The sequence below is a fragment of the Oncorhynchus clarkii genome, chromosome 2, assembly GCF_045791955.1.
Source record: "Oncorhynchus clarkii lewisi isolate Uvic-CL-2024 chromosome 2, UVic_Ocla_1.0, whole genome shotgun sequence".
Taxonomy (NCBI): domain Eukaryota; kingdom Metazoa; phylum Chordata; class Actinopteri; order Salmoniformes; family Salmonidae; genus Oncorhynchus; species Oncorhynchus clarkii.
This window is the reverse complement of record NC_092148.1, coordinates 95,172,924-95,302,826: the sequence shown is the minus strand read 5'-3', so window position 1 is coordinate 95,302,826 and position 129,903 is coordinate 95,172,924. Positions and strand designations below refer to the sequence as shown.

The 129,903-nt window shown below is 45.3% G+C and overlaps 5 protein-coding genes, 1 non-coding gene and 4 pseudogenes across 11 annotated transcripts in view; 4 read left to right on the top strand and 6 right to left on the bottom strand.

The window, feature by feature from the left end:
- LOC139376636 (protein-glucosylgalactosylhydroxylysine glucosidase-like) overlaps window positions 1-3,960 on the top strand; it is a 39,063-nt gene extending 35,103 nt beyond the window's left edge. For 3 of the 4 annotated variants that reach the window (XM_071119460.1, XM_071119450.1, XM_071119468.1), the window contains exon 15: window positions 2,116-2,457. In XM_071119460.1, coding sequence (XP_070975561.1) covers window positions 2,116-2,192 — 77 coding nt within the window. In that variant the 3' untranslated portion in view covers window positions 2,193-2,457. Of the gene's footprint in view, window positions 1-2,115; window positions 3,741-3,771 lie in introns of those variants that run through there. The other variant, XR_011627952.1, reaches the window with a different exon arrangement.
- Window positions 3,961-8,231: 4,271 nt separating this feature from the next.
- LOC139383300 (inner centromere protein A-like) lies at window positions 8,232-24,058 on the top strand. Of its 2 annotated transcripts, XM_071127779.1 has the most exons (19): window positions 8,233-8,417; window positions 9,062-9,210; window positions 9,823-9,930; window positions 11,575-12,230; window positions 12,633-12,684; window positions 14,663-14,726; window positions 14,952-15,099; window positions 15,364-15,485; window positions 15,833-15,970; window positions 16,193-16,210; window positions 16,722-16,952; window positions 19,740-19,862; window positions 20,639-20,796; window positions 21,029-21,125; window positions 21,351-21,402; window positions 21,439-21,521; window positions 22,115-22,171; window positions 23,008-23,161; window positions 23,677-23,974. In XM_071127779.1, the coding sequence occupies exons 1-19, from the start codon at window positions 8,415-8,417 to the stop codon at window positions 23,859-23,861; spliced, it is 2,598 nt and encodes an 865-aa protein (XP_070983880.1). In that variant the 5' UTR covers window positions 8,233-8,414; the 3' UTR covers window positions 23,862-23,974. The 2 variants fall into 2 exon arrangements, with proteins under 2 accessions (XP_070983871.1, XP_070983880.1); XM_071127770.1 differs by lacking the exon at window positions 16,193-16,210 and having other exon boundaries at window positions 8,232-8,417; window positions 21,351-21,521; window positions 23,677-24,058.
- A 480-nt stretch (window positions 24,059-24,538) lies between these two features.
- LOC139376626 (ferritin, heavy subunit-like) lies at window positions 24,539-46,511 on the top strand. 2 transcript variants are annotated; one of them, XM_071119424.1, is made up of 5 exons: window positions 24,539-24,694; window positions 32,279-32,384; window positions 38,237-38,383; window positions 43,161-43,286; window positions 45,865-46,511. In XM_071119424.1, exons 2-5 carry the CDS (start codon window positions 32,283-32,285, stop codon window positions 46,015-46,017), a joined length of 528 nt encoding a protein of 175 aa, XP_070975525.1. In that variant the 5' UTR covers window positions 24,539-24,694; window positions 32,279-32,282; the 3' UTR covers window positions 46,018-46,511. The 2 variants fall into 2 exon arrangements, with proteins under 2 accessions (XP_070975525.1, XP_070975534.1); XM_071119433.1 differs by having other exon boundaries at window positions 24,548-24,670.
- An 8,411-nt stretch (window positions 46,512-54,922) lies between these two features.
- Window positions 54,923-74,481, bottom strand: LOC139378606 (bestrophin 1). The gene is made up of 9 exons (XM_071120927.1): window positions 74,296-74,481; window positions 72,369-72,463; window positions 70,706-70,939; window positions 69,394-69,548; window positions 68,969-69,046; window positions 68,579-68,731; window positions 68,296-68,376; window positions 65,906-66,057; window positions 54,923-56,105 (listed from the first exon to the last, which is right to left on the bottom strand). The coding sequence occupies exons 1-9, from the start codon at window positions 74,445-74,447 to the stop codon at window positions 54,923-54,925; spliced, it is 2,283 nt and encodes a 760-aa protein (XP_070977028.1). The 5' UTR covers window positions 74,448-74,481.
- A 2,346-nt stretch (window positions 74,482-76,827) lies between these two features.
- LOC139376620 (guanine nucleotide exchange factor for Rab-3A-like) lies at window positions 76,828-98,751 on the top strand. The gene is made up of 12 exons (XM_071119411.1): window positions 76,828-77,583; window positions 80,261-80,507; window positions 83,668-83,763; window positions 83,979-84,056; window positions 84,397-84,636; window positions 88,163-88,282; window positions 92,473-92,601; window positions 94,715-94,827; window positions 96,473-96,496; window positions 97,023-97,122; window positions 97,308-97,374; window positions 97,559-98,751. Exons 1-12 carry the CDS (start codon window positions 77,354-77,356, stop codon window positions 97,648-97,650), a joined length of 1,536 nt encoding a protein of 511 aa, XP_070975512.1. The 5' UTR covers window positions 76,828-77,353; the 3' UTR covers window positions 97,651-98,751.
- An 11,411-nt stretch (window positions 98,752-110,162) lies between these two features.
- Window positions 110,163-110,338, bottom strand: LOC139383818 (U2 spliceosomal RNA; annotated as a pseudogene).
- A 2,048-nt stretch (window positions 110,339-112,386) lies between these two features.
- On the bottom strand, window positions 112,387-112,567 carry LOC139383842 (U2 spliceosomal RNA; annotated as a pseudogene).
- Window positions 112,568-114,615: 2,048 nt separating this feature from the next.
- Window positions 114,616-114,794, bottom strand: LOC139383835 (U2 spliceosomal RNA; annotated as a pseudogene).
- A 2,048-nt stretch (window positions 114,795-116,842) lies between these two features.
- Window positions 116,843-117,017, bottom strand: LOC139383851 (U2 spliceosomal RNA; annotated as a pseudogene).
- A 2,048-nt stretch (window positions 117,018-119,065) lies between these two features.
- Window positions 119,066-119,256, bottom strand: LOC139383758 (U2 spliceosomal RNA). The gene has a single exon (XR_011628784.1). It is a non-coding gene; the product is annotated as a U2 spliceosomal RNA (small nuclear RNA).
- Window positions 119,257-129,903: the final 10,647 nt, after the last annotated feature.

The window sequence follows — 129,903 nt, the reverse complement described above, 5'->3', positions numbered from 1 at the left end:
CAGTAAAGTTATAATTAAATACTGTCTGGATATTACAGTAAAGTTATAATTAAATACTGTCTGGATATTACAGTAAAGTTATTGTTATGAAGGCACACACACACATTCAGATTTTCTCGTTGTTTTAGGGTGAGGAAAAATCGTTAACACTTTACTTGGAACCTAGTGTCAACACGTTATGTAACGGTCATAACCATGTCATATGTTATAACACGTTATGTAACGGTCATAACCATGTCATGAAATGTTATAACACATTATGTAACGGTCATAACCATGTCATATGTTATAACACATTATGTAACGTCATAACCATGTCATATGTTATAACACATTATGTAACGGTCATAACCATGTCATGATATGTTATAACACATTATGTAACGGTCATAACCATGTCATAATATGTTATAACACATTATGTAACGGTCATAACCATGTCATGATATGTTATAACACATTATGTAACGGTCATAACCATGTCATATGTTATAACATGTAACGGTCATAACTATGTCATAACACATATTTAGACCTGTTGTGACATAAACATAAAAAGAAACGTCCCTTTTTCAGGACAATGTCTTTCCAAGATAATTTGTAGAAGTCCAAATAACTTCACAGATCTTCATTGTAAAGTGTTTTAACACTGTTTCCCATGCTTGTTCAATGAACCATAAACAATTAATGAACATGCACCTGTGGAACAGTCGTTAAGACACTAACGGCTTACAGACCGTAGGAATTTAAGGTCACAGTTATGAAAACACTAAAGAGGCCTTTCTACTGACTCTGAAAAACACCAAAAGAAAGATGCCCAGGGTCCCTGCTCATCTGCGTGAACGTGCCTTAGGCATGCTGCAAGGAGGCATGAGGACTGCAGATGTGGCCAGGGCAAGAAATTGCAATGTCCGTACTGTGAGACGCCTGAGACAGCGCTACAGGGAGACGGGACAGACAGCTGATAGTCCTGGCAGTGGCAGACCACATATAACAACACCTGCACAGGATCGGTACATCCGAACATCACACCTGCGGGACAGGTACAGGATGGCAATAACAACTGCCCGAGTTATACCAGGAACGCACAATCCCTCCATCAGTGCTCAGACTGTCGGTAATAGGATGAGAGAGGCTGGACTGAGGGCTTGTAGGCCTGTTGTAAGGCAGGTCCTCACTAGACACTACCAGCAACAACGTCGCCTATGGGCACTAACCCACCGTCGCTGGACCAGACAGGACTGACAAAAAGTGCTCTTCACTGACGAGTCGCGGTTTTGTCTCACTAGGGGTGATGGTCGAATTCGCGTTTGTCGTCGAAGGAATGAGTGTTACACCGAGGCCTGTACTCTGGAGCGGGATCGATTTGGAGGTGGAGGGTCCGTCATGGTCTGGGGCGGTGTGTCACAGCATCATCGGATTGAGCTTGTGGTCATTGCAGGCAATCTCTACGCTGTGCGTTACAAGGAAGACATCCTCCTCCCTCATGTAGTACCCTTCCTGCAGGCTCATCCTGACATGACCCAGCATGACAATGCCACCAGCCATACTGCTCGTTCTGTGTGTGATTTCCTGCAAGACAGGAATGTCAGTGTTCTGCCATGGCCAGCGAAGAGCCCGGATCTCAGTCCCATTGAGCACGTCTGGGACCTGTTGGATCGGAGGATGAAGGCTATTCCCCCCAGAAATGTCTGGGAACTTGCAGGTGCCTTAGTGGAAGAGTGGGGTAACATCTCACAGCAAGAACTGGCAAATTTGGTGCATTCCATGAGGAGGAGATGCACTGCAGTACTTAATGCAGCTGGTGGCCACACCAGATACTGACTGTTACTTTTGATTTTGACCCCCCTTTTGTTCAGGGACACATTATTCCATTTCTGTTAGTCACATGTCTGTGGAACTTGTTCAGTTTATGTCTCAGTTGTTGAATCTTGTTATGTTCATACAAATATTTACACGTTAAGTTTGCTGAAAAAAAACGCAGTTGACAATGAGAGGACGTTTCTTTTTTTGCTGAGTTTATATTAGTTATTTTATGGCTGGTTATGACACCTGGTTAATATAAATATATTTGATATAATAAATAAAGGTCATTATGTTTGTTTGTTTCCTCAGGAAAACCAGTGACTTTCCCACGGGAGTCTGGAATGATCTGTAAAGTGGATGGTGCCTTATCCTGCTGGCCCATGTGAGGACCATCCCTGTCAAACCCCATCGCCTTCTATCTACAGTACCTTCTATCTACAGTACCTTCTATCTACTGTACCTTCTGTCTACAGTACCTTCTATCTACAGTGCCTTCTATCTACAGTACCTTACCTTCTATATACAGTACCTTACCTTCTATCTACAGTACAGTACCTTCTATCCACAGTGCCTTCTATCTACAGTACAGTACCTTCTATCCACAGTGCCTTCTATCTACAGTTCAGTACCTTCTAATTATACAGTACAGTACCTTCAGAAAGTATTCACACCCCTTGACTTTTACCACATTTTGTTGTGTTACAAAGTGGAATTAAAATGGATTGAATTGCCTTTGTTGTTGTAAATGATCTATACAAAATACTCATAAATGTATGGAAAATTAAACACTAATGTATCTTGACTAGATAAGTATTCAACATCCTGAGTCAACACGTTACAATCACCTTTGGCAGCAATTAAAGCAGTGAGTCTTTCTGGGTAAATTGGTAAAGCTTTGCACGTCTGGATTGTACAATATTTTTCCATTATTCTGCGTTGTCAATTTAGTTGTTAATCATTGCTAGACTGCCATTTTCAAGTCTTGCCATAGATTTTCAAGTAAGTCAAAACTGTAACTAGGCCACTCAGTAACATTCAATGTGCTCTTGGTAAGCAACTCCAGTGTATATTTGCAGACTGAACGAAGTTTTCATCTAGGATTTTGCCGGGGGCTTAGCTCTATTACGTTTCTTTTTATCCTGAAAAACTCCCTAGTCCTTGCCGATGACAAGCATATCCATAACATGATGCAGCCACCACCATGCTTGAAAATATGAAGAGTGGTACTCAGTGTTGTGTTGGATTTGCCCCAAACATAATTTCTGTGGCACATTTGTTTTTGCAGTATTGCTTTATTGCCTTGTTTGCCAACAGCATGCATGTTTTGGAAAATGTTTATTCTGTACAGGTTTCCTTCTTTTCATTCTGTCATTTATGTTAGTATTGTGGAGTAACTACAAAGTTGTTGATCCATCCTCAGTTTTCTCCCATCACAGTCATTAAAATCTGTAACTGTTTTAAAGTCACCATTGGCCTCATGGTGAAATCCCTGAACGGTTTCCTTCCTCTCCGGCAACTGAGTTAGGAAGGACGCCTGTAGTGACTGGGTGTATAGATACACCATCCAAAGTGTAATTAATAACTTCACCATGCTCAAAGGGATATTCAGTGTCTGCTTCTTCTTTTTTTTACCCATCTGCCAATAGGTGCCCTTCTTTGCGAACCATTGGAAAACCTCCCTGGTAACATAATTCCACTTTGACATTACGGAGGATTGTGTGTAGATCAGTGACACAAAATCTCAATTTATTTCATTTTAAATCCAGGGTGTAACACAACTAAATGTGGGAAAGGTCAAGGGGTGTGAATACTCCCTGAACCTATATGTCGTTATATTAGTCCCAAATGGCATCCTATTCCCTTTATAAAGTAGCCTTGTCTGAACCAGAATGTCCCATAGGGCAGGAGCCTGTCTCCTGTTTCTGTAGCGTGAGGCAGCTTGATGTACAACTCCACCCCCGTGAGGCAGCTTGATGTACAACTCCACCCCCTGGAAAGGACGCTAGCCTATCGCAAGGCCCATAGCCCAAAGTAACGCACAATAGACTGCCATTTGGGGCTCATTGTTATTCCTGGTTTATTCATGCACTGGAAATTATTTTCTGTGTATAAGAAGGATTTCATCTATTGTGCTTTAACCATGTATTTAGTGTGACTTGATTTGTCATTCACATCTCAGTAAATGTACTGTATGTTTGTAGAGATGGATCAAATGCCTTTTACTTATACTTTTATATATACTTAAAGCTGCAATAAAATATACATTTGGTATGAGAACATTTTACTTTTTCGTGAGTGATATTTTTCATTAAAACATCTTGCAGCATGGACTCTGGATGCATGGATATTGTGTATTGCAATTATTTTGACCATACATACCTAATATTTCAACCCACCTAAGTGTTGGGTCTTTATCTTAGCAGACCTCAAACAAAAAACAAAGATGCATTTTCCTCCATTTTTGTTGCATGGCTTGTAAAAGGAGATTTTGTTTTCTTCAACTGTGATAAAGATATTTTCCTGAGCCTTAATCTCTAAACATGCTTAGACGTTAATAATATTAGACTGGCTGTTATATGAATAACATCAAAACATTTTTTAGATATAGCCTACAGTTTACTATAGTGCAGGGATCATCAACTCGATTCAGCTGAGGAAGGATTTTTTTAATTGAGTTGATGGTCAAGGGCCCGGAACATAATTTGTTGACTACAAATTGACCGCAAGAAGCCTAAAGAGATACATTTGAAACCTTGCTTAAGTTTGTCTACGACCACATCGTGTCTCTCTATTTAGCGTGGGAATACTTGAGAATGTCTTAAAGTAAAATCACTTAGAGCTGATTTACTTGTTTTTTTTATGTCCAACAATGAAAATTCCACACACAAAAAAATCAGGTTTGGGGATAAACGCCGAAAATAAGGTCTGAGGTTAACACAGGCTTATGAGATCTTATACGTTTAGTTATATAAGATACTATATGTCCGTTAACATGACCTTTATAAAATATGAAGCCTTTATGTGCTTTAAGGCGGAGTTAGTGCAGACAAAAAGACGCCAATAGAGAGAAATAGTAATGGCGTCCTTTTGTTGGGACGTCTATATATTTAACCTTCATTATATTTTTATTAAGGATTCATTTTTTTATTTTTTATTTCACCTTTATTTAACCAAGTAGGCAAGTTGAGAACAAGTTCTCATTTACAATTTACAAATTTACAATTTACAATTGCGACCTGGCCAAGATAAAGCAGTTCGACACATACAACGACACAGAGTTACACATGGAGTAAAACAAACATACAGTCAATAATACAGTATAAACAAGTCTATATACGATGTGAGCAAATGAGGTGAGATAAGGGAGGTAAAGGCAAAAAAGACCATGGTGGCGAAGTAAAGACAATATAGCAAGTAAAACACTGGAATGGTAGATTTGCAGTGGAAGAATGTGCAAAGTAGAAATAAAATAATGGGGTGCAAAGGAGCAAAATAAATAAATAAATACAGTAGGGAAAGAGGTAGTTGTTTGGGCTAAATTATAGGTGGGCTATGTACAGGTGCAGTAATCTGTGAGCTGCTCTGACAGCTGGTGCTTAAAGCTAGAGAAATAGTAATGGCTCTTGTTTATATGTGTTTCCAGTTTCAGAGATTTTTGTAGTTCGTTCCAGTCATTGGCAGCAGAGAACTGGAAGGAGAGGCGGCCAAAGAAAGAATTGGTTTTGGGGGTGACCAGAGAGATATACCTGCTGGAGCGTGTGCTACAGGTGGGAGATGCAATGGTGACCAGCGAGCTGAGATAAGGGGGGACTTTACCTAGCAGGGTCTTGTAGATGACCTGGGTTTGGCGACGAGTAGGCTTGATTACCAACAACGATGAGACGGCCTACAGGGAGGAGGTGAGGGCCCTCGGAGTGTGGTGTCAGGAAAATAACCTCACACTCAACGTCAACAAAACTAAGGAGATGATTGTGGACTTCAGGAAACAGCAGAGGGAACACCCCCCTATCCACATCGATGGAACAGTAGTGGAGAGGGTAGCAAGTTTTAAGTTCCTCGGCATACACATCACAGACAAACTGAATTGGTCCACTCACACAGACAGCATCGTGAAGAAGGCGCAGCAGCGCCTCTTCAACCTCAGGAGGCTGAAGAAATTCGGCTTGTCACCAAAAGCACTCACAAACTTCTACAGATGCACAATCGAGAGCATCCTGGCGGGCTGTATCACCGCCTGGTATGGCAACTGCACCGCCCTCAACCGTAAGGCTCTCCAGAGGGTAGTGAGGTCTGCACAACGCATCACCGGGGGCAAACTACCTGCCCTCCAGGACACCTACACCACCCGATGTCACAGGAAGGCCATAAAGATCATCAAGGACATCAACCACCCGAGCCACTGCCTGTTCACCCCGCTATCATCCAGAAGGCGAGGTCAGTACAGGTGCATCAAAGCTGGGACCGAGAGACTGAAAAACAGCTTCTATCTCAAGGCCATCAGACTGTTAAACAGCCACCACTAACACTGAGTGGCTGCTGCCAACACACTGACACTGACTCAACTCCAGCCACTTTAATAATGGGAATTGATGGGAAATGATGTAAATATATCACTAGCCACTTTAAACAATGCTACCTTATATAAATGTTACTTACCCTACATTATTCATCTCATATGCATACGTATATACTGTACTCTATATCATCGACGGTATCCTTATGTAATACATGTATCACTAGCCACTTTATACTATACTATGCCACTTTGTTTACATACTCATCTCATTTGTACATACTGTACCCGATACCATCTACTGTATCTTGCCTATGCTGCTCTGTACCATCACTCATTCATATATCCTTATGTACATATTCTTTATCCCCTTACACTGTGTACAAGACAGTAGTTTTGGAATTGTTAGTTAGATTACTTGTTATTACTGCATTGTCGGAACTAGAAGCACAAGCATTTCGCTACACTCGCATTAACATCTGCTAACCATGTGTATGTGACAAATAAAATTTGATTTTGATTTGAGTATGAAACGAGGGCCAGCCAACGAGAGCATACATGTCGCAGTGGTGGGTGGTATATGGGGCTTTGGTGACAAAACGGATGGCATTGTGATAGACTGCATCCAATTTATTGAGTAGGGTATTGGAGGCTATTTTGTAAATGACATCGCCGAAGTCGAGGATTGGTAGGATGGTCAGTTTTACGAGGGTATGTTTGGCAGCATGAGTGAAGGATGCTTTGTTGCGAAATAGGAAGCCAATTCTAGATTTAAATAAAAAAATAGTAATGACGTCCTTTTGTTGGGACTCCTCCATGGTTCGTTGGACAACGTCATTATTATATTTTTTATTAAGGATTCATATTGAGACCAAGGTCTTTTTTACAGATGCCCTGAATTACAGAAAATACACACGTCAAAATATAAATTCAAAATGCAAGCAGAAAGAAAAACACAGTCATAAAATACAAACACATTCATCAGTAATAAGGTCCTCAACCATCTTTCTGAATTGGCCCAGCGGCACCAGAACAAACACATTCATCAGTAATAAGGTCCTCAACCATCTTTCTGAATTGGCCCAGCGGCACCAGAACAAACACATTCATCAGTAATAAGGTCCTCAACCATCTTTCTGAATTGGCCTAGCGGCACCAAGGCATCACGCTTAAGAAGATTGTTTCCACAAATAAGGTGCAAAAAAAAAAACGAAAAACGTTACGTTAGCTATCCTTGAGGGTGCGGTAACTCTTATGTCTGATGTTTAGTAATGTTAGGTACAGTGGGATTTTTTTTTGTAACATGGCTTTTTATAAATTAAAACATAGCAATGTATCAACCTACATGACACCGGTGAGGTCCAAGCAACTTTCTGGATGAGAATGCAGTGATGAGTACTAAAATTGTCGCACGTAGTAAATCCCTATGGAGAAAATGAATGGCGTTTTTTGGATAAACGTTGAAGGAATTTGGTAAACACAGGTGTAGGAGATATACGTTTTGTTCTATGATATAATCTCAATCAGCTAACGTCACATTTAGTTAATTTTAAAGAAATTATGTAATAAATTTAAAAAATACATATAAAGCACGTAAAGGCTTCATAATTCATAAAGAGCATGTCAATTGACTGCTATTACATCGTAGAACAAACGGTATTTAACAGCTCCTATTACCCCTGTGTTAACCTCAGACTTTATTTCCGAGGTTTAACGCTAAATAGCACTATCCGGAAGAAGAAATAAAAACCCTCTCCTACGATTGGATGGTTTGAATCATGAAAAGAATCAGTGATTCCGCCCCCTAGACACTTCCTCTTTAAATGTGATTGGTCAGTGGGAGGAGCTGATTTGGACACGTCATTTGCAAACCCGTCTCTGATTTGCTAGGACAGTTTGGAACATTTTAAACGGTTTTCAGCGGGTGTTGAAGTCAAGTAGGACTAACGTTACTTTGTTGTGGTTGTGCAGAGAAATACATGGCGTATTTTACCATTTAATATATATATATATTTTGTTGATAAAGATTGTTGAAGTCATCTGCTATTGAAGCGAAACGGATTTTTATTTTTTTCTCGAAAACTGGAGGAATTTTATGGTATGGGAATTTTATTTGATTTGGCTATCGTTAGCTAGCTTCATTAGCCATCTTTCCACGTTGACTTTTAAAATCTCAACAACAACAACTCGATAGATTGCTAGGACAACACTGACTATCTTTGTTTCTTCAACATGATCTGATTTTACTTTGCATATTATTACAGGACATATATGTTGCTAGCTGCTAACAAAAGTTGTCCGGGAGACTGGTTACGTTAATAAGTAGTTAGCTATTGTAGCAAGCCTCAGTCCAGCGTTACTTGAGTTTGCGGAAATGCGCGGGTTTAGCTCGAAAATTCAAAAATGGTAGCTAGTTACAGTTCGCTAACTAGTAAGCCATTTTGTTACTGCAAGCAAGGTGTCAATGAACATTTGGTTAAATGTAACGTTTTTGTGGGTAATGTTTGAGTTATTGAATTGGATTGTCTGGAATGGTTGTCGTGTCACTTCGCACCCCCCTGCATGTGTCTTTGTGTCAGATGTCTCGACTTGTACAATATTTTGTTCTGAATTTTTTTGGCCTTCCTTGTTAAAATGTAACTGCTTACCAATTTAGTTAGAGCGTTAGAGTTTTGTGGGAGGTTTCACCATCCCATCAAACGTTTGAAAACAATTGATTCTTTCCTCCTTTATTTTCACCAGGTCGCAACCATGACCTCTGTACTGTCGTCGACGCATACCCTGATGCAGATGTTTAATGGGAAGATTCAGGAGTTCGCCAACGAAATAGAAAATGTTCACATGGTGTGGCTCGAGGAGATCCAGCAGGAAGCCAACCGCATGTTTTCAAGGTAGGAGGACTGAAGTGTACAGGGAAAAAACGACCCCATCAGAATCAAATCTATTGAGGACGGACTCCTAGTCATTTGTGTCGTAATTATTTTTTCAAACGGTGCCCTTAAAGCATTATACAAACACGGTACATATAGTTGATTGGATTAAAATACATAGTATGTGTTTATATGGAAAAAATACACTGTAAAAAACTAGCGGTCGACCAAACCTTTTTAGTTTTATTGGCATGATTTTGCTCATAAGAAACTGCATGTGTAAAAACCCAGCAGCGTTGCAGTTCTTGATCACAAACCGGTGCGCCTGGCACCTACTAACATACCCCATGCACATCAATATTTTGTCTTGCTCCATTCACCCTCTGAATGGCACACACACAATTTAATGTCTCAATTGTCTCAAGGCTTAAAATCCTTATTTAACCTGTCCCCTCCTTCTTCATCTACACTGATTGAAGTGGATTTAACAAGTAACATCACTAAAGGGATCATAGCTTTCACCTGGTCAGTCTGTCATGGAAAGAGCAGGTGTTCTTAATGTTTTCTATATTCACAACAACAAAACAATTCTTCTCCAGAGCCATTCACATTTTTTCTTCTTTCCTGTCTCAGTGACTTCAGTGCGGAGCCAGAATTGATGCCAAAGACTCCATCACAGAAGAAGAGCAACCGTAGGAAGCGTCTATCCGTGGGTCAGAATGAGAACCACACCAAGAGACGGTAGGTTATTCTGTTAATTTATTCTATTACAGTAGGTTCCTATGTCTCAGACAGAGCAGCCTTTTCATTGAGTTTCATCATGTGACACTGTACATTTAGTACAGGAATCAGAATCACCTTCATTCACCAAGAGCTTGTGCCAGGAATTTCACAATAAACAGAGTTAACGCCCTGACTAGACCGATCCCACGTGTGCTCTTTATCGTGCACATTATAATTTTACCGCACCAGACACGTTTAATGACACGCAGGTTTAAATACCAAAACCAACGGTGAACCCACAATATTAATTTGAGGACAGGTTGAAACACGTATTTAGTTTGTTCTGTAAGATGAACAGTAAGTTGCTATTTTAACTGACATGCATCTGGTTCTTTGAAAGAATGTTGATCCGAAGTCATACAATATTGTGTTTCTCTAATCCTGACGACTAATCCACAACTAAAAAGGGAAATGTAACTCACAAATAAAATGGGAGACAACTCAAAACAAACTATTTTTAATTAATCTGTCCTCGTTCATCTTTTAAGCACCCTCGTGGGTTTGTATCTTTGAATACCAATGATTTCTGCTATAATGCCTGGTTTGACGTCTGCTATAATGCTCCCTGGCGTCTGCTATAATGCTCCCTGGCGTCTGCTATAATGCCCCCCTGGCGTCTGCTATAATGCCCCCCTGGCGTCTGCTATAATGCCCCCCTGGCGTCTGCTATAATGCCCCCCTGGCGTCTGCTATAATGCCCCCCTGGCGTCTGCTATAATGCCCCCCTGGCGTCTGCTATAATGCCTCCCTGACGTCTGCTATAATGCTCCCTGGCGTCTGCTATAATGCCTGGTCTGACGTCTGCTATAATGCCTGGTCTGACGTCTGCTATAATGCCCCCTGGCGTCTGCTATAATGCCCCCTGGCGTCTGCTATAATGCCCCCTGGCGTCTGCTATAATGCCCCCTGGCGTCTGCTATAATGCCCCCTGGCGTCTGCTATAATGCCCCCTGGCGTCTGCTATAATGCCCCCTGGCGTCTGCTATAATGCCCCCTGGCGTCTGCTATAATGCCCCCTGGCGTCTGCTATAATGCCCCCTGGCGTCTGCTATAATGCCCCCTGGCGTCTGCTATAATGCCCCCTGGCGTCTGCTATAATGCTCCCTGGCGTCTGCTATAATGCCCCCTGGCGTCTGCTATAATGCTCCCTGGCGTCTGCTATAATGCCCCCTGGCGTCTGCTATAATGCCCCCCTGGCGTCTGCTATAATGCCCCCTGGCGTCTGCTATAATGCCCCCCTGGCGTCTGCTATAATGCCCCCTGGCGTCTGCTATAATGCCTCCCCCCCTGGCGTCTGCTATAATGCCTCCCCCTGGCGTCTGCTATAATGCTCCCCCCGCCTGCCTCCCTGACGTCTGCTATAATGCCTGGTCTGACACTGCTATAATGCCTCTCTCCCGTCTGCTATAATGCCTCCCTCCCGTCTGCTATAATGCCTCCCTCCCGTCTGCTATAATGCCTCCCTCCCCCCCGTCTGCTATAATGCCTGGTCTGACGTCTGCTATAATGCCTGGTCTGACGTCTGCTATAATGCCTCCGGTCTGCTATAATGCTCCCTCCCGTCTGACGTCTGCTATAATGCCATCTTTGTCATCCCTGCAGCTTCTCAAAGGGCAAACGCAGCAACCTGCGTCGCTCCTCTGTGTCCACCTCCCTGAACCTGATAGCAGAGGATGACGGAGGATCTCCGGTCACGCTGGAAGAGATAGTCAAGCCACCTCGTTCCCGCAGAGCCAAACAGACGACCCAGCCTGAGGCGGCGCCACCCGTATGCAGCACCCGCAAAGGAGCTGCTCCGACCACCAACTCTCAGCCGGAGGAGATGGAGTATGAGGCTCCTAGCAAACACATCCAGGAGGAGAGGATGCAGCCAGAGGAAGCTGAGAGTAAGAGGGAGTCGTTCAGCTCTGTCGCCTCCCAGCCCCACTGTCTAACACCCCCTCAGACTCAGAGTCACATAGCTGAAGCCATAGTCAAGATCTTGGCCTCAGAGCGGCGTTCTGCAGATCTCCAGATGAACCGCAACCCAGAGCGCTCTCCAAGCCGCACCGCCACTAAGATAGCCATCGCTGCCGGCGCCACGCCCCCGGGTCCCAGGCGGAGCTCCGTGAGACACTCCCTGACCGTGCGGCGCTCCCTGGCAGGGCTGAGACACAGCATGACCCAGGAGTCTGTCCGCAGAGCCTCCAGGAGATCCTTCCTGAAGAAGAAGGCTCGTATGGGTAGCTCCACCTGCAGCAGTAACGTCAGCGGGCATGGTGAGGGACGAGATATGACCTGCCATTTATACCTTGACTGGAGTTTGTGATGTGAGCAGTGGAGGCTGCTGAGGGGAGGACGGCTCGTACTAATTCCTGGAATGGAGTCAATGGAGTGGGGGCAACCACGTCCTTTGATGTTGGACACCGTTCCATTGACTCTATTCCAGCCATTTATCATGAGCCGGTCCTCCACTGGATGTGAGCGATATGGTTTGGTGTGCAGCCAGCGTTTGTTTTCATACCAGTCAGATTACTAATTTACTGCTTCAGAGCTCAGTCTGAGTTGAGCGTGCCTTTTTTATTTGATTTATTTATCTCTCCATATTACACCTTGACAATGTAATGATATATACTGTGCTAATGAATGATAGCATTGTGTTGTCTGTCTGTCCGCTGTAGAAGATGTGAGGATGGAAACTGATGGACATGAGGCCCAGGTGCAGACTGACGGGTGAGTGATCATATTTATTAGCCCTATTGTGTTTTTTATATCAGCCATTGTCTTGTCTTTAAACACGTCTGTTGTGAAGGATGTAGGCTTAGGCACTATACCGGGATATTTTGATATTTAGCCATTAGATGTTTTTATATATATATATACAGTGCCTTGCGAAAGTATTCGGCCCCCTTGAACTTTGCGACCCTTTGCCACATTTCAGGCTTCAAACATAAAGATATAAAACTGTATTTTTTGTGTGAAGAATCAACAACAAGTGGGACACAATCATGAAGTGGAACGACATTTATTGGATATTTCAAACTTTTTTAACAAATCAAAAACTGAAAAATTGGGCGTGCAAAATTATTCAGCCCCTTTACTTTCAGTGCAGCAAACTCTCTCCAGAAGTTCAGTGAGGATCTCTGAATGATCCAATGTTGACCTAAATGACTAATGATGATAAATACAATCCACCTGTGTGTAATCAAGTCTCCGTATAAATGCACCTGCACTGTGATAGTCTCAGAGGTCCGTTAAAAGCGCAGAGAGCATCATGAAGAAAGGAACACACCAGGCAGGTCCGAGATACTGTTGTGAAGAAGTTTAAAGCTGAATTTGGATACAAAAAGATTTCCCAAGCTTTAAACATCCCAAGGAGCACTGTGCAAGCGATAATATTGAAATGGAAGGAGTATCAGACCACTGCAAATCTACCAAGACCTGACCGTCCCTCTAAACTTTCAGCTCATACAAGGAGAAGACTGATCAGAGATGCAGCCAAGAGGCCCATGATCACTCTGGATGAACTGCAGAGATCTACAGCTGAGGTGGGAGACTCTGTCCATAGGACAACAATCAGTCGTATATTGCACAAATCTGGCCTTTATGGAAGAGTGGCAAGAAGAAAGCCATTTCTTAAAGATATCCATAAAAAGTGTCGTTTAAAGTTTGGCACAAGCCACCTGGGAGACACACCAAACATGTGGAAGAAGGTGCTCTGGTCAGATGAAACCAAAATTGAACTTTTTGGCAACAATGCAAAACGTTATGTTTGGCGTAAAAGCAACACAGCTGAACACACCATCCCCACTGTCAAACATGGTGGTGGCAGCATCATGGTTTGGGCCTGCTTTTCTTCAACAGGGACAGGGAAGATGGTTAAAATTGATGGGAAGATGGATGGAGCCAAATACAGGACCATTCTGGAAGAACCTGATGGAGTCTGCAAAAGACCTGAGACTGGGACGGAGATTTGTCTTCCAACAAGACAATGATCCAAAACATAAAGCAAAATCTACAATGGAATGGTTCAAAAATAAACATATCCAGGTGTTAGAATGGCCAAGTCAAAGTCCAGACCTGAATCCAATCGAGAATCTGTGGAAAGAACTGAAAACTGCTGTTCACAAATGCTCTCCATCCAACCTCACTGAGCTCGAGCTGTTTTGCAAGGAGGAATGGGAAAAAATGTCAGTCTCTCGATGTGCAAAACTGATAGAGACATACCCCAAGCGACTTACAGCTGTAATCGCAGAAAAAGGTGGCGCTACAAAGTATTAACTTAAGGGGGCTGAATAATTTTGCACGCCCAATGTTTCAGTTTTTGATTTGTTAAAAAAGTTTGAAATATCCAATAAATGTCGTTCCACTTCATGATTGTGTCCCACTTGTTGATTCTTCACAAAAAAATAGTTTTATTTCTTTATGTTTGAAGCCTGAAATGTCGCAAAGTTCAAGGGGGCCGAATACTTTCGCAAGGCACTGTGTGTGTGAATATTGATCGCTAATTTCTAAGGAAATACCTGCAGTCAACTTGTGCAATATATTAAGAGATAAAGTAGATGGCCTTCTTCATTTCACCTGTTACCGTAGTTCCCAGTGTTTCTGTTTACAAGCGCACACCTGCTTGTGAAACGTTTTTGTTACGGTGTGCCGACTAATGAATACACCCGGGGTTATTATGCATCTGATACGCTGTTGTGTATGACAGGGTGTTGTCAGAGGAGCCTGCAAAGACTAAGACCGACAGCCCAGCTCCTGAGACTTCTCCTGAGGTAGGAAACATCCACATTGTACCTGGATGATACGTTTATCTAAAATATACATTCATATCAGGGTTGGGGGTCAATTCAGATGTTCCTCATTTACTTCCTGAAATGGAATTGAACCCCCAACCCTGATTTAGTCGTTGATGTCTAGCTCTACTGTTTCTGTCTGTTCCTTATGTAACTATATTGATGATCATAGTGAAATGATTCCCTCATGTTTAATTTGCGCAGGATAACGCGGTGCAGAACCACCTGGGGGTTCTCAGTGTTACGGAGGTTCGTCGTTTCACTCGCTCCATGGCCCAGACCACTCCCACTGTGCCGCCACCAGCCTCGATCATCAGCAAAGCCAAGACCGCCACACCAGACTCTGGATCAGGTGCAGGCCGTCATTTCCTCACACACACACACATACACACTCCTCAGCAAAGACTGGCACACGTACCGAAGCTGCACCACGTATATGCAGAAATCCCCCCCCCCCCCCCAATCTTCTGAATCATGCTTGTAACGTCAATAGGTTATATCTATGCTTTAGAGAGGGAGCCAACGTGCGTGTGTGTGTGTGTGTGTGTGTGTGTGTGTGTGCACACTGGCAAAGATGTTGGCTGTATTGGTGGTTAACGGGTTTGTGTTCTCCTAGATGACAGTGGTAAGAAGCCACCGTCAAGTCTGGGTCCTCGTCTCAGTGCCAAGCGCAGAGCAGCTGCCGATGAATTCCAGAGCCCAAGGAAGAAGCCATCGCCCCCTGTTAAGAGCCAGAGTGTAAGATATTTTATTTATCCGTTATTTTACCAGGTAAGTTGACTGAGAACACGTTCTCATTTACAGCAACGACCTGGGGAATAGTTACAGGGGAGAGGAGGGGGGATGAATGAGACAATTGTAGGTGACCGTGATGGTTTGAGGGCCAGATTGGGAATTTAGCCAGGACACCGGGGTTAACACCCCTACTCTTACGATAAGTAAGATATTAAGTGGTATCACTGTATCAAGTTCACTTTTGAAATCACATTTTTATAGGTTTACGTTCTGAAGCAAGTGTTATTTTTCCCAAAAATATTGTAAACTTTTATTTGCCATGAATAGACCCCTAATGTTGTCTGCTGTAGGTGAGGCCCAACATGAGGTCGTTCCTCCACACGGTCCAGAAGAACCAGATGCTGATGATGACCCCCAGTTCTCTGGGTCGCAACACGGTCATGAAGTCCTTCATTAAACACACCACGCCGGGCAGAGCCGACCTCAAGGTTCGTTTACAGATCACACTACTCAGCGACGTGATATTTCCTGAATAATTCCTGCCTTCGTGACATTATCCCCCCCCCCCTCTATGTTGTCATGATCACATCATAACCATTTTGTGATCATTTTGAGCCAAACGTTTAGGAAGTAAAAAACATATCACAATGTTACCAGACAACATGTGTAGCCTTGTTAATTGGATCTCTCTTTCCCTGTCCCCCCTACAGTCAGGCTGTGGTGTAGTGGTATGTATCATAGTATTATGGTGTGGTATGTGGTGGGGGGGGGGGGGGGGGGGTGTTTGTGTGCTCTAACTGGTACATGCCACTTGTCATCGTTCCCTCCAACACCACCTGAGTTAGCGTTGGGTTCTAAAGGGGCGCAAAGGCTGGGGCTTTTGTGATTTAGATTTAATCTGATTTATGTCTAACGTGTTTTCGGGGCACCTACACACGTCAAGCGCGTTACCGGCTCTTTGCAAGAACATAAGTTTGCCCCTCACTTAACTAAATTTAAATTATTCTTTTTTCCGCCTTAAATCTGTGTAGACGTCCTTGAGATGCATTTTCTTTCACCCTTGGTGCCTTTAGTCCATATTAATCTTATTCCCTTTCCATTTAAAATAATACTACCACGGATTTCACTCAGTCCCAAATGAGATGCCACTAGAATGTTTAAAAAAAAATATATATATATATATATATTTTTTTTATGCCATGTATCTATATCAGATTCCTAAGTGTAATTTTCTTCTAGGAAAGAGAACGCCTGAAACTGGAAGCACTAAAGAAGAAGCAAGAGCAAGAAGACGAGAGGAAGAAGAAGATGGAGGAAGAGAAGAGGAGAAAACAGGAAGAGATGAAGAAGAAGAGGGATGAACGGCTGCGGAGGGTAGTCGAGGCCCGGGTGAAGGAAGAACAGAAAGAGGAGGAGAAGAAGAAGAAGATTGAGCAGAAAATGCTCCAGATTGACGAGAAACACGACAAGGTGAGATGTTGACGAGAGATGCGACAGGGTGAGATGTTGACGAGAAACGCGACAGGTGAGATGTTGACGAGAAACGAGACAGGGTGAGATGTTGACGAGAAACGAGACAGGGTGAGGTGTCGGCGGGAGACGGGACAGGGTGAGGTGTCGACGGGAGACGAGACAGGGTGAGGTGTCGACGGGAGACGAGACAGGGTGAGGTGTCGACGGGAGACGAGACAGGGTGAGGTGTCGACGGGAGACGAGACAGGGTGAGGTGTCGACGGGAGACGAGACAGGGTGAGGTGTCGACGGGAGACGAGACAGGGTGAGGTGTCGACGGGAGACGAGACAGGGTGAGGTGTCGACGGGAGACGAGACAGGGTGAGGTGTCGACGGGAGACGAGACAGGGTGAGGTGTCGACGGGAGACGAGACAGGGTGAGATGTCGACGGGAAACGAGACAGGGTGAGGTGTCGACGGGAGACGAGACAGGGTGAGGTGTCGACGGGAGACGAGACAGGGTGAGGTGTCGACGGGAGACGAGACAGGGTGAGGTGTCGACGGGAGACGAGACAGGGTGAGGTGTCGACGAGAAACGAGACAGGGTGAGGTGTCGACGGGAGACGAGACAGGGTGAGGTGTCGACGGGAGACGAGACAGGGTGAGGTGTCGACGAGAAACGAGACAGGGTGAGATGTCGACGAGAAACGAGACAGGGTGAGATGTCGACGAGAAACGAGACAGGGTGAGATGTCGACGAGAAACGAGACAGGGTGAGATGTCGACGAGAAACGAGACAGGGTGAGATGTCGACGAGAAACGAGACAGGGTGAGATGTCGACGAGACAGGGTGAGATGTCGACGAGACAGGGTGAGGTGTCGACGAGACAGGGTGAGGTGTCGACGAGAAACGAGACAGGGTGAGGTGTCGACGAGAAACGAGACAGGGTGAGGTGTCGACGGGAAACGAGACAGGGTGAGGTGTCGACGGGAAACGAGACAGGGTGAGGTGTCGACGGGAAACGAGACAGGGTGAGGTGTCGACGGGAAACGAGACAGGGTGAGGTGTCGACGGGAAACGAGACAGGGTGAGGTGTCGACGGGAAACGAGACAGGGTGAGGTGTCGACGGGAAACGAGACAGGGTGAGGTGTCGACGGGAGACGAGACAGGGTGAGGTGTCGACGGGAGACGAGACAGGGTGAGGTGTCGACGGGAGACGAGACAGGGTGAGGTGTCGACGGGAGACGAGACAGGGTGAGGTGTCGACGGGAGACGAGACAGGGTGAGGTGTCGACGGGAGACGAGACAGGGTGAGGTGTCGACGGGAGACGAGACAGGGTGAGGTGTCGACGGGAGACGAGACAGGGTGAGGTGTCGACGGGAGACGAGACAGGGTGAGGTGTCGACGGGAGACGAGACAGGGTGAGGTGTCGACGGGAGACGAGACAGGGTGAGGTGTCGACGGGAGACGAGACAGGGTGAGGTGTCGACGGGAGACGAGACAGGGTGAGGTGTCGACGGGAGACGAGACAGGGTGAGGTGTCGACGGGAGACGAGACAGGGTGAGGTGTCGACGGGAGACGAGACAGGGTGAGGTGTCGACGGGAGACGAGACAGGGTGAGGTGTCGACGGGAGACGAGACAGGGTGAGGTGTCGACGGGAGACGAGACAGGGTGAGGTGTCGACGGGAGACGAGACAGGGTGAGGTGTCGACGGGAGACGAGACAGGGTGAGGTGTCGACGGGAGACGAGACAGGGTGAGGTGTCGACGGGAGACGAGACAGGGTGAGGTGTCGACGGGAGACGAGACAGGGTGAGGTGTCGACGGGAGACGAGACAGGGTGAGGTGTCGACGGGAGACGAGACAGGGTGAGGTGTCGACGGGAGACGAGACAGGGTGAGGTGTCGACGGGAGACGAGACAGGGTGAGGTGTCGACGGGAGACGAGACAGGGTGAGGTGTCGACGGGAGACGAGACAGGGTGAGGTGTCGACGGGAGACGAGACAGGGTGAGGTGTCGACGGGAGACGAGACAGGGTGAGGTGTCGACGGGAGACGAGACAGGGTGAGGTGTCGACGGGAGACGAGACAGGGTGAGGTGTCGACGGGAGACGAGACAGGGTGAGGTGTCGACGGGAGAGGGTGAGGTGTCGACGGGAGAGGGTGAGGTGTCGACGGGACAGGGTGAGGTGTCGACGGGAGAGGGTGAGGTGTCGACGGGAGAGGGTGAGGTGTCGACGGGACAGGGTGAGGTGTCGACGGGACAGGGTGAGGTGTCGACGGGACAGGGTGAGGTGTCGACGGGACAGGGTGAGGTGTCGGCGGGAGACGGGACAGGGTGAGGTGTCGGCGGGAGACGGGACAGGGTGAGGTGTCGGCGGGAGACGGGACAGGGTGAGGTGTCGGCGGGAGACGGGACAGGGTGAGGTGTCGGCGGGAGACGAGACAGGGTGAGGTGTCGACGGGAGACGAGACAGGGTGAGGTGGAGACGGGAGAGGGTGAGGTGTCGACGGGACAGGGTGAGGTGTCGACGGGACAGGGTGAGGTGTCGACGGGACAGGGTGAGGTGTCGACGGGACAGGGTGAGGTGTCGACGGGACAGGGTGAGGTGTCGACGGGAGACGCGACTTCACTGAATGACGGACGGGAGACATCTGATGCAGAGGTGAAGCTACAGTAATGGGGGTCCTGTTCATTTGGGCACAAACCGCCTTGAAATGGAGTGTTAAGAGGAGATACTATCTGAACTTGTCCAATCGGAAACTTGTTTTCGTAAAACTATCTTCCCCCTGTTCCCGCAGCTGCGAGTGGAGCGCATGGCAGAGGAGAAAGCCAAGAAGAAGGTGGCCACCAAACGCCAGGAGGAGCTGGAACTGAGGAGGAAGATGGAGGAGGACGTCAGGAGGAAGAAGATTCAACAGTCTGTAAGACACTCCTGTTTCCTACTTTCTATTTATTAGTAGTAGTAGTATGATTTATTTTTTAGTTGGCAGATATTGGGGAGGTAGACGGAATGCCGCCCATAGGGGAGGTAGACGGAATGCCGCCCATAGGGGAGGTAGACAGAATGCCGCCCATTGGGGAGGTAGACAGAATGCCGCCCATTGGGGAGGTAGACAGAATGCCGCCCATAGGGGGGGGTAGACGGAATGCCGCCCATAGGGGGGGTAGACGGAATGCCGCCCATAGGGGGGTAGACGGAATGCCGCCCATAGGGGGGGTAGACGGAATGCCGCCCATAGGGGGGGGTAGACGGAATGCCGCCCATAGGGGGGGGTAGACGGAATGCCGCCCATAGGGGGGGGTAGACGGAATGCCGCCCATAGGGGGGGTAGACGGAATGCCGCCCATAGGGGGGGTAGACGGAATGCCGCCCATAGGGGGGGTAGACGGAATGCCGCCCATAGGGGGGGTAGACGGAATGCCGCCCATAGGGGGGGTAGACGGAATGCCGCCCATAGGGGGGGTAGACGGAATGCCGCCCATAGGGGGGGTAGACGGAATGCCGCCCATAGGGGGGGTAGACGGAATGCCGCCCATAGGGGGGTAGAATCCGTACCCACTCTTGACCCATTAATGTCCAAACTGCAGCATTGCCCGCTAGACCAGCCCCAAGGACAGCCATTTTGTTTGTTTTTTAATTCGAATGCCTCTTGAAGGTGCTGCATGTGGGTTGTTAAATGTTTGACCCTTGACCCAGGAGGAGGAGGAGAAGCGTCAGCAGGAGCTGCAGGCGAAGAGGAGAGCCGAAGAAGAGCAGGAGAGGGCTCGTAAGATGACTGAGGCCCGACGAGCACTGGAGCTGAAGAAAGAACTAGAGAGAGAACTGGAGAGAGAGAGACAAGCATCTGCTGAGAGGTAGTTTTCCTGTCAACTTTTGATGAATGGAAGTGTTTATTTTCTTATGGAATTACGACAACTGTAAAATGGCCGACAACTGCTGATGTAAAATGGGCTTTAATAATTAATAAGTTTGATCCTCTATTAAACTGGCATTGTTATTGTTGATGTTCGAAGCTTTGGACTGTGAATTGTTTGGTTTAATGTGGAGACCGGAGAAGGCTGTTGCTGAATATTGTGTCTGTTTCAGGGAGCGGGTAGAGAGAGAGAAGGCCATCGCTCTTCAGAGAGACGTGGAGAAAGCTGCCCGGGAGAAGGAGAGGAGAGAGTTGGAGAAGAGGAAGAGGGTAAGTCTTCAACCATACCTGTCTTGTCTTGTTTGGATTAACCATTAATTTAACATGTCTGTTCCTGTCTTAAACATTGTGTAGACTTGGTTTGAAGGTACTTTCAGGTTTGTACATAACATTTAAAAGGTGTTAATATTGGGGACTTCGTACATGTACACTTTCGGTTAGAAGACATTAACGGCAAGTTGAAGTACTAATGAAATGTTTTTATTCTGTCAATAGGAGGAGCAACAGAGGCAGGCTGAGGAGGAGAGACAGCGAGAAGCTGAGAGACAGCGAGAAGCTGAGAGACAGCGAGAAGCTGAGAGACTCGCTGAGAGACAGCGAGAAGCTGAGAGACTCGCTGAGCGACAGCGAGAAGCCGCTAAGAGCCACCTGACTGCTGAAGTTCAGGTGAGAACACTTCTCTCCTTTGACAGGTAAAATGTAGGGCAACTAGATCAACCCCTGGGTCCATTTTGTTTTCTTGGGGGAGGTGGTCGTGGGTCCGGAAGATGATTACAAATCATGGGTTTAGTCCAGTTAGAAGCCAAGAAGCCCCAACGGATATTTGACTAAAACAGAATAATTTAAAACCTCGCTTACATATGTGTATACGATCACATCTCTCTATTACGCGTGGGGAGACCTGGGAACTGATTTCCTAAATTAAAAATGACTTTGGTGCTGATTTCCTGGTGTCTTGTCCAACAATGACAGTTTGTTGGCCCGCCAGTAGGGGGAGATGTGGGATTGGCCCCAACATGTGACTATTGACTATAGGAGGAGGAGCTTCTGGTAACATGGCCGTCCATTGTTTTGAATGTAAACATTAGTTTTTTTCCTATTTATCCCATATGGGGCTGGAAGGAGTGGATGCCTATGGGGTTGTCAGTAATGATTTTCCTAATCTTTGCAAAGTGTTGTGTATGTCATTGGAGGATATTGATCCTGTGGTAGATTTACAGACCGATGTTCGTGTGCACTTCTCCTGTTCCCGCCTATAGGTGTTGAAGACGCCTGTGGGGAAGGGAGGAGTCCTCAACGTCACTGTGGATATCGAGGTATGGATCACACTCTCGTTAGAGCCATAGTCGGTAGAGCATGACTCTTGCAACGCCAGGGGTTGTTGGGTTCAATTTCACCGGGGCCACCCATATGTAAAATGTACGCAAACTATGACTAAGTCGCTTTGGATAAAAGCATCTGATAAATGGAAGTAGGAGATGAGGACTCTCAATATGATATATTCTAATGTTGCTGGACCTACTTTATCAGTCCAACCTTGGCTGGGTGTAGAAATCAAATCAAATTTATTTATGTAGCCCTTCGTACATCAGCTGATATCTCAAAGTGCTGTACAGAAACCCAGCCTAAAACCCCAAACAGCAAGCAATGCAGGTGTAGAAGCACGGTGGCTAGGAAAAACTCCCTAGAAAGGCCAAAACCTAGGAAGAAACCTAGAGAGGAACCAGGCTATGTGGGGTGGCCAGTTCTCTTCTGGCTGTGCCGGGTGGAGATTATAACAAAACATGGTCAAGATGTTCAAATGTTCATAAATGACCAGCATGGTCGAATAATAATAAGGCAGAATAGTTGAAACTGGAGCAGCAGCACGGCTAGGTGGACTGGGGACAGCAAGGTGTCATCATGTCAGGTAGTCCTGGGGCATGGTCCTAGGGCTCAGGTCCTCCGAGAGAGAGAAAGAAAGAGAGAAGGAGAGAATTAGAGAACGCACACTTAGATTCACACAGGACACCGAATAGGACAGGAGAAGTACTCCAGATATAACAAACTGACCCTAGCCCCCTAGAAATCACATCACCCTGACCCTAGAAATCACACCAACTTGTCTATTTGAATTCTCAGAGAAGAAATCCCTGTCTTCTTGCCCTTGCAGCAGTCTCCCCAGTCGTATGAGATCACTCCTAAAGGGGGGAACAAGCCCGTTGTTCTCAACACCAACCCTGAGGACTATGGGATGGATCAGAACAGTGATGACTCTACTGATGATGAATCGGCACCAAGGAAACCCATCCCCACATGGGCTGAGGGTACGTTTGACTGACTTTAGGCCTCGTAGCAACACGCGGTGCATAACGCCTCCACACAAGGCCTTTCACTGTGCTCTTCTTTTTGTACCTTTATTTAACTAGGCAAGTCAGTTAACCCACTAAATAACAATGTGTTCTTAACTGCCTGTTCAGGGGTAGAAAGACAGATTTGTACCTTTTCAGCTCAGGGATTTGAACTTGCAACCTTTCGGTTACTAGCCCAACACTCTAACCACTAGGCCACCCTGCCGCACCAAACTATCTTAAAGGGATAGTTTGAGATTTTGGTAATCAAGCTGGGGGGGGGGGTTCTACATACCAGAGTTAGATGAACTCATGGATACCATTTGTTTATGTCGCTGCGCAGTTTGAAGGAAAGTCAAGAGTTCATGGTGCCATTGCTAACTAGCCATTAGCACAACGACTGGAAGCATGATGGCAAAGTGCTAGCTTTTATAACTACAAGACCTTAGTCACGATGCTAAAGTGTGAACCCCTTCTTCCCTCCCCTCTAGGCAACCAGCTGAAGCAGTCTATGATGAAGCAATATTTCCACCCAGCGGACGTGGACTCTCACTACGGGGCGATTGAACCCCCAAAGCTGGATCGCATCTTCTGCAAGAGCAAACCTCGCTACTTTAAACGTACCAGCTCTGCTGTCTGGCACTCGCCGCCTCGAATGGGAGCTCTACCCCTTTAAGCACTGGGATAAAATGGTTTTATTTTTCATTTTGGTAATGTTCTTTCATGTATTATATGAAGATTCCCTAGCTGGCGGACACTTGAAGGGAAGTGTAGAACCTTTTTTTTCCTTTTTTTTTAAATTCTTTAAAAAAAATAAATCTTGTCTACATTTTTACATTTCTTCTGAATAAAATGGATATAACATCTCCACAACTTTTGAAGATGGTCATTTAAAAAATAAAATAATGTTCGCATGAAGGGAAATCTATTAACTATTTGACAGGCAAGGATCACAACTTGAAGGTAACTGTACAACCAATTATTATTTTTATAAGGGACTGGGGGGGGGGGGTAAAATGAGTTACTCGTCTGTGCAGAAATACTAACCACACAACGTTATTCTATATAGTGTAATAATCTCATTATCAAATAAAATACATTTTCTGCACATTGAAAAGGGAGTCGGGCATATCTCATACATACAAGTAGCTCACATGTGTGAAGACCGATATAATCACTGTTTTTGCATCCCTGACTCCAATATTTAGAGAGCTCTAGATATGCATTCATTGAATTGTGGTTTTATATGCGTTAACGAGCACTACATTCAGTTTTATTTCTGAATATGGAGATGGGACTACACCACAGGATCAACAATGAACATGTTTTGGCAGTGTTGAGGACTTTTATTTTGAAAAGTGCACGCTGACTAGTACGTGATGCTGTAGTCCGTCAGAAACCACTGTCACCCAGTCCACACAGCTTTTTATTTCTTTAACCTTTATTTAACTGGGCAAGTGGATACCATTTGGAGGGAGTCGACCGGTAAGCGTTCGTACCACTCCCGAGGTAGTTGACGGTGTTTTATACCTGCGTTAGTGTGATGACTAGTTGTATAATATTATTACCAGGCTGTATGCGTTGCATTTATTTGTTGGGCCACTTTTGCAGCTCTGCTACTAGACGTTACCTGTTCGCGACAATAACCTTGAGAGCCCTTTTCATAAGCGCCTTGTCATGCATGAGTAACTGTAGCCAACTAACGTTGTTTTAACGTCGTCAAATATCCGACCTGTTTCTCCAAAACCATTATTATTGTTCTTAGCGGACGACGTTGTAAAACCCGTATTATCGGCATTATTCAACAGGGTTTTAAGAAATATATTACCTTCAACAGTGTTATCTTGTGATCAAGCCATCAATGTTTAGTGATTTCATTTTGGGTGTCGTAAAAAAAAAAATGTTAGCTAACGGGCTAGCAATTAGCATGTTTTCCATTTCAGTGGAAATACTAACCTTTACTAGGATCAGCTTTTTCATAAGCAGGTTAGCAACAAACAAGTGTCCCGTATTATCGGCATACGGAACCCAGTTATTGACCACCTTTACTATTTTGTTCAATTAGAAAATATCTGTTTTTAATTTTGTTCAAAGAAAGAGACCAGCCTGGGATGCTAAGGGATTACTAGCAGGTTGACTATAGTAAATATATTAGTTGACTTTCCAGTACAAATCACTTGTCTGTCCTACTTTATATTGCGTTGCCCGGTGCGCCCTCATGTAGGTTCTTCATCAACAATTATTTTACACAAAAATCTTATGGTTTGAGAAAGTTGATACGTTTAATACTAACATAAATTAGTATGCTGGATATTAAATGGTGTGTAAGTGTGTGGTCTGTCGCGCAGTCGAATTGTACAATATACAGCGCGTCTCACAAAATGTGTGTGTATACAGTTGATGTCGGAAGTGTATAGACACCGTAGCCAAATTTAAACTCAGTTTTTCACAATTCCTGACATTTAATCCTAGTAAAAATTCCCCGTCTTTGGTCAGTTAGGATCACCACTTTATTTTAAGAATGTGAAATGTCAGAATAATAGTAGAGAGAATCTTTTCTTTCATCACATTCCCAGTGGGTCAGAAGTCTACATACACTCAATTAGTATTTGGTAGCATTGCATTTAAATTTTTTAAACTTGGGTCAAAAGTTTCGGGTAGCCTTCCACAAGCTTCCCACAATAAGTTGGGTGATTTTTGGCCCATTCCTCCTGACATAGCTGGTGTAACTGAGTCAGGTTTGTAGGTCTCCTTGCTCGCACATGCTTTTTCAGTTCTGCCCACAAATTTTCTTTTGGATTGAGGTCAGGGCTTTGTGATGGCCACTCCAATACCTTGACTTTGTTCTCCTTAAGCCATTTTGCCACGACTTTGGAAGTATGCTTGGGGTCGTTGTCCATCTGGAAGACCCATTTGCGACAAAGCTTTAACTTCCTGGCTGATGTCTTGAGATGTTGCTTCAATAGATCCACATAATTTTCCTCCCTCATGATTCCATCTGTTTTGTGAAGTGCACTAGTCCCTCCTGCAGCAAAACACCCCTACAACATGATGTTGCCACCCCCATGCTTCATGGTTGGGATGGTGTTCTTTGGCTTGCAAGCCTCCCCCTTTTTCCTCCAAACATAACGATGGTCATTATGGCCAAGCAGTTCTATTTTTGTTTCAACAGACCAGAGGACATTTCTCCAAAAAGTACAATCTTTTTCCCCATGTGCAGTTGCAAACCGTAGTCTGGCTTTTTTATGGCGGTTTTGGAGCAGTGTCTTCTTCCTTGCTCAGCTGCCTTTCAGGTTATGTCAATATAGGACTTGTTTTACTGTGGATATAGATACTTTTGTACCTGTTTTCTCCAGCATCTTCACAAGGTCTTTTGCTGTTGTTCTGGGATTGATTTGCACTTTTCGCACCAAAGTACGTTCATCTCTAGGAAGCAGAACGTGTCTCCTTCCTGAGCAATATGACGGCTGCGTGGTCCCATGTTGTTTATACTTGCGTACTATTGTTTGTACAGATGAACGTGGTACCTTCAGGCGTTTTGAAATTTATCCCAAGGATGAACCAGACTTGTGGAGGTCTACAATTTTTTTTCTGAAGTCTTGGCTGATTTCTTTTGATTTTCCCATGATGTCAAGCATGAATTATAAGTTAAATAATCTCTGTAAACAATTTTTGGAAAAATTACTTGTGTCCTGCACAAAGTAGATGTCCGAACCGAATTGCCAAAACTATAGTTTGTTAACAAGAAATTTGTGGAGTGGTTGAAAAAATAGTTTTAATGACTCCAACATAAGTGAATGTAAACTTCCGACTTCAACTGTATAATCAAGACGTTGACAAGACGGTTATAAATAATGTTTTTTAATTGAAATAATAGTGTCCTTCGAAATTTGCTTTCGTCAAAGAATCCTCCATTTGCAGCCTTGCAGATCTTTGGCATTCCAAGTTGTTGATGTAACGGATGTGAAATAGCTAGCTAGTTAGCGGTGGTGCGCGCTACATAGCGTTTCAATCGGTGACGTCACTTGCTCTGAGACCTTGAAGTAGTGGTTCCCCCTTTGCTCTGCAAGGGCCGCGGCTTTTGTGGAGCGATGGGTAACGATGCTTCGTGGGTGACTGTTGTGTTGATGTGTGCAGAGGGTCCCTGGTTCGCGCCCGGGTATGGGCGAGGGGATGGTATTAAGTTATACTGTTACACTGAGGTAGTCTGAAGTACTGATGGGTTGTTCGCAAACGAGTCGGCTTTTGTAATTGAACGTTGGGATCCATATCAGAAGAGCCAAATCTTTTTATAAAAATCTTTTTTAAATAAGATATGAATAATCAAAAGATTTAAATGAATAGAATTTACTATTTCAAAGAACAAAAACAGTATAGGCCTAAATGCACAAGCCTACACACATTTGATCTGACTGTCTGCTCAGACTAACAGCCTCACCTGTTGTTCCTGTCAATCAGACGCAGTGTCAACCAATGAACCAACGATGTGTGAGGGAGGGCCGAGCCAACTCATTCACCGTCACACACTTAGCAGCCGAGGAGAGCGAGGAAGTACAGCTGTTAAAACGAGTCGGAAGCACAGTAGCATTTGGATTCATTTTAATAATATAGACTATGTTAGAGCACAGCGTAGTATTTGGATGCATTTTAATAATATAGACTATGTTAGAGCACAGCGTAGTATTTGGATGCATTTTAATAATATAGACTATGTTAGAGCACAGCGTAGTATTTGGATTCATTTTAATAATATAGACTATGTTAGAGCACAGCGTAGTATTTGGATGCATTTTAATAATATAGACTATGTTAGAGCACAGCGTAGTATTTGGATGCATTTTAATAATATAGACTATGTTAGAGCACAGCGTAGTATTTGGATGCATTTTAATAATATAGACTATGTTAGAGCACAGCGTAGTATTTGGATGCATTTTAATAATATAGACTATGTTAGAGCACAGCGTAGTATTTGGATGCATTTTAATAATATAGACTATGTTAGAGCACAGCGTAGTATTTGGATGCATTTTAATAATATAGACTATGTTAGAGCACAGCGTAGTATTTGGATGCATTTTAATAATATAGACTATGTTAGAGCACAGCGTAGTATTTGGATGCATTTTAATAATATAGACTATGTTAGAGCACAGCGTAGTATTTGGATGCATTTTAATAATATAGACTATGTTAGAGCACAGCGTAGTATTTGGATGCATTTTAATAATATAGACTATGTTAGAGCACAGCGTAGTATTTGGATGCATTTTAATAATATAGACTATGTTAGAGCACAGCGTAGTATTTGGATGCATTTTAATAATATAGACTATGTTAGAGCACAGCGTAGTATTTGGATGCATTTTAATAATATAGACTATGTTAGAGCACAGCGTAGTATTTGGATGCATTTTAATAATATAGACTATGTTAGAGCACAGCGTAGTATTTGGATGCATTTTAATAATATAGACTATGTTAGAGCACAGCGTAGTATTTGGATGCATTTTAATAATATAGACTATGTTAGAGCACAGCGTAGTATTTGGATGCATTTTAATAATATAGACTATGTTAGAGCACAGCGTAGTATTTGGATGCATTTTAATAATATAGACTATGTTAGAGCACAGCGTAGTATTTGGATGCATTTTAATAATATAGACTATGTTAGAGCACAGCGTAGTATTTGGATGCATTTTAATAATATAGACTATGTTAGAGCACAGCGTAGTATTTGGATGCATTTTAATAATATAGACTATGTTAGAGCACAGCGTAGTATTTGGATGCATTTTAATAATATAGACTATGTTAGAGCACAGCGTAGTATTTGGATGCATTTTAATAATATAGACTATGTTAGAGCACAGCGTAGTATTTGCCAAAACAAAATCTCATAAAGCCGGTTCTACGCACAACCTACACCGGTATATGTGAACTGTGCACCCAACTGTGAAGCTAGCTGTAGCGGAGCTTCCAGAAACTAGCAGGCCTGCTAGTGATAGTGGTGGACCCAGAACCTCCACACGTGGAGATGTATCCACTCAGTCAAGTAGGCCTGCTAGTGATAGTGGTGGACCCAGAACCTCCACACGTGGAGATGTATCCACTCAGTCAAGTAGGCCTACTAGTGATAGTGGTGGAGATGTATCCACTCGGTCAAGTAGGCCTGCTAGTGATAGTAGTGGAGCCAGCACCTCCACACGTGGAGATGTATCCACTCAGTCAAGTAGGCCTGCTAGTGATAGTAGTGGAGCCAGCACCTCCACACGTGGAGATGTATCCACTCAGTCAAGTAGGCCTACTAGTGATAGTGGTGGACCCAGAACCTCCACACGTGGAGATGTATCCACTCAGTCAAGTAGGCCTGCTAGTGATAGTGGTGGAGATGTATCCACTCAGTCAAGTAGGCCTACTCCGCGACCCACAGCAACGCAGTCTTCTATGGACCAGCTTATGCCCAAGTCTATGTCTGTAGCAAAACAAGGCCAAATTGATATTGCATCGGCTAAAATGATTGCCACTGATTTCCAGCCATTTTCCATCGTGGAGGACAGAGGTTTTAGAAATTATAGCAATAGTCTAAATCCAATGTACACAATTCCAAGCAGGAAAACCCTTTTAAAATCACTTATTCCACAACTGTACGAGAGCACACAGGCTTCAGTGTGGGAAAGAGTCCAAAAAGCTACTGCAGTTTGCCTTACCACTGACTGCTGGACATCAAGGGTAACCACTTCTTACACGTCACTTCATTGAAGATTTTTCGATGTCTAGCTGTCTTCTGGACTGCTTTGAGTTCAGAGACAGACACTTGGCAGAGGAACTGTTGAGAGTGGCCAGAGAACGGCAAGTAGTTGGAAAAGTGGTCTGTCGTCTTAGCGACAATGCAGCTAACATAACCAAAGCCATGCTTTTTAAAATGGACCCATCATTCATGTCTTTCCCGCACAATCATCCTGATTGTAAGAGCTGCTCTGAGGGTGATGGAGTCCACTGTGGACGAAGTGAAATCAGCTGTGGAATACATCCACAGGAGCACAGTAGGTGCTGAAAAGCTAAAGTCGACACAACGCTAGATGGGAGATGCCTGAGCTGAGGCCTAAACAAGACTCCACTACAAGGTGGAATTCAACATTTTATATGTTGAAGTGGTTTCTTGAGTCAAAGGATGACATCATCTCTACCCTGGCCATTGTCAATGCCCCTGTTGATGCTCTGACCCAAGAGGAATGGGAGGATGTGTGCAGTGTCCTGGAACCCTTTGAGCAGGTCACTATGGTGATCAGTGGAGAGAGGTACAGTCAGCAGTTATTACTACAGCACTATTTCATCCAGTATTATATATGTATATGAGCAGTAGATGAGAATGTAGTATCAGTAGACAAAACATGAACCTGAACTAATAAGTTACGGTTCTCTCTTTTCAGCTATGTGACAGCCTCAAAAACGATACTCCTGTGTCAGGGTCTGCAGCCAATCACACCCGGCCGCCAGAGAGAAGCAAACGTAACCACAGGACATGTGACAGAGTTGATGGACACCCTCATCAATGGACAGGAAGATACACAGAATGGAATATAATTTATATACACTTTGTTTATATACATTAAAAAGTTATACTTTAAATGCAAATGTTTAACAGCGTTCTTATTCATAACAAACCAAAACATTTTTAAATACATTGTGGTTAAGGTAGAGTATGATTTAATTTAATAAATTAATTAGAATTGTTTTAACACCGATCGTAGTCAAACTATCGCAAATTGTTTGACTTGGAAAAAATACACACAAAAAAAATAAATTTAAAGAGCTGTTTGGGAGCCAAGAGAGCCAACGCTTCTGGAAGGTCCGCTCTGAAAATAGCCAGAATGCCCATCACTAATCTGAAGAGATTTCACCCCATGTTTCCTGAGGCACCCCCCACAAATTGGATTGGCTTGATGGGTACTTCTTACGTACTCCCACAACAGCTCAATAGGGTTGAGATCCGGGTGACTGTGCTGGCCACTCCATTACAGACAGAATACCAGCTGACTGCTTCTTCCCTAAATAGTTCTTGCATAGTTTGGAGCTGTGCTTTGGGTCATTTTCCTGTTGTAGGAGGAAATTGGCTCCGATTAAGTGCCGTCCACAGGGTATGGCATGGCGATGCAAAATGGAGTGATAGCCTTCCTTCTTCAAGATCCCTTTTACCCTGTACAAATCTCCCACTTTACCACCACCAAAGCACCCCCCGACCATCACATTGCCTCCACCATGCTTCACAGACTGCGTCAAGCACTCCTCCAGCATCTTTTCATTTTTACAGCGTCTCACGAATGTTCTTCTTTGTGATCCGAACACCTCAAACGTAGATTCGTCTGTCCATAACACTTTTTTTCCAATCTTCCTCTGTCCAGTGTCTGTGTTCTTTTGCCCATCCTAATCTTGTATTTTTATTGGCCAGTCTGAGATATGGCTTTTTCTTTGCAACTCTGCCTAGAAGGCCAGCATCCCAGATTCGCCTCTTCACTGTTGACGTTGAGACTTGTGTTTTGCGGTTACTATTTAATGAAGCTGCCAGTTGAGGACTTGTGAGGCGTCTGTTTCTCAAACTAGACACTCTAATGTACTTGTCCTCTTGCTCAGTTGTGCACTGGGGCCTCCCACTCCTCTTTCTATTCTTGTTAGAGACAGTTTGCGCTGTTCTGTGAAGGGAGTAGTACACAACGTTGTACGAGATCTCACATGGAAAAGCCTCCATTTCCCAGAACAAGAATAGACTGACGAGTTTCAGAAGAAAGATCTTTGTTTCGTGCCATTTTGAGCCTGTAATCGAACCCACAAATGCTGATGCTCCAGATACTCAACTAGTCTAAAGAAGGCCAGTTTTATTGCTTCTTTAATGAGAACAACAGTTTTCAGCTGTGCTAACATAATTGCAAAAGTGTTTTCTAATGATCAATTAGCCTTTTAAAATGATAAACTTGGATTAGCTAACACAACATGCCATTGGAACACAGGAGTGATGGTTGCTGATAATTGTTGTCTGTCTGTCTGTCTGCCTCTGTCTGTCTGTCTGCCTGCCTCTGTCTCTCTTTCCAGAACCATGACATCCCAGGTGCGACAGAACTTCCACCAGGAATGTGAGGCTGCCATCAACAGGCAGATCAACCTGGAACTGTATGCTTCTTATGTATACCTGTCTATGGTGAGTTATCCACCTGCTAGGCCCTTACCTGTCTATGGTGAGTTATCCACCTGCTAGGCCCTTACCTGTCTATGGTGAGTTATCCACCTGCTAGGCCCTTACCTGTCTATGGTGAGTTATCCACCTGCTAGACCCTTACCTGTCTATGGTGAGTTATCCACCTGCTAGACCCTTACCTGTCTATGGTGAGTTATCCACCTGCTAGGCCCTTACCTGTCTATGGTGAGTTATCCACCTGCTAGACCCTTACCTGTCTATGGTGAGTTATCCACCTGCTAGACCCTTACCTGTCTATGGTGAGTTATCCACCTGCTAGACCCTTACCTGTCTATGGTGAGTTATCCACCTGCTAGGCCCTTACCTGTCTATGGTGAGTTATCCACCTGCTGGACCCTTACCTGTCTATGGTGAGTTATCCACCTGCTAGACCCTTAACTGTCTATGGTGAGTTATCCACCTGCTAGACCCTTACCTGTCTATGGTGAGTTATCCACCTGCAAGGGCCTTACCTGTCTATGGTGAGACCAATAGTTATCCACCTGCTGGACCCTTACCTGTCTATGGTGAGTTATCCACCTGCTGGACCCTTACCTGTCTATGGTGAGTTATCCACCTGCTAGGCCCTTACCTGTCTATGGTGAGTTATCCACCTGCTAGACCCTTACCTGTCTATGGTGAGTTATCCACCTGCTAGACCCTTACCTGTCTATGGTGAGTTATCCACCTGCTGGACCCTTACCTGTCTATGGTGAGACCAATCGTTATCCACCTGCTAGACCCTTACCTGTCTATGGTGAGTTATCCACCTGCTGGACCCTTACCTGTCTATGGTGAGTTATCCACCTGCTGGACCCTTACCTGTCTATGGTGAGTTATCCACCTGCTGGACCCTTACCTGTCTATGGTGAGACCAATAGTTATCCACCTGCTGGACCCTTACCTGTCTATGGTGAGTTATCCACCTGCTAGGCCCTTACCTGTCTATGGTGAGTTATCCACCTGCTAGACCCTTACCTGTCTATGGTGAGACCAATCGTTATCCACCTGCTAGACCCTTACCTGTCTATGGTGAGTTATCCACCTGCTGGACCCTTACCTGTCTATGGTGAGTTATCCACCTGCTGGACCCTTACCTGTCTATGGTGAGTTATCCACCTGCTGGACCCTTACCTGTCTATGGTGAGTTATCCACCTGCTGGACCCTTACCTGTCTATGGTGAGTTATCCACCTGCTGGACCCTTACCTGTCTATGGTGAGTTATCCACCTGCTAGACCCTTACCTGTCTATGGTGAGTTATCCACCTGCTGGACCCTTACCTGTCTATGGTGAGACCAATAGTTATCCACCTGCTAGACCCTTACCTGTCTATGGTGAGTTATCCACCTGCAAGGGCCTTACCTGTCTATGGTGAGACCAATAGTTATCCACCTGCTGGACCCTTACCTGTCTATGGTGAGACCAGTCGTTATCCACCTGCTGGACCCTTACCTGTCTATGGTGAGACCAATAGTTATCCACCTGCTGGACCCTTACCTGTCTATGGTGAGACCAATAGTTATCCACCTGCTGGACCCTTACCTGTCTATGGTGAGTTATCCACCTGCTGGACCCTTACCTGTCTATGGTGAGTTATCCACCTGCTAAACCCTTACCTGTCTATGGTGAGACCAATAGTTATCCACCTGCTGGACCCTTACCTGTCTATGGTGAGTTATCCACCTGCTGGACCCTTACCTGTCTATGGTGAGTTATCCACCTGCTAGGCCCTTACCTGTCTATGGTGAGTTATCCACCTGCTAGACCCTTAACTGTCTATGGTGAGTTATCCACCTGCTGGACCCTTACCTGTCTATGGTGAGACCAGTCGTTATCCACCTGCTAAACCCTTACCTGTCTATGATGAGACCAATAGTTATCCACCTGCTGGACCCTTACCTGTCTATGGTGAGTTATCCACCTGCTGGACCCTTACCTGTCTATGGTGAGTTATCCACCTGCTAGACCCTTACCTGTCTATGGTGAGTTATCCACCTGCTGGACCCTTACCTGTCTATGGTGAGACCAGTCGTTATCCACCTGCTGGACCCTTACCTGTCTATGGTGAGACCAGTCGTTATCCACCTGCTGGACCCTTACCTGTCTATGGTGAGTTATCCACCTGCTGGACCCTTACCTGTCTATGGTGAGACCAATAGTTATCCACCTGCTGGACCCTTACCTGTCTATGGTGAGACCAGTCGTTATCCACCTGCTAGACCCTTACCTGTCTATGGTGAGACCAATAGTTATCCACCTGCTGGACCCTTACCTGTCTATGGTGAGACCAATAGTTATCCACTTGCTGGACCTTTACCTGTCTATGGTGAGACCAATAGTTATCCACCTGCTGGACCCTTACCTGTTTATGGTGAGACCAGTCGTTATCCACCTGCTGGACCCTTACCTGTCTATGGTGAGACCAGTCGTTATCCACCTGCTGGACCCTTACCTGTCTATGGTGAGTTATCCACCTGCTGGACCCTTACCTGTCTATGGTGAGTTATCCACCTGCTAGACCCTTACCTGTCTATTGTGAGTTATCCACCTGCTAGACCCTTACCTGTCTATGGTGAGTTATCCACCTGCTAGGGCCTTACCTGTCTATGGTGAGTTATCCCCCTGCTGGACCTTTACCTCTCTATGGTGAGACCAGTCGTTATCCACCTGCTGGACCCTTACCTGTCTATGGTGAGACCAATAGTTATCCACCTGCTGGACCCTTACCTGTCTATGGTGAGTTATCCACCTGCTAGGGCCTTACCTGTCTATGGTGAGTTATCCCCCTGCTGGACCTTTACCTCTCTATGGTGAGACCAGTCGTTATCCACCTGCTGGACCCTTACCTGTCTATGGTGAGACCAATAGTTATCCACCTGCTGGACCCTTACCTGTCTATGGTGAGACCAGTCGTTATCCACCTGCTGGACCCTTACCTGTCTATGGTGAGACCAATAGTTATCCACCTGCTGGACCCTTACCTGTCTATGGTGAGTTATCCACCTGCTGGACCCTTACCTGTCTATGGTGAGACCAATAGTTATCCACCTGCTGGACCCTTACCTGTTTATGGTGAGACCAGTCGTTATCCCCCTGCTGGACCCTTACCTGTCTATGGTGAGACCAGTCGTTATCCACCTGCTGGACCCTTACCTGTCTATGGTGAGACCAATAGTTATCCACCTGCTGGACCCTTACCTGTCTATGGTGAGTTATCCACCTGCTGGACCCTTACCTGTCTATGGTGAGACCAATAGTTATCCACCTGCTGGACCCTTACCTGTCTATGGTGAGTTATCCACCTGCTAGACCCTTACCTGTCTATGATGAGACCAATAGTTATCCACCTGCTAGACCCTTACCTGTCTATGATGAGACCAATAGTTATCCACCTGCTAGACCCTTACCTGTCTATGGTGAGACCAGTCGTTATCCACCTGCTGGACCCTTACCTGTCTATGGTGAGACCAATAGTTATCCACCTGCTGGACCCTTACCTGTCTATGGTGAGTTATCCACCTGCTAGACCCTTACCAGTCTATGGTGAGTTATCCACCTGCTGGACCCTTACCTGTCTATGGTGAGTTATCCACCTGCTAGACCCTTACCTGTCTATGGTGAGTTATCCACCTGCTAGGCCCTTACCTGTCTATGGTGAGTTATCCACCTGCTGGACCCTTACCTGTCTATGGTGAGATCAATAGTTATCCACCTGCTGGACCCTTACCTGTCTATGGTGAGTTATCCACCTGCTAAACCCTTACCTGTCTATGATGAGACCAATAGTTATCCACCTGCTGGACCCTTACCTGTCTATGGTGAGTTATCCACCTGCTGGACCCTTACCTGTCTATGGTGAGTTATCCACCTGCTGGACCCTTACCTGTCTATGGTGAGTTATCCACCTGCTAGACCCTTACCTGTCTATGGTGAGTTATCCACCTGCTGGACCCTTACCTGTCTATGGTGAGTTATCCACCTGCTAGACCCTTACCTGTCTATGGTGAGTTATCCACCTGCTGGACCCTTACCTGTCTATGGTGAGTTATCCACCTGCTGGACCCTTACCTGTCTATGGTGAGATCAATAGTTATCCACCTGCTGGACCCTTACCTGTCTATGGTGAGACCAATAGTTATCCACCTGCTGGACCCTTACCTGTCTATGGTGAGTTATCCACCTGCTAGACCCTTACCTGTCTATGGTGAGTTATCCACCTGCTAGACCCTTACCTGTCTATGGTGAGTTATCCACCTGCTAGACCCTTACCTGTCTATGGTGAGTTATCCACCTGCTAGACCCTTACCTGTCTATGGTGAGACCAGTAGTTATCCACCTACTAGACCCTTAACTGTCTATGGTGAGACCAGTCGTTATCCACCTGCTGGACCCTTACCTGTCTATGGTGAGACCAATAGTTATCCACCTGCTGGACCCTTACCTGTCTATGGTGAGACCAATAGTTATCCACCTGCTGGACCCTTACCTGTCTATGGTGAGACCAGTCGTTATCCACCTGCTAGACCCTTACCTGTCTATGGTGAGTTATCCACCTGCTGGACCCTTACCTGTCTATGGTGAGACCAATAGTTATCCACCTGCTGGACCCTTACCTGTCTATGGTGAGACCAATAGTTATCCACCTGCTGGACCCTTACCTGTCTATGGTGACACCAATAGTTATCCACCTGCTGGACCCTTACCTGTCTATGGTGAGATCAATAGTTATCCACCTGCTGGACCCTTACCTGTCTATGGTGAGACCAATAGTTATCCACCTGCTGGACCCTTACCTGTCTATGGTGAGACCAGTCGTTATCCACCTGCTGGACCCTTACCTGTCTATGGTGAGACCAATAGTTATCCACCTGCTAGACCCTTACCTGTCTATGGTGAGTTATCCACCTGCTGGACCCTTACCTGTCTATGGTGAGTTATCCACCTGCTGGACCCTTACCTGTCTATGGTGAGACCAGTCGTTATCCACCTGCTAAACCCTTACCTGTCTATGGTGAGACCAATAGTTATCCACCTGCTGGACCCTTACCTGTCTATGGTGAGACCAGTAGTTATCCACCTGCTGGACCCTTACCTGTCTATGGTGAGACCAGTCGTTATCCACCTGCTGGACCCTTACCTGTCTATGGTGAGTTATCCACCTGCTGGACCCTTACCTGTCTATGGTGAGTTATCCACCTGCTAAACCCTTACCTGTCTATGGTGAGACCAATAGTTATCCACCTGCTGGACCCTTACCTGTCTATGGTGAGTTATCCACCTGCTAGACCCTTACCTGTCTATGGTGAGACCAATAGTTATCCACCTGCTAGACCCTTACCTGTCTATGGTGAGACCAATACAGCTGTATGTCTCTCATAATTAATATGTCCATGTCTGGTCTATTATTTAAACACAGTGAATATAGCTATGCATGTCCATAGCAAGACATTGCTGTGTCTTCACCATACCTAATTAGTGATAAATGAGAATGGGTTCAATTTGGGATTGGATCGCAAGTCAAATGAGAATGGGTTCAATTTGGGATTGGATCGCAAGTCAAATGAGAATGGGTTCAATTTGGGATTGGATCGCAAGTCAAATGAGAAATTGGATCAATTCTCATGTTTGCTCTTTACATCTCTAGCACAGGGAGACATGAGTTAAAGGAATTTAGACTATATCTAATAATGAACTATATTAACTATAGAACATTTCATACAGGCAAACTACAACTCAAAGTTCTGCAGGATGGTGTTGGCCATTTGACCTGTTAGTGACACTTCCACTTTTGTCTTGTACGTGTTTTTTTTCTAGGGCTACTACTTTGACAGAGACGACAAATCCCTGCCCAATTTTTCCAAGTTCTTCCTGACTCAGTCCAAGGAGGAGAAGGAGCATGCTGAGAAACTGATGAGTCAACAGAACCAGAGAGGAGGACGCATCTTTCTCCAGGACATCAGGGTATAAATAAACTCAACAGCACTACCGGGGGTTATGTTACCTTATACAAGGCTTCATATTGATTAGACTAGGGGCAATTTTGCCTTCTCTTGTCTGAACATTTAAGTCCACATAATATATGCCACTAACAGGGTGCGTCGCCACTAACAGGGTGCGTCGCCACTAACAGGGTGCGTCGCCACTAACAGGGTGCGTCGCCACTAACAGGGTGCGTCGCCACTAACAGGGTGCGTCACTAATAACAGGGTGCGTCGCACAGGGTGCGTCGCCACTAACAAGGTGCGTCGCCACTAACAGGGTGCGTCGCCACTAGCAGGGTGCGTCGCCACTAACAGGGTGCGTCGCCACTAACAGGTTGCGTCGCCACTAACAAGGTGCGTCGCCACTAGCAGGGTGCGTCGCCACTAGCAGGGTGCGTTGCCACTAACAGGGTGCGTCGCCACTAACAGGGTGCGTCGTCACTATTAACAGGGTGCGTCGTCACTATTAACAGGGTGCGTCGTCACTATTAACAGGGTGCGTCGCCACTAACCTGGTGCGTCGCCACTATTAACAGGGTGCGTCGTCACTATTAACAGGGTGCGTCGCCACTAACCGGGTGCGTCGCCACTATTAACAGGGTGCGTCGTCACTATTAACAGGGTGCGTCGCCACTAACCGGGTGCGTCGCCACTATTAACAGGGTGCGTCGCCACTATTAACAGGGTGCGTCGTCACTATTAACAGGGTGCATCGTCACTAACCGGGTGCGTCGCCACTATTAACAGGGTGTGTCGTCACTATTAACAGGGTGCGTCGTCACTAACCGGGTGCGTCGTCACTATTAACAGGGTGCGTCGTCACTATTAACAGGGTGCGTCGTCACTATTAACAGGGTGCGTCGTCACTAACCGGGTGCGTCGCCACTATTAACAGGGTGCGTCGCCACTAACAGGGTGCGTCGCCACTAACAGGGTGCGTCACCATTAACAGGGTGCGTCGCCACTAACAGGGTGCGTTACTATTAACAGGGTGTGTCCCCACTAACAGAGTGCGTCACCACTAACAGGGTGCGTCGCCACTAACAGGGTGCGTCGCCACTAACAGGGTGCGTCGCCACTAACAGGGTGCGTCGCCACTAACAGGGTGCGTCGCCACTAACAGGGTGCGTCGCCACTAACAGGGTGCGTCGCCACTAACAGGGTGCGTCACTAATAACAGGGTGCGTCGCACAGGGTGCGTCGCCACTAACAAGGTGCGTCGCCACTAACAGGGTGCGTCGCACAGGGTGCGTCGCCACTAACAAGGTGCGTCGCCACTAACAGGGTGCGTCGCCACTAACAGGGTGCGTCGCCACTAGCAGGGTGCGTCGCCACTAGCAGGGTGCGTCGCCACTAACAGGGTGCGTCGCCACTAACAGGTTGCGTCGCCACTAACAAGGTGCGTCGCCACTAGCAGGGTGCGTCGCCACTAGCAGGGTGCGTCGCCACTAGCAGGGTGCGTCGCCACTAACAGGGTGCGTCGCCACTAACAGGGTGCGTCGCCACTAACAGGGTGCGTCGCCACTAACAGGGTGCGTCACTATTAACAGGGTGCGTCGTCACTATTAACAGGGTGCGTCGCCACTAACCGGGTGCGTCGCCACTATTAACAGGGTGCGTCGTCACTATTAACAGGGTGCGTCGCCACTAACCGGGTGCGTCGCCACTATTAACAGGGTGCGTCGCCACTATTAACAGGGTGCGTCGTCACTATTAACAGGGTGCATCGTCACTAACCGGGTGCGTCGCCACTATTAACAGGGTGCGTCGTCACTATTAACAGGGTGCGTCGTCACTAACAGGGTGCGTCGTCACTATTAACAGGGTGCGTCGTCACTATTAACAGGGTGCGTCGTCACTAACAGGGTGCGTCGCCACTAACAGGGTGCGTCGCCACTAACAGGGTGCGTCACCATTAACAGGGTGCGTCGCCACTAACAGGGTGCGTCACTATTAACAGGGTGCGTCCCCACTAACAGAGTGCGTCACCACTAACAGGGTGCGTCGCCACTAACAGGGTGCGTCGCCACTAACAGGGTGCGTCGCCACTAGCAGGGTGCGTCGCCACTAACAGGGTGCGTCACTATTAACAGGGTGCGTCGCCACTAACAGGGTGCGTCGCCACTAACAGGGTGCGTCGCCACTAACAGGGTGCGTCGCCACCAGCTGGGTTTGGTACAGAGCACAGGACCTCGTCTGGTTAGAGTTGTCTGATACACAGAGCACAGGACCAGGCAACATTGGTGGACAGGTACTGAAGTTATTTGCAGAGCAACTCACTGGTATTTTCCATCACATTTACCTTTTGTCACTCGAGCTGCGGAAGGTGCCTGAACTCTGGAAGCATGCTACTGTAGTTCCTGTGGCCAGAAGGTGCCTGAACTCTGGAAGCATGCTACTGTAGTTCCTGTGGCCAGAAGGTGCCTGAACTCTGGAAGCATGCTACTGTAGTTCCTGTGGCCAGAAGGTGCCTGAACTCTGGAAGCATGCTACTGTAGTTCCTGTGGCCAGAAGGTGCCTGAACTCTGGAAGCATGCTACTGTAGTTCCTGTGGCCAGAAGGTGCCTGAACTCTGGAAGCATGCTACTGTAGTTCCTGTGGCCAGAAGGTGCCTGAACTCTGGAAGCATGCTACTGTAGTTCCTGTGGCCAGAAGGTGCCTGAACTCTGGAAGCATGCTACTGTAGTTCCACAAGCTGCTAAATTACTTCCCTGGTAATGAAATGCATTGTCAGGTTGAGAACTCCCTGGACCCCTACAGAATGTGCTGTCAGGTGGAGAACTCCCTGGACCCCTTACATAATGTATTGTCAGGTGGAGAACTCCCTGGACCCTCTACAAAATGTATTGTCAGGTGGAGAACTCCCTGGACCCCCTACAGAATATATTGTCAGGTGGAGAACTCCCTGGACCCCCACAGAATATATTGTCAGGTTGAGAACTCCCTGGACCCCTACAGAATGTGCTGTCAGGTGGAGAACTCCCTGGACCCTCTACAAAATGTATTGTCAGTTGGAGAACTCCCTGGACCCCCTACAGAATGTGCTGTCAGGTGGAGAACTCCCTGGACCCCCTACATAATGTACTGTCATGTGGAGAACTCCATGGACCCCCTACAGAATGTACTGTCAGGTGGAGAACTCCCTGGACCCCCTACAGAATGTACTGTCAGGTGGAGAACTCCCTGGACCCCCTACAGAATGTACTGTCAGGTGGAGAACTACCTGGACCCCCTACAGAATGTACTGTCAGGTGGAGAACTCCCTGGACCCCCTACAGAATGTACTGTCAGGTGGAGAACTACCTGGACCCCCTACAGAATGTACTGTCAGGTGGAGAACTACCTGGACCCCCTACAGAATGTACTGTCAGGTGGAGAACTCCCTTGATTCCTTGAAGTTTGCTTTACAGGGTCAAGAGGGGTGGTGGAGGACACCACTCCAGCCCTTCTGTTTATTGACTTCTCGTCGGCCTTCAATACTATCCAGCCTCACATACTAGCAGAGAAGCTCCTCTCCCACTTTAAACTGGACCTGAGCGTTGTGAGCTGAATAGTGGACTTCCTTACCGACCGGTCCCAACAAGTGTATGGAGTCTTGTCAAAGCAGCCCTCTCCTCTCCTGTACAACTCTGCTACTCCTTCAGATCCCCCTCAGCCTTCTCCTCTCCTGTACAACTCTCCTCCTCCTTCAGATCCCCCACAGCCCTATCCTCTCCTCTCCAACTCTGCTCCTCCTTCAGATCCCCCACAACCCTCTCCTCTCCTGTACATATACTATACACTAATGACTGTGGCACTGAATATGAAAACAGACAGTGATCACCTACTGCAGGATAGAGACTGAGAACACAGGTATGTGGTAGACGACAGGTATGTGGTGTGAGTGAGAATTGCTTCCTTCAACTGAATGTCTTGGTCATTGACTTTTAGAAGGCACCCACTGAACCTCATACCCACTCTGGTCAGGGGCAATGGCATTGAGCTGGTCAGTACCTATACGTATCTGGGAACTGTGCTGGACAAAAAGTTGGCCTTTGGAGGAGAACACTGACTCCCTCTGTAAAATGGAGGACAGCAACAACTCTCTTTATTGAATCAGTGTTGACTGTCCTGATTAAGCTGATCTTTGCTGATCTTTGAGCTCCTCCCCTCGGTTTGTTGTTTTAGACTTCCCAAACTCAAGAGCAACAGATCTTTTCACAATAACTGTTCCTTTTGACTGATCTAAGACCGATGCAATAACTGTTCCTTTTGACTGATCTAAGACCGATTCAACGACTGATCCTTTTGACTGATCTATGACCGATTCAACGACTGATCCTTTTGACTGATCTATGACCGATGCAACGACTGATCCTTTTGACTGATCTATGACCGATTCAACGACTGATCCTTTTGACTGATCTATGACCGATGCAACGACTGATCCTTTTGACTGATCTAAGACCGATTCAACGACTTCCTTTTTTAATGATTCAACGACTGATCCTTTTGACTGATCTAAGACCGATTCAACGACTTCCTTTTTTAATGATTCAATGACTGATTCTAAGACTGCAACCGATCTCATTATTGATTTATCTTATGTGTATATCTGTTGTATGGTCCCTGTTGTTAATGTTGTTTTTTACTGTTGAACACTGACTGCACAACACATTTCACAACACATTTCCTAATTGGGACAATAACGAGATTTATTGATTGATAGGTTCAACATATTGCCTGGATATTCATCATTAGAATCAACTTTTTTTCAGAAACCTGACAGAGATGAGTGGGGCAGTGGGTTGGAGGCCTTGGAGTGTGCCCTACAGCTGGAGAAGAGTGTCAACCAGTCTCTGCTGGACCTGCACAAAGTAGCCGTAGAGCACAATGACCCGCACGTGAGTTACAAACACAGTTCATGGGGACAGTTTCCAGGACACCAATTGAGCTTAGTCACAGACTAAAAAGAACTTTCAATTTTCAAGCATGTGTGCATGCTTTTTAGCAGGGTTGGGGTCAATTCCATTTTAATTCGAGTCCATTCAGAGAGTAAACCAAATTCCGATTCCACATTTCAAATCAAATTATATTTGTCACATGCGCCGAATATAACAGGTAGACCTTACCGTGAAATGCTTACTCACAAGCACTAAAACAACAATGCAGTTCAAGAAATAGAGTTAAGAAAATATTTACTAAATAAAGTAAGATTACATAACAATAACGAGGCTATATACAGGGGGTACCGTAACCGAGTCAATATGTGCAGGTTAGTAGAGGTCATTTGTACATGTAGGTAGGGGAAAATAAACAACGAGTAGCAGCAGTGTAAAAACGAAAGGGGGTCAATGTAAATAGTCTGGTTGGCCATTTGATTAATTGTTCAGCAGTTTTATGACTTGGGGGTAGAAGCTGTTTAGGAGCCTTTTGGACCTAGACTTGGTGCTCCGGTACCGCTTGCCGTGCGGTCAAGGGTTTCCGGGATGATGGTGTTGATGTGAACCATGACCAGCCTTTGAAAGCACTTCATAGCTACCGACGTTGAGTGTTACGGGACGGTAGTCGTTTAGGCAGGTTACCTTTGCATTCTTTGGTACAGGGACTATAATGGTCTGCTTGAAACATGTAGGTATTACAGACTCGATCAGGGAGAGGTTGAAAATGTCAGTGAAGACACTTGCCACTTGGTCCGCGCATGCTCTGAGTACAACGCCCTGGTAATCCGTCAGGCCCCGCGGACTTGTGAATGTTGACCACATCGGCTACGGAAAGCGTGATCACAGTCGTCCGGAACAGCTGGTGCTCTCATGCATGCTTCAGTGTTGCTTGCCTCGAAGCAAGCATAAAAGGCATTTACCTCGTATTGTAGGCTCGCGTCACTGGGCAGCTCACGGCTGCGTTTCCCTTTGTAGTCTGTAATAGTTTGCAAGACCTGCCACATCTGACAAGCGTCAGAGCCGGTGTAGTAGGAGGCAATCTTAGTCCTGTATTGACGCTTTGCCTGTTTGATGGTTTGTTGGAGGGCATAGCAGGATTTCTGTTTGGATTAGTGTCCCACTCCTTGAAAGTGGCAGCTCTAGCCTTTAGCTGGATGCGGATGTTGCCTGTAATCCATGGCTTCTGGTTGGGATATGTACGTACAGTCACTGTGAGGATGAAGTCCTTGATGCACTTATTGATGAAGCCAATGACTGAGGTGGTATACTCCTCACTGCCATTGGATGAATCGAGGAACATATTCCAGTCAGTGCTGCAAAACAGTCCTATAGCGTAGCATCCTCGTCATCTGACCACTTCCATATTGAGTGAGTCACAGGTACTTCCTGCTTTAGTTTTTGCTTGTAAGGAGGAATCAGGAGGATGGAATTTCGGTCAGATTTGCCAAATGGAGGGCAAGGGAAAGCTTTGTACGTGTCTGTGTGTGGAGTAGAGCCTAGAGTGTGTGGAGTAGAGCCTAGAGTGTGTGGAGTAAAGCCTAGAGCCTAGAGTGGGTGGAGTAAAGCCTAGAGTTTATTTTTCCATCTGGTTGCACATGTGACATGCTGGTAGAAATTAGGTTAAATGGATTTAAGTTCTGGATGAGCGTTTTCCTGTTTGCTTATGGCCTTATACAGCTTATTGAGTGCGGTCTTAGGGTGGTAAATAGACGGCTACGAATAATATAGATGAGAACTCTCTTGGAACTCTCTTGGTAGATAGTGTGGTCTACAGCTTATCATGAGGTACTCTACCTCAGGCGAGTAATACCTCGAGACTTCTTTAATATTAGACATCGCGCACCAGCTGTTATTGAGAAATAGACAAACACTCCCACCACTCGCCTTACCAGACGTAGCTGCTCTGTCCTGCCGATGGACGGAAAATACAGCCAGCTCTATATTATCTGTGTCGTCGTTCAGCCACGACTCGGTGAAACATAAGTTGTTACAGTTGTTAATGTCCCATTGTTAGGATAGTCTCGAACCGGAGATCTAGTTTATTCTCCAGTGGTTGGCCAATAGAACCGATGGTAGTGGTGATTTACTCAGTCGCCTCTGAATTTGGGCCTGGTCTCCGGGAAGCAGTATATCCTTTGCGTCATAAAAAAAAAAATCTTTGTCCAGTTCGAGGTGAGGCGATTGCTGTTCTGATTTCCAGCAGCTTTTTTTGGTCATAAGAGACGGAGGCAGGAACTTTATGTACAAAATATGTTACAAAACAATGTGAAAAAACACTAAACAGCACAGTTGGTTAGGAGTCCAATAAAACACCATCCTCTCCACCGCCATTATATATTTTCCTCATTGAAGAGAATTGGAATTGAAATTTCAGTGTTCTTCCTTAATTGGCTGGAATTTAAATGGAATGGACTCCAACCTTGCTGTTTATAGCCTGGATGCTTAATCTGTGTGGGAAAAATCTGGGAAAAAACCCAGTGTCTGTTTGGAGATTTTATCTTTTTCCTAATGACCGAAACAAAAACCTTTCCTCCCTCAGATGTGTGACTTCATAGAGACCCACTATCTGGATGAGCAGGTCAAGTCTATCAAGGAGCTGAGTGACTGGGTCACCAACCTGCGTCGCATGGGTGCCCCTCAGAACGGCATGGCAGAGTACCTCTTCGACAAACACACCCTGGGGAAGGAGTAGCAGCTGAACATCCCGTCTTTTACTAGGGTCGTGTTCATTAGGGCACACTGTAGCAAAATACGTTGAAACAGGAAACGGCCATTTCTTATTGGATAAATTCAGATTGTAGTACCTCACAGTTTCAGCCCGTTTTGTGACGAATGAACACAACCCATTTTCCTGCCTGCTGGTCAATTTTTCATGTTTGGTCTGTCCTTACGACTGGTAATCTTCTAGTATCATAGATATGCTGGCTTTAAAGACCAAAATGACCAGAAGCCATTGCTCTATTTACATGACTGCTCTATATCGTGATTTACTTTTTCTATGATCTCACGAAGCTGACTTCCAGGCTGTTTGTGCTATCATACCAACTCCTTGTCATTCAGTTTGGCTTGACAAAGACAGCACAAACAGATCTGGGACCAGGCTATATTTTTCCTATGTTTACCTACACTATGTGTCCGTTACAATTGACATGTTTTGCCAAAATAAAGACTTAACTGCTCCCTAGAGATATCTCGTAGCTTAGTGGAGTTTAAAAGTGAGACTGTGGTGAGTAGGACCACGTAACTTTTGTTTCTCTCTAATGCGTTTCACATTTAATTTGTGAAGCCAATATTGAGTGATTGTAGGAAAGACGTTACTTAAAATACCTTTTCCATTCTATTATGTCTACACAGTTCATTAATTGGCCATTTTAATGAAATTATGTCTATATTTTGGAATTTGGTCTGTGTCTCTTATCTATTGTATGATGATAAACATTTGAATCACTGTGTGTGTGTTGACTGTTTCAGTATTAGGAGGGTCAGATGTTCATAGCCCAGTGGTTAGAGTGTTGGACTAGTAACCGGAAGGTTGCAAGTTCAAACCCCCGAGCTGAAAAGGTACAAATCTGTCGTTCTGCCCCTGAACAGGCAGTTAACCCACTGTTCCTAGGCCGTCATTGAAAATAAGAATTTGTTCTTAACTGACTTGCCTAGTTAAATAAAGGTAAAATAAAAATGACATAAGCAAAACAAATTGGATATTTTTTGAAAGGTTCATATTTATTACAGAGCAAAACATCCAAAATAAGGCTACTACTCCAGCTAACTAACTATACACAGTATCATTCAGGGCAAGACAATATATGTACATATATCTTTTTTTAAATACAGTACTTCCTATTCATATGACCACTTGGGCAATGTGTTGCGCCCTCACTCATAGGGTTGCAAAATACTGGTAACTGTTCCTCAATTCCTGAGTGTTCTAGATATCCTGGTTAGGAGGATTCTCTATTTCCTGCTTAATCCCTCCCAGAGTTCTATAAAACCTGGGAATTTGGGGAAAGTTTCCTGCAACCCTACGAACTACTCATTACAGAGACTTCTAGAATGACACGTCCTGTTTCAAAACGTTTATATTGTACTGGGATTTCGTAACGTGTCGTGTCATGTTGTCAGGCTAATTGATCCCCGTTGAGTAAATTATTCTAGTAGTGTATAGAATAGATATGAGGGGGGATCAGATCTGTATTGTATAGAATAGATATGAGGGGGATCAGATCTGTAGTGTATAGAATAGATATGAGGGAGGTTAAGATCTGTAGTGTATAGAATAGATATGAGGGGGATCAAATCAGTGGTTGAGACCAAGAGGGTTCCCTATTCCTTCCTTTTCTAGAGCTGCTGGACAAATAGACACCAGCCTTGGGGTGCGTAAGAAACGGATGATTACAATATAGCAGAAACTAGGGTTGCATAATTCTCAGGTCACTGGGGTCTTCCACTGTCATTTTTCAACCTCTCTCTGACCCAGTCTGGAATATCTACATGTTTCAAGCAGACCACAATCATCCCTGGGCCTAAGAACAACATATATCAACATACAGCTGGCTGGTTATACAATACACCGGCAGGATAGAACAGCGGCAAGAGGACTATGTCTTTTTGTAAATAACAGCCGGTGCACGATATCTAAGGAAGTCTCGAGCTATTACTCGTCTGAGGTAGAGTATCTCATGATAAACTGTAGACCACACTACCTACCCAGAGAGTTTTCATCTGTATTCTTCGTAGCTTTTTACATACCACCACAGACTGAGGCTGGCACTAACACAGCATTGAATGAGATGTATTCCGCTGTAAGAAAACACTCACCAAGAGGTGGCGGTCCTAGTAGCCGGGGACTTTAATGCAGGGAAACTTGAAGCCATTTTACAAAATTTCTATCAGCATGTTACATGTGCAACCAGAGGAAAAAACTCGAGATCACCTTTGCTCCACACACAGAGACGCATACAAACTCTCCCTCCATTTGGCAAATCTGACCATAATTCCATCCTCCTGATTCCTGCTTTCAAGCAAAAATTAAAGCAGGAAGCACCAGTGACTAGATCAATAAAAAAGTGGTCAGATGAAGTAGATGCTAAACTACAGGACTGTTTTGCACAGACTGGAATATGTTCCGGGATTCCTCCGATGGCATTGAGGAGCATACCACATCAGTCATTGGCTTCATCAATAAGTGCATCGATGAAGTCGTCCCCACAGTGACCGTACATACCCCATCCAGAAGCCATGGGTTACATGCAACATCCGCACTGAGCTAAAGGCTAGAGCTGCCGCTTTCAAGAAGCAGGACTCTAACCCTGAAGCTTATAAGAAATCCCGCAATGCCCTCTGACAAACCATCAAACAGGCAAAGCGTCAATACAGGACTAAGATTGAATCATACTATACCAGCTCTGACGCTCGTCGGATGTGGCAGAGTTTGCAAAACATTACAGACATTACTACGAAAGGAAGCACAGCCGTGAGCTGCCCAGTGACACGAGCCTACAGGACGAGCTCAACTACTTCTATGCTCGCTTTGAGGCAAATAACACAAACATGCATGAGATCACCAGCTGTTCTGGAAGACTTTGATCACGCTCTCGGCAGCAGATGTGAATAAGACCAAAGGAACACCTACAGTATGTGAGAATGCTGTTCATTGACTACAGCTCAGCGTTCAACAACATAGCTCCTTTCAAGCTCATCACTAAGCTAAGGATCCTGGGACTGAACATCTTCCTCTGCTACTGGATCCTGGACTTCCTGACGGGCTGCCCCCAGGTGGTGAGGGTAGGCAACAACACATCCGCCACGTTGACCCTCACACCCCTTGGATGCGTGCTTAGTCCCCTCCTATACTCCCTGCTCAACCACGACTGCGTGGCCACATACGACTCCAACACCAATCGTTAAGTTTGCTGACGACGCGACGGTAAGACAACCTACAGGGAGGCCAAAGACCTGGCAGTGTGGTGCCAGAACAACAACCTCCGTCAACATGGGCACGACAAAAGGAGCTGATGGTGGACTACAGGAAACGGAGGGCCGAGAACATTCCCCATCCACATAGCTGTAGCGGAGCGGGTTGAGAGCTTCAAGTTCATTTGTGACAACATCACTAAGGAATTATCATGGTCCACACACACCAAGACAGCCGTGAAGAGGGCACAACAACACCTATTCCCCCTCAGTCATCTGAAAAGATTTGGCATGGGTCCTCAGATCCTCAAAAGGTTAGACAGCTACACCATCGAGACCATCCTGACTGGTTGCGTCACCGCTTGGTATAGCAACTGCTCGGCGACCAACCGCAAGGCGCTACAAAGGGTAGTGCGTACGGCCCAGTACATCACTGGGGCTAAGCTGCCTGTCATCCAGAACATCTAAGCCAGGCGGTGTCAGAGGAAGGCCCAAAATATTGTCAAAGACTCCAGCCACCCAAGTTAGACTCTTCTCTCTGCTACCGCATGGTACCGGAGCACAACGTTTGGGAACAAAGGGCCCCTGAACAGCTGCTACCCCATAAGACTGCTGAAAAGTTGATCAAAACGGACTATTTGCATTGACCCCCTTATTTTATTCTTATTCAAATAATGAAAAAAGCAAAAACATGTTTTTAGAAATCTTTACTTATTTATAAATAAATAAAAAACTGAAATATCACATTTACATAAGTATTCAGACACTTTACTCAGTACTTTGTTGAAGCACCTTTTTGGCAGCAGTTACAGCCTCGAGTCTTCTTGGGTATGAGGCTACAAGAGATGTTAGATTGGGTTCAAGTCCGGGCTCTGGCTGGGCCAATCCAAAACATTCATACTTATGTAAATAAGCTATTTCTGTTTTTATTTTTAATACATTTGCAAAAATATCTAAAAACCTGTTTTCGCTTTGTCATTATAGGGTATTATGTGTAGATTGCTGAGTTTTTAAATGTATTTAATCAAATTTTAGAATAAGGCTGTAACGTAACAAAATGTGGAAAAAGTCAAGGGATCTGAATACTTTCCGAATGCAGTGTATCCTCCTCAATTACCTCGACTACCCTGGCACATCGGTACCCCTAGTACGTATGAGGTGGTATCCTCTTCAATTACCTCGACTACCCTGGCACATCGGTACCCCTAGTATGTATGAGGTGGTATCCTCTTCAATTACCTCGACTACCCTGGCACATCGGTACCCCTAGTACGTATGAGGTGGTATCCTCTTCAATTACCTCGACTACCCTGGCACATCGGTACCCCTAGTACGTATGAGGTGGTATCCTCTTCAATTACCTCGACTACCCTGGCACATCGGTACCCCTAGTACGTATGAGGTGGTATCCTCTTCAATTACCTCGACTACCCTGGCACATCGGTACCCCTAGTATGTATGAGGTGGTATCCTCTTCAATTACCTCGACTACCCTGGCACATCGGTACCCCTAGTACGTATGAGGTGGTATCCTCTTCAATTACCTCGACTACCCTGGCACATCGGTACCCCTAGTACGTATGAGGTGGTATCCTCTTCAATTACCTCGACTACCCTGGCACATCGGTACCCCTAGTACGTATGAGGTGGTATCCTCTTCAATTACCTCGACTACCCCGGCACATCGGTACCCCTAGTACGTATGAGGTGGTATCCTCCTCAATTACCTCGACTACCCTGGCACATCGGTACCCCTAGTACGTATGAGGTGGTATCCTCTTCAATTACCTCGACTACCCCGGCACATCGGTACCCCTAGTACGTATGAGGTGGTATCCTCTTCAATTACCTCGACTACCCCGGCACATCGGTACCCCTAGTACGTATGAGGTGGTATCCTCTTCAATTACCTCGACTACCCCGGCACATCGGTACCCCTAGTACGTATGAGGTGGTATCCTCTTCAATTACCTCGACTACCCTGGCACATCGGTACCCCTAGTACGTATGAGGTGGTATCCTCTTCAATTACCTCGACTACCCCGGCACATCGGTACCCCTAGTACGTATGAGGTGGTATCCTCTTCAATTACCTCGACTACCCTGGCACATCGGTACCCCTAGTACGTATGAGGTGGTATCCTCCTCAATTACCTCGACTACCCTGGCACATCGGTACCCCTAGTACGTATGAGGTGGTATCCTCTTCAATTACCTCGACTACCCCGGCACATCGGTACCCCTAGTACGTATGAGGTGGTATCCTCTTCAATTACCTCGACTACCCCGGCACATCGGTACCCCTAGTACGTATGAGGTGGTATCCTCTTCAATTACCTCGACTACCCCGGCACATCGGTACCCCTAGTACGTATGAGGTGGTATCCTCTTCAATTACCTCGACTACCCTGGCACATCGGTACCCCTAGTACGTATGAGGTGGTATCCTCTTCAATTACCTCGACTACCCCGGCACATCGGTACCCCTAGTACGTATGAGGTGGTATCCTCTTCAATTACCTCGACTACCCTGGCACATCGGTACCCCTAGTACGTATGAGGTGGTATCCTCCTCAATTACCTCGACTACCCTGGCACATCGGTACCCCTAGTACGTATGAGGTGGTATCCTCTTCAATTACCTCGACTACCCTGGCACATCGGTACCCCTAGTACGTATGAGGTGGTATCCTCTTCAATTACCTCGACTACCCTGGCACATCGGTACCCCTAGTACGTATGAGGTGGTATCCTCTTCAATTACCTCGACTACCCTGGCACATCGGTACCCCTAGTACGTATGAGGTGGTATCCTCTTCAATTACCTCGACTACCCCGGCACATCGGTACCCCTAGTACGTATGAGGTGGTATCCTCTTCAATTACCTCGACTACCCCGGCACATCGGTACCCCTAGTACGTATGAGGTGGTATCCTCTTCAATTACCTCGACTACCCCGGCACATCGGTACCCCTAGTACGTATGAGGTGGTATCCTCTTCAATTACCTCGACTACCCCGGCACATCGGTACCCCTAGTATGTATGAGGTGGTATCCTCTTCAATTACCTCGACTACCCTGGCACATCGGTACCCCTAGTATGTATGAGGTGGTATCCTCTTCAATTACCTCGACTACCCCGGCACATCGGTACCCCTAGTATGTATGAGGTGGTATCCTCCTCAATTACCTCGACTACCCTGGCACATCGGTACCCCTAGTACGTATGAGGTGGTATCCTCTTCAATTACCTCGACTACCCCGGCACATCGGTACCCCTAGTACGTATGAGGTGGTATCCTCTTCAATTACCTCGACTACCCCGGCACATCGGTACCCCTAGTACGTATGAGGTGGTATCCTCTTCAATTACCTCGACTACCCCGGCACATCGGTACCCCTAGTACGTATGAGGTGGTATCCTCTTCAATTACCTCGACTACCCCGGCACATCGGTACCCCTAGTACGTATGAGGTGGTATCCTCTTCAATTACCTCGACTACCCCGGCACATCGGTACCCCTAGTACGTATGAGGTGGTATCCTCTTCAATTACCTCGACTACCCCGGCACATCGGTACCCCTAGTACGTATGAGGTGGTATCCTCTTCAATTACCTCGACTACCCCGGCACATCGGTACCCCTAGTACGTAGCCTCGTTAATGTTATTTTATTGTGTTACTATTTTTCTTTTAGTTTACTGAGCAAATTGTTCATACTTACTTTAAAAAAAAACTGCATTGTTGGTTAAAGGCTCGTCAGTAAGCATTTCACGGAAAAGTCTGTTGTATTTGGTGCACGTGACAAATACAATTTTCCAGAAATCCTGGTTGGAAGAATCCTGGAATCAGGAGAGAATAGTCCGTAGGCCTCCAGTCCGTAGGCCTCTGAGATTCAGCAAACAAAGGAGTCTTTCTTCAGTAGATTTCGTACTGGTTTACTAGCTGGAATAGCATGAAGAAGAAATTTCATATTAGCAACCTCTCCACTCTGTGGGATTCCAATAAACATTTCAGAAGCAGCCTCTACGCTGGTCTAGCCTTGGACATCCAGGCTTCGCAAAAGACTACCACTGGTCAGATGGATGGCCTAGAAAGACTACCACTGGTCAGATGGATGTCCTAGAAAGACTACCACTGGTCAGATGGATGTCCTAGAAAGACTACCACTGGTCAGATGGATGTCCTAGAAAGACTACCACTGGTCAGATGGATGGCCTAGAAAGACTACCACTGGTCAGATGGATGTCCTAGAAAGACTACCACTGGTCAGATGGATGTCCTAGAAAGACTACCACTGGTCAGATGGATGTCCTAGAAAGACTACCACTGGTCAGATGGATGTCCTAGAAAGACTACCACTGGTCAGATGGATGGCCTAGAAAGACTACCACTGGTCAGATGGATGTCCTAGAAAGACGACCACTGGTCAGATGGATGTCCTAGAAAGACTACCACTGGTCAGATGGATGTCCTAGAAAGACTACCACTGGTCAGATGGATGGCCTAGAAAGACGACCACTGGTCAGATGGATGTCCTATAAAGACTACCACTGGTCAGATGGATGGCCTAGAAAGACTACCACTGGTCAGATGGATGTCCTAGAAAGACTACCACTGGTCAGATGGATGTCCTATAAAGACTACCTCTGGTCAGATGGATGTCCTATAGTGACTACCACTGGTCAGATGGATGTCCTAGAAAGACTACCACTGGTCAGATGGATGGCCTAGAAAGACTACCACTGGTCAGATGGATGGCCTAGAAAGACTACCACTGGTCAGATGGATGGCCTAGAAAGACTACCACTGGTCAGATGGATGTCCTAGAAAGACTACCACTGGTCAGATGGATGTCCTAGAAAGACTACCACTGGTCAGATGGATGTCCTAGAAAGACTACCACTGGTCAGATGGATGTCCTAGAAAGACTACCACTGGTCAGATGGATGGCCTAGAAAGACTACCACTGGTCAGATGGATGTCCTAGAAAGACTACCACTGGTCAGATGGATGTCCTAGAAAGACTACCACTGGTCAGATGGATGGCCTAGAAAGACTACCACTGGTCAGATGGATGGCCTAGAAAGACTACCACTGGTCAGATGGATGGCCTAGAAAGACTACCACTGGTCAGATGGATGGCCTAGAAAGACTACCACTGGTCAGATGGATGTCCTAGAAAGACTACCACTGGTCAGATGGATGGCCTAGAAAGACTACCACTGGTCAGATGGATGTCCTAGAAAGACGACCACTGGTCAGATGGATGTCCTAGAAAGACTACCACTGGTCAGATGGATGGCCTAGAAAGACTACCACTGGTCAGATGGATGGCCTAGAAAGACTACCACTGGTCAGATGGATGGCCTAGAAAGACGACCACTGGTCAGACGGATGTCCTAGAAAGACTACCACTGGTCAGATGGATGGCCTAGAAAGACTACCACTGGTCAGATGGATGTCCTAGAAAGACTACCACTGGTCAGATGGATGTCCTAGAAAGACTACCACTGGTCAGATGGATGGCCTAGAAAGACTACCACTGGTCAGAAGTGCTGGAACCCTCCAGTTTGAAAGAAAGATGTGCGTACGGCGTAGGTTTACACTACTTCCGAACCCTGAGTCTGTCCAACCACGCTCCCATCCCCCAGGGGCCTCGTCCAATCATCTCCCTCCTTCTTCAGTCCTGCTCCCGCCCCCCAGGGGCCTTGTTCAGAGCTCCCAGCCAGTGAGGGCCCCCCTCAGCCAATGAAATCCCTGAATCATTGGGCGAGTTTTGATGCTGATTGGCTTCTTGCTGAGAGGATCCAGAAATGGAAATGGTGTTCACGACGTTGTTGCTTAGACCACCATTGGTTCCACTGTTGATACCTGCTGCTCTTGTGCTGTTGAAGTTGGCATGGTTACAAAAGGTGTTGGGGTTGGTACCATTGCAGACGTTAGACGTAGTAGTGGTGTTGGAGTTGGTACCATTGCAGAAGTTTGTTGTAGAAGTGGGGTTGGTACCACTCAAGACGTTGGCTGGAGTAGTGGTGTTAGGGTTGGTGGTGTTGATAGTGCTGGTGGCATTGATACTAGAGGAGGAGCTGTTGGGATTGGTAGCTGGGGTGCGAGAGGGAGGGGTAAAGGAGAACACCCGCTCCCCTCCACCTCCCACTCCCCGTGGGCTGATGGGTCCAGGCTGCAGGCCCTCGGCCAACGGTGTGTTATCCAGTGAGAGGCGTGGAGGCGGAGGCCGTCGAGACAGCAGGCCTTGCCCGGGCCGGAGCTTTGATATGGGGCAGAGTTCCGGAAGGTTGCCAGGGTCAGGAAAGGAGAAGGCTGGAACACAAGGACCCTCTCCCTCCTCACTCAGCCAGGGGAAGGCAGAGGAGGGTGGAGGGAGCATATGACCTGGAGTATCAGGGGGCAGTAGACCTCCAGAGCCAACCATCGGAGGAGCCAGCGAGCTGGAACTGCGATCCCAGGCGTAAGTTCCTCGGGTGGGCCGTGGACGAGGCATAGCGGGGGGAACACAGTGGATGGGGGTCTGGGGACAGCTATAGAAGCCGGACCTCTCATACAGCGGCATGGAGGAGAAGGCGTAGTCCGGGTGGCTGGAGTCGTGGCGGGGACCAGGGCCGTGGCTCGGTGTTGAGGGGTCCCCCTCGGAGTGCAGGAAGGGGGGGAAGCGGCTGAATGGAGCCCCTGGGCGCCGGCGCAGGAGAGAAACCCGGGAGGAGGTGGAGGAGCGGGGGAAGACGGGGGACTGAACCCCCAGGAGGCGACTCAGACCCCCCAGGAGAGGAGTAGAGTGGTTGGCCTCCTCATGCTCCTTAATCTGCTCCAGGTTGGACTGGAACTCCATCTCCTCTTTGGGAACACTAGAGAGAAGAAGAAGAAGACTTTACCATCTGCTCTTTACACTGGAGTGATAATAGGAATGTGTTAAGCTAGTTTAATTCCATCTGCTCTTTAGGAACACTGGAGTGATGATAAGAAAGTGTTAGCCAGTTCAGTGATTAAAAGGAAGAAACTTCCCTGAGCAATGTAATAGATCTCAAAGTATCAAGCTAGTTAGGTACTGGAAGTGTTATAGCGCACAATCAACCCCTTGGATTGATGAGGAATTGAACAATTATGTGGTTAAGAGGGATGAGGCAAAAGGTAACAATTAAGTCTGGCAGCCCAACTGATTGGCAAACGTACTGCAAATTAAGAAACCATGTGACTAAACTAAATAAAAATAAACTATACAATGAAACAAAGATCAAAAATGGTAGTAAAAAAACTACCACTGGTACCACATTAAATGACATTTTTGGGAAAAAAGCCAACTCGGCTCCTTCATTCATTGAATCAGATGGCTCATTCATCACAAAGCCCACTGATATTGCAAACTACTTTAATGACTTTTCCATTGGCAAGATAAACAAACTTAGGGATGACATGCCAGCAACAAACACCGACACTACACATCCAAGTATATCGGACCAAATTATGAAAGACTAGAAGTGTACTTTGATTTCCGTAAAGTCAGTGTGGAAGAGGTGAACATTGTTTTGTTGTCTATCAACAATGACAAGCCACCGGGGTCTGATAAATTGGATGGAAAATTACTGAAGATAATAGCAGATGATATTGCCACTCCTATTTTCCGCATCTTCAATTTAAGCCTACTAGAGAGTGTGTGCACTCAGGCCTGGAGGAAAGCTAAAGTGTTTCCGCTAACCAAGAATAGTAAAGCTCTCTTTACTGTCTCAAATAGCTGACCAATCAACCTGTTACCAACCCTTAGTAAACTTATTTCACAGTAAACAAATTGACAACAGAATTTCAGCATGCTTATAGGGAAGGGCACTCAACAAGCACAGCACTTACAACAATGACTGATGATTGGCTGAGAGAAATTGATGATAAAATGATTGAGGGGGCTGTCTTGTTAGACTTCAGAGCAGCTTTTGACATTATTGATCATAGTCTGCTGCTGGAAAAATGTATGTTTTATGGCTTTACACCCTATGATATAATGTGGATAAAGAGTTACTTGTCTAACAGAACACAGAGGGTGTTCTTCAATGGAAGCCTCAAACATAATCCAGTTAGAATCAGGAATTCCCCAGGGCAGCTGTTTAGGCCCCTTGCTTTTTAAATTATTAGTAACGACATGCCACTGACTTTGAGTAAAGCCAGAGTGTCTATTTATGTGGATAACTCAACACGTCAGCTACTACAGAGACTGAAATGACTGCAACAATTCACCAAGAGTTGCAGTTAGTTTTAGAGTAGGTAGCAAGGAATAAGTTAGCCCTAAATACTTCAAGTTAAAGCATTGTATTTGGAACAGAACACTCACTAAACCCTAAACCTCAACTAAATCTTGTAATAAATAATGTGGAAATTGAGCATGTTGAGATTACTAAACTGCTTGGAGTAACACTATATTGTAAACTGTCACGGTCAAAACATATTGATGCAGTAGTAGCTAAGATGGGGAGAAGTCTGTCCAAAATTGTAATTGGTTCAGAACAGGGCAGCACGGCTGGCCCTTGGATGTACACAGAGAGATAATATTAATAATATGCATGTCAATCTCTCCTGGCTCAAAGTGGAGGAGAGATTGGCTTCATCACTACTTTTATTTCTGAGAGGTATTGACATGTTGAATGGACCGAGCTGTGACACCCATACATACCCCACAAGACATGCCACAAGAGGTCTCTTCACAGTCCCCAAGTCCAGAACAGACTATGGGAGGCACACAGTACTACATAGATCCATGACTACATGGAACTCTATTCCACATCAGGTAACTGATGCAAGCAGTAACATTTTATTTAAAAAACAGATAAAAACACCTTATGGAACAGCGGGGACTGTGAAACAACACAAACATTGGCACAAACACATGCATACACACACACGATAACATACGCACTATACATACATACATGGATTTAGTCCTGTAGATATGTGGTAGTGGTGGAGTAGGGGCCTTAGGGCACACGGTGTGTTGTGAAATCTGTGAATGTGTTGTAATGTGCTGTAAAAATTGTATAAACTGCTTTGATTTAGCTGGACCCCAGGAAGAGTAGCTGCTGCTTTGGCAGGAACTAATGGGGATCCATAATAAACCCCAGGAAGAGTAGCTGCTGCCTTGGCAGGAACTAATGGGGATCCATAATAAACCCCAGGAAGAGTAGCTGCTGCCTTGGCAGGAACTAATGGGGATCCATAATAAACCCCAGGAAGAGTAGCTGCTGCCTTGGCAGGAACTAATGGGGATCCATAATAAACCCCAGGAAGAGTAGCTGCTGCCTTGGCAGGAACTAATGGGGATCCATAATAAACCCTAGGAAGAGTAGCTGCTACCTTGGCAGGAACTAATGGGGATCCATAATAAACCCAGGAAGAGTAGCTGCTGCCTTGACAGGAACTAATGGGGATCCATAATAAACCCCAGGAAGAGTAGCTGCTGCCTCGGCAGGAACTAATGGGGATCCATAATAAACCCCAGGAAGAGTAGCTGCTGCCTTGGAAGGAACTAATGGGGATCCATAATAAACCCCAAGAAGAGTAGCTGCTTCCTTGGCAGGAACTAATGGGGATCCATAATAAACCCCAGGAAGAGTAGCTGCTTCCTTGGCAGGAACTAATGGGGATCCATAATAAACCCCAGGAAGAGTAGCTGCTGCCTTGGCAGGAACTAATGGGGATCCATAATAAACCCCAGGAAGAGTAGCTGCTGCCTTGGCAGGAACTAATGAGGATCCATAATAAACCCCAGGAAGAGTAGCTGCTGCCTTGGCAGGAACTAATGACGATCCATAATAAACCCCAGGAAGAGTAGCTGCTGCCTTGGCAGGAACTAATGGGGATCCATAATAAACCCCAGGAAGAGTAGCTGCTGCCTTGGCAGGAACTAATGGGGATCCATAATAAACCCCAGGAAGAGTAGCTGCTGCCTTGGCAGGAACTAATGAGGATCCATAATAAACCCCAGGAAGAGTAGCTGCTGCCTTGGCAGGAACTAATGGGGATCCATAATAAACCCCAGGAAGAGTAGCTGCTGCCTTGGCAGGAACTAATGGGGATCCATAATAAACCCCAGGAAGAGTAGCTGCTGCCTTGGCAGGAACTAATGGGGATCCATAATAAACCCCAGGAAGAGTAGCTGCTGCCTTGACAGGAACTAATGGGGATCCATAATAAACCCCAGGAAGAGTAGCTGCTGCCTTGGCAGGAACTAATGGGGATCCATAATAAACCCCAGGAAGAATAGCTGCTGCCTTGACAGGAACTAATGGGGATCCATAATAAACCCCAGGAAGAGTAGCTGCTGCCTTGGCAGGAACTAATGGGGATCCATAATAAACCCCAGGAAGAGTAGCTGCTGCCTTGACAGGAACTAATGGGGATCCATAATAAATACAAATACAAACTAAGTTACAACGAGTTTCAAAATACGAGCATTTATAAGATTGTGCTGTTATTATTTCTATAATTATGATCTATGATTTTTTTCAGACTGTTTTCCATGTTATTTGGTTAGTTCTCTTTAAAACCAAAGCAAGGTGAAGGTATGGTATATCACAGGTCTATGTACAGTCTCAGGGCAGGCCAGGTTTGACAGTGAACAGAGCATTCTGTTGAAGGAGATCACCTCACGACCTGTCTATCGGTCATATCTCTGTTGAAGGAGATCACCTCACGACCTGTCTATCGGTCATATCTCTGTTTAAGGAGATCACCTCACGACCTGTCTATCGGTCATATCTCTGTTTAAGGAGATCACCTCACAACTTGTCTATCGGTCATATCTCTGTTTAAGGAGATCACCTCACGAGCTGTCTATCGGTCATTTCTCTGTTAACAGGACAGATGTAAATCTTGCAGCGTTTTGTGTTACGATCCCAGATTTTAGAGACAAATGTCGGTACATGTAAGTGTCTTATATCGGCTGAAAGCTTCAATTCTTGTCCAATTTACAGTAGCTATTACTGCGAAAAAATGCCATGCTATTGTTTGAGGAGAGCTCCTAACAGCAAAACACTTTTTTTCAATGCGATAGGTTTGATAAATTCACCTCTGAAGGTGAAATGTGAACTAACAATCTGAAATCTTGCTCTGATTTATCATCCAAAGGGTCCCAGAGATAACATGAAGTGTCATTTTGTTAGATAAAATAATTTTTCATATCCTTAAAAAGGTCCATATAGCACGCACAATCAATTTTGTATTTCCACTCGTTCAATTTGCAAAGAAAGGAATCTGTGAAAATCTCACCCTAAACGTTGTTTCAACGAGTCAAATCACGTTCATATCTATTCCTCAGAGATCCTAGAAGGTAACAAGACTTCATTATTTCATTAGGGGTGTAGTATATCCTATAGGACACCATATTTGGTCAGAGAGCAACGCCTTCATGGCACGCCGATGACGCGTGCAGCCATCACTTGAACGACTGTATCTGTCAAATAAGCACCAATCGTGGTCAAACAAAGCTATCTAGATAGCCAATGAGCTGGGCTTTACGGGAGTATCTGGAAATCATGAATATGACGTAAAATGTAACTACTAACCTTGTACGACAGCATGCCTTATAATTTTTGCCCAAAAAGAAAAGGATATTCAGAGTTATGAAGTTATGAAAACTGGTTGTTTTGCAAATGCTGATCTTATAATATGGCTACTAATACTGGAAAAGCTAAATCAAAGTCCAAGTATACAGATTTGTCGATATTCTTAAAGAAAAATGAAATATGAATGCAAATGTCTCCTTCACGATTTGCCCAAATGTACCTGGGTACTTCACAATAAAAGTATTGCAGTTCAGTCATACTTCAAGTTATCTATCTGAAACTTTGCACATACACTGCTGCCATCTTGTGGACACTAGGAGAAGTACAACCAGAGTGAACGCTATAACTATGACCTTCCTCTTCCATTTCAAAGATGGTGGTAGAAAAAAAGACTGGTTGGTTTTTTCTTTGTATTTTCTTCTACCCGATCTATTGTGTTATATTCTCCTACATTCAATTCACATTTCCACAAACTTCAAAGTGTTTCCTTTCAAATGGTACCAAGAATATGCATATCCCTGCTTCAGGGCCGATTTGGGTATGTCATTTAGGCGGAAATTGAAAAAGGGGGCTAAGAAGTTAAGCACCCTCATAGATATTTCTGTTATCATGGGACTGCCCACGTTTCCCTCTGGCCAACGCCAATTGGCCAGGACGCAAAGGTGTGTCATGAGTCAGGGAGAACGTTCTGATAGTCTTAATGACAACAGACCTAGATATGGGGGGAGGTTTTAGTGGGTGGAATATTAGGACAATTGGAGGTTTAACAAAGTTGCAGCTACAGTATGCTTAACAGTGCACATTATTATGGTACAGCTATATGGACACTTAATCATCGCGGTGCTTTTTAATGGTAAGTTTACAAACATTGGTTGTGGGAAGTATAGTTGAAACGTGGGTATAATTATACCCACATTATACCCAAGTGGGGAAATAAGTACAGCAAATGGATGGATGGAATATAATTGTAATGGCTTAGCAGATCATAAAAAAAGAAGATTTTTTTACATGGCTAAAAGAGAATATAATATCTATTATTTACAGGAAACTCATTCTACAAGTATAGATATGAGGTTGGGTGGAAAAAAAGGACTGGGAGGGAGAAGTATATTTTTGTCATGGGCAAAGAAACTCAAAAGGGGTGATTATACTAATTAATACAAATGTTGATCCGATTGTGCGAACAGATCCACAAGGAAGATGGATTATTAGATGCTATTGGATCCAAAACAGATCTGGATAATTAATCTGGGCCAAATAATGATGATCCACACACTTTTTCAAATATATAATAATCTATTGAGCTCACAAGCAACGAAATAATCTATTATTATGGTGGGAGATTATAATACGGTTTTAAGCACCTCAAATGGATCGTAAAGGAAATCACACTACAAACTATCACCCTCAGCCACTTAAGGAAATCATGAAGATCATGGATGCATTAGAACTAGTGGACAAATGGAGGCTGAAAAACCCTGACCTCGTGAGATATACATGGAGGAGGTTTAATATCCTGACCTAGTGAGATATACATGGAGGTTTAATATCCTGACCTAGTGAGATATACATGGAGGTTTAATATCCTGACCTCGTGAGATATACATGGAGGAGGTTTAATATCCTGACCTAGTGAGATATACATGGAGGTTTAATATCCTGACCTAGTGAGATATACATGGAGGTTTAATATCCTGACCTAGTGAGATATACATGGAGGAGGCTTAATCAAGCTAGCCGTCTTGATTACTTCCTAGTCTCGTTCTTGCTGGTGTAACAGTATAGACTTAATGTCCGTCCCCTCGCCCCGACCTGGGCGAGAACCAGGGACGTTCTGCACACAGACAACAGTCACCCTCGAAGCATCGTTACCCATCGCTCCACAAAAGCCGGAACCACTACTTCAAGGTCTCAGAGCAAGTGATGTCACCGATTGAAACGCCACTGGCGCGCACCACCGCTAACTAGCTAGCAATTTCACATCGGCTACACTGGCATCAAAAGTTTTAAAAAGTATTAATAGGAGATCGAGTGCGATCGGACCACCATCTAAATGACCTCAATATAACTTACAGAATTTCCACATGGGCGGGGTTATTGGAAATGTAATCAAAGCCTATTGGATGACAATTTGTTCTAAGACAAAATAATTCATAATTGACTCTTTTTTTTTTTGCACAACATAGGTACAGCAGATCCCTTAATTGTATGGGACACTTTTAAATGTACTTTTAGAGGCCATTCAATACAATACAATACAATACTCATCATTAAAACAAAACCAGTTTAGGTCAAAAGAGATGAGACTAATAAAGGAAATAGAGGAAGTAACAGAGCAGGTAGATGGTAACGGAAACTGTATTATAGGAGGCACCAAATAGGTCAGAGGACAAACCAAAAAGAAATGGAGGTAGTTATTCAACAACCATCAAGTGTAATGTATTACAAAACATATAGCGAATTGGATGGAACATGGTGAAAAATGCACCAAGATTTTCTTGAATCTTCAACATAGAAATTCTACCAATTTTTTTTAATAGAAACTCGTTCACCAAATGATATTTTTGAAAAAGGAAGGAAAATATTTTAAGCATGTTTTCTTTTCAGTCTCCTCCATTTCCATTGAATGATGTTAACTGTAAGGATTTCTTCCTTAATAATAACAATACAATATAAAATACAATTAACAAATGTACAGAAAGACCTGTGTGAAGGCTTACAGAAGAGGAACTATTTGAGGCAATCAAATCTTTTCAGTCTGGAAAAACACCAGGGCTTTTATGGTATACCAGTAGAGGGATATATTAGACCTTTTTTTATCTACTCAAAGATCCATTATTAGCATGTTTTAATTACTCTTATACAAATAGTAGACTTTCAGGTACTCAACAAGAAGGTCTGATTTCATTACTACTAAAACAGGACCCAGGTGGTAAGTATAAAGATCCAGTCCATTTAAAAAACCTCTAAGACTTCAATGTTGTGATGTGAAAATTCTGGCAAAATGCATAGCACATAGAATAAAAAAGGTTTAACCAGATATTTTTAATCCTGATCAGACAGGTTTTACTTGAAACATTTTAACATTATGAAAACATCGAAGATACCAGGCCTAGTCTTCATAGCAGATTTTGAAAAGGTGTTTGATAAAGTACGACTAGAATTGATATATAAATGCCTGGATTACTTTAATTTTGGTGAATCTCTAATACAATGGGTTAAAGTTATGTACAGCAACCCCAGATGTAAAATAGTAAACAATGGTTACTTCTCAGAAAGTATTGAGCTTTTAAAAGGAGTAAAACAAGGCTGTCTGTTGTCTCCATATCTATTTATTATGGCCATTGCAATGCCAGCTATTAAAATGACATTGATTAACTCTTTGGTCCTATCACTGCCTACTCCTGATTACTTGTTTTTTTTAAATCATATACTTAATTTTATTTGGAATGCTAAGCCACACAAAATTAACCTATTTATATAATGAAGATGAGTTTGGGGGTTTAAAATTATTAAATATTAAAGCTTTAAACCTTTCCCTAAAAGCTTCACTCATACATTAGTTATACTGAAACCCAAAATGGTTCTCCAGTTTTTTTGTCAAGAAAGACTCATCCTTTGTTGCAAAATGGCCTTTTTGCTTTGAAACAGATTACAACTTCTCAATTCAAAGAAAAAAAAGAAAATAAAAGGCCTGATGGCCTTACGGAGTCAATGGGAACATTCGCCTGAGCTGTTTAGGAGGGATATCACACCTGGCACAAATTATTGTCTCGCTCTGTTTTCCTGCTGAGCGGTGCCCTATTCCTGCACCCAGAGGGGAGTAATTCAAAGTCCAAGTACAGGGGGCGGCTTGGGTCTAAAAATGATTTTGTGAGCCTTACGGAGGGCCTTGACCTTAAAGATCTCATCCAGGCCTGTCTGTTTGACTCCAATTACCTTTCTTGCTGTGGTGATAATCCTTCTCAGCATATTTCTCTGGCTGACAGTGGCATTGGCAAACCAACAAACAATACAAAAAGTTAAAATACTCTCAATAAAGGATTTGTAAAACAGAGTCAGTATAGTACAGTCTATATTAAAAGATCCCAACGTTTTGAGAAAGTACAGTCTCTGTTGGCTCTTTCTGTAGATCAGGTCTGTACATTTACTCCACTGAAGCTTATTGTCCAAAAGGAAACCCAGATATTTATATTCCTCTACAATTTCTATATTCTGACCTCTGATAGATGTTGCAGAGGTAGGTGTTGTACAGGCTCTGTCGCAGCCGGTCCGTAGGGCGACGCAGAATTGGCCTAGCGTCGTTAGGGAGGGTCTAGCCGGTAGGGATATCCTTGTCTCATCGCGCACCAGTGACTCCTGTGGCGGGCCGTTGCGCAGTGCACGCTAACCAAGGTGACCAGGTGCACGGTGTTTCCTCCGACACATTGGTGCGGCTGGCTTCCGGGTTGGAGGAGCGCTGTGTTAAGAGGCAGTGCGGCTTGGTTGGGTTGTATTTCGGAGGACGCATGGCTTTCGACCTTCGTCTCTCCTGAGTCCGTACGGGAGTTGTAGCGATGAGACAAGATAGTAACTACTAACAATTGAATACCATGAAATTGGGGAGAAAAGGGGTAAAAAAAATATTTAAAAAATAAAATCGGCCTTTCTTAACAAGCCGTACAAAGCTCGTTACAATTTCAGTTTTATCCTCCAGAAAATATAGAACAAATATTACAAGAAATGTTATGGTTAAACTAAAATATACTGATTCATTAAAAAAACATTCGTTATGGATTAAAAAAAAGGTATTATATTTGTCCTCCGAAGAGGAGGAGTTAATAACACATTTGTTTTAAAAAATATAATATATACAAAAAATACAAAAACTTGGCAGTTACTTGGCATTTTATACGCGTATATCTTATTAAGCTTGTTATGACAAAGATTAGGTCTATTCCTGCAAGAATTTCCTTTGAAACAAAATTGCTTTTTTTTTTTTAGTTTAGGAATTGGCTTAATTGGGGTCTGGGAAATGGGTCCAATAGGTGTGTGTCTGTCTGTATCTGTGTCTGTCTGTATCTGTGTGTGTCTGTATCTGTGTGCGTCTGTGTGTAAGGTACCTGATGTCCAGAGCAGAGCCCATGAAGGAAGGTTTGCGATGCTCTGCGCTGGCTGCAGTGTATGGAGGCTGGGGCTCTGATTCGTTCCAGTACTTATCCCTCTCTACCAATGGGATAGTGTCGTACATCTCATCCACAGACAGCAGGGACACCTGAGAGGGATAGAACAAGATTGTGATTCATTTGGCATCAAACGGAAGAAAACAGTCTGAAACAGGGAGGGACTACTAGGACTGGGTTATTTCCTGTTGTTTTCGGTTCTGCCCTAATGAACACAACCCAAGTCTCAATCCTGGACTGGTCTAAGCAAAACATTTACAAAACTAATTTTGTATTATTATTATTATTAATAAAAGCAATCACATTCAACTACATAGAGGTCCTCAATCTATAATGTGATCTGCTTGAGTGACACCAGCACATGTAACTGCAGTGAACCCATTAGGGGGCAAAAAAACAAAATCTGTGTAGACTGAAGAGATCTCTAGTATCCCTGAGAACGGGTTTAGTAACTTGTGATTCTTAACTTACTGAAGTTACATATGAAGGGAGTTTCTGTCAGATTGCTTTCTATATACAGTGGGGCAAAAAAAGTATTTAGTCAGCCACCAATTGTGAAAGTTCTCCCACTTAAAGAGATGAGAGAGGCCTTCATCATAGGTACACTTCAACTATGACAGACAAAATGAGAAGAAAAGAAATCCAGAAAATCACATTGTAGGATTTTTAATGAATTTATTTGCAAATTATGGTGGAAAATAAGTATTTGGTCAATAACAAAAGTGTATCTTAATACTTTGTTATATACCCTTTGTTGGCAATGACAGAGGTCAAAGGTCAAGGTTTTCACACACTGTTGCTGGTATTTTGGCCCATTCCTCCATGCAGATCTCCTCTAGAGCAGTGATGTTTTGGGGCTGTTGCTGGGCAACATGGACTTTCAACTCCCTCCAAAGATTTTCTATGGGTTTGAGATCTGGAGACTGGCTAGGCCACTCCAGGACCTTGAAATGCTTCTTACGAAGCCACTCCTTCGTTGCCCGGGCGGTGTGTTTGGGATCATTGTCATGCTGAAAGACCCAGCCACATTTCATCTTCAATGCCCTTGCTGATGGAAGGAGGTTTTCACTCAAAATCTCCCGATACATGGCCCCATTCATTCTTTCCTTTACACGGATCAGTCGTCCTGGTCCCTTTGCAGAAAAACAGCCCCAAAGCATGATGTTTCCACCCCCATGCTTCACAGTAGGTATGGTGTTCTTTGGATGCAACTCAGCATTCTTTGTTCTCCAAACACGACGAGTTGAGTTTTTACCAAAAAGTTATATTTTGGTTTCATCTGACCATATGACATTCTCCCAGTCTTCTTCTGGATCATCCAAATGCTCTCTAGCAAACTTCAGACGGGCCTGGACATGTACTGGCTTAAGCAGGGGGACACGTCTGGCACTGCAGGATTTGAGTCCCGGGCGGCGTAGTGTGTTACTGATGGTAGGCTTTGTTACTTTGGTCCCAGCTCTCTGCAGGTCATTCACTAGGTCCCCCTGTGTGGTTCTGGGATTTTTGCTCACCGTTCTTGTGATAATTTTGACCCCACTTGGTGAGATCTTGCGTGGAGCCCCAGATCGAGGGAGATTATCAGTGGTCTTGTCTTCCATTTCCTAATAATTGCTCCCACAGTTGATTTCTTCAAACCAAGCTGCTTACCTATTGCAGATTCAGTCTTCCCAGCCTGGTGCAGGTCTACAATTTTGTTTCTGGTGTCCTTTGACAGCTCTTTGGTCTTGGCCATAGTGGAGTTTGGAGTGTGACTGTTTGAGGTTGTGGACAGGTGTATTTTATACTGATAACAAGTTCAAACAGGTGTCATTAATACAGGTAACGAGTGGAGGACAGAGGAGCCTCTTAAAGAAGAAGTTACAGGTCTGTGAGAGTCAGAAATCTAGCTTGTTTGTAGGTGACCAAATACTTATTTTCCACCGTAATTTGCAAATAAATTCATAAAAAATCCTATAATGTGATTTTCTGTTTTTTTTTCTCATTTTGTCTGTCATAGTTGAAGTGTACCTATGATGAAAATTACAGGCCTCTCTCATCTTTTTAAGTGGGAGAACTTGCACAATTGATGGCTGACTAAATACTTTTTTGCCCCACTGTAAATGAAAGAGAATGCAGCTCTCTTCTTACAGACAGAGAAGAGAGGTCCATCCCACATTTTATACAGACTACTATAATTATACAGACTACTATAGTTATACAGATATATAGACTACTATAATTATACAGACTACTATAGTTATACAGACTACTGTAATGCATTGTAATGAACGGAGAGAGAAACTGAAATGATAGAGCAGAAGAATTGATTTTTATAATGTAGGCAGCCAAACCTGTAGATTACGATCAACCAGATAGTTGGTTTCAAAGTCATCATCGTCTTCCCCAAACGGGTTTATCAGTTGTTCTGCCACCTGTCCACAAAAATGGCACATCACAATGAAGCAGAACATAAAATGTGCATTTTATACATCATGAAGTAATTCTGTCATATTGTGAAAAGAACTGTGTGTATGTGTGATTGTTTATCAATCAGTGAACCTCCATCAACCCCTCCCCCCCTCCCTCCCTCCCCCCTCCCTCCCTCCCTCCCTCCCTCCCTCCCTCCCTCCCCACCTTGAGCCAGCCCACGTAGAAGAAGAACTGTAGCAGGGTGAAGACAGGCAGGTAGAAGTCGATGTCATGACCAGCGTAGCCCTGGGCAGGGTCTAAGAACTGTCGACCAATCAGACACGCCAGGAAGAAACTGTAGACCGCCACTGTCACCACCTAACAGAGAGGAAGTACTTACAATCCAGGTTCCTGTAGTTAGTTCCTCATCATGACTGACAATAACAGACACATGATTTCATTAACACAGAATTTGTGGGATCAAGATCGATGTTTACTATTTTAGTGTTAGTTCTACTACTACAACAACTATTAGTTGTTACTACTGCTACTACTCCTACCACCACTACTACGACCACTACTACTAATACCATTACTACACATAGATAACAGAACCTGGGTGTACACAAGGGGTAGGCTGATCCAATCATAACTGTATAGCTTCATACACTGTGTCCGCAATGTGTTTAATTCCTGCAGAGGAGATAAGATGGAACAATCTGATAAACACACACACACACACACAGACACAGACACAGACACAGACACACACACACACAGACACAGACACACACACAGACACACACACAGACACAGACACACACAGACACACACATACACACACAGACACACACAGACACACACACACACACACACACATACATACAGGCACACACACACACACACACACACACACACACACACACACACACACACACACACACAGACACACACACACACACATATACAGACACACATAGACACACACACATAGACACACACACACAGACACACACAGACACACCGAGAGAGAAACTTACATTGAGAATGGCTGACAGCGCCACATCATTGTTGATGCGTCCCTCGGTGCGGGCCCTCAGTGCCAGGTTAACAAACCACATACAAGGAACCCAGAACTTGTTATGAGGTGAGGGCAACTCCTCCAACTGCCTATGTTCCTCTGCTGTCATCAGGCCTGAGAGAAACACACACACACGAAGGGTAGGAATTAGGAGGAGCTTCAAACCTTCTGTAAGAGCCGGTTTCCAAGACCCAGATTTAACCTACTTCTAGTTGTCATTCTCAAATTGACAGTGTTTTTGTCCAGGACTAAGCTTGATCTGGGTGGGGGATACTGGCATTTACTGTGATAACCAATATTATGGCCTTATAATAACAGCTGGCTACAGCATCAAGGAACTCCCCTCTTACACTATTATTATTTATTGTTATTGTTATTTCCTCACTAGCATCATACCACCCTGCATCCCATTGCTGGCTTGCCTCTGAAGATAAGCAGGGTTGGTCCTGGTCTGTCCCTGGATGGGAGACCAGATGCTGCAGGAAGTGGTGTTGGAGGGCCAGTAGGAGGCACTCTTTCCTCTGGTCTAAAATAATACCCCAGGGCAAGTTTTTGGGGACATTGCCCTGTGTAGGGTGCTGTCTTTGGGATGGGACGTTAAAATGTGTGTCCTGACTCTCTGTGGTCACTAAAGATCCCATGTCACTTATTGTACCATGGTGTCCTGACTCTCTGTGGTCACTAAAGATCCCATGTCACTTATTGTACCATGGTGTCCTGACTCTCTGTGGTCACTAAAGATCCCATGTCACTTATTGTACCATGGTGTCCTGGCTAAATTCCCAAGCTGTCCTTCATACAATCATGGTCGCCTAATCATCCCCAGCTTACATTTATCTCCCTGTAACTATTCCCCAGGTTGTTGCCATAAATGAGAACGTGTTCTTAGCCAATGTACCTGGTTATATAACATATTTTTAAAAGAGTTCAACTAAAGTGTAAATGTAATGTTCTAGATTTACAAGCAAGCTAGTTTAGCACTAGCTGTGGTATCTGTTTGGGGTGGCACTGAGAATACAGGCTGCAGGTGAGATGTGCTATTTTATTCTGCCCTGTAGAGTCTGTTGAGCTGTGAGTTTTAACTCTAGGGTGCAGAGGGTTGTGACATCAGACATCACAGCGTACCTGGCTGTACCTGCACCAGGTGGTTCATGGTGGGGAACCTCTAGGGGTCAACTAGGTTAAGGGTTATGGCTAGGTTTGGTGTCGTACCCTAGAAGTCAACGAGGGTAAGGGTTAGGGGTCATAGGCTTTGAGGCCGTAGGTCGTACCTGCCTGCACCAAGTGCTTCATGGTGGGGAACCTCTTGTAGACTGCCGTGCTGACCGATCGGTAGATGAGCACGCCGGACAGGTTGGCGTACCGCATCAGGGTGCGGCGGGTCAGCCTGGCGATCTCATCGGTACCACGGACGTGAGCGCCCACCAGCGCACCCAACCGGTCCGGCCAGGGAACACTCTCAAACTGACCCCACCACCGAGACACCACCAGGGTCACATAAAAACCTGCGGGAGACAAACACACATGGAGACGACAAAAACATATGTTATTAATGACATTAAAAGGGAAATGTCACCATGTTTTTACTTCATACTCATCATCTCCACCGCACCACCCACATCAGTAGTAACCAGCTGAATTTCTGTAGTTCAATACTTCCCATTTCTCCCCCTTATTACACTACCGTACTCTGCTTATTTGTAACCTGCTAAAGTTTTTGTAGAGAGGAAGTTCAGAATTGTTGATGACGTCTGTCAAAAGGGGGTTGTTTGTGCTTGAGAAGTATTGACTCGTGGCCTGAGAGTGAGTGGCTAAATGATTACTGAGCACCAGTGTTTGAAAGAGTCAAATCCACTTTAATTCAGGTAGTAAAAATAAATTCCAATCCAATTGTAAGCAATGAGGACAATTGGAATTTCAGAAATGGAGTTGATCCCAACCCTGCTGTGCACAAAACCCTGCTGTGCACAAATCGGACAGCATAGAATACAACTGAACAGAGCATAACATAACAGAGCATAACATAACAGAGCAAAACATAACAGAGCAAAACATAACAGAGCAAAACATAACAGAACAGAGCATAACATAACAGAGCATAACATAACAGAGCATAACATAACAGAACAGAGCATAACATAACAGAGCATAACATAACAGAGCATAACATAACAGAACAGAGCATAACAGAACAGAGCATAACATAACAGAGCATAACATAACAGAACAGAGCATAACAGAACACAGCATAACAGAGCATAACAGAACACAGCATAACAGAACATAACAGAACTGAGCATAACAGAACAGAACATAACAGAACAGAACAGAACAGAACACAGCAGAACAGAACACAGCATAACAGAACAGAACATAACAGAACACAGCAGAACAGAACACAGCATAACAGAACAGAACATAACAGAACACAGCAGAACAGAACAGAGCATAACAGAACACAGCATAACAGAACACAGCATAACAGAACATAGCATTACAGAACACAGCATAACAGAACACAGCATAACAGAACACAGCATAACAGAACACAGCATAACAGAACACAGCAGAACAGAACATAACAGAACAGAACACAGCATAACAGAACACAGCATAACAGAACACAGCATAACAGAACACAGCATAACAGAACACAGCATAACAGAACAGAACAGAACAGAGCATAACAGAACACAGCATAACAAAACACAGCATAACAGAACACAGCATAACAGAACACAGCATAACAGAACACAGCATAACAGAACACAGCATAACAGAACACAGCATAACAGAACACAGCATAACAGAACACAGCATAACAGAACACAGCATAACAGAACACAGCATAACAGAACACAGCATAACAGAACACAGCATAACACAGCATAACAGAACACAGCTTAACAGAGCAGAACAGAACAGTATCCTCACCCAATACGAAGGACACAGGGATGAGTTCTGCGTACCGGTCACAGTAGATGGCCAGCTTCTCAAACAGCCTCTTCTGACCCTCATTCAACACAAACCTAGAGAGAACAGGTCTGTCACAAAGTTAACTCCTGTATGATTGAACATGATAGGGAGGGAGTGACAACAATTGCAAAAAAAGAGAAGGGGGGCCTAATATTCCCACAACGGTTCCCTGGCATTTGATTGTAAAAAGTTGCTGTGATCTTTGATTTGAAGGGACCAGCAATATAAGCAAAGAAATACACAAATGCATGGTAACTGTAAAGAGGTTTATTTTTTACAAGTAAGATAGACCAACTCTCTTCTAGATCAGATGAGGTTACCTGTGTAAATGACGAGGTTACCTGTGTAAATGACTAGGCTACCTGTGTAAATGACTAGGCTACCTGTGTAAATGACGAGGTTACCTGTGTAAATTACAGGGTTACCTGTGAAGTTGTGAGGTTACCTGTATATGATGAGGTTACCTGTGTAAATTACAGGGTTGCCTGTGAAGTTGTGAGGTTACCTGTATATGATGAGGTTACCTGTATATGACGAGGTTACCTGTATATGACAAGGTTACCTGTATATGACGAGGTTACCTGTATATGATGGGGTTGCCTGTGTAAATTACAGGGTTACCTGTGAAGTTGTGAGGTTATCTGTATATGATGTGGTTACCTGTATATGATGAGGTTACCTGTATATGAAGGGGGTTAACTGTATATGACGGGGTTACCTGTATATGATGAGGTTACCTGTATATGACGAGGTTACCTGTATATGACGAGGTTACCTGTATATGACGAGGTTACCTGTATATGATGAGGTTACCTGTATATGAAGGGGGTTACCTGTATATGAAGGGGGTTACCTGTATATGATGAGGTTACCTGTGTAAATTACAGGGTTATCTGTATATGATAAGGTTACCTGTATATGAAGGGGGTTACCTGTATATGACGGGGTTACCTGTATATGACGAGGTTACCTGTATATGATGAGGTTACCTGTATATGATGAGGTTACCTGTATATGAAGGGGGTTACCTGTATATGAAGGGGGTTACCTGTATATGAAGGGGGTTACCTGTATATGACGGGGTTACCTGTATATGATGAGGTTACCTGTGTAAATTACAGGGTTACCTGTGAAGTTGTGAGATTACCTGTATATGATGAGGTTACCTGTGTAAATTACAGGGTTACCTGTGAAGTTGTGAGGTTATCTGTATATGATGAGGTTACCTGTATATGATGAGGTTACCTTTGTAAATTACAGGGTTACCTGTATATGACAGGGTTACCTGTATATGATGAGGTTACCTGTATATGATGAGGTTACCTGTGTAAATTACAGGGTTACCTGTGAAGTTGTGAGGTTACCTGTATATGACAAGGTTATCTGTATATGACGAGGTTTCCTGTATATGACGGCATTACCTGTATATGACGAGGTTACCTGTATATGACGAGGTTACCTGTAAATTACGGGGTTACCTGTATATGACGAGATTACCTGTATATGACGGGGTTACCTGTATATGACGAGGTTACCTGTATATGACGAGGTTACCTGTATATGAAGGAGGTTACCTGTATATGATGGAGGTTACCTATATATGACGAGGCTACCTGTATATGACGAGGTTACCTGTATATGACGAGGTTACCTGTATATGACGAGGTTACCTGTATATGACGAGGTTACCTGTATATGACGAGGTTACCTGTATATGACGAGGTTACCTGTATATGACGAGGTTACCTGTAAATTAAGGGGTTACCTGTATATGATGAGGTTACCTGTGTAAATTACAGGGTTACCTGTGAAGTTGTGAGGTTACCTGTATATAATGAGGTTACCTGTGTAAATTACAGGGTTACCTGTGAAGTTGTGAGGTTACCTGTATATGATGCTGAAGGAGTAGTACAGTGTGGTGAAGATGATCAGTTCTCTCCACAGCAGCTTGTAGATGCTCCCCTTCCATCGGAGGAGCAGATGAGAGAAGGTCCCTAGCCCCGCGTCAGCAACCCTCCGCGAGTACGTCACCGTCATCACTACCCTTCCCTGGCCAGGCTGGCTGGCTGGATGGATGGATGGAGAGCTGGATGGATGGATGGATAGGTGGATGGATGGATAGGTGGGTATATGAATGGATGGGGATATGGATGGAGAGCTGGATGGATGGATGGATGGATGGATGGGTGGATGGAGAGCTGGATGGATGGATGACTAGCTGAATGGTTGGCACAGAGAAATCTGCCCTTGGTGTATCAAATTGGTCAACTACTGTCTGGTTGGCTGGCTGGCTGGCTGGCTGGTTGGTTGGCAGGCTGGCTGGTTGGCTGGCTGGCTGGCTGGCTGGCTGGCTGGAACAGAGAAAGCTGCCCTTGGCTTATCAAAATGGTAAACTACTGTCACTTTCTCTGTTTGCTTTACAAGTCAACTTTCCAAAACACTGATAGTGACACATATCGATCACATATCTACTTGATAACAAACTATCCAGAGAGACAATTCTTATAGATATTAGCTCATGGATCCACTATCTGAAGACATGGTGTTAGTGGGGGTAAAGTTCAGCAGAAGATGGAGAGAGAGAGAGAGAGAGAGAGAGAGAGAGAGAGAGGAAGTAAGATGTTGGTAATTAACATAGAGTAATCTATAAACTTTGAACGGCTCTTAATAGTAACCGGAACGGAGCGAATGGAATGGCATGAACCACCTGGAAACCATGGAAACCACGTGTTTGATGTCTGATTCTGCTCCAGTTCATTAGAACGAGGGTGTTCTCCCAAACTACTGTGATACAGAGATATCCACAATGAATCAATTGAGCCTAAAAAAATAAACAATTTAAAAATCAAGCTGTCCAACTCAGTCGAGAAACATATTAAGAATATTTATATTACTTTATTTAAATCTTCACTCTATTCCATCTTTACGTTAACTACAGAGTGAATCAGATTGATTGTATTATCATATTTACAATATACTCACTGGGCATCACATACATTACAGCGATATCAGTAACATCCTTTATCTATATCCCATTGTGTCCATCAGATAACTAGATGGCTTGATCAGATAGATTGTATATGATATACTCACTGTGCGATAAGGGAAAGTACGTTGCCAGTCTGAATGTTGGAGAGACGGATGTGGGAGAGGGAAGGAGAGGGAAGGACTTGTAGACCTCCGGTCACTTGATGTTTTAAGCTGTTTCTGCAACAAAGCTGCATTGTAAGGCCTGGTACTGAGCTAATCTCAACAAATCTGTGTACAACACACATTGAAACAAATAAAAGTTCAAAGTTACAACACAATTTTTACTGCCAAAATGTGAGTGGGAGCCGGTCTGCACCATACCCTCGCCAACCAAAAACCCACAGCCCAATTTATTACCTCAATAATATCACATACCACAGGAGGTTGGTGGCATGGGGAGGACATACTCGTGCTAATGGTTGGAACGGAATAAGTTGAACAGTATCAAATACATCTAACACATTGGTTTGATGCCATTCCATTCGCTCTGTTCCAGACATTATTAAGAGCCGCTTTCCCCTCAGCAGGTTCCTCTGGAATTATTCAATAGGATACATCTTAATAAGCACAGAAAACTTAAATAGCGGTCAAACCATAGAGATAGATAGAGGACTCGTCTTTTATATCTGTGCCCTTATAGTGCCTGTGACAGCATGGGCCGCGCCATTGAGGCTACAACCCATAGGAATCCCCATTCAGCTGACTACTTTGACTACTTTAAATGGCAGAAGTACGGTGGAAGCCCTAAATGGCGCCGCCCATTGCTAAAATGACTTTTTGACCGCTAGAGTCCTTTATCATTCTCTATGAGTCAAACCTGTCGGTGGCCACCTGGCGGTAGTAATGTGCATCGCAGGCCACCGGGAGCGAAGGTGTTAGTAATTAACCCGTTTGCGGTGGATCAAGAGTACAACAACACGAACTAGAGGTTGAACTTCGGACTGTGCTGTTTTGTTTCTGCCTTCTGCAACTTTCGGTCAATGACATATGGGTCACTAAGATGATTGTGTTCAATATTAGACCATAAATTGATCTATCGGCTATCAAGTTTGATCCACACGTGGTGAGTTGCTACACCCATACGCCAGCAACGTTTAACTTTTGCAAAAGCGTCTGTACAGCCAATCAATGTGTAAACTTGTCCTCAATGAATACATCTAAACAAATAGGCGTACAAAACGTAAAAACAAGTAGGCTATTATTTTTGTCGAACCCGTTCATGTGTATCTGTATGAGGGAGAAAAAAAAAGAACACTTTCATTTTTCTGCTGGACGAACCGATTAACCGAAGTCCATGGGCGGACTGGAGCTCTGACGTCATAACACGATTTCAGCACCCGAACAATAGCCCATAATAACACGCGACATTGTTCTGTGTAATTGCGTGCCATTCTTTTTGGATGCTGAAAATCGGTAGTTTGGTTAATAAAAACGTCATTTTATGCGACACATCGGAGCTCCAGTCGAGTAGCAAATCGTGGAGATGAGTTTAGTCGGCTAGTGCTGGCCAGGAGAGGGGTACCTGCTAAAGCTTATGGGGAGGTCTCCAGCGGGAGTGGAGCAGACGGTTCGGTTTATTTTAAAAGTAGTGCCTCATTATAATATGGCAGGTTGAAAATCCACCTAAGTATTTAAAAAAATATCTAATCTGCATTATCATATTCTATTCTAGTAAAGAATATGTATTTTTCCCAGGTAGACTTCAGGTAAACAAGTTGGAAAGTGTTTATGCCTGCTGAAGTGAAGGTTCTTCCTACAACACCATACACACAAGGAAAGAAAAACAAGATTGAAAAAGGTGGAAGAACTCACCCCTTATTAAGGGCCTTAATTATGATCTCACGAAAGCCAGAACCTTCAGAGTAACTGAAGTTACGGTAAACTGCAGTTGGATTAGTGGCTCTGTCTGGAACATGGATGCTTTTGAGGGTCTCCACAGTGTCCAGCTGTCCTCGTCTCCGCCTGCCTCTGCCTGCAACCCTGGGTATGAAGTACTAGTCTCAGCTGGGTCTGGTGTCCAGGTGTACTCCAACGCTACGTTCTATGGAAAACCCAGTGTTCTGGAGCATACACAGCGGAGAGGGAGAGATAAATATCCCTCCTACCGAGAGGAGACTAAAGAGGAGAGGTGTGAGGTTGGAAGGTAAGAGACCGATAAATCGTATTGATTTGATACTGACAGGTGGAAGTTGGTTCCAAGCCTGAAGATATTTTTTAGGGTGGTCATAACAAATCTTAATTTGTACGACATTAATTCACAGATATACTGTGAATATCAATATTCTGTCTGATAATGTGTAATAAGGTGTTTTGGTCCTTTTTCATAGCATGTGATAGTCAGTCCACTAATGCAGGCTTTTTCCACTGAGGCCCTGTGCCCCTTTAGTTAAACAACAACAACAATCAAACCAGAAATATCTAGGCCAATAGCAGGATGTGTCTCCCACCAATAAACTGCACAGTCCATTTGCAGTATCATCATCAATGGACAGTAGAGAGAATATAGATTATGATTTGTATCCACTATTCTATATCAACTATATATTCTACTCTATGATTCTACTCTATGATTCTACTCTTTTAAAATTGATTCTACTCTAATTCTATTCTATATATTCTATGATTCTACTATTTTAATATTGATTCTACTCTGATTCTACTCTATTCTATGATTCTGATCTATTCTATGATTATACTCTATAATATTGTTTCTACTCTATAATATTGATTCTACACTAGACATGTTTGTCTATATCAACTGTATTGTATTGACACTAGACATGTGTAGTCTATATATCTATTCTATTGACACTAGATACTGTATGCTTTTCGTTGAGTTGAATTGCAACACCTCGTGGCTGTAGTGTGAAGTAGGTAGCTATTTGTTCTGTTTCCTTAAACTAGATTTTTTTTTTGGTGGGGGGGGGGGGGGTTGGGATGGGAAGATGTGTCATCATGTGACCTATGGACGACGACACAATTCGTTATTTTCTCTATTGGAATGAACATAGATTACAGCGCATCGCAAACAACGTTGAAAGCGAGTCAAAACGTCAGTAACAAAAAAATAACATTCGCTTAACTTTATATCGTTTGATAACTCGATGAAACATTAATTGTAGTTCATAGCGTTGTCGTGAACGTTTATTTAATAGTAGACTAACATTCTTTTGAAACTATTGCATTTCGTCTTTCTGAATGATATCGACAGCAAGTAAACATTGGACACTAAGAATTGACGGAATTCTTGGGAACAGGGAGTAGATGCCGTCACGGCGGCGGTACGTGGTGAATCATCCAGCCGGGTGGTGAGAGGGTAAGTGCGGGGAGCTGGGAAGGGAAATCCGATGAAAGGTTCTGCTGTCAGACTGCCATCATGGCATTAGCGAAAGTTGTGAAAAAAGTTGTGTAGGCCAGTTCAGCCTCACATGCTGTGATGATTCTTAATGACGTGTTGATGTTTGTAATGTTATTGTTTTTGACAGGGCCAGATAAATGCAAGGGGCTGAAGCCCTGGGGCCCAAGCCCGTAGAGGGCCCTTTAGGCATAGAAAAATGTAATGTTAATTTTTATTTTATTTTTTACTGCAAGCACAGGAGGTAATGGTAATCATCAGATGGGGGAGGAGAGCAGGTAGGGAGGCCCATAGTAGCCTGGTGGTTAGAGTTTTGGGACAGTAACCGAAAGGTTGCCGGATCGAATCCCCGAGCTGACAAAAGTAAAAATCTGTCGTTCTGCCTCCTGAGCAAGGCAGTTAACCCACTGTTCCCCGGGCCCTGAGCAAGGCAGTTAACCCACTGTTCCCCGGGCCCTGAGCAAGGCAGTTAACCCACTGTTCCCCGGGCCCTGAGCAAGGCAGTTAACCCACTGTTCCCCGGGCCCTGAGCAAGGCAGTTAACCCACTGTTCCCCGGGCCCTGAGCAAGGCAGTTAACCCACTGTTCCCCGGGCCCTGAGCAAGGCAGTTAACCCACTGTTCCCCGGGCCCTGAGCAAGGCAGTTAACCCACTGTTCCCCGGGCCCTGAGCAAGGCAGTTAACCCACTGTTCCCCGGGCCCTGAGCAAGGCAGTTAACCCACTGTTCCCCCGGGCGCCAAAGACGTGGATGTCGATTAAGGCAGCTCCCCTCACCTCTCTGATTCAGATGGGTTTGGGTTAAATGCAGAAGACATTTCATTCAGTTGGACAACTGACGAGGTATCTCCCTTTTCTGATGTGGGTAACTGGAGATCCTGCCATGGTTGGGCAACTGATTCAGGGCCTTTTGGGGGCCCTAATCGATATTCGGTTGGCCCCCTCTTGATGGCAGAGAGAAAGTTAACCTCTTAGAGTCGATTTGTGCACCCACCAACTTTCCTTCAATTTGCAAGTGGCTGAAACAATCCCACCGGACAAAGCATTTGAGCGAGTGAAACAGCACCCGCTGTCTTACTATACGAACCCCATGTATTCTGTGTGGCCAATAAGAGTTTGACATTCTATACTCTATTTGGCCAGACAGCAGCAGATACATGGTCTACACATACTGAGACAGCAGCAGATACATGGTCTACACATACTGAGACAGAGAGGTGCTGTTTCACTGTCCAGACAGCATCAGATACATGGTCAACACATGCTGAGACAGAGAGGTGCTGTTTCACTGTCCAGACAGCATCAGATACATGGTCAACACATAGAGAGACAGAGAGGTGCTGTTTCACTCGCTCGGCTGCTGTATAGTCTGCTCTACAGTCTAGGTTTCTAACTATATAGTAGGCCTAACTATAAACAAATGTAACTATGTCATTTAAATATCAGGTATTTTTATGTTTTGTAAAGGTTGGTAGACCTGGAGCCCGGTCCGAGCCCCCGGGTGGACGGCGGTGGGCCGGCTGACCCAGGTTTCACCAGGCCCCAGGAGGGAGCTGTTGCCCAGGCCCGGAGCCGGGAGGGCAGCAGTCTCCAGCTGGAGGTTGCCCTGGGCGGGGAGCATGAGGACAACGTGTCCCGCCTCCGGAGCTCTTCCCTGGAGATCAGAGAGAAGGGATCAGAGATCCTACGGGAACAACTGGATGCTGCACAGAAGGTAGGGACCAGTATTACAGGCTGGCACACACACACACCCTGATCTCACACACACACCCTGATCTCACACACACACCCCGATCTCACACACACACCCCGATCTCACACACACACCCCGATCACACACACACACCCCGATCACACACACACACCCCGATCACACACACACACACCCCGATCACACACACACACACACACACACACACACCCCGATCACACACACACACACCCCGATCACACACACACACACCCCGATCACACACACACACCCCGATCTCACACACACACACCCCGATCACACACACACACACACACCCCCCGATCACACACACACACCCCGATCTCACACACCGATCACACACACCCCGATCACACACACACACACCCCGATCACACACACACACACCCCGATCTCACTCACACACACACACACATCTCTACTGTATGACAGTTGCTTGACTCCATAACAATGTGTGACCTGGAAAAGGGTGTGACCATGCAGTCATCCCAATAGGTTCAGCCATACGCTATGCTACTGCATACTTACCTAGTTCCCCTCCACCTCTCTCCACTCGTCTCCTCTCCTCCACCTCGCCCCTCTCCTCCACCTCGCCCCTCTCCTCCACCTCGCCCCTCTCCTCCACCTCGCCCCTCTCCTCCACCTCGCCCCTCTCCTCCACCTCGCCCCTCTCCTCCACCTCGCCCCTCTCCTCCACCTCGCCCCTCTCCTCCACCTCTCTCCACTCGTCTGCTCTCCTCTCCTCCACCTCGCCCCTCTCCTCCACCTCGCCCCTCTCCTCCACCTCGCCCCTCCTCCACCTCGCCCTTCTCCTCCACCTCGCCCCTCTCCTCCACCTCGCCCCTCTCCTCCACCTCGCCCCTCTCCTCCACCTCGCCCCTCTCCTCCACCTCGCCCCTCTCCTCCACCTCGCCCCTCTCCTCCACCTCTCTCCACTCGTCTGCTCTCCTCTCCTCCACCTCTCTCCACTCGTCTGCTCTCCTCTCCTCCACCTCGCCCCTCTCCTCCACCTCGCCCCTCTCCTCCACCTCGCCCCTCTCCTCCACCTCGCCCCTCTCCTCCACCTCGCCCCTCTCCTCCACCTCGCCCCTCTCCTCCACCTCGCCCCTCTCCTCCCCCTCGCCCCTCTCCTCCACCTCTCTCCACTCGTCACCTCTCCTCCACCTCGCCCCTCTCCTCCACCCCTCTCCTCTCCTCCACCCCTCTCCTCTCCTCCACCCCTCTCCTCTCCTCCACCTCGCCCCTCTCCTCCACCTCGCCCCTCTCCTCCACCTCGCCCCTCTCCTCCACCTCGCCCCTCTCCTCCACCTCTCTCCACTCGTCTCCTCTCCTCCACCCCGCCCCTCTCCTCCACCCCTCTCCTCCACCCCTCTCCTCCACCCCTCTCCTCCACCCCTCTCCTCCACCCCTCTCCTCCACCTCGCCCCTCTCCTCCACCTCGCCCCTCTCCTCCACCTCGCCCCTCTCCTCCACCTCGCCCCTCTCCTCCACCTCGGCCCTCTCCTCCACCTCGGCCCTCTCCTCCACCTCGCCCCTCTCCTCCACCTCGCCCCTCTCCTCCACCTCTCTCCACTCGTCTGCTCTCCTCTCCTCCACCTCGCCCCTCTCCTCCACCTCGCCCCTCTCCTCCACCTCGCCCCTCCTCCACCTCGCCCTTCTCCTCCACCTCGCCCCTCTCCTCCACCTCGCCCCTCTCCTCCACCTCGCCCCTCTCCTCCACCTCGCCCCTCTCCTCCACCCCGCCCCTCTCCTCCACCCCGCCCCTCTCCTCCACCCCTCTCCTCTCCTCCACCTCGCCCCTCTCCTCCACCTCGCCCCTCTCCTCCACCCCTCTCCTCTCCTCCACCTCGCCCGTCTCCTCTCCTCCACCTCGCCCCTCTCCTCCACCTCGCCCCTCTTCTCTTCTCCTCTCCTCCACCTCGCCCCTCTCCTCCACCTCGCCCCTCTCCTCCACCTCGCCCCTCTTCTCCTCTCCTCCACCTCGCCCCTCTTCTCCTCTCCTCCACCTCGCCCCTCTTCTCCTCTCCCCCTCTCCTCCACCTCGCCCCTCTCCTCCACCTCGCCCCTCTCCTCCGCCCCTCTCCTCCACCCCTCTCCTCTCCTCCACCCCTCCCGTCTCCTCTCCTCCACCTCGCCCCTCTCCTCCACCTCGCCCCTCTCCTCCACCTCGCCCCTCTCCTCCACCTCGCCCCTCTCCTCCACCCCGCTCCTCTCCTCCACCTCGCCCCTCTCCTCCACCTCGCCCCTCTCCTCCACCTCGCCCCTCTCCTCCACCTCGCCCCTCTCCTCCACCTCGCCCCTCTTCTCTTCTCCTCTCCTCCACCTCGCCCCTCTCCTCCACCTCGCCCCTCTTCTCCTCTCCTCCACCTTGCCCCTCTCCTCCACCTCACCCCTCTCCTCCACCTCACCCCTCTTCTCCTCTCCTCCACCTCGCCCCTCTTCTCCTCTCCTCCACCTCGCCCCTTTCCTCCACCTCGCCCCTCTCCTCCACCTCGCCCCTCTCCTCCACCTCGCCCCTCTCCTCCACCTCGCCCCTCTCCTCCACCTCGCCCCTTTCCTCCACCTCGTCCCTCTCCTCCACCTCGCCCCTCTTCTCCTCTCCTCCACCTCGCCCCTTTCCTCCACCTCGCCCCTCTCCTCCACCTCGCCCCTCTTCTCCTCTCCTCCACCTCGCCCCTTTCCTCCACCTCGCCCCTTTCCTCCACCTCGCCCCTTTCCTCCACCTCGCCCCTCTCCTCCACCTCGCCCCTCTCCTCCACCTCGCCCCTCTCCTCCACCTCGCCCCTCTTCTCCTCTCCTCCACCTTGCCCCTCTCCTCCACCTCGCCCCTCTTCTCCTCTCCTCCACCTCGCCCCTTTCCTCCACCTCGCCCCTCTCCTCCACCTCGCCCCTCTCCTCCACCTCGCCCCTCTCCTCCACCTCGCCCCTCTCCTCCACCTCGCCCCTCTCCTCCACCTCGCCCCTCGTCTCCTCTCCTCCACCTCGCCCCTTTCCTCCACCTCGCCCCTCTCCTCCACCTCGCCCCTCTCCTCCACCTCGCCCCTCTTCTCCTCTCCTCCACCTCGCCCCTTTCCTCCACCTCGCCCCTCTCCTCCACCTCGCCCCTCTCCTCCACCTCGCCCCTCTCCTCCAACTCTCCCAGGAGCTGAAGCTGAAGGATAAGGAGTGTGAGCGTCTGTCGCAGGTCAGAGATCAGCTGGAGCAGGAGCTGGAAGAGCTCACTGCCAGTCTATTTGAGGTTAGTCTTGGTCTAGATTAGATCTAGTCTAGGTTAGTACTCCCTGGAGCCTGGAATCGAGGCTAGTCTGTCAGAGGCAGGAATGAGTCATACAGCCTGCAACACACCGATCTGTCCTGGGTGTGCTCTTGTGATGGTATCAGTACATCTTGACATTGAGAAAGTGTGGCCCCTGCATGGTTGTTGTAACACACGGTTGTCTTCCTGTCCTCCAGGAAGCTCACAAGATGGTGCGGGAAGCCAACGTGAAACAAGCCGCAGCAGAGAAGCAGCTGAAGGAGGCTCAGGGCAAGGTTAGTCTGTGATCCCTCCGGGAATTGAACCCACAACCATGCCGAGCTCTAACCAATAGAGCCACACAGTCCTACCTGTACCTGATTAATGCAGGAAAACCTATAACAATCTGGGGTTGATGAAAAAATGTGGCGTGAATGAGCCCGGCAGCCAAAGAGTTGCTGGTATCAATATCTACTGCTTTTGTGCCCTTGAACAAGGCACTTTTACCTGCTCCAGGGACGCTGCGCTACGTCTGACCCTGTGGTGTTCCCCTGCTGTCGTGTGTGTGTGTGTCGGTTTGGGTACAATCTATAACTACTGTCTATAACCACACCCCGTCTTCTTGTCTCTTCCCAGATTGATGTCCTTCAGGCGGAGGTGTCAGCCCTGAAGAGCATGGTCCTAACCTCCACCCCGTCTTCCCCCAATCGCCAGGCCCACCCTCAGCTCCTCTCCCCGGGCACCAGGTCCAAGGGGGCCAGCCCCCGCCATGGAGGAGGACACACGCGCAACAAGAGCGCCAGCTGGGCCTTGCCATTGGCCCCTGGTGGGAACTTAGACCTGCACTCCCTGCAGCCAGTCAGAGAGGACAAAGAGGTCGGCCGCTTTCAGACTACGGCCAAATACCCATAATTGCGTTCTAAATAGTTAGATTTTTGGGTAATGCTATCAGAATACGAAGATCACATTATAAAGACTGGTCTAGAAGCACAAATGTTGCATTGTGGTCTGATTGTGTACAGATCTGGTCGCATTAATGCGGATTAATCCTTAGTCTTGGACGCCATTCAGGCTACCGAAAGCACGTACAGTGGGCAACATCATTAGCACTTTGGAAGCGAGAGGCACCTTTTTTCATTATAACGTTAAGAGGAAATACGTTCCAAACGTGTAAGGAACATGTTTGCTGGCCTCATAAATGCTAACCAGCTATCTAATATTTAGAAAATAAATGTGGGTTTGGTTAGAGTTATGGTAACCTGTTTGCAATCCCTTTAGCTTTGCTTGCTGGCTAGCTACAGAGGTTAGCTGGCTAGTTAGCTACAGAGGTTAGCTGGCTAGTTAGCTACAGAGGTTAGCTGGCTAGTTAGCTACAGAGGGTAGCTGGCTAGTTAGCTACAGAGGGTAGCTGGCTAGTTAGCTACAGAGGGTAGCTGGCTAGTTAGCTACAGAGGGTAGCTGGCTAGTTAGCTACAGAGGGTAGCTGGCTAGTTAGCTACAGAGGGTAGCTGGCTAGTTAGCTACAGAGGGTAGCTGGCTAGTTAGCTACAGAGGGTAGCTGGCTAGTTAGCTACAGAGGGTAGCTGGCTAGTTAGCTATTGCCATCAGTGGTTGTTGTGTTATTATCATATTTAGCCAATTCCACCGTTTGTAGAATGCATACTGGCATTTGAATATAGCGCAGGAAAAAGGGGAATCCGGACACAATGTGGACACGGTAGACACATTAAAATGTAAACTCGCAACAAACAAAAAAGAAACGTCCCTTTTACAGGACCCTGTCTTTCAAAGATAATTCGTAAAAATCCAAGTAATTTAATTTGTAAAGTGTTTAAACACGGTTTCCCATGCTTGTTCAATGAACCATGAACAATTAATGAACATGCACCTGTAGGCAATTAAGGTCACAGTTATGAAAACACAGGACACTAAAGAGGCCTTTCTACTGACCCTGGAAAAAGTCTAGACAGGTCGATACTCACTTTGGATTTTCATGTAGTAGAATTTACTGCACACTATTGAGGAAAACACCCACGTGTGTTTGACAGCAGCTGATAATCAGAATAGGAGAAGCGCTCTACGAAAATGAACGAATGGAGGGGAACAAGCGCGATTGTGCATTATATGACGTCTTCTCCGTATGAATGAGTAGTATGTTGATATTTGTTGCTTACTGCATATGTTTTTACTAAACAGTACTCTCTAAGTAGTACACTATATATACAAAAGTATGTGGACACACTTTCAAATTAGTGGATTTGGCTATTTCAGCCACTCCTGTTGCTGACAGGTGTATAAAATTGAGCACACAGCCATGCAATCTCCATAGACAAACACTGACAGTAGACTGGCCTTACTGAAGAGCTCAGTGACTTTCATTGTGGCACTGTCCGTAGGATGCCACCCTGCTAGAGCTGCCCCGGGAATTGTAAGTGCTTTTATTGTGATGTGGAAACGTCTTTCAGCACCAACAGAACGGGACAGACGAGTGCTGAAGCGTGAAAAAATCGTCCGTCCTCATTTGCAAAATCAATCAATCAAATGTATTTATAAAGCCCTTCTTACATCAGCCAATGTCACAAAGTGCTGTACTGAAACCCAGCCTAAAACCCCCAACAGCAAGCAATGCAGATGAAATCTCCCTACCGAGTTCCAAACTGCCTCTGGAAGCAACGTCGGCACAAGAACTGTTCGTCGGGAGCTTCGTGAAATGGGTTTCCATGGCTGAGCAGCTGCACACAAGCCTAAGATCACCATACACAATGCCAAGCGTCGGCTGGAGTAAAGCTCGCTGCCGTTGGAATCAAAAGCAGTTGAAACGCGTTCTCTGGAGTGATGAATCACGCTTCACCACCATAGCAGTCCGACGGACAAATCTGGGTTTGGCGATGCCAGGAGAGCGCCACCTGCCCCAATGCATAGTGCCAACTATAAAGTTGGGTGGAGGAAAAATAATGGTCTGGGGCTGTTTTTCATGGTTCGGGCCCCTTAGTTCCAGTGAAGGGAAATCTTAACGCTACAACAAACAATGACATTCTAGATGATTCTGAGCTTCCAACTTTGTGGTAATTTTGAGGAAGGCCCTTTCCTGTTTCAGCATGACAATTTCCCCCGTGCACAAAGCAAGGTCCTTGTAGAAATGGTTTGTAGAGATCGGTGTGGAAGAACTTGACTGGCCTGCACAGAGCCCTGACCTCAACCCCATCGAACACCTTTGGGATGAATTGGAACGCCGACTGCGAGCCAGGCCTAATCGCCCAACATCAGTGAACAGCATCAGTGTCCGACCTCACTAATGCTCTTGTGGCTGAATGGAAGCAAGTACCCCTGCAGCAATGTTCCGACATCTAGTGGAAAGCCTTCCCAGAAGAGTGGAGGCTGTTATAGCAGCAAAGGGGGGGACCAACTCAATATTAAAGCCCATGATTTTGGATCGAGAAGTTGGACGAGCAGGTGTCCACATACTTTTGGTCATTTAGTGTATGTTGTATTGGTAGTGTATAGTATGTCGTTTTTAGTAATTAGTGGGCAAGACAGATTTCAGACACGGCCATACTGTTGTGATGTGCGTATTTATGTACTTTAGATTATGGCGCACACATTCTCAATCTCATCTTGGGTCTGCTTCTGGTTGAACTTTTCAATCAATCGATCTACTGTGACCACTAACAGCGATCTACAGAAATGCACAACAATTCAATGCTTGTTTCTGCACTAACTCTTCTACTGCTTCCCACTATAACCCTTGTGAATGTATTTCTCTCCTCCCTTCCTGCATCCTTTCATCACTCTCTCCATTTCTCTCCTCCCTTCCTGCATCCTTTCATCACTCTCCATTTCTCTCCCCCCTTCCTGCATCCTTTCATCACTCTCTTCATTTCTCTCCTCCCTCTGGTGGGTTTACCTTTCTCTTTTTATCCTCCTCTCCCTATCATCTCCCTATCCCCATATCATCCTCTCCCTATCCCCATATCATGGGATTATTTTCTGTTTATTTTTCTTTCACTTGCTCATTGCCTTTCCCGGACCTCTTCTCGTTCTCTCTCTCTCCTTCCCTCCATCCTCCTCTCTCTCTCTCCTTCCCTCCATCCTCTCTCCTTCCCTCCATCCTCTCTCTCCTTCCCTCCATCCTCTCTCTCCTTCCCTCCATCCTCTCTCTCCTTCCCTCCATCCTCTCTCTCCTTCCCTCCATCCTCTCTCTCCTTCCCTCCATCCTCTCTCTCCTTCCCTCCATCCTCTCTCTCCTTCCCTCCATCCTCCTCTCTCCTTCCCTCCATCCTCCTCTCTCCTTCCCTCCATCCTCCTCTCTCCTTCCCTCCATCCTCCTCTCTCCTTCCCTCCATCCTCCTCTCTCCTTCCCTCCATCCTCCTCTCTCCTACCCTCCATCCTCCTCTCTCTCAGCCTACGGTTCCTGCGCTACTCTCTCTGATTTTGTGTCTGGTTCCGGGCCACTCAATCTCTGTGACCTATGAACCCTACTGGGCAGAGAAGGGGGAGGGGCCACGCTCTCTCAGCCGACAGGTAACCACACCCCTCTGGTTCCTCTTAAGATTTCTTCCTTCTAGGGACTTTTTCCTTGCCACTGTGTTTCTGCTTGCTCTTTGAGGTTCTAGGACGGGCTTCCCTCACGTTGTTCTCCAGAGCCAGAGTTCATATTGGTAAAGTAGGTTTTGAGTGAAGCGCTGATTGCCATCTTCTGCTGACTGATTGGCCGTGAGTAGACGTTGATAAAAACAAAAAACAAATCTACCAACCCTTCCATCCCTCTTCAGAAGCTCAAATTATCCAGAGTAAGCTAATTTACGGTGATAGCATTGCTTGTGTACTATATTTTTGAAAATTGATACCTCAGACAAAAAAAAATGACATATTTTTTTCTATACTTCGGTTTCAAATCTGAACGTGCCAACGGCTTTCATGCTCCACCTTCTGTTGGCCTCATTTTCTACAGGCTTTCATACCGAAGGTGAGGTGAACTGGAAGAGACTCAGGGATGGGTTACTGGAAAACAAATTATATAAAAAGGGCTTCATTACAGAGCCTACACAGGGCCATGGACAGGCTGGGAAGCTTAGCCATGGACAGGCTGGGAAGCTTAGCCATGGACAGGCTGGGAAGCTTAGCCATGGACAGGCTGGGAAGCTTAGCCATTGACAGGCTGGGAAGCTTAGCCATGGACAGGCTGGGAAGCTTAGCCATTGACAGGTTGGGAAGCTTAGCCATTGACAGGCTGGGAAGCTTAACCATTGACAGGTTGGGAAGCTTAGCCATTGACAGGCTGGGAAGCTTAGCCATTGACAGGTTGGGAAGCTTAGCCATGGACAGGCTGGGAAGCTTAGCCATGGACAGGCTGGGAAGCTTAGCCATTGACAGGCTGGGAAGCTTAGCCATTGACAGGCTGGGAAGCTTAGCCATTGACAGGCTGGGAAGCTTAGCCATTGACAGGCTGGGAAGCTTAGCCATTGACAGGCTGGGAAACTTAGCCATTGACAGGCTGGGAAGCTTAACCAATGACAGGCTGGGAAGCTTAGCCAATGAAGCTGTGGATATGCAGCCATTTCTATTGTTGTTATTCCTTCCCTACTTTACTGTGTGATCAGTGTCCAGTGGTTAATGTGTCAGTTTTATTCGGTCTGACTGAGTAGGTTTAGATCAACATTATTATCCCACCAGGGGGGAAATTCATTTGTTCATGTGCTTACAAAGCACAGCTGAATAATACACAATACAATTCATATGTGAGTGAATGTCTACCTTTCCTCTACTGAGTGATGTTGCCTGGATAATTTTTACGTGGACTGTGACACTACAGTGCATTTGGGAAAGTATTCAGAACACTTGACTTTTTCCACATTTTGTTACGTTGCAGCCTTATTCTAAAATGGATTACATCGTTTCCCCCCCCCCCCCCCCCTCATCAATCTACACACAATACCCAATAATGACAAACGAAAACAGGTTTTAAATACATTTTTGCAAATGTATTACAAATAAAAAACAGTTCACATTTACATAAATATTCAGACCCTTTACTCAGTACTTTGTTGAAGCACCGTTGGCAGCGATTATAGTATCAAGTCTTCTTGGGTATGACGCTACAAGATTGGCACACCTGTATTTGGAGAGTTCCTCCCATTCTTCTCTTCTTTTTTTAAATGTTTTATTTCACCTTTATTTAACCAGGTAGGCTAGTTGAGAACACCTTTATTTAACCAGGTAGGCTAGTTGAGAACAAGTTCTCATTTGCAACTGCGACCTGGCCAAGATAAAGGAAAGCAGTTCGACACATACAACAACACAGAGTTACACATGGAGTAAACAATTAACAAGTCAATAATACAGTAGAAAAAAATAGTCTATATACATTGTGGGCAAAAGGCATGAGGAGGTAGGCGAATAATTACAATTTAGCTTAACACTGGAGTGATAAATGATCAGATGGTCATGTACAGGTAGAGATACTGGTGTGCAAAAGAGCATAAAATAAAATAAATAAAAACAGTATGGGGATGAGGTAGGTAAAAATGGGTGGGCTATTTACCGATAGACTATGTACAGCTGCAGCAATCGGTTAGCTGCTCAGATAGCAAAATTCTCTGCAGATCCTCTAAAGCTCTGTCAGGTTGGATGGGGAGCGTCACTGCACAGCTATTTTCAAGTCTCTCCAGAGATGTTTGGGTTCAAGTCCGGGCTTTGGCTGGGCCACTCAAGGGCATTCGGAGACTTGTCCTGAAGCCACTCCTGCGTTGTCTTGGCTGTGTGCTTAGGGTCGTTGTTCTGTTGGAAGGCTAACTTATTCCTTACCACCCATTCTGAAACTAACGGCAGCTCTTTGTTGAGTGTTGCAGTCGTTTCAGTCGCTGTAGTTGCAGTCGTTTCAGTCGCTGTAGTAGCTGACGTGTATAGTGTTGAGTCATCCTCATACATAGACACTCTGGGTTTACTCAAAGTCAGTGGCATATCGTTAGTAAAAAAATTTAAAAGCAAGGGGCCTAAACAGCTACCCTGGGGAATTCCTGATTCAAACTGGATTATATTTGATATGCTTCCATTAAAGAACACCCTCTGTGTTCTGTTGGACAAGTAACTCTTTATCCACATTATATCATAGGGTGTAAAGCCATAACACATACTTTCCAGCAGCAGACTATGATCAATAATGTCAAAAGCTGCATTGAAGTCTAACAAGACAGCCCCCTCAATCATTTTATCATCAATGTCTCTCAGCCAATCATCAGTCATTGGTGTAAGTGCTGTGCTTGTTGAGTGTCCTTCCCTATCAGCGTGCTGAAATTATGTTGTCAATTTGTTTACTGTATCTGGTAAACAAAAAATGTACAGAAGTTTACTAAGGGTTGGTAACAGGCTGATTGGTCGGCTATTTGAGCCAGTAAAGGGGGCTTTACTATTCTTGGGTAACGGAATGACTTAGGCTTCCCTCCAGGCATGAGGGCATACACTTTCTAGTAGGCTTAAATTGAAGATGTGGCAATATCGTCTGCTATTGTCCTCAGTCATTTTCCATCTAGATTGTCAGACCCCGGTGGCTTGTCATTGTTGATAGACAACAATAATTTTTTCACCTCATGGTCTGAGAGTCTTTAGGTGCCTCAAGAACCATCAGTTCTTGGTCACCTTCCTGACCAAGGCCCTTCTTCCCCAATTTCTTCCCCAATTGCTGTTTGGCCGGGCAGCCAGGAAGAGAGTTGGTGGTTCCAAACTTCTTCCATTTAAGAATGATGGAGGCCACTGTGTTTTTGTGGACTTTCAATGTTGAAGACATTTATTTTGGTACCCTTCCCCAGATCTGTGCCTCGACACAATCCTGTCTCGGAGCTCTATGGACAGTTCCTTCTACCTCTAGCTTGGTTTTTTTTATCTGACATGCAATTTCAACTGTGGGACCTTTTTAATATAGACAGGTGTGCTTTTCAAAATCATGTCCAATCAATTGAATTTACAACAGATGGACTCCAATCAAGTTGTAGAAACATCTCAAGGATGATCCATGGAAACAGGAATGGAAACCAGAGCTCATTTTTGAGTATAATATCAAAGGGTCTGAATACTGATGTAAATAAGGTATTTCAGTTTTAGATATGTTTTATTTAAACATTTGCAAAAATGTCTTAAACCCTGTTTTTGCGTTATCATTATGGGATATTGTGTGTCGATTTGAGTAAAATGAGTTATTTAATCCATTTTAGAATAAGACTGTAAATGTCATGCCTTCTCTGAGGAAGCCCTTCTATATTAACCACACAGTACCAAATGTCATGGAATCACACCAGTGAGAGAGACTTGTAGGAAGACGACAGCTGCTCTAGAATCACACCAGTGAGAGAGGCTTGTAGGAAGACGACAGCTGCTCTAGAATCACACCAGTGAGAGAGGCTTGTAGGAAGACGACAGCTGCTCTAGAATCACAGATACATTATCAATGTGGCATCAAACTTGAACCATAACTTACAATACTGGCAGTTTAACAGGTCAAAGGTAGGAACATCAATAAAGTTGCAACAGATGATTATAGACTTACAAGTGACAACTACTTACTTAAATATACCTGGTTAACTCCTGTTTCCCATCTGTCCTGCAAATACAATCATGTTTATTACATATTTAATCTTTATACACAGTAAATCAAATACAGGAAAATAATTAAATAAAATCATTTCTCATTACAATTATACAGTGTTTCCTGTCCTCAGATGGACAACGTGCTGTATGCAGAGTTCCTGACCTGGAAAGACAGACCTAGTCTGGACAGAACGTCAGCCTTCCTGGGCCGTATCTACAGAGAGGACATCGGCCCCTGTCTCTCCTTCACCAAATCTGAGGTATGTACCTTTCTGTGTTTCTCTGTACATACAGTTGAAGTCTGAAGTTTACATACACTTAGGTTAGAGTCATTTAAAACTCGTTTTTCAACCACTCCACAAATGTGTTAACAAACTATAGTTTTGGCAAGTCTGTTAGGACATCTTCTTTGTGCATGACACAAGTCATTTTTTTCCAACAATTGCTTACAGACTTGCAACAATTGCTTATTATTATTTCACTGTATCACAATTCCAGTGGGTCAGAAGTTTACATACACTAAGTTGACTGTGCCTTTAAACAGCTTGGAACATTTCAGAAAATGATGTCATGGCTGTAGAAGCTTCTGATAGGCTAACTGACATAATTTGAGTCAATTGGAGGTGTACCTGTGGATGTATTTCAAGGCCTACCTTCAAACTCAGTGCCTCTTTGCTTGACATCATGGGAAAATCAAAGAAAATCAGCCAAGACCTCAGAAGAAAAATTGTAGACCTCCACAAGTCTGGTTCATCCTTGGGAGCATTTTCCAAACGCCTGAAGGTACCACATTCATACTATTGTACAAACAATAGTACGCAAGTATAAACACCATGGGACCACGCAGCCGTCATACCGCTCAGGAAGGAGATGTGTTCTGTCTCCTAGAGATGAACGTACTTTGGTGCGAAAAGTGCAAATCAATCCCAGAACAACAGCAAAGGACCTTGTGAAGATGCTGGAGGAAACAGGTACAAAAGTATCTATATCCACAGTAAAATGAGTCCTATATCTACATAACCTGAAAGGCCGCTCAGCAAGGAAGAAGCCACTGCTCCAAAACCGCCATAAAAAAGCTAGACTACGGTTTGCAACTGCACATAGGGATAAAGATCGTACTTTTTGGAGAAATGTCCTCTGGTCTGATGAAACAAAATAGAACTGTTTGGCCATAATGACCATTTATGTTTGGAGGAGAAAGGGGGATGCTTGCAAGGCGAAGAACACCATTCCAACCGTGAAGCATGGGGATGGTAGCATCATGTTGTGGGGGTGCTTTGCTGCAGGAGGGACTGGTGCACTTCACAAAATAGATGGCATCATGAGGTTGTAAAATTATGTGCATATATTGAAGCAACATCTCAAGACATCAGTCAGGAAGTTAAAGCTTGGTCGCAAATGGATCTTCCAGATGGACAATGACCCCAAGCATACTTCCATACTTCCAAAATGGCTTAAGGACAACAAAGTCAAGGTATTGGAGTTTCCATCACAAAGCCCTGAACTCAATCCTATAGAACATTTGTGGGCTGAACTGAAAAAGCTTGTGCGAGCAAGGAGACCTACAAACCTGACTCAGTTACACCAGCTCTGTCAGGGGGAATGGGCCAAAATCTACCCAACTTATTGTGGCAAGCTTGTGGAAGGCTACCCAAAACGTTTGACCCAAGTATTATTCTGACATGTCACATTCTTGAAATAAAGTGGTGATCCTAACTGACCAAAGACAGTGACTTTTTACTAGGATTAAATGTCAGGAATTGTGAAAAACTGCGTTGAAATGTATTTGGCTAAGGTGTATGTAAACTTCCGACTTCAACTGTACGTACAGACAGAATAGAATGGCACAACTACTCGTACCACAATAGAATGCCACAACTACTCGTACCACAATATAATGCCACAACTACTCGTACCACAATAGAATGCCACAACTACTCGTACCACAATAGAATGCCACAACTACTCGTACCACAATAGAATGGCACAACTACTCGTACCACAATAGAATGGCACAACTACTCGTACCACAATAGAATGGCACAACTACTCGTACCACAATAGAATGGCACAACTACTCGTACCACAATAGAATGGCACAACTACTCGTACCAGAATAGAATGGCACAACTACTCGTACCACAATAGAATGGCACAACTACTCGTACCACAATATAATGTTATTTTTCTGAGAGGGAACTTCATCTGTAACATTCAGATTGGACAATAAATGCTTAGTGACACAATTCACATGAAACAAGTCAGTCACAAGATTCAATGTCTATATTCTATATGTGTCTGTGCGAAGAACAGGCTTTGTTTATGTCTTTTTGGTTTTTATTCAGGTTTTTAATAATAATCTTCTGTCAACAGTTGTCTCAGTTGGTGCAGAATGCAGTGGAGAACAACTCGCTGACCATTGAACCGGTGGCCGTGTCTGCTTTACCCATGGTCAAAGCCAACGCCATAGAGTGTGGCGGGCCCAAGTGAGTGATCAGTCAACGTTTTTACAAGGTTGTTTTCCTCAGGAAATGTATTCTGGGTAATTTTTTTGTTGTTGTTGATACTATCTTGACAACATTAATCACATCTGCACTACTCCCATCACTTGTTCTTACTCTGTCACCTCTTATTCTCATTCACTGCCTATTCATGCTCAAATGAAAACGGACAGCTCCTCTCCTCTTGGTGACTACACCTGTCTTCTGTGATGAATATCACATTAAAACAGACAGTTCCTCTCCTCTTGGTGACTACACCTGTCTTCTGTGATGAATGTCACATTAAAACAGACAGTTTCTCTCCTCTTGGTGACCATCTGTCTTCTGTGATGAATATCACATTAAAACAGACAGTTGCTCTCCTCTTGGTGACTACACCTGTCTTCTGTGATGAATGTCACATTAAAACAGACAGTTTCTCTCCTCTTGGTGACCATCTGTCTTCTGTGATGAATATCACATTAAAACAGACAGTTCCTCTCCTCTTGGTGACTACACCTGTATTCTGTGATGAATATCACATTAAAACAGACAGTTCCTCTCCTCTTGGTGACTACACCTGTCTTCTGTGATGAATATCACATTAAAACAGACAGTTCCTCTCCTCTTGGTGACTACACCTGTCTTCTGTGATGAATATCACATTAAAACAGACAGTTCCTCTCCTCTTGGTGACTACACCTGTCTTCTGTGATGAAGATCACATTAAAACAGACAGTTCCTCTCCTCTTGGTGACTACACCTGTCTTCTGTGATGAATATCACATTAAAACAGACAGTTCCTCTCCTCTTGGTGACTACACCTGTCTTCTGTGATGAATATCACATTAAAACAGACAGTTCCTCTCCTCTTGGTGACTACACCTGTCTTCTGTGATGAATATCAAATTATAGGAACTTGGTTGGTCTTTTTATGTAATATTTTATGTTACAACAAACCAAAAAAAACAATAAATAATATTTATTTTACACCATAATTTGCAAATAAATTCATTAAAAATCCTACAATGTGATTTTCTGGATTTTTTTTTTCTCATTTTGTCTATCATAGTTGAATCTATGATGAAAATTACAGGCCTCTCTCATCTTTTTAAGTGGGAGAACTTGCACAATTGGTGGCTGACTAAATACTTTTTTGCCCCACTGTAAATATATGTATACACACACACATACCACTGTTATATAGGGTAATAAACTGCTCCTTCTCCCTTAATGTGACCTCGGCCTCCATTCCTCACTCATCCACAGCTCTCTATCCTTATCAGTGACTGCAACCATGTGATTATCTTTCCTTCACTCAGAACATTCCAGCTCAATCTCTTGACCATATACTTTCCTCCTACAGATATCCATTCATTCCTGGTTTAGAAACCAGGTCCTCGTTTCCATAGGATACCGGATGATTTAACCATATTTCAACTTTAGAAGTCAAAACCCATCAGTAGTTTCTGTCTATAGCTTGATGTTTTTTTTGTGGGGGGGCGTTTGTCTGACTTTCTAATAGATTGGTTTTGGGTTTTTCTCTTCAAATCTGTTTCGGGTTTTCTGAGTGCTAATGGGTTGATTCAATGGGCTACGTTGCTTCACCTCATGCTTCCTATTCACAATTTGATTGAATTCTTTTTCCCAGTGGCCTGAGAGCAGCAGTAGAGACGTAAGTGAATTTTTTTTTTTTTTAGGAGCCAATCGTTATATTTACTTTCCTTTTCCACAAAAAAAAAGACTGGTTCTATGGTGTGACTGTGTGTAGTACTGTATACTGAGTCGCTCTTCTTCGCTCTCCTTAGTCGTTCTTCTTCGTCAGAATGTCCTCTATAACACTTTGTCTAACCAGGCAGGCATGTCTTGTTCCACTCTTCCAGACCACGCTTTGTTCATTTATTGTTTCTAATGTTAAACAACTAACAATGACATTTTCATATCGTTTACATGTAGGGCCAATTTCACAGACCCAGAATAAGCCTGCTCTTGGGCAACAAATACTAAGGATTAGTCTTAATTTGGTCCGGAAACCGGCCCATAGATGAATTTCCGGAAACTGGCCCATAGAGTTCCATAGATGAATGAGGTCTGGAAAACTGTCCCATAGAGTTCCATAGATAAATGAGGTCTGGAAAACTGTCCCATAGAGTTCCATAGATAAATGAGCGAGTAGTGTTATGTTTCTCTGCCTCTGACAGGAAGTGTGCGTTGAGCGGCATGTCCCGGTCCTGTAAGCACCGCATCAAACTTGGAGACAGAGAGAGTTACTACCACATCTCTCCCTCCAGCAGGGCACGGGTACCTAACTAACCATGTTTGTTGTTTCCTAATCAATTAAACAACATTATGCATTCTAAACATTGATGCATAACATTCATTCATTCAGATGAATATGGCTACCTTTTGTGTTCATAAAGACTTTTATCATGACAGAACTTTTATTTTGTAATTGTGAAACCCGTTCTCATTTCCAACCCCTTCAGATTACAGCGGTGTGTAATTTCTTCACCTATATCCGCTACATTCAGCAGGGCCTGGTCAGACATGATGGTAAGTGTGACGTCCTTCCTCTTAACAGATAAACACTGAGGTCAACAATGAACCCATTTTTAACAGTGTTGTCTCCTGGCATTACATTCCTCTTTTGTCAATGTAGACAGCAAATCTGTCTGGTGTTCTGAAACCCTTTCAACTAATGAAACCCTAATGTCTTTGACCCCTGACCCCACCCCAGCGGAGCAGATGTTCTGGGAAGTGACGCGTCTACGGCGGGAGATGACTGTGGCCAAGCTGGGCTTCTACCTCACAGACACAGACCAGGGATAGAAGACAGACAAGAGGAGACAGTCACCGTTAGCCCTGGGTCATGTTCATTAGGGCACACCGTAGCAAAAAAAAAAAACAAGCGCTTCGTATTGGACAAGTTCAAGATATTACCACCCGTTTAGGGACGCTTTCCTCCGTTTTCATGCCTACTGAACACGACCCTGGGCTTAGAAAGACGAGATACCAATCAGCTGTACAGAGACACAAGATCACCAGTACCCTTTTTACACTGTCCTGATAATCCAACCCAAAAACAAACTGGGCTGGTTTGGCTCAGTAGAGTGAAAAGTCCTCAGCTGGACACGGTGAACACAGAAACCAGATCACTGATCTTATTGAGTAGGAGAGCGATTTTCAAGTGTGTCTGACGAGGGAAGCAGAAATGCTACAGCAAATATGACACCACTTAGCAATTAGATTAGATTAGTCTCGTAACAAATCAGCCCGATCTGGCGAGCTACAAGGTAGCGGAAAAAAAACATTTGTAGCAAAACAGAATGTAAGCTTGTGAGATCAGTATAGTTCGTACGATGCTAGCAGTTAGAGCTATGTACTTTATAAACTAGCACAATATTATAACACAACCACAAAGACATGCAATGAATAGCATCTTTTAAAAGGACAGTAGCGTATATGTGAAAATGTATCAATATACCATAGAAACTCTTGTTATTACTACGTAAAATTGAGAAGTGGTTACACAGCTGATCTTAGTTGGCACAGATTGAAACTATATACGCATGTGTCATGCTGCCACGGAAACACTCATATGGGTTGAATCCTAACTGGTCAGGTTAATCACACAGATGTTTTTAATTTGGAGTTCTGACCAATAGAGAACTATGCTGCTCACTTTTCATTCTAACAGCTGTCATGTGGTACCTGTGGACTAGTCCTGCATGTTCTAGTCCTGCATGTTGTCTCATCTCCTCTCACCTTAACAACCAGACTACGTACGTGTTGTCGTCTCCTCTCACCTTAACAACCAGACTACGTACGTGTTGTCGTCTCCTCTCACCTTAACAACCAGACTACGTACGTGTTGTCTCCTCTCACCTTAACAACCAGACTACGTACGTGTTGTCGTCTCCTCTCACCTTAACAACCAGACTACGTACGTGTTGTCGTCTCCTCTCACCTTAACAACCAGACTACGTACGTGTTGTCGTCTCCTCTCACCTTAACAACCAGACTACGTACGTGTTGTCGTCTCCTCTCACCTTAACAACCAGACTACGTACGTGTTGTCGTCTCCTCTCACCTTAACAACCAGACTACGTACGTGTTGTCGTCTCCTCTCACCTTAACAACCAGACCACGTACGTGTTGTCGTCTCCTCTCACCTTAACAACCAGACCACGTACGTGTTGTCGTCTCCTCTCACCTTAACAACCAGACTACGTACGTGTTGTCTCCTCTCACCTTAACAACCAGACTACGTACGTGTTGTCGTCTCCTCTCACCTTAACAACCAGACTACGTACGTGTTGTCGTCTCCTCTCACCTTAACAACCAGACTACGTACGTGTTGTCGTCTCCTCTCACCTTAACAACCAGACTACGTACGTGTTGTCGTCTCCTCTCACCTTAACAACCAGACTACGTACGTGTTGTCGTCTCCTCTCACCTTAACAACCAGACCACGTACGTGTTGTCGTCTCCTCTCACCTTAACAACCAGACTACGTACGTGTTGTCGTCTCCTCTCACCTTAACAACCAGACTACGTACGTGTTGTCGTCTCCTCTCACCTTAACAACCAGACTACGTACGTGTTGTCGTCTCCTCTCAACTTAACAACCAAACCACCCATTACGTTGCCTTAACCTTGATAGATTCTTGCACTACGTTGTAAATGCTTTGCATGGCTTATATAGGAAAGACACCTCGACTGAGAATGGGTTATGGAAGGGAAGTATTCACTCAGCTGAGTCTGTTTTAGTACAAACCAGTTCAGAAGTAGTGTGTGTTGCAGGTACACGAAGTAAAAGCAGTGATCTGAAATATCCTCGTCTTCACTCTGGATACTGTGACCGCTTAGCAACGACTATCCTAGAAATGAAGAATACAGTTATAACAGAACGGAGTTATAAACCAATCATAGACGACTAAGCAATACGGTTTTTTTTTCGTTTTTCTTCCTCCTTCCTGATACTACCAATTTGTATTCACAGCTTTAAAATAACTGTAGTTTTGGGAGAGAAAACAGTTGTAAATGATTGCAGTATGTTATGCTCAACCTTAGTTGTAAATTGCACTCCAGTAAAATGTTATTGAAATTGCACTCCAGGTTGTGTATAATAAATTATGTTTAAAGCCAATACGTGACCATGAATTGTGCCGCTTTGCGTGGATACATAGCCAATAGTGTGTACAGGGGGTGTGTTTGTGTTCAACAGTTATGCTCTATAACACTAAAACACTATAGTGTTGATATTAGCCATATCCTGCATGAAAATATATTTATCAAACTTTTAAATGAAGAATATCGGAAGTCTGAAAGTGCAATTAAAGCTTTGTGTCATGAGTTTGGAATCCTTTACTTATTATGCCAATAAAACAACACACGCCATCAGTAGATTGATAGAAACATACACTGAGTGGACAAAATATTAGGAACACCTGCTATTTCTGTGAGATTGACCAGGCGAAGGCTATGATCCCTGATTGATTGTCACCTGTTAAAACCACTTTAAATCAGTGTAGATGAAGGGGAGGAGTCAAGAACTGCAATGCTGCTGTTTTTTTTCTCTCTCACACTCTCGCACTAAACAGTTTCCCGTGTGTATCAAAAATGGCCTACCACCCAAAAGGACCTCCAGCCAACTTTAAACAATTGTGGGAAGCATTGTTGTCAACGTGAGCCAGCGTCCCTGTGGAACGCACTGAGCCGGTCAGGACAAAAGACTGAACCACCCATCTGTGTGTTGTCTGGCGCGGCTATAGTCTCTTGAGTCTGCAAATGATATAACCTTTTAAAGTAATCGTTGCTGCTAGATGTCACAGAAATGAACTTCTATTTGTTATGTGAAAATGCCATGTGATGCACTTTCTCCATTTGTTGGGTGCCTTTGTGGCCCCCCACTGTTTTTAAGGAGTGTGGCTTTAACCCACAGAATCCCTGTCTGAAGAAGCCTACAAATCATGTCACATGTAAAAGCCATCCGGTACAAATGTCAGAAGATGCACGTGGCCTTTTCCCAGCAACTTCGAGGAACAACGACTTCCTGGTGCGTGTTGTTCGCACGCGTCTCTGCCCTCTCATTGGCTAGAATGTTACCACCTGATCTCACTTGCCTTTACTCACTGAGGACATGTATTTTCATTGTTAAAGCGGTCACTCTGCTCACTCTTGTCAATTAAATAGATAATCTTTGCCTCGAACTCGAGACCCTCCCACACATCACAGTTGTTGAACCGGTTTAAAGGGAGGGAGTATGGAGCTCCAACATCCTGGGAATGTTCCAGACTCACTACATTGTAGATGCCTGGCTGGTCATACAGCGACAGGTGTTGAACTTATCAGCTAACTACGTCATATATATATATATAGCTATTAGTAAAACCCTGGAATGAGTAGGTGTGTCCAAACTTTTGACTGGTGTGTGTGTGTGTGTGTATTTTTTATATATATATATATATATATATATATATATATATATATATATATATATGAGCAACATACATACAGTATTCATACCCCTCTGTACTCAATATTACATTTTTTTATTAATTTGTCAAACATTTCTAAAAACATAATTCCACTTTGACATTATGTGGTATTGTGTGTAGGTCAGTGACCCAAAATCTCAAATTTTATCCATTTTAAATTCAGGCTGGGACAACAAAATGTGGAGAGAAAATAAAAGTCCAGGGGTGTGAATTATGTAGCTGTAACGGATGTGAAACGGCTAGCTTAGTTAGCGTGGGCGCTAAATAGCGTTTCAATCAGTGACGTCACTTGCTCTGAGACCTTGAAGTGCTCTGCAAGGGCCGCGGCTGTTGTGGAGCGATGGGTAACGATGCTTCGAGGGTGACACTAAATTCCCCCAAACAAAGGACTGTGCAGAAGGTCCCTGGTTCGCGCCCGGGTATGGGCGAGGGGACGGTTTAAAATTATACTGTTACATAGCTATAGACATCTGACCTCGCAAACATAACATTTTACATGCAGCACAACTGCAATATAGTCGGCCTGGAACGGGGCCATAGTTTGAGAATTGCAGTCCGAGTCAGAAAAGCTGTTCCAGGAACATGCTTTCCGGATGCTAATGGATTATTGTTTAGAGTTTTAAGCACTTCAAACACTAACACTAAATTCCCCCAAACAAAGGACTGTATCCTTAATACAGCTAATGAATTCAACGTAGTAAATGAACTTCATTCAGAGGTTAACATAGCATGTCTTTTATTATTTTAGAAGTCATTCTGTCCAACTTGATGTGGTATTCTCATCCATGGTAATAACGATCGGTATAATGTGGTCTAAAATAGGGTTAATTGAATCATCTGAGAAAAAAAAAAATACTGAATTGTACACGTTTTAAGGTTACATTGATCGTTTCTAACAATATGGAGTTAAGTATAATGTGCATACTGTTATTTACCAAGATATGATGTATGTCACATTTTAGTGTAGTGAAATAATACTGGTTCATCTTGCAGCAACCACCGTTCATCAGTTCTGACGTACCTTCTACAAAAGGCCAGTATCATCAACATGACAACCACACCCCCAACCACCGTTCATCAGTTCTGACGTACCTTCTACAAAAGGCCAGTATCATCAACATGACAACCACACCCCCAACCACCGTTCATCAGCTCTGACGTACCTTCTACAACAGGCCAGTATCATCAACATGACAACCACACCCCCAACTACCGTTCATCAGTTCTGACGTACCTTCTACAACAGGCCAGTATCATCAACATGACAGCCACACCCCCAACCACTGCAGAAAAGGGTGGCCTGGTCCAGCTCTGGGAAACACATCACAAGAATAAGGACAGATGTATTGCCTCTTGCCAGACCACCATTGTAAACAAGTTCTCTGTAACTATCTCGCTTGGTTAAGGTCTTCACGTTTTTTTTCAATTACATGCAATAAGAGCATTTACAGTACCTGTACAGATGTATGACCCTGGAGTGTTGAGGCATGTTTTGGTTTGGCTGATCGACACTCAACGACACCTACAGCGACCCAATCAAAAACACCAAAATAGTACAGGACCAACCTAAACAACATTCACCTCCTTCACTATTACCCTCCTCACTAGGCCCTGTAGAGCTGAAGGTGTCGATACAATACTCCTCGCTAGGCCCTGTAGAGCTGAAGGTGTCGATACAGTACTCCTCGCTAGGCCCTGTAGAGCTGAAGGTGTCGATACAGTACTCCTCGCTAGGCCCTGTAGAGCTGAAGGTGTCGATACAGTACTCCTCGCTAGGCCCTGTAGAGCTGAAGGTGTCGATACAGTACTCCTCGCTAGGCCCTGTAGAGCTGAAGGTGTCGATACAGTACTCCTCGCTAGGCCCTGTAGAGCTGAAGGTGTCGATACAGTACTCCTCGCTAGGCCCTGTAGAGCTGAAGGTGTCGATACAGTACTCCTCGCTAGGCCCTGTAGAGCTGAAGGTGTCGATACAGTACTCCTCGCTAGGCCCTGTAGAGCTGAAGGTGTCGATACAATACTCCTCGCTAGGCCCTGTAGAGCTGAAGGTGTCGATACAGTACTCCTCGCTAGGCCCTGTAGAGCTGAAGGTGTCGATACAGTACTCCTCGCTAGGCCCTGTAGAGCTGAAGGTGTCGATACAGTACTCCTCGCTAGGCCCTGTAGAGCTGAAGGTGTCGATACAGTACTCCTCGCTAGGCCCTGTAGAGCTGAAGGTGTCTACTGTGAGGTTCTGTGTTATGCACTATAGCCCGTTACCATATCATATGTGATTGAATATGATCTGCTGTTGGCTTGTGTGGATGTATGTGTTATGCAACATGGCTGACTTGAGACATTGTTAACAGTTTCAGGGCCATGGGCCTTTCTCGTGATGTAAAAATACAGAATGACATGAAGACAGGAACTGTGCAATGAGTTGCGGGGGACACATACAGAACGTAGTGTAGAGATTAAACGGTCTTTTGTTAGATAACAGGAGCCAGGTGCCTGATAACTGTATATTCTACACAGCTTCAACCGCTGAAGCGCTTAGGGGGCTGGGACCAGCCTCTACGCCAACAGTCAACGATAGGCTGGGTGAGTCTAAACCACGCCCAGTCTCTACTCTGACAGGCCGGCTCGGAAGCAGGAACTACCTTTGTCAGAGTATATTTATAATGTCTTTGTCAGGAACAAGTCAGTTCTCTGTTTTTGCCCTGCGAGGTGGGACAGAGAGCCCGCATATACGAAAATTGCATTTACCACTTATTGCTTAGCTAATAAAAAATACAGAGTATACAATCGGTGACTCATTGTCATATTTATCCTGTTGACGCAACCCTAACAGTATGTTGAAGAGAGGGAAAGACTGAAGTGTTGGATTGAGGTTGGAGAGGTTTGGACGGGGGATTTTTATTTATTTATCTGTTATTTTACCAGGTAAGTTGACTGAGAACACGTTCTCATTTGCAGCAACGACCTGGGGAATAGTTACAGGGGAGAGGAGGGGGATGAATGAGCCAATTGTAAACTGGGGATTATTAGGTGACCGTGATGGTTTGAGGGTCAGATTGGGAATTTAGCCAGGACACCGGGGTTAACACCCCTACTACTCTTACGATAAGTGCCATGGGATCTTTAATGACCTCAGAGAGTCAGGACACCCGTTTAACGTCCCATCCGAGAGACGGCACCCTACACAGGGCAGTGTCCCCAATCACTGCCCTGGGGCATTGGGATATTTTTTAGACCAGTGCCTCCTACTGGCCCTCCAACACCACTTCCAGCAGCATCTGGTCTCCCATCCAAGGACTGACCAGGACCAACCCTGCTTAGCTTCAGAAGCAAGCCAGCAGTAGGATGCAGGGTGGTATACTGCTAGTGAGGAAATAACAATAATGAGGGAGTTTTTTTTAGAAGTTAGTAGGGCTCTTTCTTTTCTTTTTTTCTCAGAAGTACTGAGTTAGGTAGGAGGATTGGCACAAACAGATCTGGGACCAGGCTATAGCTTATGCTTTCCCTGACACAACAACACTATATACTTACTGGAGCTTAATGCCTCTAACAGATCTGGGACCAGGCTATAGCTTATGCTTTCCCTGACATAACAACACTATATACTTACTGGAGCTTAATGCCTCTAACAGATCTGGGACCAGGCCTCTTGCCACATGGGAAGACCCATATAATCCAGCATGTGTCAAACAGCTGGCAACTGGGTTCCCACTAGATAGCACAGTCACAAAGTCAAGATTGGCTAAATTGTAAAATTCATGAAAACAAAAATGTGATTTAAAAAAAAATTTAAGGTAAGGCATAAGGGTAGCAGTGTGGTTATGGTTAGGTTTAAAATAATATTTTAAGAAGATAAATTGTAGAAGTAGGTGGTGTTTATGACTTTGTGGCTGTGGTAACTAGTGACGACCTGGCAACGGCTATCTATCTGCATTAACTGTACTGAATGTGTCTCAGGAAGTCTGACATCTGGCTGCTCTGTCCAATGGCGAGCACTATCCTCTGTCAGGAAGTCTGACATCTGGCTGCTCTGTCCAATGGCGAGCACTATCCTCTCTCAGGAAGTCTGACATCTGGCTGCTCTGTCCAATGGCGAGCACTATCCTCTCTCAGGAAGTCTGACATCTGGCTGCTCTGTCCAATGGCGAGCACTATCCTCTCTCAGGAAGTCTGACATCTGGCTGCTCTGTCCAATGGCGAGCACTATCCTCTTTCAGGAAGTCTGACATCTGGCTGCTCTGTCCAATGGCGAGCACTATCCTCTTTCAGGAAGTCTGACATCTGGCTGCTCTGTCCAATGGCGAGCACTATCCTCTCTCAGGAAGTCTGACATCTGGCTGCTCTGTCCAATGGCGAGCACTATCCTCTCTCAGGAAGCTCAGTTTGATATACAACGCTTCTGTATCTAGCATTTAACCGTACAAATAGAATTATGTTCAACATAATATTTCCAGTCAGATAATGACATGCACATGTAGGCCTGTATTCTAGTAAAACTCTTGTCTGTAAAAGCTCTCAGTTATGAGAGACCCATTTCTGAAAAGATCAATGAAGTGAAGTGAACGGAAGACAATGAATTCACTTGTTTCAACTGAACACATGATGAGAGACGTTAGTGTTGACTATACTGTTACAAGTCTATGGGCCATGGTCTAAAGTAGTGCACTATATAGGGAATAGGGTTCTATAGGGCTCTGGTCTAAAGTAGTGCACTGTATATAGGGAATAGGGTTCTATAGGGCCCTGGTCTAAAGTAGTGCACTGTATTTAAGGAATAGGGTTCTATAGGGCTCTGGTCTAAAGTAGTGCACTATATAGGGAATAGAGTGCCAGTGGGGACACAACCGTGTGTCTGTAGCTGCCATTCTGACCTCTCCATCTCCTCTTAGACAACCTCCAGGGGCGTCAAAAACCCCCAAGCAGTAGAGAGAAATAAAAAGTATAAGGAGATGGAGAAACAAGAGATGAGACCGTCTCCACCTGGAGGAGGAGGAGGAGGGCTGAAGGTTAGTCCTGGTATTTTCAACACAGTGAACACAGATTATGTAATGTCACAGTCTGCCTGCAACTTCAAGAGATGAGACCGTCTCCACCTGGAGGAGGAGGAGGAGGAGGGCTGAAGGTTAGTCCTGGTATTTTCAACACAGTGAACACAGATTATGTCATGTCACAGTCTGCCTGCAACTTCAAGAGGTGAGTCTCTTAACGAATCGGCACACCTTTGAGAAAGGCAAGATGGCCTAACCTTGTATTCTTTGCTGGCTTATAGATATTATATAAAATAAAATTAATGAATCATATACAGTGGGGAGAACAAGTATTGGACACACTGCCGATTTTGCAGGTTTTCCTACTTACAAAGCATGTAGAGGTCTGTAATTTTTATCATAGGTACACTTAAACTGTGAGAGACGGAATCTAAAACAAAAATCCAGAAAATCACATTGTATGATTTTTAAGTAATTAATTAGCATTTTATTGAATGACATAAGTATTTGATACATCAGAAAAGCAGAACTTAATATTTGGTACAGAAACCTTTGTTTGCCAATTAGAGATCATACGTTTCCTTGACCAGGTTTGCACACACTGCAGCAGGGATTTTGGCCCACTCCTCCATACAGACCTTATCCAGATCCTTCAGGTTTCGGGGCTGTCGCTGGGCAATACGGACTTTCAGCTCCCTCCAAAGATTTTCTATTGGGTTCAGGTCTGGAGACTGGCTAGGCCACTCCAGGACCTTGAGATGCTTCTTACGGAGCCACTCCTTAGTTGCCCTGGCTGTGTGTTTCGGGTCGTTGTCATGCTGGAAGACCCAGCCACGACCCATCTTCAATGCTCTTACTGAGGGAAGGAGGTTGTTGGCCAAGATTTCGCGATACATGGCCCCATCCATCCTCCCCTCAATACGGTGCAGTCGTCCTGTCCCCTTTGCAGAAAAGCATCCCCAAAGAATGATGTTTCCACCTCCATGCTTCACGGTTGGGATGGTGTTCTTGGGGTTGTACTCATCCTTCTTCCTCCAAAACACGGCAAGTGGAGTTTAGACCAATAAGCTCTATTTTTGTCTCATCAGACCACATGACCTTCTCCCATCCCTCCTCTGGATCATCCAGATGGTCATTGGCAAACTTCAGACGGGCCTGGACATGCGCTGGCTTGAGCAGGGGGACCTTGCGTGCGCTGCAATATTTTAATCAATGACGGCGTAGTGTGTTACAAATGGTTTTCTTTGAGACTGTGGTCCCAGCTTCAGGTCATTGACCAGGTCCTGCCTTGTAGTTCTGGGCTGATCCCTCACCTTCCTCATGATCATTGATGCCCCACGAGGTGAGATCTTGCATGGAGCCCCAGACCGAGGGTGATTGACCGTCATCTTGAACTTCTTCCATTTTCTAATAACTGCGCCAACAGTTGTTGCCATCTCACCAAGCTGCTTGCCTATTGTCCTGTAGCCCATCCCAGCCTTGTGCAGGTCTACAATTTTATGCCTGATGTCCTTACACAGATCTCTGGTCTTGGCCATTGTGGAGAGGTTGAAGTCTGTTTGATTGAGTGTGTGGACAGGTGTCTTTTATACAGGTAATGAGTGGAGAACAGGAGGCTTCTTAAAGAAAAACTAACAGGTCTGTGAGAGTTGGAATTCTTACTAGTTGGTAGGTGATCAAATACTTATGCAATAAAATGCAAATAAATTACTCAAATCATACAATGTGATTTTCTGGATTTTTGTTTTGGATTCTGTCTCTCACAGTTGAAGTGTACCAATGATACAAATTACAGACCTCTACATGCTTTGTAAGTAGGAAACACTGCCGATTTTGCAGGTTATCAAATACTTGTTCTCCCCACTTGTAGGTAATTTGTTTTGAGTTAGAACAGTTAAATGATGCAGCCTGAAACATAAAGGCTTTTTAATGTCTCCGACTACATGAATGGCTGGATCTGGTTTATGTAGGCCACATATCACCCACTTGTTGTTGGAATGTTTCCTGTTTCTCTCAACAGGTCATTTATTTGTCTGAGTACACTTTTCCCCTTTGAGGAGATGAGCTGTGTCTATTCCAATCCTTTAATACCAGTTTTTCTTCTGTTTTGTAATGGCAGGTAGGCTAAAGATGGACATGGAGAGATCCTGGAAGTCTCAATCTAGACTGAGGTTCAGCTAACAACATGAAGAGTGTTGGTACCAGTTGACTTGAAAAGGCTTTTTTGGGGTGTTGGCCCTTCTACTACATTTTTAAAATATTTTTAAATGCAAGCTTATTTTTTTAGAGGGGATTGTTTGCCAGGCTTCGACACTGGTAAATGAATAAAGATTCTACTGCCCAATGTTGGCAGTGTGAATCACAGGACATGCCTCCCTTAATGCCAAGATATACAACAGAATATGCAAGCCAGCCAATGGAGCTTTGGAACAGACAGGGTGGCATAGCTATGAATAGAATATACACACTCAGAGGAAATATGCTCACACTACATCTATAAACTGTACCAGGCATCTTGCCTCTCTCTTTGTCCTCTCTCCTCACGCTCCTCCTTTTTTCTCTCAGCCATTTCAACTTGGCCAGCTTTAACACCATGGTGCTTACTTCTTCTGAGGAATATTCTCATTATTGTGACCTATTTACTGTATAGTACATTTTCCTTCTAAAATGATTTTATGCAACAAAGTCCTTTTAATGTTCAAAATAGGCCTAGATGATTCAAATGACGTTTTCTATTGTAGATCAGTGTGAAAAGAACTACATTTCCCATAGCTACTGATGAACCACGTGAATGTTTTAGAGTTCATGCACCAGCACTATTCAGTTTACTTTTCTATTGTAGATCAGTGTGAAAAGAACTACATTTCCCATAGCTACTGATGAACCACGTGATGTTTTAGAGTTCATGCACCAGCACTATTCAGTTTACTTTTCTATTGTAGATCAGTGTGAAAAGAACTACATTTCCCATAGCTACTGATGAACCACGTGATGTTTTAGAGTTCATGCACCAGCACTATTTGTTTGTATGTATCTACTCGGATTTTTAAAATACAAACTAACTTTCTGTTTTGTCTGCTTGGACTCAAGAGACAAGTATAGTCGCGTTAATCTTTTTTTGCAAGCAGTCGTGTTCTTTCGATGAATGTATTTGCAATTTGAACGGTATAATATAATTTTGATGAATGCATTTATGTTTTAAAAAGACAACTACATTTTGAAAATCCATGTACTGTTTTGCAACAGCTCTCTCTGTTTTATGGACGCTGTTTTGACAACCTTGTTCCAAAAAAACCGAATGGTTTAGACCGTTGTTCCCTGATTTAAATAGTTTAAGAGTACAGGTGCCATGAGGGACAGAAATGCTGACAGCACCTGGTTTCCCAGGCAGTCTCCCATCCAAGGACTAACCAGGCCTGACCTTGCTTAGCTTCCGAGACCGGGCGTATTGTATTGTAATGTGTATATGATGCACGTAAACACTTCACTGTACCGTTTACACCCTGTATCCTGTGCACGTGACAAATAAACGTTGATGATGATTAACTCACCATTCATATCAGCTGTCATAGTCAATATAATGACTAACCTGTAACCCGTCACATTGACTCGTTATTGTGTTACTTTTTAAAATGTTCTTAAAACTGCATTGTTGGTTAAGGAATTGTATGTAAAAATATTACGGTAAAGTTGTATTCGGCGCATGTGACAAATATAATTGTATTAGATTAATTGGGTGACTGACTTGACCACCACTGTCGAGGCATCATTGACATAGATTTACTTAAACGCAAAATCCATCATGATTCTGATAAAAGAACCACCCGGTTAACTTGGTCTACTTTTCCTTTACAATGGCAGAGGGTGCACCTTTCCTGGAGGTACTGCAATACCAGGTCGATGCGTGGAGTGGACGGCGCAAGCCCCTATTCCATCTCCCTATTCCAAAAATCAATTTAATATATGGTCCCCAGATAGGGGACGTATCAGATATTAAACTGATAAGAACAGACTTTTTTCTTTTGGAAAAGTTTTATTGATACATTTCCTTTAAAAACAGCTCATACATTTTTTACATCATTGATACACATAAAAACGGCAACAAAGCATAAAACACAGCATTTGAAAGTTACATTTAAATTTGTTAAAAAGTACATGTTGTTAAAACCAATGAAAACAACCATGGATAAAAGTACTTTCCTTGTAAAAACATCAAATCTGTAAAAGCCATTTAAAATGTGTACTAATGATCTAACAAAGGTAAAACATTTTTAAGACATGAAAAACCATGTTAAAAAGTCACTTTGTTAAAAGGCTGTCTTCAGTCCCTTGTACAGGAGGGGGGTGAGTCTTTATCAAGCTCACCTCATCCTGCTCTTCTGAATAGATCATCGTCCCGTCCTTCGGGGCCCAGAGGAGATCCCTCCCCTAGGCGCATCGCCCTAGGCGCCGCAGCGCTGTCAGGCCGTGGCCGCCGGGACCTAGGGTGTTGTGGGGGACCCTTCGCCTGGGGTCGAGGCCCCCTTCCTTCCGTACCACCCCAGGGCTTCCGTGGCTACCATGGCCACTGCCTGGGGGGGTGGTCTCTACGTTTTTTGCTACCAGCAGGTTACGGGAGGACCACAGTGCTTCCTTCAGGCACGTGAGGGTGGGCCAGAGCTTGGTGAAGGCCTTCGATGGAATGGGCCTTCGGCCCACCCCATACAGCACGAGCTGAGGTGTTAGGTCCTCCCCTGCTGGCAGACACGAGGTGATCAGGGGGCCTGCTTCCTTCCACAGGTCCCTGGCGGCTCTGCACTCCCAGAGCATGTGCCTCACCGACTCTTCTTGGCCGCAGCCTGGTCGGGGGCACGCGGATGTCCTCGCCATGCCCCGTGAGTGCATAACGGCCCTGACCGGGAGGATCTCGTGGGCGACCATCCAGGACAGGTCCCGATGCCGATTCAGGAGAGCAGGATGGGCCACGTTGCGCCAAACCGTTGTGGGCTCACCTATAGCGAGCCCGCGCACTGGACACACTGGTTCCCGATCCTGCACAAGAGAGAGAAGAGAGCGGTGTTTTGTTAAAACCGTGACTGTTTCTTTTTCCAGTTTAAAATGTCTTAAAAACTTCTGGAGCTGGACGTAGTGCGGGGGTAGCAGGAAAGAGACTGGGGCTCGCAGGTCGACTGGGATCAGCCTCAGAGTCCTGAGGTAAGATCCCAGCCAGAACCGTGCGAGGGCCTGGGTCTTGTTGTTGACCGGGGAGGTGGCAAGAGTCAGATGTAACGCTGTGTAGCGGCTGCCCAGGAACAAGTAGAGGTCAGGCAAGCCTTTCCCCCCCTTGGACCTGGGCCTCTTGACCACCTCCCTCCTCAGCCTCTCCCACTTGCATCCCCACAGGAAGTAAAACAGCGTCCGCTCCAGGTCTAAAATGCTCCTTCGAGGGGGGATAAAAACAGAACTGATTAATAAAAGCACAGGTAAAATCACAGCTTTAATGATTAAAACCTTGCCCTCAAAAGTCAGCTGTCGTAGTCCCCAAAAACCCAGTCTCTGTCTTACCGTCCCCAGGATTCCGCTCCAGTTACCGCTCCCTCCTCCCCCCCGGTCAAACTTTACCCCCAGTACCCTTATGTCCGTCAGTTTAACTGTCAGAGGTAGTCTGGTCAAGTCTGGGTCTGCCCACGGTCCGAAGAATTGGGCCTCTGTCTTGTCTCTGTTCAGTCTCGCCCCAGAGGCTCGTCCGTACCAGTCAGTCCTGACAAATAAACGTTGATGATGATGATTAACTCACCATTCATATCAGCTGTCATAGTCAATATAATGACTAACCTGTAACCCCTCACATACACTCGTTATTGTGTTACTTTTTAGAATTTTCTTAAAACTGCATTGTTGGTTAAGGAATTGTAAGTGAAATATTACGGTAAAATTGTATTCGGCGCATGTGACAAATACAATTTTCTTAGATTCATTGGGTGACTGACTTGACCACCACTGTCGAGGCATCATTGACATAGATTTACTTAAACGCAATATCCATCATGATTCTGATAAAAGAACCATCCGCTTAACTTGGTCTACTTTTCCTTTACAACGGCAGAGGGTGCACCTTTCCTGGAGATACTGCAATACCAGGTCGATGCGTGGAGTGGACGGCGCAAGCCCCTATTCCATCTCCCTATTCCAAAAAACAATTTAATATATGGTCCCCAATTAGGGGACATATCAGATATTAAACTGATAAGAACAGACTTTTTTTTTTTTTTTTGGAAAAGTTTTATTGATACATTTCCTTTAAAAACAGCTCATACATTTTTTACATCATTGATACACATAAAAACGGCAACAAAGCATAAAACACAGCATTTGAAAGTTACATTTAAATTTGTTAAAAAGTACATGTTGTTAAAACCAATGAAAACAACCATGGATAAAAGTACTTTCCTTGTAAAAACATCAAATCTGTAAAAGCCATTTAAAATGTGTACTAATGATCTAACAAAGGTAAAACATTTTTAAGACATGAAAAACCATGTTAAAAAGTCACTTTGTTAAAAGGCTGTCTTCAGTCCCTTGTACAGGAGGGGGGGTGAGTCTTTATCAAGCTCACCTCATCCTGCTCTTCTGAATAGATCATCGTCCCGTCCTTCGGGGCCCAGAGGAGATCCCTCCCCTAGGCGCATCGCCCTAGGCGCCGCAGCGCTGTCAGGCCGTGGCCGCCGGGACCTAGGGTGTTGTGGGGGACCCTTCGCCTGGGGTCGAGGCCCCCTTCCTTCCGTACCACCCCAGGGCTTCCGTGGCTACCATGGCCACTGCCTGGGGGGTGGTCTCTACGTTTTTCGCTACCAGCAGGTTACGGGAGGACCACAGTGCTTCCTTCAGGCACGTGAGGGTGGGCCAGAGCTTGGTGAAGGCCTTCGATGGAATGGGCCTTCGGCCCACCCCATACAGCACGAGCTGAGGTGTTAGGTCCTCCCCTGCTGGCAGACACGAGGTGATCAGGGGGCCTGCTTCCTTCCACAGGTCCCTGGCGGCTCTGCACTCCCAGAGCATGTGCCTCACCGACTCTTCTTGGCCGCAGCCTGGTCGGGGGCACGCGGATGTCCTCGCCATGCCCCGTGAGTGCATAACGGCCCTGACCGGGAGGATCTCGTGGGCGACCATCCAGGACAGGTCCCGATGCCGATTCAGGAGAGCAGGATGGGCCACGTTGCGCCAAACCGTTGTGGGCTCACCTATAGCGAGCCCGCGCACTGGACACACTGGTTCCCGATCCTGCACAAGAGAGAGAAGAGAGCGGTGTTTTGTTAAAACCGTGACTGTTTCTTTTTCCAGTTTAAAATGTCTTAAAAACTTCTGGAGCTGGACGTAGTGCGGGGGTAGCAGGAAAGAGACTGGGGCTCGCAGGTCGACTGGGATCAGCCTCAGAGTCCTGAGGTAAGATCCCAGCCAGAACCGTGCGAGGGCCTGGGTCTTGTTGTTGACCGGGGAGGTGGCAAGAGTCAGATGTAACGCTGTGTAGCGGCTGCCCAGGAACAAGTAGAGGTCAGGCAAGCCTTTCCCCCCCTTGGACCTGGGCCTCTTGACCACCTCCCTCCTCAGCCTCTCCCACTTGCATCCCCACAGGAAGTAAAACAGCGTCCGCTCCAGGTCTAAAATGCTCCTTCGAGGGGGGATAAAAACAGAACTGATTAATAAAAGCACAGGTAAAATCACAGCTTTAATGATTAAAACCTTGCCCTCAAAAGTCAGCTGTCGTAGTCCCCAAAAACCCAGTCTCTGTCTTACCGTCCCCAGGATTCCGCTCCAGTTACCGCTCCCTCCTCCCCCCCGGTCAAACTTTACCCCCAGTACCCTTATGTCCGTCAGTTTAACTGTCAGAGGTAGTCTGGTCAAGTCTGGGTCTGCCCACGGTCCGAAGAATTGGGCCTCTGTCTTGTCTCTGTTCAGTCTCGCCCCAGAGGCTCGTCCGTACCAGTCAGTCCTGACAAATAAACGTTGATGATGATGATTAACTCACCATTCATATCAGCTGTCATAGTCAATATAATGACTAACCTGTAACCCCTCACATACACTCGTTATTGTGTTACTTTTTAGAATTTTCTTAAAACTGCATTGTTGGTTAAGGAATTGTAAGTGAAATATTACGGTAAAATTGTATTCGGCGCATGTGACAAATACAATTTTCTTAGATTCATTGGGTGACTGACTTGACCACCACTGTCGAGGCATCATTGACATAGATTTACTTAAACGCAATATCCATCATGATTCTGATAAAAGAACCATCCGCTTAACTTGGTCTACTTTTCCTTTACAACGGCAGAGGGTGCACCTTTCCTGGAGATACTGCAATACCAGGTCGATGCGTGGAGTGGACGGCGCAAGCCCCTATTCCATCTCCCTATTCCAAAAAACAATTTAATATATGGTCCCCAATTAGGGGACATATCAGATATTAAACTGATAAGAACAGACTTTTTTTTTCTTTTGGAAAAGTTTTATTGATACATTTCCTTTAAAAACAGCTCATACATTTTTTACATCATTGATACACATAAAAACGGCAACAAAGCATAAAACACAGCATTTGAAAGTTACATTTAAATTTGTTAAAAAGTACATGTTGTTAAAACCAATGAAAACAACCATGGATAAAAGTACTTTCCTTGTAAAAACATCAAATCTGTAAAAGCCATTTAAAATGTGTACTAATGATCTAACAAAGGTAAAACATTTTTAAGACATGAAAAACCATGTTAAAAAGTCACTTTGTTAAAAGGCTGTCTTCAGTCCCTTGTACAGGAGGGGGGGTGAGTCTTTATCAAGCTCACCTCATCCTGCTCTTCTGAATAGATCATCGTCCCGTCCTTCGGGGCCCAGAGGAGATCCCTCCCCTAGGCGCATCGCCCTAGGCGCCGCAGCGCTGTCAGGCCGTGGCCGCCGGGACCTAGGGTGTTGTGGGGGACCCTTCGCCTGGGGTCGAGGCCCCCTTCCTTCCGTACCACCCCAGGGCTTCCGTGGCTACCATGGCCACTGCCTGGGGGGTGGTCTCTACGTTTTTCGCTACCAGCAGGTTACGGGAGGACCACAGTGCTTCCTTCAGGCACGTGAGGGTGGGCCAGAGCTTGGTGAAGGCCTTCGATGGAATGGGCCTTCGGCCCACCCCATACAGCACGAGCTGAGGTGTTAGGTCCTCCCCTGCTGGCAGACACGAGGTGATCAGGGGGCCTGCTTCCTTCCACAGGTCCCTGGCGGCTCTGCACTCCCAGAGCATGTGCCTCACCGACTCTTCTTGGCCGCAGCCTGGTCGGGGGCACGCGGATGTCCTCGCCATGCCCCGTGAGTGCATAACGGCCCTGACCGGGAGGATCTCGTGGGCGACCATCCAGGACAGGTCCCGATGCCGATTCAGGAGAGCAGGATGGGCCACGTTGCGCCAAACCGTTGTGGGCTCACCTATAGCGAGCCCGCGCACTGGACACACTGGTTCCCGATCCTGCACAAGAGAGAGAAGAGAGCGGTGTTTTGTTAAAACCGTGACTGTTTCTTTTTCCAGTTTAAAATGTCTTAAAAACTTCTGGAGCTGGACGTAGTGCGGGGGTAGCAGGAAAGAGACTGGGGCTCGCAGGTCGACTGGGATCAGCCTCAGAGTCCTGAGGTAAGATCCCAGCCAGAACCGTGCGAGGGCCTGGGTCTTGTTGTTGACCGGGGAGGTGGCAAGAGTCAGATGTAACGCTGTGTAGCGGCTGCCCAGGAACAAGTAGAGGTCAGGCAAGCCTTTCCCCCCCTTGGACCTGGGCCTCTTGACCACCTCCCTCCTCAGCCTCTCCCACTTGCATCCCCACAGGAAGTAAAACAGCGTCCGCTCCAGGTCTAAAATGCTCCTTCGAGGGGGGATAAAAACAGAACTGATTAATAAAAGCACAGGTAAAATCACAGCTTTAATGATTAAAACCTTGCCCTCAAAAGTCAGCTGTCGTAGTCCCCAAAAACCCAGTCTCTGTCTTACCGTCCCCAGGATTCCGCTCCAGTTACCGCTCCCTCCTCCCCCCCGGTCAAACTTTACCCCCAGTACCCTTATGTCCGTCAGTTTAACTGTCAGAGGTAGTCTGGTCAAGTCTGGGTCTGCCCACGGTCCGAAGAATTGGGCCTCTGTCTTGTCTCTGTTCAGTCTCGCCCCAGAGGCTCGTCCGTACCAGTCAGTCCTGACAAATAAACGTTGATGATGATGATTAACTCACCATTCATATCAGCTGTCATAGTCAATATAATGACTAACCTGTAACCCCTCACATACACTCGTTATTGTGTTACTTTTTAGAATTTTCTTAAAACTGCATTGTTGGTTAAGGAATTGTAAGTGAAATATTACGGTAAAATTGTATTCGGCGCATGTGACAAATACAATTTTCTTAGATTCATTGGGTGACTGACTTGACCACCACTGTCGAGGCATCATTGACATAGATTTACTTAAACGCAATATCCATCATGATTCTGATAAAAGAACCATCCGCTTAACTTGGTCTACTTTTCCTTTACAACGGCAGAGGGTGCACCTTTCCTGGAGATACTGCAATACCAGGTCGATGCGTGGAGTGGACGGCGCAAGCCCCTATTCCATCTCCCTATTCCAAAAAACAATTTAATATATGGTCCCCAATTAGGGGACATATCAGATATTAAACTGATAAGAACAGACTTTTTCTTTTGGAAAAGTTTTATTGATACATTTCCTTTAAAAACAGCTCATACATTTTTTACATCATTGATACACATAAAAACGGCAACAAAGCATAAAACACAGCATTTGAAAGTTACATTTAAATTTGTTAAAAAGTACATGTTGTTAAAACCAATGAAAACAACCATGGATAAAAGTACTTTCCTTGTAAAAACATCAAATCTGTAAAAGCCATTTAAAATGTGTACTAATGATCTAACAAAGGTAAAACATTTTTAAGACATGAAAAACCATGTTAAAAAGTCACTTTGTTAAAAGGCTGTCTTCAGTCCCTTGTACAGGAGGGGGGGTGAGTCTTTATCAAGCTCACCTCATCCTGCTCTTCTGAATAGATCATCGTCCCGTCCTTCGGGGCCCAGAGGAGATCCCTCCCCTAGGCGCATCGCCCTAGGCGCCGCAGCGCTGTCAGGCCGTGGCCGCCGGGACCTAGGGTGTTGTGGGGGACCCTTCGCCTGGGGTCGAGGCCCCCTTCCTTCCGTACCACCCCAGGGCTTCCGTGGCTACCATGGCCACTGCCTGGGGGGTGGTCTCTACGTTTTTCGCTACCAGCAGGTTACGGGAGGACCACAGTGCTTCCTTCAGGCACGTGAGGGTGGGCCAGAGCTTGGTGAAGGCCTTCGATGGAATGGGCCTTCGGCCCACCCCATACAGCACGAGCTGAGGTGTTAGGTCCTCCCCTGCTGGCAGACACGAGGTGATCAGGGGGCCTGCTTCCTTCCACAGGTCCCTGGCGGCTCTGCACTCCCAGAGCATGTGCCTCACCGACTCTTCTTGGCCGCAGCCTGGTCGGGGGCACGCGGATGTCCTCGCCATGCCCCGTGAGTGCATAACGGCCCTGACCGGGAGGATCTCGTGGGCGACCATCCAGGACAGGTCCCGATGCCGATTCAGGAGAGCAGGATGGGCCACGTTGCGCCAAACCGTTGTGGGCTCACCTATAGCGAGCCCGCGCACTGGACACACTGGTTCCCGATCCTGCACAAGAGAGAGAAGAGAGCGGTGTTTTGTTAAAACCGTGACTGTTTCTTTTTCCAGTTTAAAATGTCTTAAAAACTTCTGGAGCTGGACGTAGTGCGGGGGTAGCAGGAAAGAGACTGGGGCTCGCAGGTCGACTGGGATCAGCCTCAGAGTCCTGAGGTAAGATCCCAGCCAGAACCGTGCGAGGGCCTGGGTCTTGTTGTTGACCGGGGAGGTGGCAAGAGTCAGATGTAACGCTGTGTAGCGGCTGCCCAGGAACAAGTAGAGGTCAGGCAAGCCTTTCCCCCCCTTGGACCTGGGCCTCTTGACCACCTCCCTCCTCAGCCTCTCCCACTTGCATCCCCACAGGAAGTAAAACAGCGTCCGCTCCAGGTCTAAAATGCTCCTTCGAGGGGGGATAAAAACAGAACTGATTAATAAAAGCACAGGTAAAATCACAGCTTTAATGATTAAAACCTTGCCCTCAAAAGTCAGCTGTCGTAGTCCCCAAAAACCCAGTCTCTGTCTTACCGTCCCCAGGATTCCGCTCCAGTTACCGCTCCCTCCTCCCCCCCGGTCAAACTTTACCCCCAGTACCCTTATGTCCGTCAGTTTAACTGTCAGAGGTAGTCTGGTCAAGTCTGGGTCTGCCCACGGTCCGAAGAATTGGGCCTCTGTCTTGTCTCTGTTCAGTCTCGCCCCAGAGGCTCGTCCGTACCAGTCAGTCCTGACAAATAAACGTTGATGATGATGATTAACTCACCATTCATATCAGCTGTCATAGTCAATATAATGACTAACCTGTAACCCCTCACATACACTCGTTATTGTGTTACTTTTTAGAATTTTCTTAAAACTGCATTGTTGGTTAAGGAATTGTAAGTGAAATATTACGGTAAAATTGTATTCGGCGCATGTGACAAATACAATTTTCTTAGATTCATTGGGTGACTGACTTGACCACCACTGTCGAGGCATCATTGACATAGATTTACTTAAACGCAATATCCATCATGATTCTGATAAAAGAACCATCCGCTTAACTTGGTCTACTTTTCCTTTACAACGGCAGAGGGTGCACCTTTCCTGGAGATACTGCAATACCAGGTCGATGCGTGGAGTGGACGGCGCAAGCCCCTATTCCATCTCCCTATTCCAAAAAACAATTTAATATATGGTCCCCAATTAGGGGACATATCAGATATTAAACTGATAAGAACAGACACTACACTTGATCTTAGCCAAAAGGCCGAGAAGCGATACCGCAATGTTTTCGGGAGGAAGGTGCCGTTCTCAGACACGTCAAATCCGGTAACGGTTACACCTAAATGAGCTCTGTACACTTTACAACAAATATCAAAGATGATGCTATTTTTAAAAAATGGGGGCATAGACTGGGATTTGATCAATGTCGGGAAACGACACTTTTCACTGTTACAATGTAACACATTGGAAGGTTCCAAAGTGACGTGGACATCCGCCCTCCAATCGGAAACGAGACAAATCCTTATTGAGTTAAAACCAGATTTACAGCTAAATTGGAATAAGAATCTATCAAATAGGGGTGGGAAAAACAATTTGTAGATAATAAAACTGACATAACATGTTATCTTTTATAAACTGCCTCTTGAAGCGTTGATGCCACAAGGAACTAAAATAATTGTCCACTTGGTGGCGCCCGACTTCCACCGACCGTCGCCTTGTTCAAGCTGTACTATGTGTTCAATCAAAATGCATTTTAATGTTGAACCACTCGACTTCAATTCCAACGTCATCAACGCAAAAATAGGCTATATATATATATTTTTTAAAAATCTGTCTATAGAGCCTTGCATGATAAGGCCATTGTGAGGAGGCCTTTATAAAGTTGTCCTCCTAAATTACTAGAGGCCCGAATTCAAAGATGTCCATGCCACTGGACCGCAGCGTTGTTATTTGTCACATGCGCCGAATAAAACTTTACCGTAATATTTTACTTACAATTCCTTAACCAACAATGCAGTTTTAAGAACATTTTAGAAAGTAACACAATAACAATAACGAGTCAATGTGACGGGTTACAGGTTAGTCATTATATTGACTATGACAGCTGATATGAATGGTGAGTTGATCATCACATCAACGTTTATTTGTCACGTGCACAGGATACGTAAACGGTTCCTCTTCCTTAATTCTCCCGCCCCCCCCCCCTGTATCTCTCACCAAACTAGAATGAGATTCACTTTCTATGATCTCTCTCTCTCTGCTCTGATAGACATGAGCCTGCAACTCTCATCTCTCCAGCGTTGCACTTCATCATGTTTCCTCTTATAGAATCACAGCCACGCGAAGGGTTCTGGAGGAGCTGCAGCACGCATGAGAAATTTAAATAAATATGCCAAAGTTATAGAGTTACTGCTGTCTGTTCAGAAATACATTTAATAATTCAGAATAGCCTTCTACACTATGACAACGCCTAAACTTCAGCCACAGAGGATAAATGGCTTATTTTCAATAATAGCCTATTAGAGTGTAGCCCAATACAAGGCATAGTCTACAGTCGGTATGCAGACAAAACTGGCCTTTCGCAATATTTAAAATGCCTACAATCGCGGAAAAACACAGGTCGGAAAGCAAATGGTTCTTGCTAAAAAGAGAATAATCTAATTTGTCAGCTGTTACCAAAATATTTGATCAACTTCCAACTTTTACAAAGTACAAAGTAAAACAGGAGAGTGGCGTTTGGCACGAGCGCATAGGCCATCACCAGCGAGTGAGATGCGCATCTTTGGGTGAATCAGTGAAACTGAAAGCAATTTCCTCCTCATATTGTAGCCTAATGTGTCTCCACACAACTAGACATTGGCTATTGATGGATTCAAGAAGAGGTCGTTTTCATTGATCTCGGATTCTCAGTTTGTCATTTCGCTCATTTCTGAGGGATCATGGTGCTTTCAAGATGACTGGGAACTCCGGAAAAAAACGAGGTCGAATCATGACGTCAGTGATCTTTAGGTCGGAAAGTCGGAGCGCTAGAAAGAGGCCAGAGTTCCCCAACTCGAATTCCTAGTAGGATGACCTTTCAAGACGAATTTTCCCAGTCGGAGCTCGTTTTTTTCCAGATTTCCCAGTTTTCGTGAACGCCTTGAAGTCGGAGATTTCCCAGCTCCGAGTTCCCAGTTGTTTTGAACGTGATATTAAAAAAGATTATGCCAAAGTCTCCAGTCATGTAAAATGACGTAGAACTACATGAAATGTGTTCATAAAAGGCCAAACATTTCCCTGAACCTAGCGGTGTCTAGGGATATGATTCTCGTTTGGGTGTGAGTTTCAGGTTCAGATTGTGGGTTCAGATTGTGGACTTCAGAAAACAGCAGGGGGAGCACCCCCCTATCCACATCGACAGGACAGCTAAGTTCCTCGGCGTACACATCACAGACAAACTGAAATTGTCCACCCACACAGACAGTGTGGTGAAGAAGGCGCAACAGCGCCTCTTCAACCTCAGGAGACTGAAGAAATTTGTCTTGTCTCCTACAACCCTCACAAACTTTTACAGATGCACAATTGAGAGCATCCTGTCGGGGGCTGCATCACCGCCTGGTACGGCAACTGCTCCACCCACAACCTTAAGGCCCTCCAGAGGGTAGTGAGGTCTGCACAACGCATCACCGGGGGCAAACCACCTGCCCTCCAGGACACCAACAGCACCTGATGTCACAGTAAGGCCAAAAAGATCATCAAGGACAACAACCACCCGAGCCACTGCCTGTTCACCCCGCTATCATCCAGAAGGCGAGGTCAGTACATGTGCATCAACGCAGGGACCGAGAGACTGAAAAACAGCTTCTATCTCAAGGCCATCAGACTGTTAAACAGTCACCACTAGCCGGCCTCCACCCAGTACCCTGCCCTGAACCTTAGTCACTGTTACTAGCCGGCTTCCCCCTGGTTCCTCAACCCTGCACCTTATAGGCTGCTGCCCTGGAGTCATTGAACACGGGTCACTTTAATGATGTTTACATACTGTTTTACCCAGTTTATACAGTGCTTTGCAAAAGTATAAAGACCCCTTGGATTTCTTTACATTTTATGTGTTACTGTAACGGGATTCTTCCGTCGAAATAGAGGCGGACTAAAACGCAGCGTGGTTGAAGTTCATAGTTCTTTAATAAGAGAAACTATACGTGAACAAACTACAAAACAATAAACGTGAAAACCCGAAAACAGTCCCGTGTGGCACAAATACTGACACAGGAGACAACCATCCACAAAACACCCAAAGAATATGGCTGTCTAAATATGGTTCCCAATCAGAGACAACGATAAACACCTGCCTCTGATTGAGAACCACTCTAGGCAACCATAGACTTACCTAGAATACTATACTAAACACAATCCCATAAACTACAAACCACATAAATCACCCATGTCACACCCTGACCTAACCAAAATAATTAAGAAAACAAAGATAACTAAGGCCAGGGCGTGACAGTTACAAAGTGTGATTCAAATTTCTATAAATATATATATATTTTTTGGTCAACAATCTAATTAAAAATACTCTGTAATGTTAAACTGGAAGAAAAGCTACATTTAAAAAAAAGATTCATTCAAATGAAATAACAAAAATATAAAAGTATTACATAAGTATTCCACTCCCAGAATCAATAGTTTGTAGAATTACCTTTAGCAGCGATTACAGCCTCGTGTCTTCTTGGGTATGATGCTACAAGCTTGGCACACCTGTATTTGGGGAGTTTCTCCCATTATTCCCGGCAGATTCTCTCAAGCTCTGTCAAGGTGGATGGGGAGTGTTGCTGCACAGCTATTTTCAGGTCTCTCCAGAAATGTTAGATTATACTCAAATCCGGGCTCTGGCTGGGCCACTCAAGGACATTCAGAGACTTGTCCCGAAGCCACTCCTGCATTGTCTTGGCTGTGTGCTTAGGGTGGTTGTCCTGTTGGAAGGTGAATCTTAAACCCAGTCTGAGGTCCTGAGCTCTCCGGAGCAGGTTTTCATTAAGGATCTCTCTGTACTTTGCTCCGTTCATCTTTCCTTCAATCCTGACTAATCTCCCAGTCCCCGCTGCCAATTGAAGTTTGAGTAGATAATAGCTTGACTAGCGGTAATTATTTCTCTGTCTCTCGCGTTTCCACGGTGTATTTCTTTGTTTACCGCGTGTTCCGGTAAAACATCACAAAAATAAAGCAGAGAAATGGTTTGAACGTAATACGTTAGAAGTAAAAGCGTTCCCTTTGCTGAATCCTATTTTGTGCTTGGAAGCAAAATTTCCATACAAATAGGATTAGCTTAGCACTAGATGCTGCAGCTAACAAAGGAACGGCAGCCATTTTGTTTTCTTGTGTAAAAGAATTGGCAAATACCTGATTGACCATTCTTTTCATGTTTTCGAGCCAGCAGTCTCTGTGAATGAGCAACTTCCCTCCTCTTTGAAGTCGTGCAATACCTTAGTTGAGATGAAATTCTCTTGCCCCTCGGACACTTCCGCAAGCACTGCGGCAGTCTCAGCAAGAAAAACATCGATGCTTTTTATGATACATTTTCCACTTTGTGGGGGACTGTCACCCCTTTCAATGACACTAATGGCGTCAGTCCAGCAACTGACCCGATGACTACCACTGGTGAAACACTTTGCAATATCACAGACAGATACAGTGCCTTGCGAAAGTATTTGGCCCCCTTGAACTTTGCAACCTTTTACCACATTTCAGGCTTCAAACATAAAGATATAAAACTGTATTTTTTTGTGAAGAATCAACAACAAGTGGGACACAATCATGAAGTGGAACGACATTTATTGGATATTTCAAACTTTTTTAACATTTCAAAAACTGAAAAATTGGGCGATGGGCCATGGTCTAAAGTAGTGCACTATATATAGGGAATAGGGTTCTATAGGGCTCTGGTCTAAAGTAGTGCACTATATATAGGGAATAGGGTTCTATAGGGCCCTGGTCTAAAGTAGTGCACTATATATAGGGAATAGGGTTCTATAGGGCCCTGGTCTAAAGTAGTGAACTATATAGGGAATAGGGTTCTATAGGGCCCTGGTCTAAAGTAGTGCACTGTATATAGGGAATAGGGTTCTATAGGGCCCTGGTCTAAAGTAGTGCACTATATATAGGGAATAGGGTTCTATAGGGCTCTGGTCTAAAGTAGTGCACTGTATATAGGGAATAGGGTTCTATAGGGCCCTGGTCTAAAGTAGTGCACTATATAGGGAATAGAGTGCCAGTGGGGACACAGCCGTGTGTCTGTAGCTGCCATTCTGACCTCTCCATCTCCTCTTAGACAACCTCCAGGGGCGTCAAAAACCCCCAAGCAGTTGAGAGAAATAAAAAGAATAAGGAGATGAAGAAACAAGAGATGAGACCGTCTCCACCTGGAGGAGGAGGAGGAGGGCTGAAGGTTAGTCCTGGTATTTTCAACACAGTGAACACAGATTATGTCATGTCACAGTCTGCCTGCAACTTCAAGAGATGAGTCTCAACGAATCGGCACACCTTTGAGAAAGGCAAGATGGCCTAACCTTGTATTCTTTGCTGGCTTATAGATATTATATAAAATAAAATGAATGAATCATATACAGTGGGGAGAACAAGTATTTGATACACTGACGATTTTGCAGGTTTTCCTACTTACAAAGCATGTAGAGGTCTGTAATTTTTATCATAGGTACACTTAAACTGTGAGAGACGGAATCTAAAACAAAAATCCAGAAAATCACATTGTATGATTTTTTAAAGTAATTCATTTGCATTTTATTGCATGACATAAGTATTTGATACATCAGAAAAGCAGAACTTAATATTTGGTACAGAAACCTTTGTTTGCCAATTGGAGATCATATGTTTCCTGTAGTTCTTGACCAGGTTTGCACACACTACAGCAGGGATTTTGGCCCACTCCTCCATACAGACCTTCTCCAGATCCTTCAGGTTTCGGGGCTGTCGCTGGGCAATACGGACGTTCAGCTCCCTCCAAATATTTTCTATTGGGTTCAGGTCTGGAGACTGGCTAGGCCACTCCAGAACCTTGAGATGCTTCTTACGGAGCGACTCCTTAGTTGCCCTGGCTGTGTGTTTCGGGTCGTTGTCATGCTGGAAGACCCAGCCACGACCCATCTTCAATGCTCTTACTGAGGGAAGGAGGCTGTTGGTCAAGATCTCGAGATACATGGCCCCATCCATCCTCCCCTTAATATGGTGCAGTCGTCCTGTCCCCTTTGCAGAAAAGCATCCCCAAAGAATGATATTTCCACCTCCATGCTTCACGGTTGGGATGGTGTTCTTGGGGTTGTACTCATCCTTCTTCTTCCTCCAAACACGGCGAGTGGAGTTTAGACCAAAAAGCTCTATTTTTGTCTCATCAGACCACATGACCTTCTCCCATTCCTCCTCTGGATCATCCAGATGGTCATTGGCAAACTTCAGACGGGCCTGGACATGCGCTGGCTTGAGCAGGGGGACCTTGCGTGCGCTGCAGGATTTTAATCCATGACGGCGTAGTGTGTTACTAATGGTTTGCTTTGAGACTGTGGTCCCAGCTCTCTTCAGGTCATTGACCAGGTCCTGCCGTGTAATTCTGGGCTGATCCCTCACCTTCCTCATGGTCATCGATGCCCCACCTGTTTGCATGGAGCCCCAGACCGAGGGTGATTGACCGTCATCTTGAACTTTCTAATAATTGCGCCAACAGTTGTTGCCATCTCACCAAGCTGCTTGCCTATTGTCCTGTAGCCCATCCCAGCCTTGTGCAGGTCTACAATTTTATGCCTGATGTTCTTACACAGATCTCTGGTCTTGGCCATTGTGGAGAGGTTGGAGTCTGTTTGATTGAGTGTGTGGACAGGTGTCTTTTATACAGGTAACAAGTTCAAACAGGTGCAGTTAATTCAGGTGATGAGTGGAGAACAGGAGAGCTTCTTAAAGAAAAACTAACAGGTCTGCGAGAGCTGGAATTCTTACTGGTTGGTAGGTGATCAAATACTTATGCAATAAAATGCAAATTAATTACTCAAAAATCATACAATGTGATTTTCTTGATTTTTGTTTTGGATTCTGTCTCTCACAGTTGAAGTGTACCAATGATACAAATTACAGACCTCTACATGCTTTGTAAGTAGGAAACACTGCCGATTTTGCAGGTTATCAAATACTTGTTCTCCCCACTTGTAGGTAATTTGTTTTGAGTTAGAACAGTTAAATGATGCAGCCCGAAACATAAAGGCTTTTTAATGTCTCCGACTACATGAATGGCTGGATCTGGTTTATGTAGGCCACATATCACCCACTTGTTGTTGGAATGTTTCCTGTTTCTCTCAACAGGTCATTTATTTGTCTGAGTACACTTTTCCCCTTTGAGGAGATGAGCTGTGTCTATTCCAATCCTTTAATACCAGGTTTTCTTCTGTTTTGTAATGGCAGGTAGGCTAAAGATGGACATGGAGAGATCCTGGAAGTCTCAATCTAGACTGAGGTTCAGCTAACAACATGAAGAGTGTTGGTACCAGTTGACTTGAAAAGGCTTTTTTTGGGTGTTGGCCCTTCTACTACATTTTTTTAGAGGGGATTGTTTGCCAGGCTTCGACACTGGTAAATAAATAAAGATTCTACTGCCCAATGTTGGCAGTGTGAATGACAGGACATGCCTCCCTTAATGCCAAGATATACAACAGAATATGCAAGCCAGCCAATGGAGCTTTGGAACAGACAGGCTGGCATAGCTATGAATAGAATATACACACTCAGAGGAAATATGCTCACACTACATCTATAAACTGTACCAGGCATCTTGCAGCGTACTCTCTCTTTGCCCTCTCTCCTCTCCTCCTTCTTTCTCTCAGCCATTTCAACTTGGCCAACTTTAACACCATGGTGCTTTCTTCTTCTGAGGAATGTTCTCTACGTATATACTGTACTCTATATCATTGACTGTATCCTTATGTAATACATGTATCACTAGCCACTTTAACTATGCCACTTTGTTTACATACTCATCTCATATGTATATACTGTACTCGATACAATCTACTGTATCTGCCTATGCTGCTCTGTACCATCACTCATTCATATATCCTTATGTACATATTCTTTATCCCCTCACACTGTGTACAAGACAGTAGTTTTGGAACTGTTAGTTAGATTACTTGTTGGTTATTACTGCATTGTCGGAACTAGAAGCACAAGCATTTCGCTACACTCGCATTAACATCTGCTAACCATGTGTATGTGACAAATAAAATTTGATTTGATTTGATTTGATTTGGATTTTCATTATTGTGACCTATTTACTGTATAGTACATTTTCCTTCTAAAATGATTTTATGCAACAAAGTCCTTTTAATGTTCAAAATAGGCCTAGATGATTCAAATGACGTTTTCTATTGTAGATCAGTGTGAAAAGAACTACATTTCCCATAGCTACTGATGAACCACGTGAATGTTTTAGAGTTCATGCACCAGCACAATTCAGTTGACATTTCTATTGTAGATCAGTGTGAAAAGAACTACATTTCCCATAGCTACCTACTGATGAACCACGTGAATGTTTTAGAGTTCATGCACCAGCACAATTCAGTTGACATTTCACTTTAGTGTTTGATTTTCATGTCTGTGCAATATAAGTTATTTGCTACACATTGGTTTCTATCGGTTTGTAATGTATGAAGAAAATGCTTTATTTAAATGAGATAGGTTTTCACAACTCAAATTTCCTAATGAAAGTGTTTATGCATGTCACGAGTCCGACCGAAGGTGGCTCCCCTTCCCGTTCGGGTGGTCATCGTCACTGGTCTACTAGCTGCCACTGATTTCTTTCCTCCCCCTCCTTGTCTGTTTATGGGCATCCCCTGTTTTAGTTTGTTGTAATTAGTTGGGCATCCCCTGTTTTAGTTTGTTGTAATTAGTTGGGCATCCCCTGTTTTAATTGGTTGTAATTAGTTGGGCATCCCCTGTTTTAGTTTGTTGTAATTAGTTGGGCATCCCCTGTTTTAATTGGTTGTAATTAGTTGGGCATCCCCTGTTTTAGTTTGTTGTAATTAGTTGGGCATCCCCTGTTTTAGTTTGTTGTAATTAGTTGGGCATCCCCTGTTTTAATTGGTTGTAATTAGTTGGGCATCCCCTGTTTTAATTGGTTGTAATTAGTTGGGCATCCCTTGTTTTAGTTGGTTGTAATTAGTTGGGCATCCTCTGTTTTAATTGGTTGTAATTAGTTGGGCATCCCCTGTTTTAGTTGGTTGTAATTAGTTGGGCTTTATTGGTCAGCCGGCCCGCCCGTTTCTCTGTGCGTGATTGATTATTGTAACCCTGGTGTTTGTTATTGTCGAACGTGTTGGTTTATGTTTGTGTATAGTGCTGGACTGTTTCGTTCCCCGTGTCTGGGGCATTTTGTTTTGAGCACCCAGTGTTTAGTGGGGTGGCCGTGTGTGCATTAAAGGAGCACTATATTGAACTCTCTGTTTTCCTGCGCCTGACTTCCCACTCACGACACCCAGTACCTTTTCATTTCAACCTGTTGAGTAATATTGTTGACATGACAATGTTCCAAACATACACCGGCGTCACAATGTTCTTTCTTGGGTATGCAGTCTGTTGTCACGATGGTAATAGGACCGCGGTTAATAGAACCGCCATTATTCACCAGGTTTCGGTCAATTCCATTTCAGTTCAGGAAGTACACTGAACTACAATTATCTGCAATGCTTTTCAATTAGGATTTTTTTTTATTTTAAATGTACTTTCTGAATTGAAATGGAATTGACCCCAACCCTGTCATCTACTGGGGCTTACCTGTACACGATGAGAACTCTGCAGATCTCAGAAGGAAATGGAAAGCGAGCCTGAACGAACAGGTGTTCTCGTGCACTTGGACGTATTGAATTTATACCTGCCTTTTTATACTCGACTTTTTTTTTCTTCCTATACCCACCTAGGGCTTCAAGGGCTCTTGCCATTTTGCAAGGCATGAAGTCGCGCCAATGTCATTTTGTTGAAATAAAGTTGTCAGTTGTTGTTTTTGACCTTTTCTGTGTTTTTTTGTTGTAAAAATTGATCAGTTGCTTTGCTTCCACCTTGGAATGTACAGTACCTCCATGTGACGATCTCTTATCACTGTAGGTGGTAGTAGTGAATTGTCATTGGCATCAGTACTGCAAATAACCTCGAGGTCAGTAATGGATCATTGAACCTTTTAATTAACTAGGCACGTCCGTTAAGAACAAATTCTTATTTACAATGACGGCCTACTCCGGCCAAACCCGGACGACTCTGGGCCAATTGTACACCGCCCTATGGGACTCCCAATCACGGCCGGTTGTGATACAGCCCAGGATTGAACCAGGGTCTGTAGTGATGCCTCTAGCACTGAGATGCAGTGCCTTAGACCGCTGCACATGACAATATATTTATACAAATATGTAAAATAAACAATTTGTCACATACACTGGAAAGGTGCAGTTTACAGGTTCAGCCATAGTACAGCACCCCTGGAGCAAATTAGGGTTAAGTGCCTTCCTTGCGCAAGGGCACCGCCTCTTCAACCTCAGGAGGCTGAAGAAATTCGGCTTGTCACCAAAAGCACTCACAAACTTCTACAGATGCACAATCGAGAGCATCCTGGCGGGCTGTATCACCGCCTGGTACGGCAACTGCTCCGCCCACAACCGTAAGGCTCTCCAGAGGGTAGTGAGGTCTGCACAACGCATCACCGGGGGCAAACTACCTGCCCTCCAGGACACCTACACCACCCGATGTCACAGGAAGGCCATAAAGATCATCAAGGACATCAACCACCCGAGCCACTGCCTGTTCACCCCGCTATCATCCAGAAGGCGAGGTCAGTACAGGTGCATCAAAGCTGGGACCGAGAGACTGAAAAACAGCTTCTATCTCAAGGCTATCAGAC

Coding starts and splice junctions, on each gene's coding strand:
- LOC139383300 (XM_071127770.1), top strand. Junction 12,231..12,632: donor CAGTAACGTCAGCGGGCATG/GTGAGGGACGAG, acceptor TGTCCGCTGTAG/AAGATGTGAGGATGGAAACT. Junction 21,126..21,350: donor AGTTGGAGAAGAGGAAGAGG/GTAAGTCTTCAA, acceptor TTCTGTCAATAG/GAGGAGCAACAGAGGCAGGC.
- LOC139376626 (XM_071119424.1), top strand. CDS start 32,283: ATGACATCCCAGGTGCGACAGAACTTCCACCAGGAATGTGAGGCTGCC. Junction 38,384..43,160: donor TCTTTCTCCAGGACATCAGG/GTATAAATAAAC, acceptor ACTTTTTTTCAG/AAACCTGACAGAGATGAGTG. Junction 43,287..45,864: donor TAGAGCACAATGACCCGCAC/GTGAGTTACAAA, acceptor TTCCTCCCTCAG/ATGTGTGACTTCATAGAGAC.
- LOC139378606 (XM_071120927.1), bottom strand. CDS start 74,447: ATGACGGTGACGTACTCGCGGAGGGTTGCTGACGCGGGGCTAGGGACC. Junction 69,047..69,393: donor CGCTGTCAGCCATTCTCAAT/GTAAGTTTCTCT, acceptor TCTCCTCTGCAG/GAATTAAACACATTGCGGAC. Junction 56,106..65,905: donor GGCTCTGCTCTGGACATCAG/GTACCTTACACA, acceptor TCTTCTCTCTAG/TGTTCCCAAAGAGGAGATGG.
- LOC139376620 (XM_071119411.1), top strand. CDS start 77,354: ATGGATGCTTTTGAGGGTCTCCACAGTGTCCAGCTGTCCTCGTCTCCG. Junction 83,764..83,978: donor TCACTGCCAGTCTATTTGAG/GTTAGTCTTGGT, acceptor CCTGTCCTCCAG/GAAGCTCACAAGATGGTGCG. Junction 84,637..88,162: donor CAGTCAGAGAGGACAAAGAG/GTCGGCCGCTTT, acceptor CCTCTCTCTCAG/CCTACGGTTCCTGCGCTACT.